Source organism: Delphinapterus leucas, chromosome 15, assembly GCF_059928025.1.
Source record: "Delphinapterus leucas isolate spDelLeu-1000000601 "Yukka" chromosome 15, BTC_Dleu_Yukka2, whole genome shotgun sequence".
In the NCBI taxonomy this organism is placed as follows: domain Eukaryota; kingdom Metazoa; phylum Chordata; class Mammalia; order Artiodactyla; family Monodontidae; genus Delphinapterus; species Delphinapterus leucas.
Genome location: NC_143143.1, coordinates 42,933,782 through 43,077,960, shown reverse-complemented (window position 1 = coordinate 43,077,960; position 144,179 = coordinate 42,933,782). Strand labels below are relative to the sequence as shown.

The window sequence follows — 144,179 nt, the reverse complement described above, 5'->3', positions numbered from 1 at the left end:
TCTTTTGGAAATTATTGAGACTTGCCATTTAGGATTTCTGGTTGGCATTGTTTCATTTTGAAGGTGTGATGAAGTGAAGAATGGCGTCAGGTGACTCTCAGATGCTGGTGGCACCGTCTCCACATTCCTCACGCAGACCTCCCTCCCCCTTCTGGCCCCAGCCTGCTCATGTGTGTGCACACTCACACAGACTCCCACTTGCACATGGATACGCACAGACATGCACACACCACTCACACACACGTGCACACACTCACGTACATGCACTCACACACAGCTCGGTAACACACACTCATACACATAAACACACATACACACTCTAACACACACTCACCCTCAGTCACGACACACATGCTGACCTAACTCCACATGCTCACATTTACTAGGATTGCCAAATACAATACAGATAGGTACAGGGTGGCCAGTTGACACTGAATTTCAGATAAACAATGAATAATTGTTCAGTGTAAGCACGTCCTATGTCGTATTTGCAATAGAGCCATGCCTAGAGCCATGCAGTATTTGGGACAGACTTACACTAAAAAAATATTTGTTGTTCATCAGAAATGCAAATTTAACCAGGTGTCCCACATTTTTATTTGCTAACCCCGGCTGCTCTGACATTCATGCAAACATTCAATCATACACCTGCTCACCCGTGCCCACCTGTGCTCACACTTACTCTCACACACTTACACACACCCTCCCACTCTTTATTCACATCCTACGTTCAGTTTACTTGCTCATTATAATACAAATGGGTACCGGAAACCCTCTGATAAAAGGCAAATTGCATGGCAGTAGCTTAATATATATTTTTTAAATGATTGGTTTAATAAAATTCCCAGTGAATCTCATGCCTCATAGGTGACCATCTCAGTGTTAGAAACTGATGTCACTGTGTGTGGAACCCTAACATCCAGGCTAAGCTCCCAAGGCCGGCGGTGGCAATTCTCACAAAGGAGATGGACTTCAGAGGGCCAGGTTATAGGCCCTCGGCCCCCCGGCAGGTAGTGCTCAGATCTTCGTGTAAACATTGCCCTTTGCACTTCCTAAGTTCTGGGCGTGTTTATTTTACAGAAAGGGGTCTCGGCCCATCTGGGATTTGTTTGGAAGGGATTGCCTCTTTCCTTTCTTTATAAAAATAATCCCATTTCTTTATGTAACTGGGCCAGACGGTCCATGCGGCGGGTGAGCCTCACCTTTTCCTGGGTGTGTTCCTGGAAAGAGTGTGTGGAGCCGGGTGGGTTCACCATCTGTGTGCAACCCCAGCTTGGCCTCCTGTCAAACATGCTCTAGGGTGCTGGTGGCCCCCCTCCTTGGTCCCTGGGCCTCAGGAGTGCCTGGCTGCCCGCTGCGTTTTGATGAGTGAGTGAGTGAACAGGAGAGGACCCCAGCTTCTTTTGACGTGCTTGCAGTTTATAAATCTCTCTATGAGCAGCAGTCATTCCATTCCTCATAACAGGGTCCTCCACATCCAGGACGTTTTAAAATTTGAATTTTTGTCTATAGTTCCGAGAATGAGTTGAGAGAGATTCCACTTGCCCTGCCCCGGCATAAACTCTGCGTGTGTGGAGCAGTGGGGAGCAGGCCACGCCTCTGAAGGACCTCACCCTCAAATGTTTGCACACAATGGCTTGCTTCAACGACTCGCAGGGAATGGAACAAAGCACACAGCAGAGCCGTGAAGCTGGAGGTGGCTCAATGACTCAGGGATGCGACCCGAGGGGAGGTCGCTCTGTGGGGTCGCTGAGTGGGTAAAGCACGGGGCTATGGTTTTTCTATGGGCTTTTTACACTCGCTGTGGTTGGCGCTGCAGGAAAATTCACCGTTTCCTTCCCATCAATCCGGAAAGATTGGAGCTCTGCCGATGCAGCTCACAGCAAAGGCATCGGCAACACACGGGCAACAGCCTGGGGTTTATTTTTCCTCCAGGGATCACCGAGAACTTTCCAAACACTTATTTCATTAGCCCCAGAAGAGCCTGGCCAGATGGGAACTTGCTGAGAGAGGTGGTCCACGTCCCCCACCATGGAAGGCAGAGGCCGCCCAGGTACAAAGGAAAGTGGAGGGGGAGGAGGACCAGCCCCAAACCCCCCGGGACACATGGCCCTGGGTTCCCAGCTTGCCCTCCTCAGGCTTTTAATGCTGAATGTATGGTTTCCTTAAAAAAAAAAAAAAAAAAAAAAAACCCCACACAAACATCTAACAACTTTCTGAAATCCACACCTAAGTATAGATTTCCCTTTTGACCCCCAGGAGGCCTCCTAACACAGGTCTACTTTCTATAGAAAACTCATTGCCATGACGTCATGGACTCTGTTTCTGAGAAGAGGCAATTGTTTTATCTCGGGAGGAAGGATGTTGGGGGCCTTGGAGGACCATTTGGCCTTGTCTTCCATTGGGGATGCTTCCACACATGCACAGGACCACGTCTGTTCCTCTATGGAGAGACTTCAGCTAACTGGAGCCATTAAATCATTTCTGGTTTTATGGAAATAAAAAGAAGGTGGGGAGAGGCCTCCAGGAGGTATCGCCCTCCCCGCCACCCCCAGTGTGTGCTGAGCTTAGCGACTTCCTTCCTGAGAACAGAACATGGAAAGGGAGGGGGTGGCTCTGGAGCGGCTGTTGATGAGGGTCACCGCCGCTGGCCACGTGGACAGTGTGTCCCCCCGATGGGACCTGTTGAGTAGGGCACTCTGTCTCTGCCGCCTTCTTCCCCTGAAACCCAGTGACCCCAGTCTAACTATGAGAAAAATACCAAAGAGATCCAGTCGGACAGACATTCTACACAAGGCCCACCCAGTGTTTTTCAAGGTCATCAAAAACAAGAAAAGTCTGAGATATCATTACAGACCCAAGGAGGCTGGAGAGACAGGATGACTAAATGTAATCTCGTCTCCTGGATGCGATCCTGGAACAGAAAAGGACATTAGGAAAAAGCTAGTGAAAGCCAAATGAAGTGTGAATTTAGTTAACAGTGAGGCACTGATGTCGGTTCCTTAGTTGTGACAAAGTACCCAGTAAAGTAAGATGATGACAACCAGAGAAACGGACAGGAACTTTCTGTATCTTTGCAACTTTTCTATACATCAAAAACTACTCGAAAATAAAAAGTTTATTTAAATACAGATAAGAATAAAAGGGGAGTAGTCTTGACACAGGAGGTACATAAGGTCAGTGCTTGCAGAGTGGTTTTTCTAGAATTTCATATAAAATTAAAATTCTTGAGCTCTTTCCAGGTCATAGTAGATGAGAAGATTTTGAGGGAAGCTGGTAATAAAATGGAGCAATTCCCTAGGACAAAAGCAATAACATTAGGTTGAGAAATACAAACAGATACCTAATCCTGGAAGAATCTGAAGCCCGGCCGCTTGGTAACATGTGTGGATGGTAGCAGCCGAGGGACCAGCCCCAAAGGTCAGGGTGAGCCTCTGGTTAGCGTGGTGGGCTGACCTCAGCCTTTGTCCTTCCTCCCACTTGGAACTACCACAGCGATGGTGAAGAAAGAAAACGAGGTATGATGAACTTATAAGGACAAAGAAAATAAAGAAGGAGGCATGCAAGGAGGCATGCAGGTCCACTTTCCAATCAGCTTTTCAGTTCCTCTCCATTAAATATAAATGGGCCCCAAGGGTCTCCAGATAAGTGAAGTCCTTCCACATGAATGAGAGCCCCAAACAAATAAGCACAGAAACCTACAAATAAGCAAAGGAGAACTAGAGGAAATGGACAATGCAGTGAATGGAATATGCTTTTTAAAGGAACCCAGAGGAAATAATGTAGCAAGTTCAGAAAACATATATATTTCAAGAATCCAGAGGCAAGTCATTCCATTCTCAACACTGTGATGGGGAAAGCCTGATCACGTGAAGGAAGTCTTAGGAATTAAAAATATGATAGCCCAAAATAGTAAAAGGAAGATTAGAAGAATGAAGAATTCTTTCAGAAAGTACAATGAAAAACGAAGACAAAAAACAGGTGAAAAAAGAAACTTAGAAAAGCAATCAAGAAGACACAATGTCTGATTCTTCATAAACTCAGAAATAGTGAAAATAATAAAGGAGATGCATCCATCAAATAAGTGATAGAAGAACAATTCCCCAGCCCGAGGCCATGAGCCTCCAGACTGAAGGTACCCAGTAGATGAAATGCGAAACATACACACCAAGGCACACCTTCCCAAGATTTTAGAGTTTTAGAGACAAGGCAATATTGAGAGAGAGAGACAGAAAGAGAGAGATCCCATTCAAAGGAAATAAAGTCAGAAGACACCACTGGAAGAGTGATAGTACAGCAAAACCTTCCAATTCTGAGGTGCAGCCTAAAATTCTATTACATCCAGAGAAATAATAAAGTATGAGAGAGAATGAAGATATTTCAAAACTGTCAGGACTTTTGCCTGATATTCTAGGAAGATGGAATAGGTGACTTTCTCTATTCCTCTTGCTAAGGACAACTAAAATCCAGGACATTACCTGTTAAGCCAACAAAAGAAGACTCTGGAAGGTGGCGAGAAGAAGGCTCCTTGGAGAGCAACCTCAGGACCCAAGGAAAAACATCGTGGTGAGTTCCAGGGGTTTCTTCTGGCCTCAAATATCCCAGAATTGGAGCTGAAGAAGCCAGCGACCCAGAAATGCCAAAGGCACAGACATGAAAGGCCCTAACAAAACCCTGCTCTTTCCAGCCAGAGGATTAGGAAAGGGGCAACCTGGAAAGACAGAACACTTTTTGTCCGTTGTTCAAGAACCGTGTTCTTGGGCTTCCCTGGTGGCGCAGTGGTTGAGAGTCCGCCTGCCGATGCAGGGGACACGGGTTCGTGCCCCGTCCAGGAAGATCCCACATGCCGCGGAGCGGCTAGGTTCGTGAGCCATGGCTGCTGAGCCTGCGCGTCCGGAGCCTGTGCTCTGCAACGGGAGAGGCCACAACAGTGAGAGGCCTGCGTACTGCAAAAAAAAAAAAAAAAAAAAAAAAGAACTGTGTTCTCCAGGCAAAAACCACAGAAAAGAGTGTGGCCCAACCCTTACTCATGCCAGGCAAGGCCGAGCAGAGCTTAGGACTTCCGTCTGCAGGGAACCCCAGCTCCCACAATAGGTGATGTCAGAGCAGGTGACTGGGGAGCTAAGACTTGCATCCTGCAGGCAGTAAAAGGTCCCCATGCTCATGCTGTCTAGAGAGACCACATAGGGAAACCAGTCTTTTTGTAGATGATTTTCATCAAGTTGAGGAAGTTCTCCTGTATTCCTGAGAGTTCTTATCATGAATGGGTATTGAATTTTGTCAAATTCATTTTCTCCCTCATCAGTTAATATGATCAGGTGGTTTTTCTTCTTTAGTCTGTTAATATGGTTGATTCATTTTCAAATATCAAACCGGCCTTGCATTCTTGGAGAAACACCCATTTGGTCATGGTGTGTAATTATTTTTATACATTTTGCTGAATTCTATTTGCTACATTTTGTTAAGGATCATTGCATCTCTACCTATGAGGGGTATTGGTCTTTAGTTTTTCTCATTTTTTGCCTGGTTTGGTACCAGGGTAATACTATCTTCAAAAAATAAAACTGGTACAGCACCCTTTCCACCATATTCTTTTGGTCAAGTAGTCATAGAGCCTAGATCCCTGGGGAGGTGCCACAGACTCACCCCAATGGGAGGAGTGCAAAGAATTTTGGGGCCACACTTTAAAACCACCATGCCTTCCTAGTAAGGCACTAGGCATCTGAGTTTGAACTCAAAATACATTGTTTCAAAAACAATTTACTGGTAAGATAACACTGTGCTTTCAGCACATCACAGGCTAAATCTCTCTGGGTGGAGGTGGGGAGCCATGCTGCCTTTTGCCTTATCACTTTTGTTTCTGGGGAAATGTGTTTTGAGTTCTTGAAGTAATGCACAAACAAACCTTGGTAATCCTTTCTTTGTTTGTTGTGTTGTGTTTCTTAATTCTGCAATTTATAAAGTCCATGGTGGCAAGTTGTAAAAAGTAACTGGCAGGACCCACTAGAGACTGAAAAGGAGATGGGTAAGGAAATAGCAGCGATCATCGTGCAGGGCACCAAAGTGTCGGACACAGGCTGCCCTAAGCCAGGGGGGAGCTCTGCCTGCTCTGTGTCACTCCTGGACAAGGGATGGCCAGCCAAGGGGGTGCGCCACCTCCCAGGCTCAGGGCCAGTGGCTTGGGGGCAGCATGTGATTTCGTGTGTGCCTTGGCTCTTTACACAGCTTAGGTCCCCAGAAAAGCAGCCCTGGGCTTTCCCACACTCGAGGTGAGGGTTGGAGAACTCTGTGTTCCTGGGCGTGTACAAATTGACTATGTGCCACTCATTTAGAATTGCTAGATTTCAGTTACAGGGTAGTGAAAATAAAGATGTCATTTCTTCCCACCCAGAATCCTGTCCTGAATCTCTCCAGGGACTCCAGGGTGAAGACCTCTGCTTGTAACAGCAGAATTCTTCCCTGGGGAGCACTGCTCTTGGATTTGACAAGTGGGTCTTTGTTTTATGAAGGAGACCCCTGGGGAGCAGTGCTGGTCACCGTGATAAATTGAGATGGTTTTCTTCTTGCCCCAGGAAGCCTGGATTCAAAGGTTTCTGGTGACTTGGGACAGGGGAAGGAGAGGCAAGGGAGACCCTGTGGGAGAAGGATTTGGACGAGGGCCTGGGATTCCCCAGGACCACGGGGTGGGGTAACCACGCCCTGGACAATGGTGTCCGCCCAGGCTAAGCTCTCTCCATCCCACCTGTAGTCTCCTCTCTCCCTACGCTGTGTACAAAGTTCATCATTAGGCATCAAGGAATGACGGGGAGGGGGCTGTGTCAGTGCTTAGGGAAAAGGGGAGCTGGAGAAGCCAGGAGGGGAGAAAAGGAAAGACACCCCCACCCCTTCCCATCACACGTGCTCCATTTCTCCTCAGAGCTCGTGTGGAAGTTCAGAGCATGACACAGAGTTCAGTCATGAGGAGTCTGCAGGCTCCGGTCCTGCTGCCTTTGGGAGCGTTCAGCCTTCGATTCCCGTCGGAGGCTGTGTCTTCACAGCGCCCATCCCTTGGATCTGCCATCCACCCAGGTCCTAGGGGAGGGCTGACACAGTGACCCAAGCTTCCCCCTGACTTCCACCCCACCCCACTCGACCCCACGGCCCCAGCCCCAGGGGACAAGGTCAGTGTCACCTGATGCTCTGACTCCTTCTATGCGTCCCTCCTTGGCATCAGTGTGCCTTGAACAGTCTATACCTGTGGCTTTCCCACCGCCAGCCCTCGGGCTATGGGAGTCCCTTGACCACCCACAGATGTGGGATTCTTTCTCCCCAGAGTGACCCTGACCCTGACTGTGGGTACGGGGCTGTGAAAACTCAGGTTGGACCCTCTGAGGCATCACCCACCCTCCAGGGGCCCCGTGGGATCAGCTGAAGCCCCCAGTTTGGGCCTCGCCTGAACCTCCCGTCGCATGCTTCCTCCACTTTGCGGCCCTAGTCCTGCTCTCTCAGGGGCCCCAGACGGACCCACTTAACAAAGCCACCCTCGTCTTCGGCAGAGTAAGAATTCTTGCTGTATTCCACAGAGCAGAGAATGCCTCTGGAGGAATTTAGATTTTATTTGCCTGTGTCACTCTGGAGCAGAGTTTTTCAGTCTGGATCCCATGGACATTTGAGGCTGGATGATTCTTTGAGGAAGGGGGTGTCCTGTGCCTTACAGGATACTTAGCAGCATCCCTGGCCTCCACACTCTAGATGCCAGTGGCACCCCTCTCCTCCCCCACCCAGCTGTGAAATCCAGAAAAGTCTCCAGACTTTGTCAGGTTTCCCTGTTGAGGGGCAAACCCCCACTATCCTAAAGAATCTAGACCGGACTGGTTTTTGTGGTAGATTTGCCTCATTTTGTTTGTTGCCGTGAGCCAAAGGGGTCCACGAGGAAGAGTTACCCCCCCGGGGCCACCTGCCAGGTGGCCGCCCACCACTCCTGTAGCAACGGGGGGGGGGCAAGGTGGGAGGAGGGGGAGAGGAGATGGGGGCAGCCTCAGCTGCCTGGGGGGGTCAGGCACCTGAAGCCCGGGGCATCTGCAGTTAGAAACTCCTTCGTCTCACTCACCTCTTTGTTGCACAATTTAAATTCTCTTCCAAGGTGGGGAAGAACAACTGGGAATTATTTGAATTCAAAATCAGGAGGCAAACTCTGCAGGCCTGGCTCAAATTCTGGTGAATTTGGGCGAAGAATTACTACGTAGGAATTGATGAAAATGATTGGAATTGATCAGAGGAAGTCTGGGACCTGTTCTCTAAGCCAGCAGTCCCCAACCTTTTTGGCACCAGGGACAGGTTTCGAGGAAGACAGTGTTTCCGGGCCGGGGGTGGGGGGATGGGGGGTGGTTCAGGCAGTAACGCGAGCGCTGGGGAGCCACGGAGAGCAGCAGATGAAGCTTGGCCCGCCGCTCACCTCCTGCTGTGGGCCCGGTTCCTAACGGGCCGCAGCGGGGGTGGGGACCCCTGCTCGCAGCTGTCTCTGGGACTACCTCCATCGTCCTTGGCCTCAGATCACCCAGCAGGCCTGTCTTCACGGCCTCCGTTACTTTCCCCAGCCTTTGCTCAAGACTTCTTAAAGCCTCAACTTGCCACGTACGACTTCCTGGGCTGCTGCCTTAATTAGCTACTCTGTGTGCTTTCCTGATGGGAGAAATAAGAATCCTAGATTACTGTACCATTCAATACAGCAGCCACCGCATCGGACAGTGTCAGTCTGGAAGTTTCCCATGATCACACAAAGCTCTCTTTGACAACCCTGAAAGCCCAGTATTTCAAACACTTTGTCCTCACAGGCTTGGCTAGATTTTTCTGTTTTATTAAGCTGAGTGTTTTCATGCGTCTGTTTTTTTTTTTTTAAACACCTTTATTGGGGTATAATTGCTCTACAATGGTGTGTCAGTTTCTGCTTTATAACAAAGTGAATCAGCCATACATACACATATGTTCCCATATCTCCTCCCTGTTGCGTCTCCCTCCCACCCTCCCTATCCCACCCCTCTAGGTTGTCATAAAGCACTGAGCTGATCTCCCTGTGTGCTATGTGGCTGCTTCCCATTAGCTATCGATTTTACGTTTGGTAGTGTATATATGTCCATGCCACTGTCTCACTTCGCCCCAGCTTAACCTTCCCCTCCCCACGTCCTCAAGGCCATTCTCTACGTCTGCATCTTTATCCCTGTCCTGCCCCTAGGTTCTTCAGAACGTTTTTTTTTTTTTAATTTTTTTTAGATTCCATATATATGTGTTAGAGTACAGTATTTGTTTTTCTCTTTCTCACCTGCTTCACTCTGTAAGACAGACTCTAGGTCCATCCACCTCACTACAAATAACTCAATTTCATTTCTTTTTATGGCTGAGTAATATTCCATTGTGTATATGTGCCACATCTTCTTTATCCATTCATCTGTAGATGGACACTTAGGTTGCTTCCATGTCCTGGCTAATGTAAATAGTGCTGCAGTGAACACTGTGGAACATGACTCTTTGAATTATGGTTTTCTCAGGCTATGTGCCCAGTAGTGGGATTGCTGTGATATATGATACTTCTATTTTTAGATTTTTAAGGAACCTCCGTACTGTTCTCCATAGTGGCTGTATCAATTTACATTCCCACCAACAGTGCAAGAGGGTTCCCTTTTCTCTACACCCTCTCCAGCATTTATCGTTTGTAGATTTTTTGATGATGGCCATTCTGACTGGTGTGAGGTGATACCTCATTGTAGTTTGGATTTGCATTTCTCTAATGAATAGTGATGTGGAGCATCCTTTCATGTGTTTGTTGGCAATCTGTATATATTCTTTGGAGAAATGTCTATTTAGGTCTTCTGCCCATTTTTGGATTGGGTTGTTTGTTTTTCTGTTATTGAGCTGCATGAGCTGCTTGTAAATTTTGGAGATTAATCCTTTGTCAGTTGCTTCATTTGCAAGTATTTTCTCCCATTCTGAGGGTTGTCTTTTGGTCTTGTTTATGGTTTCCTTTCCTGTGCTTTTAAGTTTCATTATGTCCCATTTGTTTTTGTTTTTATTTCCATTTCTCTAGGAGGTGGGTCAAAATGAATCTTGCTGTGATTTATGTCATAGTGTTCCGCCTATGTTTTCCTCTATAGTTTTATAGTGTCTGGCCTTACCTTTAGGTCTTTAATCCATTTTGAGTTTATTTTTGTGTATGGTGTTAGGAAATGTTCTCATTTCATTCTTTTACATTTAGCTGTCCAGTTTTCCCAGCACCACTTATTGAAGAGGCAGTCTTTCCGCCATTGTATATTCTTGCCTCCTTTATCAAAGATAAGGTGACCATATGTGCGTGGGTTTATCTCTGGGCTTTCTATCCTGTTGCCTTGATCTATATTTCTGTTTTTGTGCCAGTACCATACTGTCTTGATTACTGTAGCTTTGTAGTATAGTCTGAAGTCAGGGAGCCTGATTCCTCCAGCTCTGTTTTTCTTTCTCAAGATTGCTTTGGCTATTCGGGGTCTTTTGTGTTTCCATACACATTGTGCAATTTTTTGTTCTAGTTCTGTGAAAAATGCCATTGGTAGTTTGATAGGGACTGCACTGAATCTGTAGATTGCTTTGGGTAGTATAGTCATTTTCACAATGTTGATTCTTCCAATCCAAGAACATGGTATATCTCTCCATCTGTTTGTATCTTTAATTTCTTTCATCAGTGTCTTATAGTTTTCTGCACACAGGTCTTTTGTCTCCTTAGGAAGGTTTATTCCTAGGTATTTTATTCTTTTTGTTGCAATGGTAAGTGGGAGTGTTTCCTTCTCTTTCAGATTTTTCATCATTAGTGTATATGAATGCAAGAGTTTTCTGTGCATTCATTTTGTATCCTGTTACTTTATCAAATTTATTGGTTAGCTGTAATATATTTCTGGTAGCATCTTTAGGATTCTCTATGTATAGTATCATGTCATCTGCAAACAGTGACAGTTTTACTTCTTTTCTGATTTGGATTCCTTTTATTTCTTTTTCTTCTCTGATTTTCTGTGAGTATAATTTCCAAAACTATGTTGAATAATAGTGGTGAGCGTGGGCAACCTTGTCTTTTTCCCGATCTTAGAGGAAATGGTTTCAGTGTTTCACCATTGAGAACGATGTTGGCCGTCGGTTTGTCATATATGGCCTTTATTATGTTGAGATAAGTTCCCTCTATGCCTACTTTCTGGAGAGTTTTTATCATAAATTGGTGTTGAATTTTGTCAAAAGCTTTTTCTGATCTATTGAGATGATTATATGTTTTTTATCCTTCTGTTTGTTAATATGGTGTATCACATTGATTGGTTTGCATATATTGAAGAATCCTTGCATTCCTGGGATAAACCCCACTTGATTATGGTGTATGATCCTTTTAATGTGCTGTTGGATTCTGTTTGCTAGTATTTTGTTGAGGATTTTTGCATCTATGTTCATCAGTGATAATGGCCTGTAGTTTTCTTTCCTTTTGACACCTTTGTCTGGTTTTGGTATCAGGGTGATGGTGGCCTCGTAGAATGAGTTTGGGAGTGTTCCTGCCTCTGCTATATTTTGGAAGAGTTTGAGCAGGATAGGTGTTAGCTCTTCTCTAAATGTTTGATAGAACTTGCCTGTGAAGACATCTGGCCCTGGACTTTTGTTTCTTGGAAGATTTTTAATAACAGTCCCAATTTCGATGCTTGTGGTTGGTCTGTTTATATTTTCTATTTCTTCCTGGTTCAGCCATGGAAGTTTGTGCTTTTCTAAGAATTTGTCCATTTCTTCCAGGTTGTCCATTTTATTTGCATATATTTGCTTGTGGTAGTCTCTCATGATCCTTTGTATTTCTGCAGTGTTAGTTGTTACTTATCCTTTTTCATTTCTAATTCTATTATTTTGAGTCTTCTCCCTTTTTTTCTTGGTGAGTCTGGCTAATGGTTTATCAATTTTGTTTATCTTCTCAAAGAGCCAGCTTTTAGTTTTATTGATCTTTGCTATCGTTTCCTTCATTTCTTTTTCATTTATTTCTGATCTGATCTTTATGATTTCTTTCCTTCCGCTAACTTTGGGGTTTTTTTGTTCTCCTTTCTCTAATTGCTTTAGGTGTAAGGTTAGGTTGTTTATTTGAGATGTTTCTTGCATCTTGAGGTAGGATTGTATTGCTATATACTTTCCTCTTAGAATTGCTTTTGCTGCATCTCATAGGTTTTGCGTTGTCATGTTTTCATTGTCATTTGTTTCTAGGTAGTTTTAATTTCCTCTTTAATTTCTTCAGTGATCTCTTGGTTATTTAGTAGTGTATTATTTAGCCTCCATGCATTTGTATTTTTTTACAGATTTTTTTTCCTGTAATTGATATCTAGTCTCATAGCATTGTGCTTGGAAAAGATACTTGATATGATTTCAAGTTTCTTAAATTTACCAAGGCTTGATTTGTGACCCAAGGTATGATTTATCCTGTAGAATGCTCCATGAGCACTTGACAAGAAAGTGTATTCCATTGTTTTTGGATAGAATGTCCTATAAATATCAATTAAGTCCATCTTGTTAATGTATCATTTAAAGCTTGTGTTTCCTTATTTATTTTCATTTTGGATGATCTGTCCATTGGTGAAAGTGGGGTGTTTATGTCCCCTACTATGACTGTGTTACTGTCAATTTCCACTTTTGTGGCTGTTAGCATTTGCCTTATTTGTTGAGGTGCTCCTATGTTGGGTGCATAAATATTTTCAGTTGTTATATCTTCTTCCTGGATTTATCCCTTGACCATTATGTAGTGTCCTTCTTTGTCTCTTGTAATAGCCTTTATTTTAAAGTCTATTTTGTCTGATATGAGAATTGCTACTCCAGCTTTCTTTTGATTTCCATTTGCATGGAATATCTTTTTCCATCCCCTCACTTTCAGTCCTTATGTGTCCCTAGGTCTGAAGTGGGTGTCTTGTAGACAGAATATATACGGGTCTTGTTTTTGTATCCATTCAGCTAGTCTCTGTCTTTTGATTGGAGCATTTAATCCATTTACATTTAAGGTAGCTATCAATATGTATGTTCCTATTACCATGTTCTTAATTGTTTTGGGTTTATTATTTTAGGCCTTTTCCTTCTCTTGTGTTTCCTGCCTAGAGAAGTTCCTTTAGCGTTTGTTGTTAAGCTGGGTCGGTGGTGCTGAATTCTCTTAACTTTTGCTTGTCTGTAAAGGTTTTAATTTCTCCATCAAATCTGAATGAGATTTTAGCTGAGTAGAGTAATCTTGCTTGTAGGTTTTTCCCTTTCATCAATTTAAATATGTCCTGCCACTCCCTTCTGGCTTGCAGAGTTTCTGCTGAAAGATCAGCTGTTAACCTTAGGGGTATTCTATTGTGTGTTATTTGTTGTTTTTCCTTGCTGATTTTAATAGTTTTTCTTTGTATTTAATTTTTGATAGTTTGATTAATATGTGTCTTGGTGTGTTTCTCCTTGGATTTGTCCTGTATGGGACTCTCTGCGCTTCCTGGACTTGATTGACTATTTCCTTTCCCATGTTAGGGAAGTTTTCAAATATAATCTCTTCAAATTTTCCTCAGTCCCTTTCTTTTTCTCTTCTTCTTCTGGGACCCCTATAATTTGCATGTTGGTGCATTTAGTGTTGTCCCAGAAGTCTCTGAGACTATCTTCAATTCATTTCATTCTTTTTTCTTTATTCTGCTCTGCAATAGTTATTTCCACTATTTTATCTTCCAGGTCACTTATCCTTTCTTCTGCCTCAGTTATTCTGCTATTGATTCCTTCTGGAGAATTTTCAATTTCATTTATTGTGTTGTTCATCATTGTCTGTTTGCTCTTTAGTTCTTCTAGGTCCTTGTGAATCATTTCTTGTATTTTCTCCATTCTATTTCCAAGATTTTGGATCATATTTACTATCATTACTCTGACTTCTTTTTCAGGTAGACTGCCTATTTACTCTTCACTTGTTTGGTCTAGTGGGTTTTTGTCTTGCTCCTTCATCTGCTGTGTATTTCTCTGTGTTCTCATTTTGCTTAACTTACTGTGCTTGGGGTCTCCTTTCCGCAGGCTGCAGGTTCATAGTTCCCATTGTGTTTGGTGTCTGCCCCCAGTGGCTAAGGTTGGTTCAGTGGGTTGTGTAGGCTTCCTGATGGAGGGGACTGGTGCCTGTGTTCTGGTGGATGAGGCTGGATCTTGTCTTTCTGGTGGGCAGGACCACATCCTGTGGTGTGTTTTGGCGTGTCTGTGACCTTATTATGATTTTAGGCAGCCTCTCTGCTAATGGGTGTGGTTGTCTTCCTGTCATGCTAGTTGTTTGTCATAGGGTATCTAGCACTGTAGCTTGCTGGTCATTGAGTGGAGCTGGGTCCCAGTGTTGAGATGGAGATCTTTGAGAGAGCTTTCACCATTTGATATTACATGGAGCCGGGAGGTCTCTGGTGGAGCAATGTCCTGAACTCGGCTTTCCCACCTCAGAGGCACAGGCCTGACACCTGGCCGGAGCACCAAGACTCAGTCAGCCACACAGCTCAGAAGAAAAAGGAGAAAAAAAGAAAGGAAGAAAAAATAAAATAAAATAATTAAATTAAAAAATTATTAAAAATAAAAAATTGAAGAGTATAAAGAAAAAAGAAAGAAAGAAAGAAGAGAGCAACTAAACCAAAAAACAAATCCACTAATGATAACAAGTGCTAAAAACTATGCTAAAAAAAAAAAGAAAGAAAACAAAAAAACGGATAGGCAGGACCCTAGGAAAAATTTTAAAAGCAAAGCTATACGGACAAAGTCACACAATGAAGCATACACATACACACTCACAAAAAGAGAGAAAGGAAAAAAAAATATATATATATATATATATAAAATAAAAGGAAGAGAGCAACCAAATCAATAAACAAATCTACCAATGATAATAAACTCTAAATACTAAGATAAACATAAAACCAGAAACAAATTATTTGCAGAAAGCAAACCCCAAGTCTACATTTGCTCCCAAAGTCCACCGCCTCAATTTTGGGATGATTCGTTGTCTATTCAGGTATTCCACAGATGCAGGTACATCAAGTTGCTTGTGGAGATTTAATCCACTGCTCCTGAGGCTGCTGGGAGAGATTTCCCTTTCGCTTCTTTTTTCACACAGCGCCTGGGGTTCAGCTTTGGATTTGGCCCCGCCTCTGCATGTAGGTTGCCTGAGGGCGTCTGTTCTTCGCTCAGACAGGATGGGGTTAAAGGAGCAGCTGTTTAGGGGGCTCTGGCTCACTCAGGCCGTGGGGAGGGAGGGGTACGGGATGCGGGGTGAGCCTGCAGTGGCAGAGGCCGGCGTGACATTGCAACAGGCTGAGGCGCGCTGTGTGTTCTCCTGGGGAAGTTGTCCCTGGATCATGGGACCTTAGCAGTGGCGGGCTGCACAGGCTCCCGGGAGGGGAGATGTGGAGCGTGACCTTGCACGCAGGCTTCTTGGTGGCTGCAGCAGCAGCCTTAGCATCTAATGCCCATCTCTGGTGTCCGCGCTGAGAGCCACGGCTCACGCCCGTCTTTGGAGCTCGTTTAGGCGGTGCTCTGAATCCCCTCTCCTCGCGCACTACGAAACAATAGTCTCTTGCCTCTTAGGCAGATCCAGACTTTTTCCCAGATGCCCTCCCGGCTAGCTGTGGTGCACTAGCCCCCTTCAGGCTGTGTTCATGCAGCCAACCCCTGTCCTCTCCCTGGGATCTGACCTCTGAAGCCTGAGCCTCAGCTCCTAGCCCACACCCGCCCCAGTGCGTGAGCAGAGAAGCTTCTCAGGCTGGTCAGTGCTGGTCAGCACCGATCTTCTGTACAGGAATCTCTCTGCTTTGCCCTCTGCACCCCTGTTGCTGTGCTCTCCTCCATGGCTCTGAAGCTTCCCCCCACCCACCCCCTATCTCCAGTGAAGGGGCTTCCTAGTGTGGAAACTTTTCTTCCTTCACAGCTCCCTCCCAGAGGTGCAGATCCTGTTCTTATTCTTTTGCCTCTGTTTTTTCTTCTTTCTTTTGCCCTACCCCAGTACATGGGGAGTTTCTTGCCTTTTGGGAAGTCTGAGGTCTTCTGCCAGCGTTCAGTAGGTGTTCTGTAAGAGTTGTTCCACATGTAGATGTATTGCTGATGTATTCATGGGGAGGAAGGTGATCTCCACGCCTTACTCCTCTGCCATCTTCAAGGTCTCCCAGTGTCTGTTCTTTTTAACTCATCTTCCACCCACCCATACGTCATTCAGTATTGGATTATTGTTGAGCTTTTGTCTTTTTCAGCTTTAAGTCCTAATTGCAAAATTTAAGCCACTGAATAGAGCAGAAGGGCAATGGGCTGAACCCACATTGTTTTTCAGCTGAGATGATGCAGCTCTTCCTGTACAAAGAAAGGGGACATAGAGGTGCTGGTTGCACTGGTTCCCCCAGACCTCCATCCCTCACAGATCTCCCCGTGCTCTGTGTGGTCCCACTTGGAGCCCCACCCCCGAGAGACGCTATTCCAAAGCCTTTGTGGGTGTGTGCTCGAGAAATGCTCTGTTAAGCACTGCTACCATTGCTCGGTGCCTTCTTGGTTGCAGAAATTAAACAAAGAATGTTCTGTTTCCCAGGTTCAGGACAGTGCTGACAGGTACATTCAGCACTTGAGTTTCTTATGGGAAAGCAAGTACCCCCAGGATGCCAGACCATCACCCGGATGACACATGCATGCCTCCCCATGCTCTCTGATATGAAAGGGAAATTTAATTATTCTGTTAAAGTAATCACATTAGGCCCAAGTGGAGTCAGCAAACCAAAACTTACCTAAGTTTCTACGCTCGGTTTTCCCAGGAAAGGAAGGCCTGGGTCCATCAGTCAGCACATCCCTGCCTGGCACACATTACCTGAACTGCTCCAAGCCTGCCCTTTGCTCCATAGAAGGAAGGAATACCACTTAACCAATCAGCAAAGGTCCAGGGTAACCTCCTTGTTCTCACTCATCTTGGTCTATAAAAATCTCCCACCTTGTACAACCCTTCGGAGCCCCTTTCTATCTGCTGGATTGGATGCTGCCTGATTCACGAATCACTGAATGAAGCCCTGCTAGATCCATGAATTCTCTGTGGAACGTCTTCTTTTGAGAGCTTAGATCCCAGTCCAAGTCTCTTTTATTCACTGAATGTTAATTTCCTATTCGTGAAGGGCAGTAATAATCCTCACTCACAAGGCAGTTGTGAGAATCCATGAACTAAGGGCGATTGTAGAGTCTTTGGCAGAGTCCAGCTTGAAATCAGTGCTCAGGAGAGAGATTTTCCTCCTTGAATATAAGCTTCCCTCCGGCCCCAGGAGTACAGATGTTTATGCTGTGTGCAGGCGGATTTTCCATGGGATGATTTTTCTTCCCGTCTGGGTTATGAGCCCCTTAAGAAAGGGGTGCACTCCCTGTGACTTGATGGGTTTCGTACACTTAGAACCTTTTGCCTTCAGGCAAATCTTTACCGATAGGCAGATGATAGCCTAATTTCTGGCATCAAATGCGTCTCTATTGAGTAAGAAGGCTGGCGACAGTCTCAGCACCACCGGGAGATGATTTATTTAGCTAATATTTAATTTGCATTGATTGCACAACGTCATGGGATTTATGGGAGGAGAGAGAGGGAGAAAGATAGCTTCATCCTTGTGGGTGGAAAGAAACGTTCTTCCTGAAAAAAGTCATTAATTCTGGTTTCTCAAGAATGAAATGTGATGAGATTTCACAGCATCCTTTTGTGGGATGGAGAACTTGCAGAAGGCCTGGGCCAGCAGTGAGTTTGGATCCTGTTCCTGGACCGTGGTTTGGACGAGTGCTCTCTGTGGGATTTGCAGTGACTGTGCCATGGGTCACCTTGGCTCTGAGTTGCAGTTGATGAAAGGGCTGTTAGAATTACCTTGTGTTTTGTTTATCACATAGAGGAGAGGCGGGATGTTGGATCAGGGGTCAGCATGACTGTGTTCCAACCCAGATCTACCATTTAGATGTCAGACCCTGGCCAGTCATTTCTTCATTCTGGAAGTTGACACCCTAACCCCCTCCATCCCTTTCTCGGAGAAAAATGGGTATGGTAGGTGTGCGGGTTCAACATAAATGTTTACCTGCAGGTTTTCCTTTGGACAAATAACAGAACTTCTTTCCATTTCTATGTACAAAGTGAGAATGGTATTATTTACTCATTCCTAAACACGTTTTTTAAGAATATAAGTAATATTTTTAGGAGAAAAGGAAAGGGAACCAACTTGAGGCCAGTTAGTATGGAGAGGAGTCAGGTTTCTAACCTAGATGTAGCCACCGCTAAAGTCCAATCTCTACAGACAGAAGCACTGACATGGCCATTATCTGTCTTTTGCTGCCTAAATAACTGAGCCTGGAAAATAGACCAAGATCACCGATCACTTAAAAAGAAAGACAATATTTAGTAGGTAGGAGTCCCAAATGATACTGTTCCTGACTTGAAATCCTGTGACATCATGGGAAAATGTAAGATTTGTTCTAGTTCAGAGCTTACTTTTCAAGATTCTGCAGTTGATAACTGTGTAATGCTGCATCTTCTGCAAAAGGATACCCTGTGTGCTTTTTTTGTTTGTTAGTTAATTAAGTCTGGCTAGTCAATACACCTGAGAGAAAGAGGTTCAAGCTGTTCGCATCAAATAAATGTAAACCAAAGCTATAAGGGCTTTCAATGATCTGACTGGTAAAGGTCGCAAAGGTTAGTAAATCTACAGCTGACCTGGGTGAGGGGAAATGTGCACCTCCCATGGGGTTGATGGGAATAAAAATGACTATAACTTCTCTGGGGGCAAAGTGTGAAATGAGATCTTAGCTTCTTCCAAGTTCAGGGACGTCTCCTCAAGAGAATATCAAATGAGTGCAGAGGTGCCTGCAGGGCTGCTCATCTGAGTAGGGAACAACATAAGTGTTGGCCGATTGAGAGACAGGTATTTAAACAAATTGTTTCACAGATAGGTCGTGGGTTACTGTGACACCCACGATGACGGGCACCTGTATTTGGTAATGAGGGAAGATTTTGAGTTGAAAAATCAATGTGAAACAGGGTAAAGGCCACATTTAATACACACCTTTTATGTATGTGGACACATATGGGCACATACACGTGAGTACACCTGGAGTACATCTGGAGAGATATCTGTTCACCAGATTGTATGAGGGTTGTCTCTGGACCATGGGATCTCAAGTGGCTTTCACTTTTCCCCTTCATGAGGTTACTTTTTGATAATTTATATAATCCATGAGAAGGAATTAAGTTTCTTTCACTTAAAAAATATAAATATAGTTGGTATTTTGTAGCATGAAGTTGACTGAAGGACAGTTTTTTCAGAAAGAAAGGTTGTTTCACTGTGTGTATTAATGAGGGTGTGGATTTATCAGACCTTCTCTGAAGAGCTTTGAAAACATGCAGCTGCTGTGGACTGAACGTTTGTGTCTCCCCAAATCCGTATGTCAAAACGCTAATCCTCAGCGTGGTAGTGTTTGGAGGTGAGGCATTTGGGGGGCAGTTAGGTTCCAATAATGCCATGAGGGTGGGAGCCCCATGATGAGATTAGTGCCCTTATAAGAAGAGCAAGAAACCAGAGCTTGCTCCCCCTGTGCTGTGTGAGGACCCAGCAAGAAGGCAGCCTTCTGCAAACCCAAAAGGGAGCCCTCACCAAGAACTCAACCATGTTGTCACCCTCATCTTGAGAAATTGATGCCTGTTGTTTAGGCCACCCAGTCCAGGGTATTTTGTTACAGAAGCTCAAACTGACTACAACAGTGGCCCAGACTTCCTGGCCCTCGCCCGAGCTCCTGGGTGATGGAGTCTGGTCTGGACCAGATGTGGCAGCAAGTCCTGTGCCTTCTTCACCTAGGATCTTGCAGGCACAGCATTTCCTCTTAGCAGGAGGTCAGGGTTCAGAAACATTCTAACAGGAAAGACTTGTACCTTCCTCCAGCCTGGCCCTGACTCACATGCTGCACTCCTCCAGACTCTTCTCATCCTTGCTGAGAAAACCTGAGTAAGAATAAAATAAAATCACTGGGTATCTTGTTCCAGATCAGAATATGTCACCAGGACCCAGCCAGGCTGCACTGCTCCAGTTTTATGACAAAGCTTAAGTGTTTCCTAAACCTAAGCAAAAGTACAAGACACCAGAAACGCTCATTTCATTTTCAAACTCAGTACATTAGAGAAATGCAGGCTGGAATTGGAAAAATGTCTTCTCTGAAAAACCAATTCCTTTAGTCATACATATGCATATGAATGCAGGGCCCTCAAAGAATCTTTCTGGGCTGCTTTTTTAGTATGGTCTAAATGTAAACACACTATTAGATTTCTATCCTCTGCTTAAAACAACAAAAATATCCCTCCCTTCCCGGGGATTCCACGTGGGCATTCCAGCTGAGAGACACACAAACAAGAAGTTGCGACCCGCCTCCTCTCTTTGATTTCATTCAAAAATGAAAACTGAAGAAACACAGTATATGCTGTAAAGGACAAGAGCTCTTCCTTGATGTGCTGTATCTCTTTTTATAAACTTTACATAGAAAATTTTCTTATAAGTCTAGTCTACACCACTGTGCTACACTACATGGATCCTCAAAGAATACTATTGCTGTGGAAACCCTCTCTGGGGCAGAGTTCCTAATTGAGGGAGATCTGTGACCTTGGGTGAAGAGCAAAACCTATGTCTTATTTCACTTTCCTTAGAAGCTTCACAGGTGCTTCCATTATGAATGTAGACAGCAAACCACAGCCGTGTTAGCAAAACCTGTGCTTTCTGTCACCCTAAAAAATCACAGGTATTTTGATATCATATTAAATTTGTCACAGGTATCTGGACTCATCCTTTATACTCATCAATACTTTGAAATCATGGTCAGTATGAGATCCATGGCTAGATCTCTATTTCCCCAGTTTGTTAAAGAAGAACATATTTATCATATAACATATATATGTATATATGGTTTTTTTGATTGGCACATTCACTTATAATCCTGTGTATTCTGCAAACTGGAAAACATCTTTCTGAGATGAGGGCTGATGGCTTACCTACACTGCCAGAAGGTCCTTGTCACAAAGGAGACACAGGGGCCGAGCTGGAGGCCACTGTGGGCTCCTGAATATCACGGGTGCTGGGCAAGTCCCTCCTGAGAGAGACATTCAGTTTATGGAGAGAGATGTGAGTGCAGAGTGGACCTTACTTTGTATCTGCTGCTGAATGACAGGTCCACGTCCAGTGTTCCCCTTAACCTCCCTCCTTCATCAAGTACCCCCAGACTCCAGTTTGCCCAGTTTTCCAAAGGCGAGACAGTGTCTGTCTGACAGGTTTTCATGAAGAGTGGAGTGGTTAAGAGCACCTGATTTGTCCTCAGACAGATGTAGTTTTGAATCTGGACGCTGCCACCTACCAGCTGCAGAGCTGGGGCCAATCAGCCTGTCTGTCGGTGCCCTCATGTCCCTTCTCTAAGGGCAATGCTGGAACCTCTCACGGTGGGAGCAGGAGCGTTTGAAGAAGCAACATGCGTGTAACACTCCTAGCCCAGCATCTGGCGCATGGTGGCAGGTACCAACACACGGTGCACACGTGTGGAGTCCTCGTGTAGGAGGAGCCTCAGGGCTGGGGAGAGCTCGGGTCCACCTGGATAGCTTTTATTCCTGAGGCCACTCTCTGAAGACCACTCATCTCATGAAGCCGTTGTCTTCATCTCCTCTCGACTAATCTCCATCTTCGCCTCTGGTCCCGCTACCCAGTGGGTTAAGTCAAGAGGATCTTTAGGTCTGACGTGTATAGTAGACATCATTTTGGAGTGCTTTTCCAGCCCCCATTCTCTTGTCTCCTACCAGCTATATGGCTATTTCCCTCTGCCAAGCTCAGAATCAATTACTGATCACCTTGGGATTGGGTGGGTTTAGCCAATGATTGGTTTAGGGATGGGTATGTGACCTTGTCTGGACCAGTGAGAGTGATGCCATTACTCTTCTGGAGGTCCTAGAAGAAATATTTTTCCCCCCCGTGTGGATAGGGTGGGGTGAAGAGATTAGGGCTGGGGTAGCTGCAGTCATTTTACTACTATGAGGCAAGAACCTTACTCAAACCATGGAGAACAGAGCCAAGAGACAAAGAAAACCAGTCTCCTGGTGACAAGGTAAGAGCTGCTAGACAAAGCTCCTTCTAGAGCTTTGTACACTGGGCTTCCAGTTAGTGGCATCTAACCATTAGCCAGCCAACTATTCCCTCTGTTGTTCAAGCCACTAATAAAATAATTTATTATAAAATGGGACACGGACACAATGCATAGCTTAATGAGCACTGTAAGGCAAACACGGATGTGATCACCCAGGCCAGGAAATGGGACTTTGCCAGTCACCTCAGAAGCCCGTAGAATCTAATCACACATTCTCTCCCCTAAATGTAACCCCTCTCCCTAGCGTGATAGTAATCATCTCCTGTATTTCTTCGTAGTTTTAAAACAAAATGTCCACCTCTGGATACTATAGTTTATTATCATCCATACTTTTAAATTTGCTTTGTTATTTTAGTCTCTTTTGGTGTGTCAATTGCCCTTCATTCCTTTCTTTTCCTTACAATTGTCATGAAACAAGCAAAGCCTTGCCTTTTGGTCTTCAGCATGCGTTGTGCTGGTGGCACTGTCCTGCACAGCTCAAGCTGCCCCTCGGTCCTGGGTATTTCCTGTGAATTGGACTGAAGTCAGGTTCCGTGCCTCTGGCAGGACTGTAGGTGATGTGGTTATCGCCCATCAGGAGGCCCTGAGGTCTGGTTGTCTCTTTCTGTGATGTTAGTGACCAACTCTGAGAGGCTGGGACAGGGAGTACATCATCTACAGGGAATATGAAAATGATACTATCAGTGACTAAAATCTGTCTGCTCTTGATCATCACTGTGTACAAAAATCCTACACATTGTCAGTGATAGCGCATCCCACTGGGGGGCCCTCTCCGCCAGTGCCCCTGTTGGGAACTCTGGGGTTCCACTATCAGATACCTTGTTGCTTCCTTTTCTGTACCCCGCCCACCATCCCATGCTGATAGCATCCAGGAGTTGTGCCTCTTGACTGTGTGCCTTCATCTGCTTATGTGTGGGGCATAGGGGTCTTCCCTGCCTGTTTTAATGGGGGGATGGGGAGAGATTCAAGGACTATGGCACCACCACTGCTGTTTACCCAGAAACCCCTTTGTTCAAGGCAGTTGAGTTGGTCCCTGATCCCTGGAGCTGAAAGATGCCTAAAGTGAAGTAACAGGGTCCGGTCTGATAACTGCACTCTGCAGATGAGAAATGATGCCAAGGACACGGGGGCTGAACAGGGCCCCACAGGGTGCTCTTCCCCAGCTGGGATGTCTGAATCCTGATTGCTGTTTCTCCTACCACGATCGCTGGAAGTCAGAGGCAATGATCTAGTGAGCTCTGGGGAGGAAGCTGCCCAACCCCCAGGCACAAGCCATGTCTCCAGGCTTAGATAAGCCATCTCTCACCCTTTAAATTTCACAATTTGCTGACATCTTCCTAGAGCTGCTGACACATATTTTTATTGTTTCCATATGGTCTGAAATATGAGTTTTCTCTTGTGTGTGTGCATCTTCTAGAACAATTCCTCTTAATGTGTCAAGTATCAAAAGTTAAAAATGGCCTAGAGGTTGTAGCACAGCTGAGAATCCTGGTTCCCAACAGTTCTACAGTCAAAAGAAGTGGTAAAGAGTTTGATTTAAGCAAAATGAAGGTATGAAACGCATGTTGCCTTTGGGGGTTAAGGAGAACAGGAGCATTCCCTTTTCAGAAGCATTTTCATCCCCGATTCTCCGGTGGAAAACTTTTCACACTGGGTTCCCCAGAACATCGAGAACCCAGCAAGAAGTCAGAGGCTTCCCTGAGTAGAAGAGGAAGGGGATCTGGTACCTGTGGGGTGTCAGGCTGGGGTTAATTTTATATGAAGACAAGGTGAATAGTCCCACTGTTCAAAGACAGAGCAAGGAAAAAAGAACCACTGCCTAACGTAAATGAAAAGATTTATAAATTCTCAGGAAAGCATATATTAAGTAATGGATCTCCCTTTCTGGTTATCTTATTTTAGGGATTTAAATATGTCTTTAATGTAACATCTATTGGCATTTAATCATAAGCAGAAATTGAGAGAATTGAAGAACCCTGGAAATTCCCAACATTTCTGGAAAGTGTTTTTATGAACAAAAGAAGCTTTTATCATTTGAAATAATTTTAGACTTATGGAAAAGTTGCAAGGGTAATATGAGGACTTCCTGTGTATCTTTCACCCAGATTCCCCCAAAGTTCACATTTTCCCACGTTTGCATTATCATTCTATGTATTTTAGTGTTTATTCTGGTCATTTGGGAGTAAGTAAGTAAGTATGTAAGTAAGACATGACATCTAACTCTTTTTATTGTTAGTTACTTCAGAGCATACAAGTACATTCTCTTACTTAACCCAGGACTAGTATTAAAATCAGGAAATTACAGTGGTGTAATATTGTTTCTAATCTAAAGACCTAATTTAGATTTTGTCAGTTGAACCAATAATGTCCTCTATAGCAAAAGGAAAAGAGTGGCTCACAATCTTATCAATGAATTTCAGTGTTTTAAAGTCAGAAGCAGTTCCTCAGTTGTTGTGTTTACTTTTTTCTTTTCCTTTTTGAGTACAGGCCAGGTATCTTGCAGAACACCCTTGAATTTGGGGTTGTCTGACGTTACATTGTGGGCAAGGCTCCACATGGAAGTTGTGTCCTCCAAGGTGCTTCGTTACCGTCCAGGCACACAATGTCCATCTGTCTCACGACTGGTGACGTCAACGCTGATCCCCTGGTGAATATGGCGTCTTCCAGGCTTCCCCTATTTTTGCAATTAATAAATCTCTTATGAGAAGATACCTGAAGACTTTGTAAATATCCTGTCTCTCATCAAGTTTCACCACTGATTTTAGAATCCACTGATGATCCTCCTCTGAATCAGTGACTCCTAGGAAATATTCTGTTTTTTTCCCTATTGGCTCTATTTTCAAAATGTGCATGTAACCCATCCACCCTCACCCTCTTGGTGTTACCAGGTGGTCACATTCACCACCGTGTCCCTTGTGCAAGGCCTTCTGCGGAATCCCCCTGCTTCTACCCCCAGCTCCTCCAGACATCCCACCAGGGGCAAAGTTGTCCTGCTAAAACGGAAGTCAGCTCGCATCACTATCTTGTTCAAACCATCAAGGGGTCACCAGTCTTTACACTGTCAACTCACAGTGACCCCCCTCCTCACGGTGACCTCCCCCTTCTCACGGTGACCCCTCTACGGTGGCTCCCCCCTTCTCACAGTGGCTCTTCCCTCCTCATGGTGCCCCCCCTCCTAAGAGTGGCTCCCCCTTTCTCACAGTGACACCCCTCCCGACGGTGACACCCCCTCTTCACGGTGATCCTCCTTTCCCCATGGTGGCTCCCCCTCCTCCCAGTGCCCCCACCAGGGCTCCCCTCTGTCGTCCGGTGTCTCTCCATGACTTCTGTCTCCTGTTACATCTCTGACATCATCTCTCCTCCTCTGTCCAGCTCACTCTCCACCTTGACCTTCTTGCGGGCCCTTGGCCACGCCAGGCTTGCTCCTCTCTTAGAGTCCCTGTCTTCCCTCTGCCTGGAGCAGTTTTCCATCCTGATATCAAGACCGGCCACCTGGCTTCCTTGGAGACTCCTTCTCCAAGGCCCGCCCCCCACACACTTTTTCCTTTGTATTGTCATCACCTTCTAAGCTACTATAACACTGACTCATTAGGGCTCGTTTTTACTTTCCGCCTTCCCTGCCAGAACGCAGCCCCGTGAGGCAAGACGCTGGTGCCTTTCCTGACCACTGATGGACCACATACATCTAGAACAATGCCTGTCACACAGCAGTTGGTCAAAAATATTTGTGGAATAAATCAAAAAGGGGAAAACATTTGTATTATGAAAATGGTAACATATTCAGGTGTTCTTATAGATCTATTAGGTCTTTATTCTCCCTAAATTATTTCTCAAGTGTCTGCTTTTCTCACTCCACACCCTCTCCTTAGACAACTTCTTCCTCCCTCACATTTTTAAACACAAACTTCAAACTGATGCCTCCTGTATTGGGTCTCTAGTTCAGAACACCCTCTTGGTTACAAACTCCTATGTCCCATGTCTCATGCACATCGCTCTCTGCTCCATGTGACCCTCTGATTCTGCGTGTCTGATCCAAATCTTCATCATCTACTTGTTAAACCCACTCTTCCTCTGAACTTCTCCCCTGGGTGACAGGCACAGACATTCTCTGAAGGCCAAGCACAGACCAGGAAGCCATCTGAATTCTCTTCTCTTCCCATAAGATGCTAGGTCCTTGGGATAATACTCCACACATGCCTGTGCTCCACCATCTCCTCATTGTCCCCTTGCCTCACTTATGGGCCTCAGCATCCCTTATCAGGAACACAGCAAGTCTAGGGTGAGCCTAATCCTAGCAGAAAACAGAGACCACAACCAAAGTGGATAATCTGAAGACATTTTAATAAAGGGAGCATTTGCAGAATTATGGGCAATGGGTAAGAAAGCCACAAGAAATGTGCCCCTAATCTAGAAACAAAGGAAGCTGTCATCACCCCCAGGCCTGAAAGAGGCAAGGGGAGGGGTAGTCAAGGAATCTGGAGACACAGCCAGCATTGAGGGTCTTACTCTTTGTCCAAGGATCCCACCAGGTCGAAGCAAAGCCACAGAGGGGTCCAGAGAACAGAAGCATCCCAATCTCTCTCTCCTCCTGCCCTCTCACCTCCTGGAACGTTTACCATTGTTTGAACCCAGTTGGAGCCAGGGGTCAGAACTGTGATGGTCAGCCTCCCAGGGCACAGAGCAGGGGAGAGGGGTGGCGTGGATGCAGAGGGGGAGGTAGAAGGTACTGGGTGAAATATAATGCCCTTCCTTGTCCACTTCTCCATCCCACCATGTGGCCCCCAGGATGAGAATACATGGTCTTGCCACTGCTTGCCCTTGTAAAGGACGCTTCTCTTCCCAGGATGCCCTTGGCTCTTGGTGCTCCTGGAAAATCCCTACATTTCTGGTCTCAGTTTAGCAGCTGGTCTCTGAAGAAGCTTCCTTGATATCCTTTACTAATTAATCTCATCCTTTACTAATTAATCTCATCCTTTACTAATTAATCTCATCTCTTTGAAGCAGACAATTTACGCCGTTTTATATTTAAAACACATTTGTGGCAGGAGACCCTAACATGCCCCCAATTATCTCCACCTCCTGGTGTTCAGACGCTTTAGGAATCTCCTCCTTTTGAGTCTGGGTGAGACCTGTGACTTGCTTCCAACCAATAAAATGTGACAACAGTGACGGAGGTCCCTTCTGTGAGTAGATCACTCGTAACTGTGGCTCATCTCTTGCTGGCAAACCCTCCTCATTGTCCCTTTGATGAAGCAGCTGCCATGCTGGGGAGACAACACGACAAGGGATGAGGGTGGCCTCCAGCCAACAGCCAACGAGGAGCTGAGGCCCTTGCTCCAGCCCTCCAGGAACAACCCCACAAGACCTTTCCCCAGTTGAGTCTTCAGGTGGAACCCCAGCCCCAGCTGACACCTTGATTGAAGCCTGTGAGAGATCCTGAAGTACAGGACACAGTTAAGCTGTGCCTGGACTTCTGACCCACAAACACTGAAAGATAATAAGCGCGTCTTGCTTTAAGCTTATAAATTTATGGTAATTTGTCCTGTGACAATTGATTATTAATCCAGTTCTTTTTCTGTACTCACAACAGCTGACATTTACTGTGCACTGAGTGGCTGGCATTACGCTAAATTCCTTTAGTCTTCATGTCCCCATAACTTGTGGGTAGTGTTATTACCACATCAGAAATGAGCACAGCTGAAGATTAGGAGCTCCGTAATTGTCTCAGGACAGTCAGTGGGGTCAGAATCAGGGTTTGAGCTGAGACAGTCCGGCTCCAGGGTCCACATTCACGACCATTCCTCTCTGTGACCTTCCTCGGCTGATGCGCCTCCTCTCCTTGCCTTGCTGTTGCCTCCTAAGGTGTGGGATCCTTGGGGACAAGGCTTGTGGGCTTTTATTCCTTATCTACTGTGCCAGGCACAGTATCTGGCCCACTTTAGGTCCTTGATAAATAGTTCCTGAATAGATGTAGTCATGTTCTGTAAAAACATTTTTCTCCATGAGAAGGTACTAAAGGTAGTCAGCTGAGTTCATCTCAAGGACATCTCAAATATACATTATATATATATATATATAAAGCAGTCGGCAGAAAATAAACACTTTTGTTATAGAAGACCCCTCCTCTGGTTGTTGCTGCTTCAGCGTGCTTAGTTTATGCTGGTTACATCATAGAGAATGCTAATATTCTGAGACTTTTATTTTATGTTAACAGCATTTGTATACAGAGCCACACCTTAAAGCCAGGGGAAAATGGACCTTTCTACGTGAATAGTACTCTATTCTCTTGGAAATGCTTTCGGCTTACAGAAAAGGTCACATACTGGAAGATTTAATTGTCAAAATCATGATTTCCTTTTTTCCTAGGCCTTCTCAGAGCATATGTCTGGAGCTTTGCTAAGGAAGGCTGGAATCTTGCTATTTTTTCCCACGAGTAGGAGGAAGTACAGAGGGAGTGTAGCAGGTGTGGTTGGTACCCATGCATGTCCTCCCATCCTCATTCTCCTACATTGTGCAGACCGGATGCTAAGAATGCCAACTGCAGGTACTTGAGAGCCTTGGCCAGTGGGCCACTTCTAGTTGTCTAAGCCTGCTCTCCTCCCATGGAGGGGCCAGAAATGCTGGGGAGTTAGTATCCCTCAGGAGAAGCCCTCAGTTAGTGACTGAGAGAAGTTGGTGGACAAACACCCCACCTTCCTTGTTTCCTGGATAGGACAACTCTGGGATGTGTCCTACCTGCTCTCTCAGATGGCCCTGGGGACTGAGCTCCAGCTGCTCTCTGAAGTGAACTGCTCAATAAGACACCTTTTGTTGACTTCCTCCCCTCCCCTGGTTCAATTTCCTACTCCCCCACTGGTGTTTCCTGGAGTCACCCCTTAACTTCTGGAGGAACCACTTAAAGACAGTGAACAAACAAAACACTCTAGTTAGTGCTACGGCCCCAGTCAGTGTTTTATTAGGCAGAGAGATAAGCAGGTAGAGAGAGGCACACTCCATTCCTAATTCTTATCACAACTGTGTGAGGAGCTGCAGTAGGGAGAGAGCTGTGAAGCATTTACTGAGCAGAAGACAAAGCTAGTCACTCTCAGGCAGTCTGACTAGGATATGCCTGCCTTTTTCTGGGTGAGCTAATAAACTGGATCTCTTACAAAGTCCTGTGTAAGAGTGGAGAGAGAGATAAAACCTCTGAAAGAGCTGTCTTCCAGAAATAAAAATGTAAAGGCTAAAACAGACCCACTGTAACGTTGTAACGCTGAAATAGATTTCTGCTGACATCCTTTGAGATATTACTAAAAGCAACAAGTTTTCTGAGAAACAGAAATCATTGGAAATTTTAAAGTACTCAGGAGTATTGAGAGCACTATGTTTGCTGAAAAGTCTGTCCAGCTCAACAAAAAACTTATTCAAGGTCTGAGAGAAATATCTCCATCAATTATGTATCTGAACCAGACAACTCCTACACACTGGCCTCGATAAAAATAAGTGTTCTTGAGAATCTCGATTATTTTGTTCTTTGGGACGTCAGAATCTTGACTGTTGTAGTGAAGCAGGGTTCCCTCCAGGTTAGAAATCTTTGTGCTGCGATATTTGGAGAGAGTTTCTTCAGCTTAAAATTTTATGTAGGCCTCAAGTATACCTGATAAGAGTAATTGAACAACTTATGAAATGTAGATTTTACATTTTTAAGAAATAATTATCTCAGATTGACATTAGCAGCATAGCAGATCAGAAAGCTCCAAGTCCTTGTAGGTTTGTGACAACTCTCCATTATCAGATGATGGTTATAATTTTTTAGCAATGAAGTATTTTAAAATTAAGTCATGTACATTGTTTTTTAGACATAATACTATTGCACACTTAACAGATTACAGTGTAGTGTAAACAAAACTTTTATATGTACTGGGAAACCCAAAAATTCCTGTGACTCCCTTTATATTGATATTCACTTTATTGCAGTGGTCTGGAATTGAACCTGCAATTTCTCCAAGTCTGCCTAAAGAGAAGTTGAGCAACACCCTAAGTCAATTGAACCTAACAGACATAAAGAACAGTCCCCCCCCCCAACAACATCAAAATACACATTTTCCTCAAGTGCACATGGAACATTCTACAATATAGACCATATCTTAGGCCACAAAACAAGTTTCAATAAACTTAAAAAGACTGAAATCATATACCATATCTTTTCTGATCACAGTAGAATGGACCTAGAAAACAGAAAAATCTACAAATATGTGAAAATTAAACACCACAATCTTAAAAGGCCAAGGGTTCAAAAGGCAATTCACTAGAGAAATTAAAAATATGTTGAGACAAATGCAAATGAAAACACAACATACCAAAACTTAGAGAATACAGTGAAAGCAGTCCTAAGAGGAAATGTTATAACTGCAAGTGCTTACAGTAAAAAAGAAGAAATGTCTCAAATAAACAACCAGACTTTATACCTTAAGAAACTAGAAAAGGAAGAGCAAACCTAAACCCAAAGGTAGCACAAGGAACCCGTAATAACTATTAGAGCAGAGATAAACAAAATAGAGACTGGAAAATCAATTCAGAAAATCAATGAAACCAGGAATTGATTCTCTGAAAATATCAAAAAAGTTGGCAAATCTTTAGCTAGCCTGAGGAAAAAAAAAGAGAAAAGAATCAGAAATGAAAGAGGAGACATTACAACAGATTTTACAGAAACAAAAAGAAGTATAAGAGAACACTGTGAAGAGTAGTCTGCTACAAAATTGGATAACCCAGTTGAAATGGATACATTTCCAGAATCACACACCTTTCACAACTGAGTCAGGATCCAGCTAAAGTCAAGGAAGGGAAAATAATGAAATAGTAAGAAATCAGAGTGAACAGAAAATATAAAAGAAAGCAGAGGTATAAAACCCCCACTGTGGATGGTGGAAATTAACTTGGATGGATTTTAACTCACCCTGTTAAAATATATAGTCCTCAGATTGGATTTAAAGAACTAAATTCTAATGCTTCACTATTTATAAGATAAATGTTTTGCTATTTTTTTTTTTTTTTTTTTTTGCGGTACGCGGGCCTCTCACTGTTGTGGCCTCTCCCGCTGTGGAGCACAGGCCCCCGACGCACAGGCTCAGCGGCCATGGCTCACGGGCCCAGCCGCTCCGCGGCATGTGGGATCCTCCCGGACCGGGGCACGAACCCGCGTCCCCCGCATCGGCAGGCGGACTCTCAACCACTGCGCCACCAGGGAAGCCCTGTTTTGCTATTTATAATAGAAAATAAAATGGTAGTAACAAAAATGACCCATAGATAAACATCCGTTGGGTTCTTACTACATGTCAGGCACTTTCAAACCCTTTAACATATGCTGTATCTCAACAAGGAGACAGAGAGATAGTTAGATAAGTAACTGGCCGGGATGGAGCCAGGGAATCGAATGAGGGGACTTTGGAGGCCACACTCATAAATGCTATACTATTTTTAAAAGAAAGAGATTGGAAATTTAATAAAGAAAATAAAATGATGGAACAAGAATGTACTATACTACAAAAAGAAAACAGCAACATCAATACTGAAACCTCATGAGGCATCACTTAAAGTCAAAGGTAAAATCTACCAAGAAAATGGAATGTTCATGAATGTTTATGTATACGTATGTGCAAGAGTGTCAGTGAACATCTGTGACAATGACTGTTAGAAATATAAGGAGAATCTCATAAAAATACAATCAAGGCACGGTGTTTAACAAACTCCTTTCAGATGGACTCAGGCTGGAATTTTGTTACCTGCTTTCCTGGTCTGAAGGTCATGGGACTTCCCAGTCTCTTGTGAGCCAATTCCTTATACTGTATCATATATAAATCATATTATATCTCCTATTGTTTACTGGAGAATAACCAGAGAAGCAGAATAACAGAGAAACAAAAGCAATAAATAGAAACCAGAAAAACAGAACCTTAACACAAGTGGAAACTAAAATAACACTTCTCCCATAATAATAATTATTATTTTATTATAATTATAATTATAATTATTAATAATTATTTATTAAAATAAATAATAATTATTAATTCAAAAATAGTCCTTAGATCAAATGGGAAAAAAAAACAACTAAAATTATGGACTTTTTAGAAGTCCAGGACAAGGAGGACACTGTATATTGGTCCAAAATTATAGCAGAAGAAAACCCATGGTCATAAATGTTTTAATTAACAAGTAAAAATATTTGGAAATATATTCACTAGAAGTTACTCAAGGATTAAAGAATGTACAGCCAAAGGAAGTTAGAGAAAAGCATTTATAAACACCAAAGTAGTCACTAACAAATTTTAAATCAAACAAAGATGCCCAGATAAGCAATCTATAGAACTGATCAATAAAACCAAGTGTTGCTTCCAGGAAAAGACCAATAAGTAAATCAATCTCATGCACATCTCTTCAAGAAAAGCACAAAGGCCATAACCTGCAATGCTGTGAAAGAGAAAAGAAGTGTTCAGACAGATGTGAAGCTTCTTCTTTAAGAGCATATTCTGCATAAATTTCATCTAAAACATTAAAAAAATATATAGATGCATTTGATGATTTTTCCATAAATTACCGACATTTGCCAAGAAGAGGTGAAACAGTTAGTAGACCAGCCACCATAATAGAAACTAGAAAGTCTGTCAAATCCATCTTTTCAAAAGGCTTCATGCCCTGATGGTTTTATAGAAAAGTTTTACCTAAATTTAAGGCATAGATACTTTTTTAATATAATAAACTGTCTCAGAACAATACATATTAAGAGAATACAAATGAACAGGTAGTGAAACCTGAACAAGCTAATCCAAAAAAAAAAAAAAGAAAGAAGGTAGAAGGCAATTTCACAGATAATAGAAAAGCAAAGATAATAAATCAAATTCTAGTACGTCTAACGCTATAATAAAAGAAAAATACTCCTATCAAATAGCATTTCTTTCAGGAAAGAGAGGGACAGTCAACATTTTTGAATCCATTCCTGTCTCAGAAGCCAGAGAGAAACACCCTCAGCCTGATCATGGATATTGATCAGGGGCCACAGTCATGCCATAATCACCAGCAAAGTTATGAGATGTTCCCAGCACCGCCAGGGCAGAGGCCACGGTCTCCACAAGCCCATACTTGTTCAACGCGGTATGTTTCACTTGAGCTATACGTAGTCTGTATTACAAATATACATAAATACAAGAAACACACCTTTTCAGGAAGTAAATCCGGAGGAAAATGAAATTAGTACTTGTATGTTTTAGAGGTTTGAGCTATTGTTTTGTAAGTAGTAATTTTTAGTTTGTGATTATGTAAGCTTTTCTCTATTACGTTATTAAATTCCACCTCCACCATGGGGTGGCCACCTTAGCACACCTAAACATTCCACCTCACGTGAAGACTCACGGGTGTGGCTAGTTTTGGAGTATCTGTGGGTCTCAGACTAGGAGAGTGTGTTCCCTGTTAATGACTGGAAGACCATTTTTGAACGAACAGAACATTTGAAAGTTTCGTGACTGCAGGGATCACAGCCTCTAGTGCCTCTGATTTCATCAGAGTTTAGACAAAGTAGACGTTTCTTAGTTTATAAGCAGGCACATTCCTTTGTGGTCCAGTTTTCAGCTTGATTTTGATATAAATGTAAAGCAAAACTGTCATCACTTTGGGCCCCTGAGGATTCTTTCTATCCTCTGCTGATACGGTTCTACTTCTCCTGGAGGCTCCTTGACGCTGTCTCCTGAGCTGACATCACTCAGATAGAGGGCAGAGAGCAGGAGGATGGGGTGTGTGTGTGAGACTAGCTGTGTGAGGCACCGGAAGTTTGGGACTGAACAGTAACCGCCGAGGATCAAAGTGTTCTGGGAATTAATTTTACTAAGTAAACAAGGATTCCAGAAACACATCTTGTCCTCAATCCCCTGGTGACTCTCTGTCCTTCCCACAACCATCCTGTACATACAGGCACTCAAAAAATATTTATTGACTAAGTCTTAGAGTATCTGATGGTATTGAATCAATGTGAATTTCTTGGTTTTGATTACTTGCACTATGGTTATGTAAGACTGCTGGCGAGAGGGAAGGCTGGGGAAATTGTTCAGGGACACTCCATACTATTTTTGCATCTTTCCTGTAAATCTAATTTTATTTAAAGCAACAAGTTAAAAAAAAAAAAACTGGATAGAGGAGGTATTATTTAAGTGGATCTTTAAAGAACAGGGTTTTAAACAGAGCAGTGAGGGAAGAAGAGACCGGGAAGAGGAATGAAAGAGCAGGTTTTCAAAAAGGACAGAATAGCTGGCTGCTCAGCTGGGATGGGAGAAAGATCTTTAATGCAAAGTGCCTCTGAGTCCATAAGACTCGTAGGTGAGAGCGAGACCAAAAGTTCCTGAACGGAGCAGCCACACGACTAACAATATCATTCAGAAACAAAAGGATCATGGGGAGCGAGTAGACTGAAGAGGGGCAAAAGTGGACTCAGGAAGACCACGCAGTTGACTGCTCAGGTATTTAGGGGAGAAAAATTAATGTCCCTCACCCAGGATGGTGTTGGAGGCGAGGCAAGTCTGAGAGCCCCTTCTTAAGGGTGTGGTGGATGGGCCCAGGGGCCTTTCTTGACCCAACAATGCCCGTCCTACTCAAGGACAGTGTCTTCTCATTATCGGTGCTTTATTGCTGATAAGAAGGGGAAAGAGTCTTGCCAATGGAAGATGTTGAGTCAGGTGAGGAGTCTAGCGTTCACTTTCCTGTTTTCCCTTCTTGGGTAGACAACCTGGAGCAAGGGGGGAAGTCCTCAGGCCACTGAAAGGGGCCTCTTGACTATTAATTTGCTCCTTGCCAAGCTTTGTATTAGTTAAGCGTGAATGAATCAGATTCATATGGAGATGGTTTCTTTCAGTTTGACATGTGGATTTAATGCGAAATGAACTTTACACAATACGTTTGGGGTTTTGCTTAACTGAACACATTTTGGAAACAGTTGGAAATTAAGGAAGTGCCCTGAGGCTCTTCAGTCCTGTTTGTTTTGCTATCTCAATATTTGGAACATGACCATCTCCTTAAGGTCTAGAGTTTTCCAGACTTCAGGGTGGAATGCAGCATTGCATTCCCAGAGTGCATTGGTGAACTATCCAAACGTCTAGCAAGGGAGGGCTCCTGGAGACCACCCCTGACGGTCTGCTCCCATGGTGCTGAAACCAGGGTCTGGGTCACATTTCTTGGTCTGATACACTCCTCCTGCAGTTGCCTTCCGAGCCACAGGAAAGACAGACAAAGATGAGAGCAAGGCATCTTCAAAACTCTGGAAGTTAAGTTATCAAACCAACACGAAAGTTCAAAGGCACCTTAAAGGCAATGATTTCTAAGCTACAGAATTAGGCAGAACTAGTGAGCCTTGTCTCTGGCCAACGATGCTGCCATTTTTGGAGACTTTCAAAGCTGAGAATCGCACTCAGCTTTGAGCACAGGCCGGTAGGCCATGTGAGGACAGACCAGCCTGTGGGCCTTTGGGGCTGCTAGCCGCTGGCTATTCTCTGATGAAGCCTCCACCTTCCATCCAGACCAAAACGTCAAGAGGAAGGAGCAGTTTCAGCAGAGGGAGGGAGGTGGCCATGGGAGGTGGCTTTGATTGAGACTCGTATAAACTTGACTACTACCTGGGGAAAAAGAAATAATAATAATAAATAAAACACTAACCACTAGAAGTCCTACCCTTCTTTCCTGGGAGAAAGAGACAAATGCAAAGGAAAGAGAGTTAGCGGACAAGAAGGGGGCAGTGAGGACTGTCGTGTGGCTCTTATGTTGGGTCAAGGTGGATGGGGGTTTGAGCCCCTTCTCCATGTGTCCCATGTCCAGGCAGGTGAACTCGCCGACCTCGGATACCCAACCCATAACATGGGGGTCATGGAAGGTGTGCCTCACAGGGTCACACAGCAAAGGAACATGTGTAAAGGGCTTGGCATGTGGCCAAACACAGATTTTTTTTTTTTAAATGGGGGCAGAAATAGCAGCTTTTGAGGAAAATTTTACCACCTCAGAAGCTAAGGAGAGGTAAGAGCAAGATGGACAGACCCATAGAGGATGAGGAATTCTGCCCTGTTCTCCCCCAGGGGTAACAAAATGTGCCTGCATTTTGGAAACAGAGACTTTGGGGGCAAAATTCCCCCTCTGTCCTCATGTGCAGACTTAAGGGAATCATATCCCTTCTCTGAACCCCACTGCTGGCGGCTTTCATGCTGGGGCTGCAGTCAGCTCAAGGCTCTGCTGAGAGTCCCTTGGGCTCTCTGTCAAAGATCTGGGTGCTGGAACCACACGCATAAACCTTGCAGCTTCCTGGAGATTTCTGCTACCAGTTCTTTGTCGAATCAACCTCATCTTCATGATTCCATGCTTTTCAATGGCATCATCTCTTCTCAGATAGTTTTCTCTACTGAATTTCCATCTGAACAGGGCACAAGAGCCCACCCAGACCAAATGAAGCAGAACCACTCGGGTGGGGCCCAGTGATTTGTGTTTGAACAAACTCACCTGGGCTGAGGGTAATTCAGGCTTCAGAACCATGACTCTACCTCCTTAATTAAGTGAGAAATTTTATCCACTTGATCAGTCATGATATCATAAGGATGAGTTGGTCTCATACTACTTCTGGTTTTTGTTGATTTATTTTAGAAGTTTCTAGATTTATGCTTTATGTTGTTTTCCTATGTTATTTACTGCATAAAATACAGTTGCATTATCACTGTAGGTGAGACCATGTATTCATATTTGGTATCCTTTGTGTGTTAGTTTATCATTTTTGCTTTAACTTTATCTTTGTCTGATATTATTGCTGTGACTCCTAGCTTTCTCTTTGTTAACATTTGCTTGGTCACTCTTTGTCTAATCTGATTTCATTAGTTTCTTTTTTATTTACATTTTATTTACATTTATTCTACATTTATTAGTGTCATGTCATCCAAATGTACTAATCAAACATGCCGTTTTATGTTTTACATGTTACTAGCTTTACTTTTGAGATTTTTATTTGTTTTCAATATACTCTTTATTTCCATCATTTGCTCTAAAAATTGCCTTTCCTTTCTTTGCTTTGCTTTCCCCTTTCTTTTCCTTTCTCTCTCTCTTTCTCTTTCTTTCTCTCTTTTCTTTTCTTTTTGATATTTGAGGTATACGTGTGTTTGCCTTCCAGTAATTTGGAGGAATTATAGTACATTTTTAGTTGTCATTATTATTCGTATGTCACACCTATGAATAATAAGTACACTTATGTCTTAATTTAAGAAGTATAGGTAGTATCTATAGACTCCATCTTCCTATTTTTGCCACCTATAATATTGTTTTATTGTGTGTGTGTTTATGTTTGTTTGTATGTGTGTGTGGTTCTTTTTACTATAGCAGTATACTTAAAAACCTTTTTTCTTTTAAATAAGGAATGCTTTATGAATTTGTGTGTCATCCTTGTGCAGGGACCACGCTATTCTCTGTATTGTTCCAGTTTTATTCTATATGCTGCCAAAGCGCACTTACAACTTTGTTAAATTTAGAGAGTGTAAGGAAAGATTCTTTCTTATCTTCTTTGGTGATGCAAGGAGAGCATTCCCTGGTCCACAGCGATGATCAGTCTTCACCTCCCCTAACACTGACGTCTGACTGGCCCCAGCTTGGTCTCGGTTGTGAAGTATCAACACACAGCTTCCCTCCAGAGAGAGAACAACTTGATAAAATGGTAAAATACCTCCATCTGCCAAGTAAATTGCACGTGTTAATCTTATACTTTTTTTTTATCAGCTTAATCTATTCTTTGGCATCCATGGTAAGTAAATGGTTTTTATTGCCATAAGATAAATGGGGGGGGGGAATTAGAGTCTCTTGCATTGAAACTAATGAAGTCCTTAGAGAAACGGGTGATTCATGATTTTGCGCCGACTGAGAAAATGCTATTATGGCCAGACGCATTTCACTGGTTTCGGCTAAGAAATGCCACTGTGCTGTTTTCAAGGTTTATCACAAGGTCCTGGATAGAGAATGTATCTTAAAACAACCCAGCAGTGAATACTTCCTTATATAGTCGTCTAACATTTGTAGACTTTTTTTCCCTCTTAAAAGTTTAAATGTAATTCAGTGTAACTTCTCACAGTCAAAATCACCACTTCCCTCAATTTTCTCATTACTCCATCCCCAGCCCGCAGCTCACAGTTAATTGGTAGAAGTCCCCCCTCTTTTGGCTGCTGTATCCACTTCTCTTGGTCCTCTGTGGCTGAAAATGGAGGCCCCCACTTGGGTGCTTGGAGAGAGCAAGGAGCTGCTACTCCCTAATGGAGGCAGCTAACAAATCAAACCCAAAAGTAACAGGGGAATCTCCGTTCAGCTGGTGCCCTGAGGTTAGGGGCCCTGCTGCTACCACCTTCATAAAGACCCCTGCATCCCTGAATTCCTGAATGGAAAAGAGAGGGAAATATTTGCAAATGAAGCAACTAACAAAAGATTAATCTCCAAAATTTACAAGCAGCACATGCAGCTCAATATTAAAAAAAAAGAACCCAATCCAAAAATGGACAGAAGACCTAAATAGACACTTCTCCAGAGAAGATATACAGATTGCCAACAAACACATGAAAGGATGCTCAACATCACTAATCATTAGAGAAATGCAAATCAAAACTACAATGAGGTATCACCTCACACCGGTCAGAATGGCCATCATCAAAAAATCTACAAACAACAAATGCTGGAGAGGGTGTGGAGAAAAGGGAACCCTCTTGCACTGTCAGTGAGAATGTAAATTGATACAGCCACTATGGAGAACAGTATGGAGATTCCTCAAAAAACTAAAAATAGAACTACCGTATGACCCAGCAATCCCACTACTGGGCATATACCCTGAGAAAACCATAATTCAAAAAGAGTCATGTACCACAGTGTTCATTGCAGCTCTATTTACAATAGCCAGGACATGGAAGCAACCTAAGTGTCCATCTACAGATGAATGGATAAAGAAGATGTGGCACATATATACAATGGATATTACTCAGCCATAAAAGAAACAAAATTGAGTTATTTTAGTGACTTGGATGGACCCAGAGTCTGTCATACAGAGTGAAGTAAGTCAGAAAAGAGAAAACTAAATACCGTATGCTAACACATACATATGGAATCTAAAAAAAAAAAAAAAAAGGTTCGGATGAACCTAGGGGCAGGACAGGAATAAAGATGCAGACGTAGAGAATGGACTTGAGGACATGGGGAGGGGGAAGGGTAAGCTGGGACGAAATGAAAGAGTTGCAGGGACTTATAAATACTACCAAATGTCAAATAGATAGCTAGTGGGAAGCAGTCACAGAGTACAGGGAGATCAGCTCGGTGCTTTGTGACCAACTAGAGGGGTGGGATAGGGAGGGTGGGAGGGAGATGCAAGAGGGAGGGGATATGGAGATGTATGTATGCATATGACTGATTCACTTTGTTATAAAGCAGAAACTAACACACCATTGTAAAGGAATTATACTCCAATAAAGACGTTAAAAAAAGCTTTGCTTCTCTCAGGAGTTCTGGGCTCCATGTCTATGTTGCACCGGTCGTCAAGGCAACAACTTCGGGGAATGCAGGGGCTGCTCTGAGGGTGGGGGAAGCTCTCTCAAGGTGCTGAGATGAAGAGCTGGTGCAGATGGATCTTTACTGACAGATTCCATTTCATTCCAACCTGCCCCAGTTTCTATGAGCAGCCACGCCTCAGACCCCCGGTGTGACCTGGAGGCTGGGCGGCTGGTGGTGGCATGGAGCACCCCCTTAGGAAGAGAAGAGTTGGAGGGCAGTCTTCTTATCTAGGTTCTCTGGCTGTGCCAGTTGGGTGGCCTTGACTATGAGTGGGGCCATTCCAAAAAAGCATCCATAGGGAAAGCTAGAGCTGTGTTAGTAACAACTGATGAAAAAAATCTGCTCTCTCCACTAACTTTTGTAGATTATAGAATATTTACTACCTCTCTTTGAAAGAAATACAGTAAAATGAACTTTTTTGTTCTGTTTCTTCTTACCAGTGGTCAAGGTCTTTATTTTAACAAGCACACCTGAGTGCACGTCCTTCCCCCACCCCTCCTGCAACAGGCGTTGCTGGTGTCTTGCTCGTATCCTCTCAGTACTCATTTCTACACCCAAAGACTCTGCACTTGTTCTGACTGTGGCACATGCTCACTTTGCCTATCTGAGAGGCCAGAAGTGCCGGAGAATCAACACGCCACCTAACAACAGCCTTTACCTATGATGCATGGGTTTTGGTGGATGCCTCAACTTCCTAGGCTCTCAGGTGGACTGGCTCTGAGGCATGTCCTCCAGGGGTTCCAAACGGGATGAAACTCCACTTGCCTTCAGCACTAGCTTACTGATGAAGAATTCTTCATGGGCAACTCACATTTACAAGATATCCCAGCTGGGAAGCGGTGGCTTATCCGAGGCAGAAAGACCTTTCAGGAGGCTAGGAGTAGACATAGGTAGACTTATCAACTCAATCTGAGGAAGAAGTTGGCTGCCACAGATAAATGAGGATGCAATGAATCGACCATGGGTGTAGTGAGTTCTCTGGCTGCAGCAGCATTTAAATAAAGAATGAAAAGTTATGAGGCTGGAGTTTTGAAAAGGGACTCAAACAGCAGCTAGGTAGCTGTAGCTTTAAGAACTTTTCCAAGAGTGAAATTCTCTAGGTAGCGTGCTTGGTGATGCATAAGGTAATCACCAACTCCACCTCTTTGTTTTCTCTGTTCCGTATTTACAAGTGTGAACGATGACCTTGAGTAGATACAGTCATGTCCCTGTGAAGCACTGGGACACACCTAGGGTCAACAGATGTTTCTCTACTCCTCCAAATTCAAACACTTTGGGCTCAGATCACTTGCAAGATTGTCATTAAAGTCTCTGTTTCTCTTTGACGAACGTCGTCTTCACGCCTAGAATATAAACAGGGACCGTGCCATGTCTTCACTGATGTCATTGTCATCACCTTGCACTGTGACTGGCCCATTGCAGGTGTTGGTAGCTGTTTATGGGATGAAGGACAGTGAGCCCTGTGTTTGGCTCTGAGGATACAAAGATGAGCAGGCGACATCCCTTTTTCCTTCAAGAGCTCACATCAACAGATGATTCCTGCACAACATCAAAGAAGGTAGAGAGCAGGGAGGTGGGTACACAAGGGTGAAGGGCATGTCAGGGAAGACTTTCTACTGAAGCTGACGATGGAGATGGCTTAATGTAGTGAGTCTCCATCCTCAGTATGCCTGAGAATCCCCTGGGGATGCTGTGAAAATGCTGATTCTGAGTCAATGGTCTGGAGTAGAGCTTGAGATTCTGTATTTCTAACAAGCTCCCAGGTGACACGACGCATGTGGTCAGCAGACCACTCTTCAAGTAACAAGGTCTTAGAAGGTAATTAGGTTTTCCCCAAACGAGGGGGATTCCAGAAAGAGCAAAGAGCATAGAGACATGGAGATACAGACAAGAAGTGTTAGAAGATTGTTAAACAGTTTGGTAAGGATGGAACTTAAGTTGTATTGAGAAAATAGCAAAAGAGAAAGTATATGAAGAGGACCATGGGCCATAGGTCATAGCTGTGGAATTTCATTGTTAACCTTATTCTTATAGGCAATAGTGAGACACCATATGTTTCTAAGAACAAAGTGGCTTGATTGGCTTGCGATTTAGATGGACCACCAGGTGTCTGTGCAGTGAAGCATGAGTTGGGTGGAAAAACTCAAGATCTTTGAATTATGATCCAATATAGCCATACAAATGAAAGGCAGTGAGGGATTTACCATGGCAAGTGTTGTGGTGATGGAGAAGTAGGGATAGATTCACACAATGTCTGGGAAATAGAATCAACAGTATTGATACAGAATCTGGGAGAAAGTATGGACAGGCTACAGTCAGCCCTCCACACCTTCAGGTTCTACATCTCAGAGTCAACCAGTGGTGGATCAAAAATATTTGAAAAAATTCCAGGGAGTTTCAAAAAGCAAAACTTGAATTCACCACGCACTGGCACTATTTATGTAGCATTACATAGTATTAGGTATTATAAGTAATCTAGAGATGATTTAAAGTATATGGAAGAATATGCATAGGTTGTATGCAAATTCTGTGCTATTTTATGTAAGAGAGGAACATCTGCAGAATTTGGTATCCACAGAAGGTCCTGGACCCCCTCCCCTGTTGACACTGAGGGACGACTGTAGTAAACAAAAATATCATTCAGATTTCTTGCCTGGGAGCTTGAGTGGATGAACTGCAGCATTGACCAAGATACAGAATCCTGGAGAGGAGCAGCGGGCTTGCAGGAAGACAGGGAATTCAGTTATTGATTTTGAGGATCATGAGGAACACCCAGACTTGTGTACCCATGTGCATACACACACACACACACACACACACACACACACACACACACACGTATAAGCATGTTGGCCAAGGGGGCGCCAGATGCTGCCTTAACCAAATGATCAAGGTCGACAGCAATGGTGATGAGTCATGCTGGCATCGTGTACCCGTTAATAGGATGTGATGAGGACCCTACACCTCTGTAATATTCTTCCACAGAACCCATACTCCCAGTCTAACGATGAGCAAAACATTAGAAAACCCAAGTCAAGTTAGAGCCTGTAAAATAACTACCCGATACTACTCAAAATTGTCAAGGTCATAAAAAAACAAGGAAAAATTGAGAAACACTCAGGAGACTAAATCCAATGGGAGATCTTAGCTTGAATCCTGGTGTTTCAAGAGAACATTAGTGGAAAAACTGGTGAACTCACACAAAGAATTTAGTCAATAGTAATATACAAATGTTAATTTCTTAGTTCTGAAAACTGTATGGTGGAAATTTAAGATGTAACTGTTAGGGAAAGCAGGGTGGAGGTATACCAGAAGTCTCTGTACTGTCTTTGCAACTTTTTCTGTAAATCTAAAATTATTCCAAAATTTTAAAATTTGTTAATTACTGTGTGGAATCTCAGAATCAGATAGCTTGTAATGTTTTCCATATTCCTTTGACTCTTAAAGCAATTATTATAGAATCAGCCTAAAATGTAGCTTATTTTTTTTTGAATTGTTATTTACTGTATGTTTCTTAGTGGTTAAGTGATTATTAAAATTTTTATTCCAAAGAATACCGTACACTTTTTTGCACAAATATATACTTAATAATAGAAAAGTTAGAAGAACTTACCAAAACCAGTTAACTGGTTTCATACTGAAATTTGTCTCTTATAACTTCCAAAGATTTCTTATTTAAAATGATGGCCTTTGTTGTTAATAAATGGATAGCACTTTAGTATCTTCCCTCAAAAAAGTGTTTGCAAAACTCTATCATAACACAGATTGCACTGTATTGTAAAATTTTAAATAAATCTCTCTTTCCCCTGCCAGTGAATGAGTTCCTTGAGGACAGGGAGAGATTGTATTCATATTTATCCCCTACCCGGTTCTCAGACTGAGACAATGTTGGGCACCGACAGTAATTTTGAATAAATAAATCCTGCCAAGCATATTATTCTTTATTCGTGCCCTCAAGAGGGCAGTTACTTAGACAATAGAAAGACATATGCATCACGCAGAGCTGAGCTCACCCTAAGGTCAGACAGATAGTGGCTGCAAAATGAATTAAAGACCGTTTTTGGAAATTAACTTTTCAAACCGTGTGCTGTAAAGTCACAATCCAGGTCAGGCAAATGTCAGGAATCAGTGTGACCTTACCAGGAAGTCAGTGGGAGGAGACCTAGAAAAGGGTGAAGGTCAACTAACTCATATTTCTCTGTGACGGGAGCTGTTTTTGCAACTAGTCCCTGCTGACTTAATAAATGGGAAAGAAACTGCCTGACACTGGTCGTTCTGCAGACACATCCCACTTTGGCTCGGCCTTCCTCACCACACCCTGGTATTACCTGCGTGGGTCATGGTGTTTCCATGGTGATTTTAATTAAATTAGTGGTGACCATTGTAACATGTTACCACAGCAATTGTTGGTGGTGCCAATGTTTACAGGAAATGAGCCATTGCGTTTAGCTCTAATAGATTCAAGCAGGAAAGAGAGTAAAACATGTATTTAGGGAATTGTTCTTGGGAGTTTGTGAGACAATGAGGGTTGTTTGGAGCCGTGACAGGAAAGTCAGTGAGAGAATGACAGGTACAAGCATGCTGGTTAGTGAGCCGTGGGCACCTCTGCAGACTTCATCACTCAAGTTAATCGTCCTTCTGGGCAGAAGTCAGAGGTCTAGCATGTGAGGACCAAACTGAAAGAGGACGCAAAGCAGAGGACCACAAAGGTGAGGTCAAGAGGCCAGAAAGACAATGACTATTTTGGTTCTGCCCAGAAGACCTACAGACAGGAGACTCCTTGGGTCCAGGAGGCAACCCCTCCCCTTCAAGCATGGGCCCCTCTCCTCCCTGGTTTCCCCTGATACCCTAGCTCCCCATTCTCAGTCTCTGCAGAGATTTCTCTTCCCCCTCTTCCTTAAGTCACCCGCACTCAGCACAGTGTCTGGCACCAATGACAACTTTGAATAAATAACTACTGCTAAGTGTATTACTCTGTGTTCTTGTACCTTAGACAGGTGTGTCGTCACAGGGTCACTGCTGGGGAAAGATGGGCCAGTTCCCACTGGAGGCTCAGAAACAAGCATGGAGCACCTCTCTGAGCGGAGGGGAGCTGAGGTGCTTTCCGCATCTCCTCGAAGCACTGCTCACTTGTTCCCGGTGCTACCCGCCTGCCCTGCACGCGGGTGTGGCTCCTTCTCACCCAGAGCCGCCCAGGGCAAAGTCGCTGGGGCGCAGGATAGGAAACTGCCCGCACGGGGGCGGGGACGGGGGCACATGAGTGGGTCCACTGCCGCGGTATTAACACCGCATATTCGGGTTGCCTCTTAGCTGTCCACCTCTAGGACTTAGGACAGCCTCCCTTTACAGAAGAAGCGTGCGTAGGGATGCGCGGGGGAGGCCAGTCTGGAAGCAGAACGCAGGGCAGGTCGAAGCAGATGGAGATGATGCTCAGGAGAGAGAATTTTGGTGGAAAATACACCAAAGTGAAAATACCGGGACCAGTGAGGGTCTGAAAGGCAGTGAGAGCAGGAACTGGGGAACTGGATGAGACAGAATTCATAAAAGACACAGTGACAGGATGTGGACGATTGTATTTAGGGGTGGGAAGGTAGGGAAAAGGCAAAGGTGAGTCTCAGATGTTGAGGTTGGATAGATGGACTCATGTGGGCAACAGCAGAGCTTTGTGGTCCCTCTTAATCTGCCTGTGCTCTTGGGTGATCCCAGTGCCTGAGGACCTCTGCGTTCTCATTGTTTTCATGAAGACGTCGGAATGTATTCTATTTAATCTCTGTGCACCCTTACCTTGCCACGATCCTAGGTTTCCAAGAGCGGTTGGAAATTCATTTTACTAACTAGAGTGCTGGACCCTTCTCATTGCAAAACTTGCTCCTGGCGCTGGTTCAGGCCAGCCACTTGGGGCATGGATCCCATCACACACCTGCACTTCCCAATCAGATGGGAAATGTGTCAAAAGCAATTACAACCAATACAAAAATTGCCAAAGCTTGGGAATTATTTCCTTCATTAAAAATAGAGCTAATTTTAGTTATCGTTATAACAACATTACTCTCTGCTATCATGTTGGCAAGTGCCAAGGATAAGTCCTAGGGATGACGTCAGTACTTGACGTCACTTGGATAGAAAGGAGTTGGGCTGTGGTGATGTCCAGCAAAAACAGTCTCCAGGGACAGATGGGAGTACAACTTTCGTGTCTGCCCCCAGCCCCAAAGGCCCTCACCAACAGACGCACAGCTGCAGACGTGGGAGGTTTCTGAAACTCAGACGGGCACTGCCACTCCCCAACCCGAGGCTGAAGCAGTCCAGGAAGCTGTCCTGCCTGGACCCACGATGGGGGTGGGTAGGTGCTGCCCGTCAGCGGCAGAGTTAGATGAGACCCACATGATAGGAAGAGTGCAGCACCCAGGTCTCAACGGACAGTCAAAGAACACATGGCGTGAGCCCAGGACATCCCTGATCTCAGAGTGGTGGGCCTGGCAGCAGGGCCACCTCCTGTTGTTCCAGGGGGTCACAGTGACAGATACTCAGACATGTCACAGAGTCTGCCTGACGGCTCATACCCGGGCCTTGCTAGAATGGGTGGGAAAGGGGGAAATGCCAGAATTTTCTTTCCTGCAGAGGCGCTTCTTGACATGTTCTTGCAGTTTTACCAGGAATAAAATAGTGATTGCAAGCAATTATAGTGCTTCATCCATTCACAACATTTGAGAGATTTTATCCCAAATCTGGGCACGCTCATGGGAGGGTGTCATCCTTGGGATCATAGTTCCTCCTACATGTGTCTCCAGGAAAAGATTAAGACCCACTATGTCCACCATGGTTTTCAAAACTAGGTGGTTTTCTCCATTATAAATGAAGATGGCATTCAGGAATGGAAAGGTACACCTTACTGCTGGGCCAAGAAGTTATATTCTCTGAGAGCAGAGAGAAAAAAGATGCCGCCTCCGTCGACTTCCTTCTTGCATCATCATCTCTCTCCTCCTGAATTTTATCCAGCTCCCAGCCAAAGATTTGTTGCTCTGAAGATATCACCAGCCAGCTGACTAGGCAGACACTGTTGAAGCCCCACCTTTATCTACTAGGCCAATGGTTCTCCAAAACTGGTTTCTGAACCAGAAGCATCAGCATCACCTGAGCTTGTTAGAAGGGCCAACCTTTGACCCCTCCCCAGACCTACTGGATCAGACCCTCTGGGGCAGACGCCCTGCATTCTGTGTGTTGATGCACCTTCCAGATGGTTCCAGGGCCCATGCAGGTACTTGCCTTCCCCTGCACACTCACTGCTTCCTGCTGCAGGCACCTGAGAGCTCGTTCAGGTATGTGCAGACCACAGATGTGCAAAGACCACAGGCCACACATGTGGGTCAGTCCGGAAGTGCTGGGGACCTGGTGTCCTGGGATCAGCTCCCAACCAGCGACAGACAGGACTTGGAGAATAAAAATACGGCTTCTTCAAATGTCAGATGGGCATCTCTGAGTCATGTGTTACCTGGTTTCTCAGAGGTCCTCATCAGGACCGAGCCCCGGTTGCCACAGCTGCACCTGCTTATCTACGCACCTGTGCTGACTCCCTTCCTATATCCTGTCTCACTCCCTGAACCCCATGCTTCCTGGACCACCTCCTAACAGGCCACTTGCTCCTCGTCCTTGTCTCAGGGTGTACTTCTGGGGAAGTCTATTTAAGACTCGTTACTATGGATGAGAAATAATACTGCATTCTAAGTGCTTAGGTGCTATCACACTTCACCCTCACAATGACTCTGGAAGGCAGACTGGACAGGACAGCAGGGTGACATGCCCCAGCCCCAGAGTTCTCAGTGGTGGAGCCCAAATCTCCAGCATCTTGGGCACTGATGGGAAACACCTACAAGACACTTTCACTTTGGAACTTGGGCTGAGGAGACGAAGAGCAGATAGACGAGGGCTCCAATCACGGAATGAGAAATCAGGATGGCCTGACCTAGGAGCCCTCACTGCTTTGGACAGTTCGGGGATCCGGTGGGTCTGATAATAATGTCAGGATCAAAGAAACCACCACTGGCTGTGACAGACACTCGAAGAAATTAGACTTCGGAGGTATGGGTTACTAAAAAGACTCCCTTTGCTCCTAATTCCTTTCTCTTCCCAGAGTAAATGATGACGCTATAATGCTTGTGGCAAATATGCATCAGACCCTTCACTGATAATTATTATGAAAAACTAAAGGGAAAAATGCTGTGACTCTTATAAAGCATAACTAATTAAAGACAACCTATAAATAATGCATAATCTTTCAGCAGACCAAAATTGGAACAATATGTCTATGGTTTTTCAAGGATCTGTCAACTAGAAGCAACTCATCCAGAGCCCAAGTCATTGTTCAAATAACCAAACATTTCTGAAACCTGTTTGCATAATGGTTGTTCTTAATTATGAACCTTTCTTGATCACCAAGGAAGAATCAAATTTTCTTCAGATGAGTTTTTATTATGAAGGATGTTGAATATAGTTTCATTTGCAGTGTGTAATTAATCAGAAAGTCCATTAATTAGAACTCTGTACCCCCCACTATTAACGATGCAAAAAAGGTGAATATTTACAGCTTGTGGAAGGCAAGGAGAAGGAAGTCAATTCCACGATCCTTCCTCGGATTAGAATGTCCTGTCATTCCCATGAAAACCATTGTTAGCTAAACATAAATATTTCCAGTTACAAACAGGCAAGTATTCTTTGATTTTTGCAGTGGTTGTGAAATCAATAATGTTTGTAGCTTATGCTTGTTAAGGGCAAAAAACCCAGCTTGTTAAGGGGAATTTTATTTCCTTTCAATTATCGCAAAGACAAGTGGAAGATGAAGTCAGCCCAACATCAAAAAGATTAGAGAGGAGGATTTTCTGTTGCTTTAATTAAGGTAATTTCAAATTGTCCTGCTAACGTTATGATCTGAGTCTTTGGTACTGACCACCCCTGTTGAAAATTTGAAATTTTGCTTTAGAGTGGAGAAATTCAGCCTTGTATGGACTCTTGGATTTTCTTTTTCCTCACATTTCTTTTAGCTATCTTCTTCAATCTGTATAAGACAATCTATCTTCTTCACTTCTTTATGGGGTAGGGGGCAATCTTTGCAACCCATACATTGTACTAAAAGTCAGGAAGAGAAAAGAAAAATGTCCAAAAAAGGTTTTTACACTTTCCATCCTGGTAAAGAGTTTTACAAATGTCATTTTAAACATTTTTGAATAGGTTAACACAGGGAAGAGAAAATGAATGACCCAGTCCCCAACCTTCAAGGAGTTTGCAGGATTGCTGAGGAGAAAGACATGAACTCCTCCAGCACAAAGAGGTTCGTGAGCAATGAACTTGTGCAGGATGGGATACCGGAGCTCTGAGGAGCAAGCCCCCAAGGCTGGAGAGGATGTTCTAGAAAGCTGCCTCGCAAGGGGGAATCTCTATGCAGCTGGGTCTCAGAGGATGAGTAGGAGGAGACAAGGTACGGGTGTCACCAACGAGGGATCTCCATCTGCCCCACAGCAACATCTCCCATGGCTCAGGCTCTTGTCCAAGGTGACCTTGACACTCATCCTGTCAAGAAGTGGAGCTATATCCCACCCCCTAGCTTTGGGAGGGCCTTGGTGACTACTTTGGCCGTTAAGGTGTGCAGAGGGGATGTGAAGGGACTTTTGAGGCCAGCTCATGAGAGGGAACTCAGCCTCCTTCTTGCTGCTGGAGCCCTGAGGCTGCCATGCTGGAAGGCGCCCCAGTCATCCCGTGTAAAGGGGCCACGTGGAGCAGCCCTGCAACTATGTGAGCAGAGACGGGGGCGGAGATGTCTAGCCAGCCCCCAGCTGCTCCAGTGCCCAGCGTCTCCCAGGTTTTTCCAGCTTCAGTCAGCGACTGACTATGGCCAGTAGAGATCCTGAGCCAGAGCCACCCATAGACACTATGAGAGAATAAAATGATTGCCGCTGTTTTAAGTCACCAAGATTACAGGTGATGAGTCAGCAGCAATCGGACCTAGGTGGGAACCTAAGGAAAGATGTGGGGTTACTGAAGCCACTCCTTCCATCAGTGAGCCCCTGAGACCAGCCCATCCACCTTCGTCGGACAAGTGGTCTGCACCCAACTGAGCTGTCTTGGAAGACATGAACTGGTGGGTGATGGGCTGACTATATATATAAAGCCTGGTGTTGATGCATCTTGACTAATTTTCTAGTAATTTCAACCCTGTTCGAATGTAGAAAGAGATTTGAGCCAAATGCAGTGTAAATCTCTGTATGTCTTGGCAGAAGGACCTAGCATGGGCTTCCACATGTAGGAACCAGAGTGACGGGTGTGGGTCAGGGAGATGCATCAGTGGAGTGATGGGGACAATGCACCTTGGGAAGGATGCTGTGTCAAGTGTTGCACGGGACCTTCCTAGGACAGTTGGAGGTTGTTTCATGTTTAAAGATCAAACCTTCGTCGTGTGTGAGTTTGGCTCCTAACCCACTCTGGAATTTCTGTAAAGATTTTTGCTGCAAAGCATATTTGAAATATCATGCTGATTTTTGTTAAATCAGAAAACAATTCTTGTTAGCTTTTGGAAATTCCTGAAAATATACAAAAGATGAATAATAAACAAAACATTATTAAGAATCCCATGACCCATTGTTACCATTTGGATGCATTTTCTTCTGGCATCCTTCCATGTTTATACATACATTGATACATGTCTATTTAGAGCGATGAATGCTCGCTAAATATTTATAAAGAAAAAAACGCTGCTATAACATCAAACCTAATGCCTGGAATGCAGTGCTTCATGAATGTATAGACACGTAAATATGATTGCTTATCTTTAGTGTAAGTAGTTTCACAAAATGAGTGTCATCCAAGTTGCTTTTTTTTCACTTCACATTATATAGGGAGCGTTTATATGGAATGATTTCATGGAGGCACAGAGAATGGAAACTCAGAGCCTCTCATTTCTGACTTGAGTTCTGATGCAGGTCCCCATCCCCCTTGCTCATTATATGAATCATGGACAGGACGTGTTTCTAACAGGCCCCATCACCCAGGGTGTCCCTGCCAGTTACCTCTGTTGTGTAGGAAATTCCTTGATGCAAGGGTTGTCTCCACGTAACTTCTGGGCCGCTCTCTGTGAGGTCATGAAAAACACAGTGAGACGCAAGAGGAAAGAGTTGGGCTCAGTCCTGTGCTTTAGGTAGGGTGCCAGTCGGCCAGAAGAAACCCGCTCCTTGAATCCTTTGTAGGCAACACCCTCGGCAACATCCCTTTCCTGCTGTTGGAGTGGTGATGAGGGCCAGAGTCAGAGGCTCAGAGGATGGGAGGTCTCTGGACCCGACACCCAGTGATTCCATCTGAGAGATGTTGGAGCCAGTGTGCCTGACCGGCAGCTGTGGCTCACAATGACCTGCCACCACCATGGCTGTTATCCATGTGTTCTGGCCAAGGGACACATGGGGCCAGAACGGAGGTCGTCAGATCTCGTGCACATGCATGTCTCCCAGGCCCCCCATTCCTTCCCATCCGTTTTCAGCAGCAGCACACGCTCTGCTCAATTCATCCAACTCAATTCAAGTGACTCACGGATCACCTGCTTCCACACTGACCTTTATACGTCTTCCTTATTTGCTTGTTTCTCTTATTCTAGGGCAGAATGGAAGATTCCCGAATAACACAGCAGGACAATGGCCGACTTGGGGAGCCCATTCATGGAGAAGTCTGAGCTGAGGGAAAAAGGGTGGGTGGTCCCTTTCCCCTGCTCAGAGGACCGCCCTGCAGGAGAGTGAGGGATGCAGGGATGGCCCCTCCTGGGCTGCAAACCTCTGTGAACTTGTGAGGCAAAGGCAAGAAAAGGGGAAGTCATTTGGAGGATTATTGGTAATGGTGATGTTTATTATTTTTAAAGTATGGTTGATATTTAATTACAAAAAGAAGCTCATTGAACCCCTATCTTAAAGAATGAGGGGGCCAACTTGTCCACCAAATGCCTATCCTGGGGCTGCTCCCAGGATCCAGTACATCCAAACTGAGCTTGTCCAGCCTTTGAGTTGACCTGGTCCATTGTGTCTCTAGGGCTGAAATGGTGCCGACAGAAGAAGACCTGAATCTAAGCATCCTCCTGTACTTGAACCTCACCTTTCCTCAGATGAATCGGATAAGCAAAGGAAACATCCAGCAACTCTTCCTCTCCTGTGACTTTTCATATTCAGCTTCCCTGGAGGAGCCTAGTTTCAGTTACAACAAAAACTAAAAGGTCAAGTCATCATAAGTTACCCACCGGGATATGTTCAGATTAAGGTTTAACTCCAGACTCAAAGGGCCAGGATAATAGAGTGCTATAATGCAGTCATTTCCCATCAAGGGCCATCCAGAAAAACCAAACTGCTTAAGAGAGGGGCTGGCGTCGAGGTTTATAGGATTATAGAAGGTGGAATCTATGTAGACCCCCCACTTGGAGTAGGTTCAGGAAGGAGGGTGTTAAAGGGAGGACCTGCGACGATATGCGGTATGTGTGTAGACCTGGGGGCCGTGGAGACGGGCAGCTCTGCAAGTGGGGTTTCTGCAGACCCCACGAGGCGTCCAGGGCAGCCTCTGTCCCTGGTGGCATCAGGAACACTGCGGCATGTTGACTCCACAGCCAGGTGGGCAACCCGGCCCCGGTGTGCATCCCTAAAGCATTGGTGACCTTGGTTTCATTTTCATGGAACGATAAGTACAATCCTAACATAAATTATCGAACTTGACGCAAATTCAATATTGCCGTGGTGGCTCTGGTTCAAACACTAGCAGAAAAAGCATCTATAAGTCAGACACAATTACATTTTTGATATTTTAAAATACAGCTGGATTGGATTTATCTTCGTGAGGCTTGTTGATTAATTCAAGGGGACAGCATAGGTGACATCGGAGGTCAACAATCTCTCAGGTGTACTGATTCCAGACAATCAGCCACTCACAGGAGCTTCTTACCAGCAGGCTGCCCATGAGGGATGGGGACCTGGTAAGTGTACTACCTGACAGCAGCCAACAGCATCCTCTGAAATAAATTCCTTAATCAAAACTTTCCACCACAGTGAACCAAATGCAATGATTCAAAATAGAGCCTTCTCATATGTGTAATATAAAAAATTAACAAACAAACAAAAACCAAAATAGACGAACCAGTCAAACTGAACAAAAACAAACAGGTGGATGACAGAGAACAGAGTAGTGGTTCCCAGAGGGGAAGGGCGCTGGGAGGGTGAAATGGGTAAAGGGGTCAGCCGTATGGTCATGACAGAAACTACAGTTTGGGTGGCGAGTACAGTATAATGTCCACAGAAGTGGAAATACAATGTGCACATGACACTCCATTGGTTATAAACCAATGTTATCTCAATCAATAAGTCAATAAATCAATACAATTTTTTAAAATTTAGAGGCTTCCTTACCCTCAAATGTAATTGTAGATATTAGAATCCAGGAACCTGCCTCTTTGGAACAGCCTGGCGTTCAGTGGCATCGTTCCTTTTACCCTTATACCCACCTAAGAATCTAGGCCTACATTTAGGAGATGCATGTCTTAGACTGAGTCCCCCCCAGAAGCAGAGCCTGAGACAAGGAGGTGGGTGGGTGCATGTGGTTTATTTGGGGGAGGGGATCACAGGAAGAAGGGCAGGCAGCCTCATGAAGAGTCACGCTGTGGACACCTGGTTCTGTCCCATGAAGGAAGAAGGTATAGGATGTGGGTGGTTCCACTCAGAGGCTGGGAGGCTGGGTGTTCACCCATCCGTTCCTACCTCGTGGCCTGGGGCTGCCTCCTTGCCATCTGCCTCAGGTTATCTGCATCCATCTGGTGCAGGATTTTCTTAAGTGGAACAAAATCGGGGAGGATACAAATGGCTTCTGTGATTCTTCTGCCTCTGTTTCCACAACTGTATCGTAACACCTGGACTGTGGGGCTGCTTTGGGGCAGCACTAATGCTCTTAGTGTTTCAAGATGCCCTTTTCCCAAAAGCTTCCTCCGTGGTGGGAAGGACAGAAGATAAAATCCAAGGCCGATTCGAAGCTTGTAACAATTTCCCTGCAGCAGAAAAAGTAACTTCAAGCCAAAAAGGTGGCATCCAGTCGGGATGAGAGCTGTGTTCTTAAAGCCTGAAATTGAGAGATGCTCGGGGAATGGGAGCATCACCAGCTGCTCTGCAGCTGCTGGGGTGGCAGCAGGTTATTCGAGCAGGAAGGGAATCTCTCTTGCTCAGGCGGTGCTGACAGCGGGGGAGCGGGAGGCAGCTGCACCTTTAGGGAGACACGTTGACAGAATAAGAAGCAACTCACATAAACAAGGACCATAGAAACAGAAAACTTTTTTCTCAGAAAATATTCATGGGCGGGGGAATTCCCCGGTGGTCCAGTGGTTAAGGCTCCACGCTTCCATTACAGGGGGCATGGGTTCGATCCCTGGTCGGGCAACTAAGATCTCGTATGCCTCAAGGCCAAAAGAAAAATAATAATAATACGTAAAATCAAAAAAAAAGGAGAAATATTCATGGGCATTAAGAAAAATTCATTTATGGAAGGGCTGTCATGTACAGATGGGTGTTGATGGGCTCTGAGCGGCGTCAGAAGGTAAAATGGGGACAAACTGGTCACAAGCGGGAGGGCAAGTGTGGATTTAGTGTCAAAGGGCATGCTGACCCTCGGGCCTGCCTGACAAGGAATGAACGGTTCCTGGAGTTTCTGAAACACCCTGCTGCAAACGAGGGTAGAAGCTTTAAAGATGGGCGCTCAGAAAAGTCCATTGTTTGCCATGTTTTTGGTTCTTGTAGTTTTGTTTTGAGGAGGAAGGTGGGGAAGCCAGTGACAGTCTCTGGAGATTGAAACCGCAGTTTCCTCGAGGTCCGTCCCCTCTACTCAGCACTAAGGTTGCACACTGATCATCAGGATTTCGGAGAAGTGCGTCGCTGCTCTGTCACGTGGTCCAGCATGAGCGTGGGAGACCCCGACATGCGATGACTGTCTCTCGGATGCTTCGCAGAACCGGGATGGACCGTTGCTACTTCGAGCCCCGGGATCTCCATCCTAACTCTCCATGTGGCAATCTTTGTAAAGTACTGTCGCCTCTCTCCCCTCCTGGTCCCAAGGAGCTCTGGCACGGGGCCCTGCACGGAAGCAACTGGGAGATCATGTCGTAGTTTCTTGTCTGGCAAAGTGACAGATGGTAACCCCGCCAGTTCTCTTCCCACAGCCTTGGGATCCAACCGCCCTCCCTGGGAGTCATGCCGGGTGACCCTGCAAGTGAGGCTCAGAGCCCGGGGGACACACGCCGGGGCAGGTGAGTTTACATAAACAATGGTGGTCAGCACCTCGGATTTCACAGGCTCAGGCCAAATGATGTTTTATTTCTCAGGGAGACGGGGGCTGAGGACAGGGTAAAAATTAAAGGGAAACCAAAGCTCCACGGTGTTGGGCTGTGGGGATGATCTGGCGTGTTCTAAGGGCTGGAGATGGGAGCAGAATGTTTTAGGCCTCCCCTGGGAGGGTCTGCTTTGTGAGAGACTCAAAGATGAGAGGAAACATAAAAGAAAAGAAAACGGGCCTGCTGAAGCACAGATGGGGGAGCAAGGCAACCAGAGATGCGGCAGCAGAAGGGGGGCAGCCGGGCCTCCAAGGGCCCCAATCACCCTTCAGGGGTCAAGGCAGCGTGGACACAGACATGGAGATGCGGGACATTCTCGCATGCTCAGGCTTAAAGAGTTCGTCCCCCATTCCTTGGCCCCGAATGAGAATTTTAACTGAAGAGTCAAGGATTTTTTTGTGTGTTTTTCCTTTCCAAAGTGAGTGATTTACATCTGCCTCTGCAGGCTCTCTCTGTGCGTGCATGTGTGTGCATGTGTGTGTGTGTTGAGGGTAGGCTGGGACTGGAGAGACCCTTGGCATAGAAATAAACAAACTGGGGAGTCAGGAGAGAGCTCAGCAATGTCAGCCCATCACGTCTTTTTATCCCTGGTTAATCTTTTTGTCTCCACGGAAGAAAGTCTCTGTGCAACCACTAAGAGCCTCTATGTGAGGATGAGAGGCCTCATCACCCCCGCACCCCGATTCTCCTGAGGACTATTGGAGACAGAGAAGCAGCCCATGGGTGATCACCATCCTCCAACTTCCGGGCCAGGCAGGCAGGCTGCTCCCCTCCTCGCAGGGTCTGGGGGTACCCCGGAGCTCACGGAGGTGCCCCTGCAGAGGCGACAGCCCTGGAGGAATTGAAGGCTCACTCCACTGTCCTGTCTGCCGAGGGAAGGGTCCCCAGTCTTCCGAGCAGGGAGCCTTTCAGAGAAAATTCCCCGGTGATGGGTCTGCATGGGTGTGAGAGGGAACCTGGCTTTCTGGATCCTAGTCAGGTGCCCAGAGTTCTGCACGCTCCACAGGTGACCTGACAAGAGTCACCTGTCCTCTGAGCCCAGGTGGAGTGGGCTTGGAGACAATAGGTGACGTCAACCATCAGCACAAGAATTCACCGGGGCTTCAACAGTCAAGTTCCAGTGAGAGTAAGTCTGGGGGGAAGAGGGTCGCTGAGCCCTGCTTGGAGCCGGTTTCCACTGCAAGGGGAAGACAGCTCTCACCGGGGCTGGGACGCTCTGCATCCCACAGTGACAAGCCTGGACTGGATCTTTGTAAATGAGCTTTTAAACTGTGGAATGTCTGATGCATACAACTACAATATGTACATACGTGTTGTAAAGCATAAAGGGCTTCCCTGGTGGCGCAGTGGTTGGGAGTCCGCCTGCCGATGCAGGGGACGCGGGTTCGTGCCCTGGTCCGGGAGGATCCCGCGTGCCGCGGAGCGGCTGGGCTCGTGAGCCATGGCCGCTGGGCCTGCGCGTCCGGAGCCTGTGCTCCGCGACGGGAGAGGCCACAACAGTGAGAGGCCCGCGTACCGCGAAAAAAAAACAATAATAAATAAATAAATAATAAAATAAAATAAAAACCACGTGCCCACCACCCAGTTTAAGAAACACATCATTCGCCTGCAGGTGCTTCCCCTGGACCCGGTGCCCCACCTCCGCCCACCAAGGGAACCGCTGCCCTGAGCTCAGCTCTTCCTTCTCCTGGGGACGGACATGCAGGTTGTCTCCAGAGTTTTGCTGTCAGAGGCATGCTGGGAACATTCTTGAACACATGTCCTGGGGCACGTGGACAAGAATTTCACCAGCGTAGGTGACCAAGGCTTGACTTTACCAGGTAATGCCAAGCCGCCATAATTTCTACTCTAACAGCTATTTACAACGATTCCCTGCTGCTCCACAGCCCTGCCAGACATTGGGTGTGATCAAGTATCTTAACTGCGCCAACAAGCATGAATGCAATAAAATGCATTCTTGTATTTCTCTGCTAACTAGTGAGGCTGAGCTGTTCTTAATGTTTCTTGGCCATTTGCGTTTCCTCATCTGTGAAATGCCAATCTGTGTCTTTGCCATTTTCCCCTTGGGGCTCTTTTCTCATTTTAGTATTGATCTGAGTCTCTCTCTCCCCTCTCCCCTCTCTCCCCTAATTCATTGCTGTCTGTGTGGCACTTTCCCCATGTTCTCTATGAGGTCTTTGGACGAAGAGAAGCTCTCGGTTTAAGAAGCTGGATGCTTCATTATTACCCCTGTGGTTTGTGTTTTTGACTTTTGTTGAGGGAATTCTTCCTGGCTCTGATGTTCCAAGTATCTGCTCTTATATGAACTTCTAAAAGTGTGACATTTTGCTCTTATGGTTAAGTCTTTATCCCACTGAGGTGCTGACATGAGGCAGTGTATGTACTGTTCTCCACGTGGATATTCAACTGTGCCTGACTGTCTATTGACTGTACAGGTGGGTCTGCATCTTGGATCTCCATTCTGCCCCACTGGGTGATGTCTCTCTCTCTCTGCTGAAACCTCACTCTAATGACCATGGCTTTATAATACCTCGGTGTCTGGAAAGGTGACTCTCCCCACTTTATTCTCCGTCTTCAAGGAGAGATCCTCACACTTGCAGCTGCTAAAACAGAAGGTCTAAGATTCCTGAGAAGAATAAGCTTGCCAAATAGCTGATGGTGTTGACACTTGTTCATCTCTTGGAACTCCTGATCTCATTTCATTTCTGGCATCAGCGTATTTCCCTACTTACTTTCTTGCAAGAGCTACCTTTCATATCAAAGTGTGTTTTAAAATATTTTCCCAGCAGTCTCGCACATTTTATTGAGGACGGTTTTAGTCTACCATTAGCAGAGGCCTCAATTGATTCTGAAGTCCCCACGACCTGCAGATAACGGATGTCTTGGGAGAAAATTCCTCTGGGAGCAACACAACGGACTCATCTACTGGGCCTGGGGACAGATGGTACCATACGTGGGTAATGAGTTCTGGCCGACTCTAATGGTGCAGTGAATGTTAAGTGCTTGGAGATAATCCTGGAGATTTCAGCCAAGAACCCCTGGCATTTCTTTTTCATCACCTCCCCCAACTCAGGGGCAGCCCAAGCTTGGGGGAAGGTAGAGGCTCTCCCAGTACAAAGCGAGAGTCTCTTGCAGCACAGACTTAGGGAGAGGAAGGGGCTGGGGTCCCCATTGTGCTTGGTCGTACCTTCCTCAGAAGCACATCCACTGGAGTCCCGAATTGCCTAGACCCCGTCTTGGGATGTACTCTCAGCAACCTGCTTATGGATCTGTCCAAAGGCAGGGTGACCCACATTGTTCTTGTTGAGACTTGACCTCCAATGACTGAATGCAGATCAGCCAGCACGACCGCCACCAGGGACCCACTGCAGCGCACTTAGCACCAGGATTGCGGTCGGTCTGTAACTCAAGAGGCCCCTCAGACCCATGCTTTTTAGGACTGGTCAGCGATGCCCAGAACGTCTAGGGTTTGGCTATGACACCAAGCCTCATGTTCAGGTGAGTCCTGGCTGATACTTGCTTTGACTTCATTATTTCCTTCTTGCCCCGTGGAGCTGGTTTCCACAGAGGTAACGATGGCCTTGGCAGGGCAACCACGTGCCCAGACAGGCCTACCCTGGACAATCTGCCAAGGCCCCAAACATGTGCTCACAGGCCTTGCCCCAGACTACCTGAGGCCCTGGGAACCTGCCGTCTGTGGGCTTTCTCCACCTTGTTGGAAACTTTTGTAAGAAAATCTGCTTTAAATAATGTGTGATTTACCAACCTATAAATATTGCTCTGAAAAACTCCTATAAAATTCCCTAAGACATGTTAAAATTCCTGATTAATGGATTGAAGCTAGTGGATGGCAATAGGTGTCGCTGGTCCTGTGGTCTTTCTCTCCTTTATTGTATGTTCTCAGCTCCCAAATGAAACCCCACCGTAAGGGGTTGTGAGGTTGGTAACCTAAGAATACTCTTCTGAAAATCAGTAGAAAACCCTAAGGCATTTTGAATTTCCTGCAATTGGTGGCCTGAGGCCATTGTTGTTAGTGGATATAATTTCAGGGACAGTTCTCTCTGGGCTGGGACCCTGCGTGTCCACTATTATTAACAGGGGTTCAGGAGAACTGACACATGTCCAAGGACAACTTTAAACTATTCTCCCTGGGGAACCAGACATCCAAAGGACTTTGCTTCTATTCTTTGGGTGCGACTGAAGAATAATTATCTTATCTAAATAAACAAATGCTGCTATATATTTCACATCCTCATTAACCTTTTCCTTTGCCTCAAGGCCTCTTTGAAACTTGCTGAAACCCAACAGGGAAATGAAGGCAATTTGTGCTTTGTTCCCATCTGCCAAGGGCACCCTTCAAGAGCTCTGCTTCCTGAGTCCTTAGCAACCAGTCCAAGCTAGTGGTTCCTTAGCAACAGTCCAAGGTCTCCTGAATTCAAGCTGAACTCCACGTATCTACTTTAGACCATTCAGTGGGTTTACTCGGGGTAGGAAGTCTGTCCTGGTCAGATTCCTTCTGGACCACACAAATGGAGGGTGGGATATTATTAAGTGCTGTAGGATTCAGGTATTATGCTTGATTTCAGACGATGAGCTCCTCTTAGACTTTTCTATGAAGGTCAGTGTCATTTTCGTCTGCCCTGCATTGCCCAGTCTGCAGGCAACTTACATCCCAACCCTGGAATGTCCTTTTCCCTTTCTCCTTCCACCATTCATTAATGAGGAGTCATCAAAATAAAAACTCTCCAACTCTGTTTGTGGGGGAAGGCTCCGTACATACTATCCCAGGACAGAAATGACAGTGTGCCTTTGTTCAGTTTCTATCGTTATATAGCACCTGTACATGGAACGCAAATAGAGAGTATCTAGGTATTCATGTCTGTATCCTGCTCACCATACTGGGCTAGCTCTTTAAAAAGGTCCTTAGAGACAAGCCCATGCCTTCCAAAGGTACCATTCCAGCTCCCCACTTTTCATTTCAGGGTTTTGGGGAGGCAAAATTTTACCACTATCCCCTTTGAGATTTTTGGCCAGGCCTGAGAATTAAACTGACTTAAGGCAGAGTAATTGGGGAAAAACACACAAATTTATATTTTTTACATTACACAGGAATCTTCATAAAGAATAAAGACCCAAAGAAATGGCAAACCCTGCATGCTGAGCAAAGAGAAGCGACTGTAAAAGTAAATAAACTCTGTGTGGACGCCAAAGGAAGATAAGAATTATTTTAACAAGGTCTGTTTTATATAATTCTCTCAGTCTCAACTTCTCATTCTTGATGATAAAAATGTTAGTTTCCTTCTGGTACAGGGAGGACATCTTTCACTTTAAGGGGAGGTTTAATCTCGTGTTTCCAAGAAGAAAAGGGAAGATTAGAACGGGTCTGCTTGCATCTGCTACTTTTAAAGTACCTTTAGCTCAAAGTAACTCATGCCGAAGGGGCATAATTGGGGTGGCGTGTTCTGTCACCCTTCAAGGGCCTCACTTTGGGGTCAACACCTGAGTTTACTTCGTATAAAATTCCATCCAGCTCCAAATTAAACATGAGTCCAAGGTTTTACTCTGGTCTTGGTGAAGTCTTCCATTGTTTCTGAGTCCCAACCACAGCTGGTGGATTCCCCTACCCATGTGGGATGTCCCCTCTGTGTCCCCACGCACCACTCTCTTGCAGTCCTGGCAAGGTGACCAATTTCAAGCAGCTTCAGTCGAGACACCCTTTGGGGATGATTTTGTTTCATGAAAATTCTTGGATTGAATAATAAAAAATGAAAAGAGAAACAAAGTCACTCTCCTTCAAGGGTACGTACATATATGAGGACATTCATTAAACATATTAGCATGTACCCCTATTGAGGAGGAGGAATAACAGTGGCAATAGGGATAAAGTGCAGAACAATGACTGAATTAATCAATCTAGCAATCAGTGAATGCAGGACACGGGCACTGCATGGCCCATGATGTCACGGGAGCCACTGCGTTGAACTGAGCCCTCCGACCAACCCAGGAGTGGGGATTGTGAGGGGGAAAGGACTCTTAGAGACCTTCACACTGCCCCTCCTCATTTCAGTGGGAACCATTCCTTCCTTTGTACCGTTTTGAACTTGGAGACGTTAAGTAACAACATCGACGTTGGCCCTGAGTCCTCTGGCTGTGTGCATGGTAACCCTGTGATCACCAAGTTCTGTGCCTATTATTAGACACCCCGTTGGTCCCCCTGCTGATAGCCACAGACACAGGGTGGGCATAGGAGTGGGTGGAGTAATGGGGAGAAGAGAGGAGTGTTGATTCCAGAAAGGCCTCCACCAAAGAAAGTGTCCCCGTTGAACCCAGTGTAAAGCAGTGAGAAGTAGGTCAGCATTTAAAATTCAGCAAGCAGACTTAGAAGGGCATGTCAGCTCATATACAATAAGTAACATCTTCTGTGGGCTCAGACCTATAAAGCAGAGAGGTCTTTGCATAAATGATGTTCATTTATTTTCTGTTACATTTATTCGATGGGAATTGACCTGAAAAATGAGAGTTGGTTTCTTTTTTTTTCTCTACTCTACTTCAATTCGACCCTGAATTGAAGGGTGTTTTGTGGTTGTTTTGTTATTACAGTGTATAAAACAAGAAGTGATTATAACAAAGAAAGGATTGCATAATAATTGGGTCCTATTTCAAATTTCAGAAAATAAATGGTTAATAGGCTAAAACCCTATTCTCAAATAAAGCTAATGGAAAGGATTGGGTGATTAAAAAGAGACATTAAAGATATACTTTATCTTTTAAAATAGTTTTAGTTTTGGTATTTAGTTTGCTGTTGGGAAAGTTGGACAGCTACATGCAAAAGAATCAAACTGGACTACTTTCTTACATTGTATACAAAAATAAACTCAAAACGGGTTAAAGGTTTGAATGTAAGATCTGAAACCATAAAACTCCTAGAAGAAAATAGGCAGTATGCTCTTTGACAACAGTCTTAAAAATATATATCTTTTGATATGTCTTCTCAGGCAATGGAAACAAAACCAAAAATATACAAATGGGACTATATCAAACTAAAAAGCTTTTGCACAGCAAAGGAAACTATCAACAAAAGGAAAAGGCCACCTACTGAATGGGAGAAGATATTTGCAAATGATACATCTGATAATGGGTTAATATCCAAAATATACAAAGAACTCATACAACTCAATATCAAAAAAAAAAAAAAAAACCCAGTGGAAAAATGGGCAGAGCATCTGAAGAGACATTTTTTCAAAGAAGACATACTGTTGGCCGACAGGCACATGAAAAGATGCTCAACATCACTAATTATCAGGGAAAAGCAAATCAAAATCATGAGATACCACCTCACACCTGTCAGAATGGCCATCATCAAAAAGACAACAAAGAACAAGTGTTGATGAGGCTGTAGAGAAAAGGGAACCCTCGTGTACTGTTGGTGGGAATATAAACTGGTACAGCCACTATGGAAAGCAGTATGGAGGTTCTTCAGAAAATTACATATAGAACTCTCATACGATCCAGCGATTCCACGTATGAGTATTTTTCCAAAGAAAATGAAATGCCAATTCTAAAAGATATATGCACCCTCATATTTATTGCAGCATTATTCACAATAGCCAAGATATGGAAATCTAAGTGCCCAACCAGAGGGTTGTTTGTATTTTTGATATTGAGTTGATAAGTTCTTTGGGGAGTCAGTTCTATTTTTAAAAATTATGTTTTATCTTCATTTAATTTGTTTTAAGCACCAGAGCCAACATGGACACACAGTTTTCTGGTACAGGGTTTGTATTATTTTGACATCAGCCATCATACCTTGAAATGTAAAACTTCAGGCCAGAGAAGCTGGATGCAACCCAGCCTGGCCCGGGGAAGCAAGTCAGCTCAGGCCCTGCGCTATAGGACTCTTTTCCTTTCTGCTCGGGCTTCCAGCGCTGCCTGACACCTGCCTCACACCTGCCTCACAGCCTCTTGGGTCACTGGAGTGTGGCTGTCATCTGCTTCCACACCTCAAACCTCTTATGCCTTGGGGGTGATTTTGGGCCTCTGTGGCTGCCCCATTCACTCCCCCCATGGTCAGTCTCTGTGTCCATTTCTGAGTTCAAATTCATCCCTGTCATGACCAAGTGCAGGAATGGGTCTTCCTCTCTTGCTGTCTTTTGACTTGGATTTGTGGAGTCGTCTCACATATGCATTTCCCTGGCAGAACCCTGAGGCTCTCATCCACTTCAGAGACACTGGATCCTGAAGGCCCTTCCTCTCTGCTTGAGCCCCTTGGATGCTATTCTCCCATTCAGGCTGCTATAGTCCATAGGGGCTGCTATAACAAAATACCACTGCCTGCGGGGCTTAGAACAGAGGTTTATCTCTTACAGTTCTGGAGGCTGGAAGTCCAAGATCAAGGTTCCAGTATGGGCGTGTCCTGGTGATTCATAAACAGCCATCTTCTTACTGTGTCCTCACATGGCGGAAGGGGCGAGGGAGCTTTGTGGAGTCTCTTACAAGAGCCCTGATTCCACTCATGATGGCTCCACCCTCATGACCTCAGCATCTCCCAAAAGCCCCACCTCTTAACACCATCACGTCTGGCATTAGGATTTCTACGTGTGAGCTTTGGGGGGTACACAAGCCTTCAGACTGCCGACAGAGCACCAGTTAGTGTTGGGACAGCCATGTATTTTCCTTTGTTTTTCTAATAAATGACCATGAGATCAGAGCCTTTATACCTGAAAAAAAAAAACAAAAAAAAACCACCTTTCTATGTCACGGGTTATCCTGCTTATCCCTGGGATGCCCTACCCAGTGGTTGGCACAAGACAGTCGCTTTAAAAACAGATATTATTGAGTGACTATTCCTTTTGGAGGGAAAAGTTTCAGGAACAATATTTCAAGAGGAGCTAGACAGCTGGGATCCAAGGGGTGGGGTGGGAGGGGCAGTGGGCAGGCAATGAGGAGAGAGTGGATGGTGTGGCACAGGGCACAGCTGGACACCCACAGTCCTGCCCACGGTGGTCCAGCCAGCTTGTGCCTCTTCCCTTCAGAAGACATCAGAACACTCCATCCACGGCAAATATTGTAGCAAAAGTTGAAGGGCCCCCAGGTTTGAGAACTGGCTTCCGGCCTAAGCAAGCTGTCTAAAAGAGCCAATTCTAGAAATATCCGAGGGTGGCTGGCATTTTTAAGGGCGTTAGGCAGGAGCAAACCATGGGAGGGGTTAATTGAAAAAAAAGTGTATTTTCTTACAGTGAATTTTGAGCACAGTTATAGTCAAGGAAAAAGGACTTTTTTGTGCAAATAATATAGCAAGGACCTTAAAACAGCAATGGGACAGCCCAGAGGAGGTCAGGTTGGGCCAAGAAATACAGGCAAGTAGAGGAGAACCGAAAAGTAGGGAGAGACCATCTGATGGGGACAGGAAGCATTCCCGGCCAAGGCAGAGCTGCATGCTGGTGACAGAACCCATCAGAGGCCCCTTTCATGGTTCTTGAATGTATTTATGCTTTAATTCATAGTATAGTGAAAAGCACACGCCACATTCCCTTAATTCAGACGCTCAGATGGAAGATAAAGAATCAATTTAACAGCAGGGTTTTTTTTTGCTTTCTGTTTTCTGTTTTCAAGAGAAAGGAGCATGACATGAAATGTAAACTTTGCAAACTTTTCAGGAACATAAAGCATATGAGGGGAAAGGGTATGCGTTGGAATCAGAGAAAACACAATAGTTTTTTTTTGCATAGTTCAGGCTCAAGTATGCTCTATTAAAAGTTTTATGATTTCAAAATATTCCAAGTTAAAAAATACGTGACTTGTTTTTCCCTTTCCTGAGCATTATAACAAGGACTCTCATGTCCAGACTGGACAAAAACAGGTAAGCTGAAGCCCTTGCAGAATCTCATTTTTTCAAGGCCTAGTCATGTCCGGGATTTTGTCTAATTAGAAGGGACAATAGTGATTTTCGTGTTGGGACTCTTCATGCAGGCGCCAGGAAGCTGAGTTGTGGAAGGAGCTTGAGGCCGTGGAGCCTGATTCCCGCCTGGTGTGTGTGTCTCCCGGTCTTGGATTTCCAGGAAAAAGCATAATGGGCCCTGGGTGTCTGCACCTCCAGCAAGAACCCTTATTATCACAGTGTTTGAAGGCTTAGCACAGATTCAGGACCTTCAGCACTGAACGTGTTTCCAGGTATTTGAATACTAACAGCCATAGACGGGGTGTTTCCACATAGGAGGTTATGCGTTCCTATAACAGAGTTGAAAACCAAAGTATAATTGGCTGAAAGAAGTGGACGAAGTCAACCTGAGTTGCTGCCTTAGGTGCAGGACACTGCGTAGTGTTCTGTGCCCTGGTGATGGTCTCCGAGCATCAGCGGCTTGGCTGGGGCTCCACAGCTGCCCACGACTACAGATGTAACTGATGGGCTTAGCCCTCGTGAAGGAAGAGGGATGGCATCAGAGAGCTTGGCGTTGTGGGAAAATGGTGTCCAGGTCTTTGTGAAGAAAACTGTTGTACCCAGAGATAATCCCTGCTTTTGAAGTAGCTTTAAATACAGAGGCTATCCTCAGAGATGACAGGAAGGACGAATGGTTTGACAAATTCCATTGTTAATATGCTGCTTGTTGATGATCACAGGCTATTGGTGAACAAATGAGCGAAAAATCAGAGCCCTTTTAATTCTTATCTGTGAATCCACGTTCCTTCAACTGAGCACTTAACTGCTCATCGAGACCCGTCCGAAGATGTTCTCTGACCATGTTTCTGCTGAGATCTTTCTATGGTAAGTTAGCCTCAGGTGTGAGGGAAAATTGAGGAAATTTTCTGAAATCTACCCATTAAGAGCATCAGAACAACCAGAGTGTAGCTGTCTTAAAATATAATTTTTATACCTATTTTGTAAGTCCTGGAATTCTCCTTGCAGGTAGAAGGTAGCCCAGCCGATGCCCACCTTCATGGACCCAGAGAGGGAGGACCCCCTCTCTTCCTTGCTTTGTAGGAAAAGGTGTGTGAGCGCAGGGAGTGGGGCCAGTTTCCCTCCTCTTCAAAGAGGATATTGATCACATCCTCTTCCTTTGGGTCATAATGGGGACGGGCTGTTTCAGGAAACGCGACTCCTCCTTGCAGGAGCTCAGGACACAATTCCACGGCCAGGCACACACGCTGTGGCCCCTTCCGGTGGATCTTGCCAGAAGCCCTCTTGTCCTGCGAATGAGCAGACCTTGCCTGGCCTTTTGTTTGTTGAAAGGGTTAAGTCAGAATTGAGGTTTTTTGGTCCGAAGAAGATAAACATTCTGCCCCCAGTGTGTATGTAGTGAAATCCACTCCCCACACCACTGCAAGAGAAGTTGTCCCAAGCACCTGTTGGCCGTCTGTGTGTCTTTTTTGGAGAAATGCCTATTTATTTCTTCTGCCTAGTTTTTAATGGAATTGTTTGTTTGCTATAGAATTGTATGAGTTCTTTATATGTTTTGGGTATTCACCCCTTACTGGATATTTGATGTGCAAATATCATCTCACATTCCATAAGTTGTCTTTTCATTTTGTTGATTGTTTCTTTTGCTGTGCAGAAGCTTTTTAGTTTAAGTTAGTCCCACTTATTTTAGCTTTTGTTGCTTGTGCTTTAGGTGTCATATCCAAAAAAACTGTTGTTTCCCAACACCATATATTGAGAAGACTAATAAAATAGATGCAGAGACCAATGGAAAAGAGTTGAAAGAGCAGAAATAAACCCTTGCATATATGGCCAATTAATATTTGACAGGGGAGCCAAGAAGACTCATTAGGGAAAATATAGTGTTTTCAAGAAATAGTGTTGGGAAAACGGAATAACCACAGGCAGAGGAATAAAACTGGACTCCTATTCTTAGGCCACTCACAAAAATTAACCCACAATAGATTAAAGACTTAAGCATAAATGAAACTGTAAAACTCCTGGAAGAAAACATAAGGGAAAACTCTTTGACATTGATCTTGGCAACAGGTTTTTGGGTATGACATCAATTTATAGGCAAATAAAACAGAAAAACAGATGGAGACGCTCGGTTGTTCTCTACTTGTAAAAGCCCTTGCTTAAGGATTCTCATTCTGTCCCACTTCTCCACATTACAGCACTCTCCAGCAGAGAAACACATGGGTTTTCCAACTAACTGTACCTTGTTTCGATTACTTTGGAATTACTTAAGACATGATGAATAGCTTCCATGCTAGGGTAGGTAATGAAAAAGCCATGGTGGTGATGTCACCGTTACTTATTTTGAGGCCTCAGTAGAATATTTAGCATTTGTCAGAAAACCAGACGACGCAGTTTCTTACCACAGGGACTTCCGGGCTTGTACTGTGGAAAATGCACCCATGATGCAGGGTGAAACAAACCAGATACATAGCAGAAAGGCAGCATTCCTCACTTTGGGTTTCCCACTCCTCTGAATCCTATTAGTGGTTCAATACAGACCCTTCATTCCAAATCCATGGGTAATCCTATAGATGTCCCTCAGGGTATTCGCCCAGCTTGTCACTGGTGCATTTATCTCCCACTGACATCCAGGAGAGGGTCTCCTCAGCCTTGCATTTTATTCATGATAACCTCTCACTCCAGTCACGGGTCACTGCATTCCACGTGGGCCCTCCCTCAGCTCCACCAACCAGGTGTCCCACTCAATCCGGGTGATCGTGCATGGAGGAATGGGGGTCACAGCCTCATACCCACCAAGGTCTCTAAGATCACAGAGAATGAGTGAGATGCCCAGAGGGAAGTGGTCCTGCCAGCCCTGCCTCTGGTTTGGATCCTTTATTAGACGTGGCCTTGGGCTGTGAGACGCACATTTGGAGCAGCTGCTCCTTGAAAACCAGAAGTCCTAACTCGGTCATTCCTAATAGGATGCTGTGATACAGAAAGACATTATATTTTGTTTTTTCTCCAGTTCCTGGCACAAGGGCTTTAAAAACTCTCAGAATTTTCTAAATGATGGGGGTGTCAGGGGTGTCTTCTGTTCTTCATAATAAGCCCTTTTCAACCCTACTGGGTTATGCTAACAAGGTGACTCCTGGTGGGTCCCTAGAGCGCTTCAGGGTGGGGACTGGTTGTCAGAAGAACCGGCCAGTGATTAGAGGACTGGAACTTTCAGCCCCATCCCCGACCTTCTGGGAGGAGAGGTAGGCAGGGGATTGAGTCAGTCGCCAGTGGCCGGTGATTTTATCAATTATGCCTCTGTAATGAGCCTCGAGGGGGCTCAGAGAGCTTCTGGGTTGGTGAAAGCACCAATGTGCCGGGAGGGTGGTGCGCCCCAAACTCCTCAGCTCCTGTGCTTGGGACCCTTCTGAACCTCACTTGATGTACCTCTTCACCTGGATGTTTATTTGTATGGTTTACAATATTCTTTATAGTAAACCGGTAACAGTAAGTAGAGTGCTTCCCTGGGTTCTCTAAGCTGTTCTAACAAATGATCAAAACTGAAGAGGGGGTTGTGGGAACCCCTGATCTGTAGCCAGTTGGACAGAAGTGTTGGTAAGCTGGGCACCCACTACTTGTAATTGGCACCTGGACTCGGGGAGCAGTCCTATGGGGCTGAGTCCTTAACCTGTGGGGTCTGTGCTAACTCCAGGTTGTTAGTGTCAGAATTGAGTTAAATTGTAGGACACCCAGTTGGTATCTGCAGAGAACTGGGAAATGGATATGGAAAACCCAACGACTGGGTGTCAGAAGTGTTCTGAGTAGAGAGGTGGTTTTCCTTTACCCATCGACTCCAAAACTGTACTTTCTATGGGAGAATGAGAGTTTGCTGGCTCTGGTCCCATGACCCAGCAGTACCTCCAGGTGGGCCTCAGCCATAGCACTGCCCACCATAAAGCCCTCAGAACAGCTGCCCAGTCGCCACCCACCAGTCCTATCCTCCTGCTAACAAATGCCAAGAGCAGGCCAGGGAGGAAGTAATCTATCTACATAGCCCAGTAGTTTGGTCAGGTTGCCATGGGCTGACAAGAACCTGAACCCTCAGGGCCACGTATGGTTTGGCTTCTGCAGTGTTCAGAGAAGACCAGGAGCTGCAGCCCTACTGGCAGGTAGCCCTGCGCCCACTGGGGATTTGCAGGTCCTCTGTTCCATGACTTATAGCTCATGGTCCACACAGGGTGACCTTCATCCCTTCCAGTCCTTAGCCAGCTTGGTTAGCATATTGGTTATGGAGGTTGACAGTGACAGACAGAGAGAGAGACAGAGACAGCGACAGAAAATGGGCAGGACCTAGGACTCCACACTCCTCAATTCCTTCTTTACTTATTCATTCAGCACATATTTTACCATGTTCCCACTCTGAGCTTGGTAACTTCCTGGGCCCTGGGGACGTAGCAGAGAGCAGGACAGGACAGGCTCTTGTTTCCACGGAGCTTTCCCTGCAGTGGAGGCAAATATGAATGCAGCTGCTACTTACATGTGATGGGAAGGAAACCGCTCTAAACTAGAGTGGAGGGTGTGCTTGGAGGAGTGGAAGGAGTCAGTGAAGCTTAGGACAGAGCCCCTAAGACGTGCAGGATTAAGCTGGGTCAAGGTGCTTGTATAGGGTTTGTATAGGGTGGGCGAGGGGTGAGCATCCCAGGTAGAGGCACCCGTGTCGGAGGGTGGCACCGACACATTCAGTCTCCTACCCAGGGCCACCAAGAGCGGGTTTGGGAACTTAGGAACCAGCTTCAACATGACCCTCCACTTTTCAACCCTGAACTAAGCCAAAGAGAGCCACATGCTTTGGGAAGGTCCAGAGTAGAACCCATACTCTCAGCAGGTTGGATTCTGAATCTTAAAATGTTCTTTCATTTTTCTCAAAACCCAGGATGTGGTTCTGAAAGTGAACGGGTGGGTATCATACGAGAACCAGCACAGCAGGGCCTCCATGATGCCCACCACTGAGCCAGCTTCTAGGTCCTGAAGGTGCGATCCTGGGTCACCACGTTCTTCCCATGATGTGCCCTGGACACTGCTCTCGTGTGCGCTGGCCCTGGCTCACTGCCTTGACAGACTCAGCCGTTTCCAACCCCAGGGCCTTTGCACATATCCCTCCCCTGCCTGGAATGTGGCTTCTCCTCGCTGCCTTGCTGACCCCTCCCATCGCCTGGCCTCAGCCTCCTCGGGCCTTGCAGGATAGGTCTTCTCTGACCGTCTGATTGAAAGTAGCCTTCACACCACCTCACCCCACCCAACCCCCCGCCCTGCTCCACCCTATCATGTACCTTCCTCTCTGTCCTCTGCTTTTATTTTCAGTGTGCTAATCACGATTTCCAATGATCTTCCTCACTGGTTTGTTTTTGTTGTATTTTTAATTTATTTTTTTTTAGCTCCTGCACATGGATGCCAGCTCCAAAGGGTGTGAATCTCATCTGCCTTATTCCTCTGTACACTCAGCGCCCAGCATGCAGCACCTAGTACGGGTGACAGGGCATCGTGCTTGTTGAACGAGTGAGTAAACCCACTCACTCGCTCACATCCATCAATGAATCCATCATTGATGGATGATGGTGAGAGAGGAAGCCAGGCAATGAACAGGAAGGGAGGAGCAAAGCTGGTTCTGCCCACGTCTGTGTTGTGATTCTGACCTCAAGGAGCTTAGCAGCTAGTGGATGGAGATGCTGACAAACAGCATGTTTTTCTGTGTTGATAGGATTGGGCCAGAGGGGCTGTGGGCACCAAGGAGGAGCCTGAAATGTTTGTGTCCAGATCTGAGGCGATGCCAAATGTCAGGTGACCTCATCTTCCTCATGGAAAGATATTTTAAAAGGACATTTTACAACTACTTAATTTTTGTGGATGTGGATAAACTAGTCAAAATGTACACTGATAGATTATATTCCTTAATGGCATTACAGATACATGTTTAAAGCAATATATTATTTAAAACATTAATGTCTACTGTTCATGAAATCATTTTTAAAAACTTTTATTTTGGGCACAGCTTCAAATGGCGGAGGAGTAAGACATGGAGATCACCTTCCTCCCCACAAATACATCAAAAATTCATCTACACGTGGAACAACTCCTACTGAACGCTGGCAGAAGACCTCAGACTTCCCAAAAGGCAGGAGACTCCCCCACGTACCTGGGTAAGGCAAGAGAAAAAAGAAAAAACAGAGACAAAAGAATAAGGACGGGACCTGCACCAGTGGGAGGGAGCCGTGAAGGAGGAAAGGTTTCCACACACTAGGAAGCCCCTTCACTGGCAGAGACGGCGGGTGGGAGTGGGGGAAGCTTTGGAGCCATGGAGAAGAGTGCAGCAATAGGGGTGCAGAGGGCAAAGCGGAGAGATTCCCGCACAGAGGATCGGTGCCAACCAGCACTCACCAGCCTGAGAGGCTTGTCTGCTCACCCGCTGGAGCAGGTGGGGGCTGGGAGCTGAGGCTTGGGCTTCGGAGCTCAGACCCCAGGGAGAGGACTGGGGTTGGCTGTGTGAACACAGCCTGAAGGGGGCTAGTGCGCCACGGCTAGCTGGGAGGGAGTCCGGGAAAAGTCTGGACCTGCCTAAGAGGCAAGAGACCATTGTTTCAGGGTGCACGAAGAGAGGGGATTCAGGACACCGCCTAAACAAGCTCCAGAGACAGGTGCGAGCCACGGACCCCAGAGACGGGCATGAGACGCTAAAGCTGTGCTGCAGCCACCAAGAAGCCTGTGTGCAAGCACAGGTCACTATCCACACCCCCCTTCCGGGAGCCTGTGCAGCTCCCGAGATCCAGGGTCCCGAGATCCAGGGACAACTTCCCCAGGAGAACACACGTCGTGCCTTGGGCTGTTGCAACGTCACACTGGCCTCTACCATTGCAGGCTCACCCTGCATTCCGTACCCCTCCCTCCGCCCAGCCTGAGTGAGCCAGAGCCCTCTAATCAGCGGCTCCTTTAGCCCCGTCCTGTCTGGGCGGGGAGCAGACGCCCTCAGGTGACCTACACGCAGAGGCGGGGCCAAATCCAAAGCTGAACCCCAGGAGCTGCGCGAACAAAGAAGAGAAAGGGAAATCTCTCCCAGCAGCCTCAGGAGCAGTGGATTAAATCTTCACAATCAACTCGATGTACCTGCATCTGTGGAATACCTGAACAGGCAACGAATCATCCCAAAATTGAGGTGGTGGACGTTGGGAGCCACTGTAGACTTGGGGTTTGCTTTCTGCATCTAATTTGTTTCTGGTTTTATGTTTATCTAAGTTTCGTATTTAGAACTTATTATCATTGGTAGATTTGTTTATTGATTTGCTTGCTCTCTTCCTTTTTTTATGTATATATATATATTTTTTCCTTTTTCTCCTTTTGTGAGTGTGTATGTGTATGCTTCTTTGTGTGATTTTGTCTGTATAGCTTTGCTTTTACCATTTGTCCTAGAGTTCTGTCTGTCCATTTTTTTTTTTTTTTAGTATAGTTTTTAGCGCTTGTTATCATTGGTGGATTTGTTTTTTGGTTTGGTTTCTCTCTCTTTCTTTCTTTTTTTTATTACTTTTTTTAAATAATATTTAAAAAATTTTTTAATTTAATAACTTTATGTTATATTTAATTTTTTTCTTTCTTTCTTTTTCTCCCTTTTCTTCTGAGTCGTGTGGCTGACAGAGTCTTAGTGTTCCAGCCAGGTGTCAGGCTTGAGTCTCTGTGGTAGGAGAGCCGAGTTCAGGACATTGGTCCACCAGAGGCCTCCCAGCCCCGTGTAATATCAAATGGTGAAAGTCTCTCAGAGATCTCCATCTCAATGCTAAGGCACAGCTCCACTCAACAACCAGCAAGCTACAGTGCTGGACACCCTATGCCAAACAACTAGCAAGACAGGAACACAACCCTACCCATTAGCAGAGAGGCTGCCTAAAATCATAATAAGGTCACAGACACCCCAAAACACACCACCAGATGTGTTCCTGCCCACCAGAAAGACAAGATCCAGCCTCATCCACCAGAACACAGGCACCAGTCCCCTCCACCAGGAAGCCTACACAACCCACTGAACCAACCTTAGCCACGGGAGACAGACACCAAAAACAACGGGAACTACGAACCTGCAGCTTGTGGAAAGGAGACCCCAAACACAGTAAGTTAAGCAAAATGAGAAGACAGAAAAATATACAGCAGATGAAGGAGCAAGGTAAAAACCCAGCAGACCAAACAAATGAAGAGGAAATAGGCAGTCTACCTGAAAAAGAATTCAGAGTAATGATAGTAAAGTTGATCCAAAATCTTGGAAGTAGAATGGAGAAAATACAAGAAATGATTCACAAGGACCTAGAAGAACTAAAGAGCAAACAGACAATGATGAACAACACAATAAATGAAATTGAAAATTCTCTAGAAGGAATCAATAGCAGAATAACTGAGGCAGAAGAATGGATAAGTGACCTGGAAGATAAAATAGTGGAAATAACTACTGCAGAGCAGAATAAAGAAAAAAGAATGAAAAGAATTGAGGACAGTCTCAGAGACCTCTGGAACAACATTAAACTCACCAACATTTGAGTTATAGGGGTCCCAGAAGAAGAAGAGAAAAGGAAAGGGACTGAGAAAATATTTGAAGAGATTATAGTTGAAAACTTCCCTAATATGGGAAAGGAAATAATCAAGTCCAAGAAGCACAGAGGGTCCCATACAGGATAAACCCAAGGAAAAACACACCAAGACACATATTAATCAAACTATCAAAACTTCAATACAAAGAAAAAATATTAAAAGCAGCAAGGGAAAAGCAACAAATAACATACAAGGGAATCCCATAAGGTTAACAGCTGATCTTTCAGCAGAAACTCTGAAAGACAGAAGGGAGTGGCAGGACATATTTAAAGTGATGAAAGAGAAAAACCTACAATAAAGATTACTCTACCAAGATTGGTTCAAGATGGCAGAGTAGAAGGATGTGTGCTCACTCCCTCTTACAAGAGCACCAGAATCACAAATAACTGCTGAACAATCATTGACAGGAAGACACTGGAACTGAGCAAAAATTATACCCCACATCCAATGACAAAGGAGGAGCCATAATGAGACGGTAGGAGGGGTGCAATTTCAATAAAATCAATTCCCATAACTGCTGGGTGAATGACTCACAAACTGGAAAACATTTATACCACAGAAGTCCACCCACTGGAGTGAAGGTTCTGAGCACCACGTCAGGCTCCCCAACCTGGAGGTCCGGCGACCGGAGGAGGTATTCCTGCAGAATCAGACTTTGAAGGCTAGCTGGATTTGATTGCAGGGCTTCGACAGGACTGGGGGAAACAGAGACTCCACTCTTAGAGTGCACACACAAAGTAGTGTTGCATTGGGACCCAAGGGAAGGAGCAGTGACCCCATAGGAGAATGAACCAGACCTACCTGGTACTGTTGGAGGGTCTCCTGCAGAGGCAGGGGGTGTTCTGTGCCAGGACACTGGCAGCAGAAGTTTTGGGAAGTACTCCTTGGCATGAGCCCTCCCAGAGTCCACCATTAACCCCACCAAAGACTGGGTAGGCTCCAGTGTTGGGTCGCCTCAGGCCAAACAATGAACAGGGAGGGAACCAAGCCTCACCCATCAGCAGACAAGCGGATTAAAGTTTTACTGAGCTCTACCCACCAGAGCAACAGCCAGCTCTACCCACCACCAGTCCCTCCCATCAGAAAACATGCACAAGCCTCTTAGATAGCCTCATCCACCAGAGGGCAGACAGCAGAAGCAAGAAGAACTACAATCCTGCAGCCTGTGGAACGAAACCCACATTCACAGAAAGATAAACAAGATGAAAAGGCAGAGGGCTATGTACCAGATGAAGGAACAAGATAAAACTACAGGAAAACAACTAAATAAAGTGGAGATAGGCAACCTTCCAGAAAAAGAATTCAGAATAATGGTAGTGAAGATGATCCAGGACCTTGGGAAAAGAATGGAGGCAAAGATCGAGAAGAGCAAGAAATGTTTAACAAAGACCTAGAAGAATTAAAGAACAAACAAACATAGATGAACAAGACAATAACTGAAATGAAAAATAGACTAGAAGGAATCAATAGCAGAATAACTGAGACAGAAGAACGGAAAAGTGACCTGAAAGACAGAATGGTGGAATTCACTACTGCAGAGCAGAATAAAGAAAAAAGAATGAAAAGAAATGAAGACAGCCTAAGGGACCACTGGGACAACACTAAATGCAACAGCATTCGCATTATAGGGGTCCCAGAAGGAGAAGAGAGAGGAAGAGGATCCAAGAAAATGTTTGAAGAGATTATAGTTGAAAACTTCCCTAACATGGGAAAGGAAACAGCCACCCATGTCCAGGAAGCACAGAGAGCCCCATGCAGGGTAAACCAAGAGAGAAACACGCCGAGACACAGAGTAATCAAAACTGACAAAAATTAAAGACAAAGAAAAATTATTGAAAGCAACAAGGGAAAAACAACAAATAACATACAAGGGAACTCCCATAATGTTAACAGCTGATTTCTCAGCAGACACTCTACAAGCCAGAAGGCAGTGGCATGATATATTGAAAGTGATAAAATGGAAGAACAGAATACAAATTGCAAAAGTAGAAGTAAAACTGTCACTTTTTGCAGATGACATGATACTTTACAGAGAGAATCCTAAAGATGCCACCAGAAAACTACTAGATCTAATCACTGAATTTGGTAAAGTTGCAGGATACAAAATTAATGCACAGAAATCTCTTGCATTCCTATACACTAATGAAGAAAAATCTGAAATAGAAATTAAGGAAACACTCCCATTTACCATTGCAACAAAAAGAATAAAATACCTAGGAATAAATCTACCTAGGGAGACAAAAGACCTAAGTGCAGAAAACTATAAGACATTGATGAAAGAAATTAAAGGTGATACAAACAGATGGAGAGATATACCATGTTCTTAGATTGGAAGAATCAACATTGTGAAAATGAATATACTAACCAAAGCAATCAACAGATTTAATGCAATCCCTATCAAATTACCAATGGCATTTGTTACAAAACTAGAACAAAAAAAATCTTAAAATTTGTGTGGAAACACGAAAGACCCCAAATAGCTAAAGCAGTCTTGAGGGAAAAAAATGGAGCTGGAGGAATCAGACTCCCTGACTTCAGACTATACTACAAAGCTACAGTAATCAAGACAATACGCTACTGGCACAAAAACAGAAATATAGATCAATGGAACAGGATAGAAAGCCCAGAGATAAACAAACGCTCCTATGGTCAACTAATCTATGACAAAGGAGGCAAGGAGGTACAATGCAGAAAAGACAGTCTCTTGAATAAGTGGTGCTGGGAAAACTGGACAGCTACATGTAATGAATGAAATTAGAACACTACCTAACACCATACACAATAATAAACTAAAAATGGAGTAAAGACCTAAATGTAAGGCCAGACACTATAAAACTCTTAGAGGAAATCATAGGAAGAACACTCTGACATAAATTACAGCAAAGATCTTTTTTGATCCACCTCCGAGAGTAATGGAAATAAAAACAAAAATAAGCAAATGGGACCTAATGAAACTTAAAAGCTTTTGCAAAGCAAAGGAAACTATAAACAAGGCAAAAAGACAACCCTCAGAATGGGAGAAAATATTTGCCAACGAATCAACGGACAAAGGATTAATCTCCAAAATATATAAACAGCTCATGCAGCTCAATATTAAAAAAACAAACAACACAAAGAAAATTGGGCAGAAGACCTAAATAGACATTTCTCCACAGAAGAGATACAGATGGCCAAGAAGCACATGAAAAGCTGCTCAACATCACTAATTATAAGAGAAATGCAAATCAAAACTAAAATGAGGTATCACCTCACACCAGTTAGAATGGGCATCATCAGAAATTCTACAAACAACAAATGCTGGAGAGGGTGTGGAGAAAAGGGAACACTCTTGCACTGTTGATGGGAATGTAAATTGATACAACCACTATGGAGAGCAGTATGGAAGTTCCTTTAAAAACTAACAATAGAAATACCATATGACACAACGATCCCACTACTGGGCACATACCCAGAGAAAACCATAATTCAAAAAGACACATGCACCTCAATGCTCATTGCAGCACTATTTACAATAGCCAGGTCATGGAAGCAACCTAAATGCCCATCAACAGATGAATGGATAAAGACGATGTTGTACATATGTGGAATATTACTCAGCTATAAAAAGGAACAAAATTGGGTCATTTGTAGAGATGTGGATGGATCTAGTCACTGTCATATTGAGTGAAATAAGTCAGAAAGAGAAAAACAAATATCGTATATAATTTTTTCCTGAAATTCAGATGATTCTTTTTTTTTTTTTTGCGGTACGTGGGCCTCTCACTGTTGTGGCCTCTCTCATTGTGTAGCACAGGCTCTGGACGCGCAGGTTCAGTGGCCTTGGCTCACGGGCCCAGCCGCTCCGAGACATGTGGGATCTTCCTGGACCAGGGCACGAACCCATGTCCCCTGCATTGGCAGGCAGACTCTCAACCACTGTGCCACCAGGGAAGCCCCTCAGATGATTTTTATTAATATATATTTTTTTAAGTTAAGTCCTGTTTTAGGTGCTGCACAAGGCTTGTGTTTGGGCTCTTCTCTCTCTTCTGTTTGTTGGTAACCATCTCTGACCAGGTTCAGGGTACTCAGGTGCATGGGTAGAGCTTTTCCCCGGTGCTTACTAGTCAAGTGAGAAAACATTAGAGAAAGGAAAACAAGTGTGGACATGTAGAAGTTAATCGATTAAGTACCGACTAAGTGCCTCCTTTTTGCTCACTGTGTAAAATCCTGGGGGTTTTGTGGAAGCTTTAAGGCATGTCTTCATTCCATTAACATTTATTAAGTACATGCTATGTTCTTGAGACTGTGGAAGCTGCTGGATTAATAAATGAGTAAAGTGAAGTTCCTCCTTTTGAAGCTTTAACAGCATAGTTCCAGAACCTTCTCTGAGTCATTCACTTATGACTTTTTTTTTTAACATCTTTATTGGAGTATAATTGCTTTACAATGGTGTGTTAGTGTCTGCTTTATAACAAAGTGAATCAGTTATACATATACATATGTCCCCATAACTCTTCCCTCATGCATCTCCCTCCCTCCTACCCTCCCTATCCTGCCCCTCTAGGTGGTCACAAATCACCGAGCGGATCTCCCTGTGCTATGTGGCTGCTCTCCACTAGCTATCTATTTTACGTTTGGTAGTGTATGTATGTCCATGCCATTCTCTCACTTTGTCCCAGCTTACCCTTCCTCCTCCCCGTATCCTCAAGTCCATTCTCTAGTAGATCTGAATCTATATTACCGTCTTGCCCCTAGGTTCTTCTGACCATTATTTTTTTTCTTTTTTTTTTATTTTTTAGATTCCATATATATGGGTCAGCATACAGTATTTGTTTTTTTCTTTCTGACTTACTTCACTCTGTATGACAGACTCTAGGCCCATCCACCTCACTACAAGTAACTCAATTTCATTTCTTATGGCTGAGTAATATTGCATTGTATATATGTGCCACATCTTCTTTATCCATTCATCTGTTGATAGACACTTAGGTTGCTTCCATATCCTGGCTATTGTAAACAGTGCTGCAATGAACATTTTGGTACATGACTTTTTGAATTATGGTTTTCTCAGGGTATATGCCCAGTAGTGGGATTGTTGGGTCCTATGGTAGCTCTATTTTTAGTGTTTTAAGGAACCTCCATAATGTTCTCCACAGCGGCTATATCAATTTACATTCCCACCAACAATGCAAGAGGGTTCCCTTTTCTCCATACCCTCTCCAGCATTTATTGTTTGTAGATTTTTTGATGATGGCCATTCTGACCCATGTGAGATGATATCTCCTTGTAGTTTTGATTTGCATTTCTCTAATGATTAATGATGTTGAACATGCTTTCATGTGTTTGTTGGCAATCTGTATCTCTTCAATGGAGAAATGTCTATTTAGGTCTTTTACCCATTTTTGGATTGGGTTGTTTGTTTATTTGATATTGAGTTTCATGAGCTGCTTCTAAATCTTGGAGATTAATCCTTTGTTAGTTGCTTCTTTTGCAAATATTTTCTCCCATTCTGAGAATTCTTTTTTCGTCTTGTTTATGATTTCCTTTGCAGTGCAAAGGCGTTTAAGTTTCATTAGGTCCCATTTGTTTATTTTTGTTTTTAGTTCCATTTCTCTAGGAGGTGGGTCAAAGAGGATCTTGCTGCAATTTATGTCATAGAGCGTTCTGCCTATGTTTTCCTCTAAGAGTTTGATAGTGTCTGGCCTTACATTTAGGTTTTCAATCTATTTTGAGTTTATTTTTGTGTATGGTGTTAGGGAGTGTTCTAATTTCATTCTTTTACATGTAGCTGTCCAGTTTTCCCAGCACCATTTATTGAAGAGGCTGTCTTTTCTGCATTGTATATTCTTGCCTCCATTATGAAAGATAAGGCGACCATATGTGAGTTTGTTTATCTCTGGGCTTTCTATCCTGTTCTATTGATGTATATTTCTGTTTTTGTGCCAGTCCCATACTGTCTTGATTACTGTAGCTTTGTAGTATAGTCTGAAGTCAGGGAGTCTGATACCTCCAGCTCCGTTTTCCTTTCTCAAGATTGCTTTGGCTATTCGGGGTCTTTTGTGTTTCCATACAAATTGTGAAATTTCTTTTTCCAGTTCTGTGAAAAATGTCAGTGGTAGTTTGATAGGGATTGCATTGAATCTGTAGATTGCTTTGGTTAGTATAGTTATTTTCACAATGTTGATTCTTCCAATCCAAGAACATGGTATATCTCTCCATCTATTTGTATCATCTTTAATTTCTTTCATCAGTGTTATAATTTTCTGCATACAAGTCTTTTGTCTCCTTAAGTAGGTTTATTCCTAGATATTTTATTCTTTTTGTTGCAATGGTAAATGGGAGTATTTTCTTAATTTCACTTTCAGACAATTCATCATTAGTGTATAGGAATGCAAGAGATTTATGTGCATTAATTTTGCATCCTGCTACTTTACCAAATTCCAAATATCATATATTAACACATATATGTGGAACCTAGAAAAATGGTACAGATGAACTGGTTTGCAGGGCAGAAATAGAGACACAGATATAGAGAACATACATATAGACACCAAAGTGGGAAAGTGGCAGGGGGGATGGTGGTGTGATGAATTGTGAGATTGGGATTGACATATATACACTAATACGTATAAAAAAGATCACTAATAAGAATCTGCTGTATAAAAAAAAACCATGAAATTTGAAAATTCAAAAAAAAATTACCCAGCAAGGATCTCATTCAGATTCGACAGAGTAATTAAAACCTTTAAAGACAAGCAAAAGCTAAGAGAATTCAAAACCACCAAACCAACTTTACAACAAATGCTAAAGGAACTTCTCTAGGCAGGAAATGCAAGACAAGGAAAAGACCTACAATAACAATCCCAAAACAATTAGGAAAATGGTAATAGGAACACACATATTGATAACTACATTAAATGTAAATGGATTAAATGCTCCAACCAAAAGACAGATACTGGCTGAATAGATACAAAAACAAGACCCGTATATATGCTGTCTGCAAGAAACCCACTTCAGACCTAGGTACACATACAGACTGAAAGTGAGGGGATGGAAAAAGATATTCCACGCAAAAGGAAATCAAAAGAAAGCTGGAGTAGCAATTCTCATATCAGACAAAATAGAGTTTAAAATAAAGTCTATTACAAGAGACAAAGAGGGACACTACCTAATGATCAAGGGGTCAATCCAAGAAGAAGTTATAACAATTGTAAATATTTATGCACCCAACATAGGAGCACCTCAATACATAAGGCAAATGCTAACAGCCATAAAAGGGGAAATCAACAGTAACACAATCATAGTAGGGGACTTTCACACCCTACTTTCACCAATGGACAGTTCATCCAAAATGAAAGTAAATAAGGAAACACAAGATTTAAATGATACATTAAACAAGATGGACTTAATTGATATTTATAGGACATTCCATCCAAAAACAACAGAATACACTTACTTCTCAAGTGCTCATGGAGCATTCTACAGGATAAATCATATGTAGGGTCACAAATCAAGCCTTGGTAAATTTAAGAAAATTGAAATCATATCAAGTGTTTTTTCTGACCACAGCACTATGAGACTAGATATCAATTACAGGATAAAAATCTGTAAAAAATACAAACACATGGAGGCTAAAATATACACTACTAAATAACCAAGAGATCACTGAAGAAATCAAAGAGGAAATCAAAAACTACTTAGAAACAAATGGCAATGAAAACATGACAACACAAAACCTATGGGATGCAGCAAAAGCAGTTCTAAGAGGGAAGTGTATAACAATACAATCCTACCTCAAGAAAATAGAAACATCTCAAAAAAACAACCTAACCTTACACCTAGAGCAATTAGAGAAAGAAGAAGAACAACAACAAAAAAACCCCAAACTTAGCAGAAGGAAAGACATCATAAAGATCAGATCAGCAATAAATGAAAAAGAAATGAAGGAAACAATAGCTAAGATCAATCAAACTAAAAGCTGGCTTTTTGAGAAGATAAAATATTGATAAACAATTAGCCAGGCTCATCAAGAAAAAATGGGAGAAGACTCAAATCAATAGAAGTAGAAATGAAAAAGGAGAAGTAACAACTGACAGTGCAGAAATACAAAGGATCATGAGAGATTACTACAAGCAACTATATGCCAATAAAATGGACAACCTGGAAGAAATGGACAAATTCTTAGAAAAGCACAACCTTCCGAGATTGAACCAGGAAGAAATAGAAAATATTAACAGACCAATCACAAGCACTGAAATTGAAACTATGGTTAAAAATCTTCCAACAAACAAAAATCCAGGACCAGATGGATTCATAGTTGAATTCTAAGAAACATTTAGAGAAGAGCTAACACCTATCCTTCTCAAACACTTCGAAAACATAGCAGAGGGAGGAACACTCCCAAACTCATTCTATGAGGCCACCATCACCCTGATACCAGAACCAGACGTCACAAAAAAATAAAACTACAGGCCAATATCACCGATGAACATAGATGCAAAAATCCTCAACAAAATACTAGCAAACAGAATCCAAGAGCACATTAAAAGGATCATACACCATGATCAAGTGGAGTTTATCCCAGGAATGCAAGGATTCTTCAATATATGAAAATCAAACAATGTGAAAAACCATATTAACAAACTGAAGTAGAAAAGCCATATGATCATCTCAATAGGTGCAGAAAAAGCTTTCAACAAAATTCAACACAGATTTATGATAAAAACCCTCCAGAAAGTAGGCATAGAGGGAATTTGCCTCAACATAATAAAGGCCATATATGACAAACCCACAGCCAACATCGTTCTCAATGGTGAAAAACTGAAACCATTTCCATTAAGATCAGGAACAAAACAAGGTTGCCCACTCTCACCACTATTATTAAACATACTTTTGGAAGTTTTAGCCACAGCAATCAGAGAAGAAAAAGAAATAAAAGGAATCCAAATCGGAAGAGAAGAAGTAAAAGTGTCACTGTTTGCAGATGACATGATACTATATTTAGAGAATCCCACAGATGCTACCAGAAAACTACTAGAGTTAATCAATGAATTTGGTAAAGTAGCAGGATATAAAAGTAATGCACAGAAATCTCTTGCATTCCTATACACTTACAATGAAATATCAGAAAGAGAAATTAAGGAAACAATTTCATTCATCACTGCAACAAAAAGAATAAAATACCTAGGATTAAACATACCTAAGGAGGTAAAAGACCTGTACTCAGAAAACTGTAAGACACTGATGAAAGAAATGAAAGATGACACAAACAGATGGAGAGATATACCATGTTCCTAGATTAGAAGAATCAACATTGTGAAAATGACTATACTGCCCAAAGCAACCTACAGATTCAATGCAATCCCTATCAAACTACCACTGGCATTTTTCACAGAACTAGAACAAAATATTTCACAATTTGTATGGAAACACAAAAGACCCTGAATAGCCAAAGCAATCTTGTGAAAGAAAAACAGAGCTGGAGAAATCAGGCAAAGTACAAAGCTTCAGACTATAGAACAAAGCTACAGTAATCAAGACAGTATGGTACTGGCACAAAAACAGAAATACAGATCAGTGGAACAGGATACAAAGCCCAGAGATATACCCATGCACATACGGTCACCTTATTTTTGATAAAGGAGGCAAGAATATACAATGGAGAAAAGACAGCCTCTTCAATAAATGGTGCTGGGAAAACTGGACAGCTGCATGTAAAAGAATGAAATTAGAACACTCCCTAACACCATATAGAAAAATAAACTGAAAATGGATTAAAGACCTAAATGTGAGGCCAGACACTATAAAACTCTTTGAGGGAAACATAGGTAGAACACTCTAGGACATAAATCACAGTGAGATCCTTTTTGACACACCTCCTAGAGAAATGGAAATAAAAACAAAATAAATAAATGGGACTTAATGAAACTTAAAAGCTTTTGCACAGCAAAGGAAACCATAAAGAAGACGAAAAGACAACCCTAAGAATGGGAGAAAATATTTGCAAACGAAGCAACTGACAAAGGATTAATCTCCAAAATATACAAGCAGCTCATGCAGCTCAGTATCAAATAAACAAACAACCCAATCCAAAAATGGGCAGAAGACCTAAATAGACATTTCTCCAAAGAAGATATAGAGATTGCCAACAAACACATGAAAGGATGCTCCACATCACTAATCATTAGAGAAAAGCAAATCAAAACTACAGTGAGGTATCACCTCACACCATCAGAATGGCCATCATCAAAAAATCTACAAACAGTAAATGCTGGAGAGGGTGTGGACAAAAGGGAACCATCTTGCACTGTTGGTGGGAATGTAAACTGATACAGCCACTATGGAGAACAGTATGGAGGTTCCTTAAAAATCTAAAACTAGAAGTACCATATATCACAGCAATCCCACTACTGGGCACATACCCTGAGAAAACCATAATTCAAAGAGTCATGTTCCACAGTGTTCATTGCAGCACTATTTACAATAACCAGGACATGGAAGCAACCTAAGTGTCCATCGACAGATGAATGGATAAAGAAGATGTGGCACATATATACAATGGAATATTACTCAGCCATAAGAAAAAACTAAATTGAGTTATTTGTAGTGAGGTGGATGGACATAGAGACTGTCATACAGAGTGAAGTAAGTCAGAAAGGGAAAAGCAAATATCGTATGCTAACACATTTATGGAATCTAAAAAAAAAGAAAAAAAAAAGGTTCTGAAGACGCTAGTGGCAGGACAGGAATAAAGATGCAGACCTAGAGAATGGACTTGAGGACATGGGGAGGCGGGAAGGGTAAGCTGGCACAAAGTGAAAGAGTGGCATGGACATATATACACTACCAAATGTAAAATAGATAGCTTGGTGGAAGCAGCCACATAACACAGGGAGATCAGCTAGGTGCTTTGTTACCACCATAGGGGTAGGATAGGGAGGGTGAGAGGGAGATGCAAGAGGGAGGAGATATCGGGATATATGTTTATGTACAGCTGATTCACTTTGTTATACAGCAGCAAGTAACACATCATTGCAAAGCAATTATACTTCAATAAAGATGTTTTAAAAATGTGATATTAGAAAAATAAAAAACCTTTTATTTTGAAACAAATATAGATGCACAGGAAGGTGCAAAGACGTGCAGACTTCCATCCTCTCCCAATACTGACACTTAAGCAGCTGCAGAGCAGAGCCACCCCAGGAAACTGACGTTGATACAGTCCATAGATCTATTCAGGTTTTACCAGTTTTACTTCCACTCCTGTGTGTGTGTGTGTTCACGCGTGTGCGCGCGCACATGCGCACCGTGCACGTGTATTTAGCTCTATGCAAATTTATCACGTGTAGTCTCGTGGGACCAACAGCACATAAGACACTTACTTCCGCTACCAGCATCAGGCTCTCTGGCCACACCCTTTATAACCATACCTCTATCCATAACCCCTCGCAACCAAGAGTCTGCTGTCCATCTCTAAACTCTGTCCTTTCACGAGTGTCACACAGGTGAGCTCCCGCGATCCGTAAGCTTTGAGATTGGCTCCTTTTACTGCACACGATTTCCTTGCAATCCATCAGGCTGTGGGTGCATCCCTGGTTTGTTTCTTTATTGCTGAGTTGTTCTGTATGGCGTGTCTCACAGTCTGTTTAACTGTCCTCCTGTCGAAGGACACTTGGGTAACTTTCAGTTTGGAGCTATTATTATTTGTGTACAAGTTTCTCTGTGAATAGATTTTCATTTCTCTGAAAGACATGTCCAAGAGTGAAATTTCTGGGTCTTGTGTAATTCCACTTGTAGTTTCAAAATGAATATGAATTGATCCTTCCAACTCTTCATAAACATCTCTGACCTTATCGTCGTCACCTTCTCCACCATGTTACCACTTATTGTGGTGTTTTTGTAAAGCAACCTCCAAAGCACCTGACGCTAACAGTCCCACACTCACAATTTTGATATCATTGCTCACGGTGTTCTTTTCTTCCTTTTTGAAAATTTTCTCTACTTATCCCAGAGAGCCTTGATGGAGTCACTTCAGGTCAATGTGCTTTAACCAAAGAGTACTTTGTTTTTTTTAAAATAGAGTAATTGAGAGTTTGTTGTATTAAGGACTTGATCCTTGCTTAAACATAGGGTACCTCTCTGCTTTCTGGGGGATAATTCAGACACATGGAATAATTCCAGGAAGGCATACAGAAGGCAGTGAGCCCTGAATTCACAGTACAAATAGAAAAAACGTTGCCTACTCCCTCAGGGGTGAGGACGCAGGACAGGTGAGCACTCATGTCAGGAAAGGGTGGATGGGGAACCATCCTACAAAAGGGGAAAGTCCTTCAACATTCAGCAACGCCATTTGCTGCAGTTCCCGGGCTCTCTTTGTGTGCTATGACCGTCTGAGGCCAAGTACAATTTCAATTATATCATTTTCCAAATGCTGCCGGTATCTTCTTTGTTGCCTGCACATATTCCAAGCCTTTGTCTAACTTTAATTTAGTTGAACCTTTTGGTCCGTTAGACAGTGGCATTCACTCTCAGGTAATGAGGTATAATGCAATGAGTTTTGGATAGTATTTACTGCTTAGTGAGGTAATTCTGTTTAATGAGTATTTAAGAGTGGAGGAAATGGGTTCCTCGTTCAGAATTATAAGCAATTATTCCCCCTGGATGCACCCATTATGGTGAACACTGGGGATAGTGATGAGTGCTTTGAAAGTCCACATGCTATTTAGCCTTGTTAGGATTATCGAACAAACTCTGAAGCCGTCATCCCCGCAAAGTCTATGGGCCACAAAGCTCTGGTCCAGCGACGGGCTGATCTTCACCCTCAGAGTGGTATCCTGTCCGTCACTAATTTCAGAAAATTCTCAACCATGAGTAAGTCAAATATTTCTTCCAGTCTGTTCTCTCTTTTTTCTTCTGGTATTCCAATGACACATGTTACAGCTCAGTGTGGGAGTTTCTAGTGACATATCTTCAAGTTCACTGATTCTATCCTCAGTCACGTTTAGTCTACAAAGGAGCCCATCAAAAGCGGTCTTCATTCTGTTACAACGTTTGTGATTTCCAGCATTTTCATTGGATTCTTTGAGTTTTCACCTCTCTGTTTACTTCACCCATCTGTCCTTGTAAGTTGTTCAGTCTTCCCATTAGAACCCTTGACATATTAATCATGGTTATTTTAAATTCCCTGGTTTGATAATTTTAAATTCTATGCCGTATCTGAGTTTGGTTCTGATGCTTGCTTTGTCTCTTCAGACTGTGTTTTTTCTTGCCTTTTAACATGCCTTGTAATTTTCTATTGAATGACAGACGTAATGTATTGGGTAGTAAAAACTGAGTTAAAATAGGCCTTTAGTGTGAGATTTTATGTACATTTAGCTAGGAGTTGGGCTGTGTTTAATGTCTGATGTAGCTGTGGGTGTCTTTGGCCTCAAATTATTCTAATGTCCCTGTTTTTGTCTCCCTGTTGTCTTTGGGTTTCTCTAAGAACCCCTTCTTAAATAGAGTCTGCATCACGCAGCTTTTCAGGTCGTCCTGCTGGGGAGGTGTAAAGTCTGGGGGAGGGCTTTAGATCTCCACATTTTAGTGGGTCTGTGCCCCTAAGCTGTGATTTCATAAGAGTTTCTTAACATTTTTTTTTCTGCCTTAAGTGAGACAAGAAGGCTAGCAGGGGCTGGAGGTGGGTGATTTCCCTTCCCCCAGGTTAGAGAACATGTTAAAGCATTTTCCTGTTGAGTTGGCCTTTTTTATGGAGAAGGCTCTGGTCTATTTTAGGTTGGTCACCTTTTCCTGCTCCTTGCCAGGAACAAGAGGGTTTTTTTTTCCCTTGGCTCTTCTCTTTGAGAATCTGGTGGGGTTCTTGGAGGTATAAACCACAAAACTATGGGGTCCTCACTAAGAGTGAGGTCCACAGAGGTTTCCCACTCTCACACTGGTCCACACTCAGCCTTCAGCAGTTCACCAAAATTACCATTTAAATGTTCTTACTGGTTTACAGCTCCAGCAGCTTCTGCTCTAGGTGAGCAGACCCCTCTGTGACCCTCCAGGTGAGACACCACTTTGCATGTGCCTGTCTCTCCTGATTTGAGGTGGTGGGCTTTCCCTGTGACCTTGGTTCTCCGATGGGCCCAAGAAACATCAATGCTTTTCCGTTAGCTCAGGGTTTTTTCTTGTTGTAAGGATTGGAGTCACAACTCCCAAGCTCTACATGGTGGAGCTGAAACCACAAGTCTTTCACCTGTGTTTTGCTTGGAAGGAATTATCTCACTCCCGTGGTCACTGCACCTAAGGCCTGGTCTCTTCATGAGACTGGGTTTCTATATTTATGAAACTAGTTGAATTATTAAGAGCACCGCTTGAAGTGACCTGATCACCCAGGCTCCTGACATCTTCTTAGGGCCCCTCTGGCATCTGGTTCTGTTTGGTCTCTAGGTCTCAGCTCGGAGTCACCAAAGAACCCACCTGAAGCTCCTGGGGGTGGTCCTGGGGCTGACCTCATCTCCCCGACCTGCGTGTATGTGCCAGGAGAGGAGGTCCCTGGTCCCTACACGTCCTCTGTGCCCTCCTAGGAGTTAGGCTGGTGTTTCTCCTTCTTCTAGATACTGGTGAAGGGGTGAGAAAAGGAGGAGAGGGGTGGTGAAAGGGGCAGGAGTAAATGCTGGGGAAAGGAAGCATCTTCTGACTGCCTGTGTGTCTCTGACAACAGGTGATGCTGTTGTCAGCGGGCTCCTCAGGGAGTTATGTTTCTAATGCAAGAGTGTGGTTATTTAAGAGCTACTGCAAATAAACTGGCAGGTGCAGTGTCCTTAGCTCCACCAAGAACCATCTGAAGTGGACATTCCCCTCCACTTCATGTGCGAACACCCAAGTGGACTGGAAAGAATTTCAGTGGAAGGTGGTATCATAAAACAGACCACATCTCGTATTAAAAAGGCAGTGTTTTCCATTTCTGTGTAATCATATCAAGAAATGGCTCTTTGTCCGAAATCCCTTCTGTGGGTCCACTGGTGATTTAGTAAATAGAGAACGCGCTGGGGTTTACTTTAGAAAAGCCACTTTCCTTCATTTCATGAAGGTCTGGAAAAGTGAATGATCATGTTGCCATGAAAATAAGACATATTATCCTTCTGGGTAATGGGCCATTTTGAAGGCTCCGGGCATTCTTCATTAAAAAGAGAGCACTGGCCCTTCTGGGCGTGGCTTCTGACATTTCTAAATTGCTTATTTGATGTTTAAAGTTTATTTCTATCAGGAGACTTGGTACTTTAGTTGAGCATTCTCAAAGAGACGAATCTCCCCGTTTACAGTGTGCTCCCTGCTCGTCGGTTAGCATGTGTGTGGCTTCTTGAAGGCAAGTCCTGCAGAGACCCAGAGAGGAACTCCCAGTTGCTGGACAAGGAGGAAAGGAAAAGCATCCCCCAGTTTGCATTCTGAGAGGGGGTACCATGCTGAGTTTAAGCAAAATACTGCTGCTTCTCAGAGCGCAGCCCCCAGGGCAGGGTCAAGTCAAAATAAACGCCAGTTTTATCAACACCAGGAACATCTGCATGGGACCTTAAGCATCCCACCCATAAAGACACAAATCACTCAGTCAAGTAAAAATTTGAGCAGCTTCCATCTTGATCTTTGTATCATAAAAGAATGGTTATTATTTGCCCGTGCCTTAAACTCTATAGGGTCTGCAGTGATGGAGAAATACATTTCTATTTTTTAGGGAAGCCAAGTTACAGGTCCATCTTTGTTTATTTCTTTCCAAACTGAAAATATCTTTTTGGAATTTAGTGCTGAAGAATAAAGTCCTAGGTGTATGTGCTTTACAGCTAGGAACAGCGGGCTGACGATGAGGTGACAGGGCAGGTCGGAAAGATAGTTGAGCTCTTCTATGAAGCTGAACCATGACTGCTGTGGGCATTTTTACCACCAAACCCAGCTCTACGCTGCCGTCAGCCCGAGAAGCGTTGCTGGTTTCGCTGTGTGAATAAATACTGGCAAACCATGGACCCAAGGCTACTATAAACATAATTTGCAAAGTATTAATTGGCGTTTTTGCCTTTTGCTTTCAAGTAGATGGCATAATGACACTGGCCTATCTGTGTTGATTCGACGAGATACATATTTCCAAAACCTGAGGCTTGGAAAAGACAGATGGTAGCTCAGAGGTGTGATCCTCAGCTTTCTTTCCACCGTGGGATTGTTTCAAAATTCGCGTAGCTGGTAAGAGAACATAGCACAGCTAATCCTTCGAAGATATACACTTGCAGTCATAGAATTGCGAGAAAATGTCTTTGTCAGAGTTTCCTTTGTCATAGGTTTCAGGAGAAACTTTTTTAAGGTCAAGTCATAGGTTTTCTTTGAATTCTTGGATACAGGCAAAAAAAAGAAAAAAGAAAATGTACTTACCGGAAGGAAAAGTGGCACTAAACTCAACAAGCAAGACACTGAGTGATCAAAGGGAGCACGTGGTTTTAAGATATGAACTGTAACGTTACATTTTGATCCTTTAAAATTGTGGGCTTTACGTCTTTACAGCAAGCCTGATGCACTTATCCTGCCTTCTGCTAACCCTGTCTCCCTCTGTCCTTTTTATTTTTTTTTAAGCTTCCTAATACTCTGTAAAACTTCCTTCTTGTTTTCTGTCTCTTTTCTTCTAACACTAATTCATACTTTTGTCTTTAAGTAGGAAAAAGCAATCATTTTCTTCAGCTTTTCTTTATCTTCTTTCTATTTTGTTGAACGCTGACATGACAGTGTCTTCAACAGCTGTTGAAAACCTGTAAAACAAAATGAAACATAAGCAGGTCCGTTCACAGCCAAGCCCAGCTGGGACTCCAGCAGACACTGATCTAAACGTGCCTGTCCCTCTGAGACAAGCTTGACTTTATGAAGGTCATGACCCATTTTAACTTCTTTTATTAGGGTAACATGAAGAAGGAGTCTACTGGATACTAGACAGAGGGTGTCAAGTTCATTATCTCATTTCTCACAATGCGATGACAGGCATTAGTTCCCGGTTTTATATTATTTAGTGATTGAGCTCAGAGATCACAGCCCAGAGTGGCCATTATTTGTTCTGTAGCATTAAATTTAAAAATGGATACAATTCATATGTTGTTAATGTGTTTCTGTTACATTGTGGTGCACTTTCTCCCCAGAGGCTATTGTAAAATGGAATTCCTTAATAAGGATCTAGCAGCTGTGAGCACTTATCTCACACGTGGGAGACAGGGATCCCCACAGGCAAGGCTGGGCTTTGGTTGTTTTTAAAAGTCATAAGGAGAAAAGAGGGACTCTTTAAGATATTAACACATGCAGGGGTCATCAGTGTGAAGGGGTCACTCAGGCTAGAAATGAGATGTGATTCCGGGAAAGAGAAGAGGAAAAAGTGCCGGATTTTTCACTTATCTAGTCATGCACCGTCACAATCGTGCAAGTTTCCTAATTTAACACACACCTGTATTCCCTGAAATCCTCTTTCTAATAAATATTTCCCAAGATACTGGCAGCAAGCATCCATAAAATGCTAGAGTCCACCTCCAAAATTAGTCTATTAACAAAGGCTAAAAGATAGAGAAGGAAGAGTCTTAGTTACCAGCTCACATCTCTAGGAGAGGAGATCACAGGTCCCTCGGGTCCTCTTCCAATGCCAGCACAGCCCACCATCCAAATAGCCTGTGTCTAAACCTAATTCCCATGTCTCTCCTGCCTCCGTGAAAGGAGTAGCTGGTCAGCATCTGTCCAATAAGACCTTCCTGTTGGAAGATGTTGTTCATTTCTCAAGGCTAAATCACCCTGGTGCCTTTGACCTCCTGCCTAGGTCTAACTTTAAACCATCTAAGGATCTACAATCAACTTGCAGAGCAAGAAGGTCCTGATGTCACAGCAAATGGGAGCCAGGAGCTGACCCTCGACCCTCATTCTGCCTGCGTGGACCGGGCTGGCAGCATGACCAACAAAAATGGTTAAAACTGTGAGACCCCGTCCTTCCCATCCATCCCAGGCAGAGCCATCATTCGGGCAGCCACCAGCATTTATGGAGGGCTCTGGGAGTCAACAAAGCACCAGATTTCCCATCAGTACTTTCTGAACACTTTCCCCTGTGAAGCCCCCGAGTGTGAGCGGCTTACGTAGGTACTTTTGCAAAAAAAAAAAAAAAACCCAGTTCTTCAAAGTCTGTCCCTTATTCTTTTTTATTTAGGCACATTATAAACGTTTTGAACCATGACATTCAGGAAGTAATTCAGCTGTGTCTTGGTGATAGAGTAGCATATCTTACTTCATTTTATTATGCATTAGAAAGTGGTCACTTGTGCTCAGCAGACCGCAGGGGCATTTTGTAAAGAGCTGAGGTAGAAAGAATGCCCACCTGCCTTCCATACTTTACACCTTAGGAAATAATGTGCTACAAACAGGTGTCAAGGTGAAGGGTGCTTTGGGAATGGTAGTTTTGAGCCACTGAGCAACAGTTCACAAATGGACGGAAGCGGGTGGGATGGGGTGGAGCCCCCCTGGCTTTCTGCACAGGCCGAGTCTGGTGACCATTTCTGGGCCAGGCAAAGGGACTAGAGGTGCTGGGCAGCCTGTGTCTTGGGCAGCCCCTAGAGGCAGGTCCTGGTTTATTTGGGAGTTGATCCAGGAAGCGCCAGTGGGGGAGTGAGAGGTGAGGCAGGGGATACAGTAGAGGGTTTGGGTCCAGCGAGTTTCTGCTGTGGGCGACAGGAGCTTAATCCCACTGGGGGTCTGGGGGCGGTTTCAAAACATGCCACAGGGTTGTCCTACTCCTGGGTATTTAGCCATTATTCCCACCCAGAATTGATTGAGGACTGTCCCCACGGTCATTAACTCCTGGCCCTCTGGCCTGCCTCTCACACAGGGGGCTCGACCCCCTGCAGCCAGAGGATAGAGTCAGGCAGATAGAGTCACGTTTCTGCCGTCGGGAGCTGTCCATGTGTGCAGAAACAATGTCGGCCATGGGCACATGGGCAGAAACCAGCTTCCTCTGCTGGAAGCAGTCAGCACCTGCCGTTGCCCGCTAAACCCCAGCCCACGTGGGTGGACACAGCCCTGCCAGAACCTCACTGGACCTTGCTGTGTTGAGGACTAGTTTGCTGGTCCCCGAGCAGGTCCAGGGAAAGGAAAGCTCTCAGCACGAGAGACAAAAGTCAGCGACTCTAGTACGACAGTATGGAAATGTGCTATTGATAAGGGGTGTACAAAGAACCATCAATCCCCAGTGGGTGAACATTGAAGCAAATGTGGGAGGGAGAGGTGGTCTGTGTAAGCTTCTTAAAGGGAGGTGTTTCCTGGAAGTGTTATCCTAGATCACGTGGCTGGCAGAAGGATGCTCTGGGCACTTGGGTCCTGTTAGAGCTTTGTGTCTGCTGACTGTAGGCGGTCATCCTGTTTTCTATTTTCCTGGCATTGCATCTGTGGCTCTCCAGGATGCGCAGCACGACACCATGGATGGAGAAGGGTTGGGGCAGAGGGGCCTGGGGCAGGGGGCTGGGGGAGCACAGGGGAGAGACCTGCTAGCTCAGCCCAGGATCCTCCAACAGCTTATGGGGAGAGCACACTGTAAAAAACTGTCACTTATTAGAAAATTGCCGGCAAGTTTGTTGCTCATCCATTGTTCAGCAAGTAACTTCCACAGGCTGTGGCTCTGTGTCACCCCAGATTTGCAAACTGTCATCTGGATCCTTCCTTCAGAACTGTCATGCATCAACTGCTAAGCGGTTACAGAGGGTACAGGGTACGGATTCCACCATGCAGCTGAAGAGATGGCCCAAACTCTTAAGGAGAAATAAGTTTAAATGACAGGGAGTGAAAGAAGGCCAAGCAATAATTAAATGTTGCAGGAGAATTCAGGGACCACAGACAAAGCAACAGTCAGAAGGGAGACAAGGATGGAAGATTTACAACGTCAGTGTCTGCGGCGGGTCCTGGGATGCACCGTCAGATTCTCCTGATACCGTTGCTTCTAGAAGTGCCATCACAGCCATCCGTGGCCGTCAGCACCCACCCCCCCGCCCCACGCTCAGGGTCCCGCCTCCCATTGCCTCTGGCACTGACCATTGGACATATGGATGGACATGTGAAAGTCCAGTCCCTCATCCCAACTGGGGACAATTCTGAAGGACCATCCCAGGTCGAGAGCACCCTGGAGACGACCCCACAGCCCAGCTGCTCTGCCCACGTCCTCCGTCTTCCCCTGCTTTCCTTTCACAGGCACTGAACCCAGGATCCTGACCCAAGACCAAGTTCCTAGTCAACTTCCTGTGCACGTTCCCCACCTCAGAGTCTGCTGTTCCTGGAACTCAACCCATGGCAGCGTTGCTTCAGAACACAAACCTCGTCTTTAGAAGTCCCTGCTTAGATCCCTGGAATGTCTTCACATCAAGATCTCACCCCTCAGCTTGGCTTGTGAGGCCCAGTTAGATCTGACTCCTGCTCGAAGCTCACCCTGTGCTGGTCGGCAGGTAGCTGTCCACGCTCATCCTGCCAGCCTGGTGGCCACCCTCCAGGACTCCTGGCATCGATGTGAGATGAAGTGAATGAGTGCTTGAATGACTGCATGGAGGAGATGGGCTAGGGTGGTCCTTCCACGAGGCTGTCCCCTCCCCATTGAGTAGCGGATGGAAGAAAGCATTCTGCACGAGTTCCATGGTGCTGTGTGTCCCCTGCCAGCTGTGCCGCTCTGGGTGCCTGGGAGACCAAGGTAAGTGGGAGATGGGGCGGCCAGAGAGCAACTCACGCAGGGCCCAGCTGCTGCAGCTTCTCCTTGGAGCCAGGGCGAGTGCCTGGAGGAGGTGCCTGGGAGGAAGCGGCCTCAGGCATTAGTTTCCAAGATAAAGCCCAGAGGGTGTCCTATGTGCAGCCGGGCAGGGGGAGTGGACTCTGAGTTCTTCCGGCTTCCTTGGCAGCAGGCTGAGGTCACCTGCTTGGTCCAGGTTTTCAGGGATGACATGCGGTCCCTGCCCTTTCATTCTTTTGGGAATCCACACGCAGCTCCCCCTGAACCAGCCCACACAGCTGTCTCCTGCAGGCAAGGGGCGGGCCGGCTGTGTGCTCTCACCTATGGGCAGGGCTAGTGCCAGGGCACAGCTGCCCCAGGTCAGGCCCCGCTCCAGGATCCTTGTGTGAATTAAGGCATCTCATCCCCACCAGCCGCACCAGGTCAACAATATCATTATAACCATTTCACAGAGAAGGAGACTGAGGCAGGCTCTCAAGGCACTCTCCCGTGATAAGCAGTCCCTCTGGCTGGGTTGCAGGGGGTTGGGTGGGGACCCATGGCATGTCCACTGCCACCCACAGAGCCATCCTCAACGAGGCCCCCACGACTCTGGGCAATGACCACTTCCTCTTCCCACAGTGTGCCTCCCAGCACCTGGGAGAACTAAGCTTCTCCCATCTCACTAAAAGGATTACTTCCAGCCTATGCTAAATGAGAAGTCACGTGCCATAGAACGTTTAGGACAATTCCATTAGTCACAAGGTATAATTTATACCAACCCAAGTGTTATGCTTGGGAGACAAACCGGTTCCTTAGAAGGGGTCACGGGCAAAGCATCACCTGCCTTCCAATAGGGCTGGTCGCTGAATTTAGAGATACGGGTCCCACATGGTGACACACCCCTTGACTTGGCCTGAGCAAGCTATGGTCTGACTCACATGATGCTCTGTAAGACATGTGGCCTTGCGCACCGAGCCAAGCACAACGGGCCCTGGGCCCCCATGTCCTGGGTACTGTCCCTACCCCAGTGTGGAGTGGATGGTAACCCAGGCACCTCTGTGGGTCTGTGCCCACACCTGCTGGGGTTCACGTGGGCAGCGTGGACCAAAGGATGGCTCTGCAGCCAGGTTTGCACGTGGTCCTCTTTTGAGCCCTCCACCGCAGTGGAGACGAAAGGGGTCCTCAGCCCCAGGCCTTGCGTGCCTTGGCCCCCACCTTGCATCCAGGAAGGAAATGAGCAAAACCCCCAGGTCTAAGTCGGGAGTGAGTCAGAGGCCCTGCCCAGCACGTGTGGTTCCAGGGAGTCCATCACGGGGGCCGTGGAGTTGTGGTCAAGGTCAATTAGGCAGAAAATGAAATGGAGCATTTCTGCCCAGCTGTGCTCACTGTGCCTCCCTGTCTAAGACGGTGGAACCGTACCATGACTCTGCCCCGTCTTAGAACCTCACTTGGGGTTGGAGGGCCTTTCTTCCCCATGGCTCAGGACGACTTTTAGACCGCTCATAAGGAATCATAAAAACTCAAATCCAGCCCCAACTGCTCCACTGCTGCCTGACGCTCTGGCTGTTTAATGCCTGCCAGCGGTAGACTTGCTGAGGTTTCCTACATCCCCCCAGGGCGGCCAGAGTGCCTTCCTCTCTCTCTCCCCCCCGCCCATATACTTCACGATGTGTCCCCTAAACACAAGAACATTCTCTCACGTCAGAAATTATCAAAATTAGTAAATTAAGACCTATACGAACCTACTATCTAATCTACAGACCTTTCTTCAGATGTCACCAATTGTCCCAGTAATGTCCCTGTGGTAAAGGGAGCTCTGGGGTCTGCAGCCCCTTGAGCGCAGACAGCTCCCCACCTTCCTCTACACCCCATGACCTGGGCATTTCAGCCGACTGTGGTCAGTTTGCCTTGATTGCTGCAGAAGCCTTATTTATTTATTTTTTTGCGGTACGCGGGCCTCTCACTGCTGCGGCCTCTCCCGCTGCGGAGCACAGGCCCCAGATGCGCAGGCCCAGCGGCCACGGCCCATGGGCCCAGGCGCTCCGCGAGAAGACTTATTTTTAATGGATGGCCCTGAGAGGTTTGAGGACCCTCCTAGCTGCCCTGGGGGCTGGGGTCCTGACGCATACACGTCACTTCCAGACCTGGGGTCCCCTGGGGGTTGTCGGTGCCTTAGTGCTGGAGGCCTGATAGTTTCCATGTGGAAAAATACATCCTTAATGGTCACTCAGAAGGCTCCTTGTTGCAGGGCCAACTGCTGGGCTCTGGGATTGCTCTTGCTGGTGACTCAAGCAGCCTCATCGAGGGGCAGAGGAGAGAAAAAGAAAACAGTTGGCTGGGAAGGGCGGGGGTGGGTAGGAGGCTGCTCTGTTTTCACGAAGATGAATTAGCAGAGCCCTGGACCTGCCAAGGGTACGGTCCTATTCCTCTATCAAAACAGAACCAGCACCTGGAGATTTAGATAAGACGCCTGCCAAATAGGGCAGCACTGTGGGTGTACGAGAGCCAGGATTTGCCTATATGCAAGTTTAAAAAGAGCCTGCCCGGACTCAGAGCCTTGCTGTAAAACTGAGAGCCGTCATATGAAATGTCCAGGCCGTGGGGTACAGAGGGAAGTGGAGAGCTGTCTGCGTCCAAAGGGCTGCACACCCCAGAGCTCCGTTCGCCCTGGGGCGTTACCGGGACAATGGGTGAAATCTGGAAAAGGACTGTAGATTAGAAAATAGGTTTCTGCAGTCGCCTCCCCCCACCCTTATCAGAGGGTGGTACATTCCAAGAACCCCAGTGGATGCCTGAAACCTAGGATAATATCGAACCCTTCATATACTATGTTTTTCCTATCCATACAACCCTATGATAAAGTTTAACTTATAAATTAGGCATGGTAAGAGATCAACAAGCATAACTAATAAAATAAAACAATTACAGCAACATATTGTAATAAAAGTTATTGAATGTGGTGTCTGTCTCTCAAAATATCTTATTGTACAAATTTAATGCCTTTTTCACCTTAGCTAAGCACTTATCAGGCACCGTGGCCATAACTTTTGCAGTTGGAGGTGTGACAGGCAAACTAGCATGAATTTCTTTTTCCTTCTTCACAATTTCAGACAGAAGATTTGTTCTTACCGTAGATCTTAGCAACCTTGGCATATGACTGTTTTTACCCTTTTCTTACTAAGTCAAGAACTTTCACCATTTCAGGAAGCACTTGACGGCTTCTCTTTGGCCTATTCGAGTTGCCAGCATCACTATTTCTGTACTTTGGGACCATTATTAAGTAAAACAAGGTGACTTGGACATAAGCACTGTGACACCTTGATCTGATCGCTAAGTGGCTACGAAGTGACCAACAGGCAGGATGCAAGGGACAAAGGGGTGATTCATGTCCCAGGCAGAACGGAGCCCACAGCACAAGATTTCATCACATTACTCAGACTGATGCAATTTAAAACTCATGAATTGTTCACTCCTGGAAGTTTTCATTTAATATTTTTGGACCGTGGTTGACCTTAGGTAACTGCAACCAAAAAAAGTGGAATCGCAGATAAGGGGGACGACCGCATAGGTCTTAATTTGTTGATTTTGATAATTTTTGAAGTTCTGCGACAGAACATTCTTGGTTTCAGGGGACACACAGACAAGTAGTTAGGGGTAAAGGGGATGAAGGAGAGAGAGTAGCCATCTCACCATGTTCAAACCTGGGTCTCTGGGTAAAAGGTATTGGGAATTCTCTGTATTCTTACTGTAACTTTTCTGCAAGCCTAAAACAGCGTCAAACTTTTAAACAACAAATTTTTTTTTTTAAAGTTTGTGTCTAGACCGTCAATTTTTATCCAATTTCCACTTTTAGTTCCATATTTATGCCTTTCTGAAAGGATTTGAACACGCACGCGATTGATGTGTACAGAGCCGTTCACATGGCGGAGCCTCCTGTCTGAGCCGCGGGCTGGTCCCCAAGTCCTGCATCCTTCCTGCCACCTCCACGCTGGTCCTCCTACCCTCTCTCGCTGGCATCTTGCTGCCCCTGCCATGGGAGCCTCCTGTCCAGGTGGCCTGTCCTCAGTGTGTGGTCCATGGGAGGGTGAGGTCCAACAGCCTGCCTGCTGGGTGGTGTGGGAGGGAGGGCCTGGGTGGCTGTAGCTGTGAGGTGGCTGCAGGCAGGAGGAGAAGGAAAGGCTTGTAGGGCATCTGGTGGCCCTGCCCTGGTCACGGTCTTGGGGACCAGCCCTGCAGGCCGGGGCACACTTCTTTGGTCACTGTGAATTTTATTTTCTCATTTGTGTTTCCACCATCCCTCCACCCCTTTGTCACACCCCCCTCCCACCCCAGTGAGCGGCTGGGCCTGGGCCTGTCAATCAGTGGCTCACAGACCACCTGGCAGGCCTCCCGGCCCCAGACTTGCAGGAACGTCCTTTTAGAACACATTCCAACATGCGCCCTCCCACAGCCTGACGGCCCTGCCTTCCGCTGCCCCACAGTCGGCGTGGCCCACGGCTCTACTGAGCTCATCCCCTGGGGAGACTTCTGAGCTGCTGTGTGAACTGGACGTGGTAGGGTGGCCACCAGGTGACATGGCAAGGCTGAGCCACAGAGCATTAGAACCCCCACAGTGACCTGTGACTCCGACAGGCTAATGGGGTCTCCTGCTTGGGGATCCGGGAAGCATCTCCCAAGCTCCAGGGCACCTGCATCCCCAGGCTGCCGGCTCGGAACTGGGGATGAACCCACACTGGAGGGGAACATTCCAGCCTTGAGGGATCGTCTGAGATCAAGCCCACATCGTCCAGATCACTCCATCTCGATGCTCCTTTTCCTCCAACCAGACTAGGGTTGGTCCAGGAAATACCCGTGAACAAGCCAGGCCTCAGCACGTCTGCCGATCTCCCATCCCCCTCCTGCTCGCTGGAGGCTCAAGCGGGCGCCTGGCCTCCCCCGGGTGGGGACGGCTCAGGAGAGGCTCTGCAGGCTCAGGGACTGTTTGGCCCAGCAGGCCTCGCATTTTTCCATGACCTCCCCATTAGGTGATTCAGGGTCACCATGAAAAACTCATGTGTGTTCAGAGTGCTGTTCAAAGTAAACATTTAAAATATGCCACATGCTTTATAGCCTTCCTTGGGCTTTTGTTCATTTTTAAATGCACTTGGAGCTTGTGGAATGGGAGTAGCCAAAACCTGAACATCCTCTGCACTGCTCTGAGATGTCCACGTGTGTGTGTGTGTGTGTGTGTAGGTGTGTATGTGTGGGAGCACAGGCACCCCGCCCCGCCCCCGCAAACACACGGGCCTCCTTGCTTCACTGCAGGGCCTTCTTATTCTTCCTGCTATTCCCAACCTGACACACAACCAAAGTCCAAGGCATTATTTTTTAGAGCGGGAACGTCGAAACGGCCTTCAGACAAATGCTTGCCTCTCAGCAACGCAAGGGACACCATTAGAGCATCAGACATGGGCCCGCTGTCACCCCGAGAGCAGTTTCTTTGCCTTGCGAGGCACGTGCCTGGGCAAGGGGTGGAGACTCTCACAAGAATGGCCAGTGAGCAACTTCTGGGCTCATGGCCTGCCTGTAGCCCGGGGAGGGGGCAGGAGACGGCCGGGGAGCCCCCCAGGGCGTGGAGGGCTGGCGACGGGGGCTGCAGGTCTCAGCTCAGACCCTGGGACTGACGCAGGATCTCCCTCCAGGAGAGAGAGGGGGAACGTGGTCAGCGGGGCCTTCAGGATGTTAGCAGAACCACCGCCTGCAGGAGACTGAAGAGGGTGAGAGCCAGGCAGGGGATGCAGGCATCCCCAGGGTCCCCGGGCCATTGGTTTTGAGGCGAGACTTGAGTGTGACTGTGACCTTGCTGGTCAGCGTGAAAGAGCAGAACAGTGATGATAATGAAAGTCACTCATAACCCTGCTCCCATGATAACAATTATTAGCATATAGTGTGTTTCCTTCCTGTTTACTCCTGTCTATAGATACACAAATGCTGTGATTTGTTGTTTTTTTTTTTTTACAGGCTTGAAATAACATGCACCATCCCCAGATTCTAATCTTGCTTTTCCCCTTAACATTCTAATGAGCATTTTCCCATGACAAGATGAACTTTTCTCATCAGAGCTGAATTCTGATCCAGTAGCAATGGAGAAAATGTCTGGCGTTTGCAAACTGTGTAGGAAGTTTGGGTGTGAAGGGAAGAGCCGGCCGGGTGTGTGTGGGGGAGGTCTGGAGCCCCACCCTTTACTGCACTTTCTAGCTTAATGACCAAGTCAGCTGGTTTTGCTGACCTCAGCAGCTTCCTCTGTAGTGGGGCCGGTGGGGGGGGGGGGCTGGTAATCAGACGTCCCCGCCAGTGGCTGTGTCACCTGCTCTCAGAATCCTCTGTACTCACCCACTCACCCAGAGCACATCCGTAAAGACAGTCCCGGGGAGGAGGCTGGGTTGGCGTGGAGGACAGATTTAGTCCTTGCTTCCAGGACACTATTTTTATGAAAAGCATGATCCTTCAGGTTCCCTCAGTACACAGGGATAGGGAAAGAGGAGACATGATCTCTAATCCCTAGTGTTAGACGTGATCTGGCCAAATTCCCTCTTATCACAGTGAAAGCTCAGACCCTGGGAGTTTGTGACGTGCTCGGGGTCTCTCTGGAGACGGCCTGCTCTTGTTCCCAGTGACAGGCAGTAGTTTGTGGCAATTGTTCCTGTGTCTATTGCTGACTTTTTTTTTTTTTTTACCCTATTGCTTATTTCTTATTCTTGCTTATTTCTGCCATGCTAAAAAGTGTTTCTCAAAATGTGTTCCATGAAGTGCGGCCGCATGGAAGGGTGAAAGGTCATGGTAAGAAGGGGCTCAGGGACCGAGTGAGTCGGGCCCGCGCTGGGTTAGAAAACGGAGTGATTCTCTCCTGCAGACCTCGGATAACTAACGGGCAGCACATTCCATGGGACCGTCAGGGGGGAAGGGGAGTTCGTGCATCTGTTTTCCAAAATCATTTCGCAGGACATACGCGAAGCACAGTTTGGGAAAGTGTTCTGGGATTGCACTGCCCTTTTACAGTTAAGCTTCTCTAATTCAAACAAAATTGCTGAAAATACCATTTGAATGACAAATTGTTTCTAAAGGAAATGATTATTATTTTTAAAGAACACACAAAGCATTTTCAAGTTGGAAAGCCAGATGGGCTCATCCAATTAATAAAGATCCTTCCTAATTATAAACGCCTTTGGTCTATTAGGACCTAAGAGTAATTTGCTAGTGTCTTAAGAAGACCGAACGCGCTCTCAGCAGCTACATCTTATGCCGTTTTGTGTTTGAGAAGCAACTCATCACCCGATATTTCTTCTTTCATTCTTCCTATTATTCATAGAATCCCCGAACCCCAGACATTCCCCAGCCTCTCTTGCTGACAGATGTGGCCATGAGACTGTGTCCTGGCAAGTGGAATCGACCAGAAATAACACATGCAATGCCCGCATCGCATCCTTCAAAGGAAGATGCTGCCTTGTGTGTTCTCCTTCCCTCCCCACTGGCTGGAACGCAAATGAGGCAGGAGTTGCTGGGCAGCTTTTGTGGTCAGTGGAGGCACCACTCAAGGGCTAGGCAAACGAGGCATTGGAAGGAGCCTGGGTGCCCAGACTGCTACCTGTCTTCTATCACTTACATCTCCATCCCAGTCTTAGCACATGGTTTCCCAGCTCAAGCTTGCATTCTGGATGCTGGTGGCTGCATGTGGCCATGGGACTAACTTGTGTCCCATGAGTGCAAGCGATAAACGCAACTTACAGGGTGTGTGTAAAAGGGAGCTGTACGCCTCCGCCTTCTCCTTCCCAGCCAGGAAGTCAGATGTCGGGGGTGGGGGCATCTCCAGCCAGGCCACACCCTGCTTAGTGCCTGGACCATTGGGGGACCAAAGTCATGCTACTCCACTGGGCCACCTACCCATGTGGACTTATATGTGAAAGAGAATCAAACTTCCATTTTATTCAAGCTGCTCTTATCTGCTCTCTTTTAAAGCAACTAGGCCTGTATCTTAACTAATATAGCTTCCATTATCCTCCATACATTTTAAGATGATTTTTTGGCTGTTCTCTCTGTATGCTTTGAGTCCGGCTTATGGATATCAATACAGTTACTTGAAGCCATGAAAAAAAATCACCTACTGTCTCTGGCATCTTGACAGTGGTGCTGTCTTTTTGCACTTGAATTCAAAGCATGTATCAAATATACTTTAAAAATCTTACCCAGGCCTCCTTTGCATGGAGTGTGCGTTTCAACCACCATAAATTGTCTTTGTAAGCACGACCTCAATTAGATCATGTACTTCCCCTTCCTATTTGTTTTTTAATTTTTTTTTCTAGGTCTCGAAAGAGCTTTAAAGGCTACAAACTTGAGCCAAGAACTAATGAGGGTCCATTTAAATGTTTCTTCCTCTGTTTTCCAGCCAACTTTTCATTCTTGCTAACTAAAGCTGATGCAGTGTTTTCCTCTAATAACTGGTTCATATTCCTTGGGTTCTTTTCTTGGCTCGTGAAAGTGGGCTGCAGCTGTTAGCTCATAAATTGCCTTGCTTTTCGAGTTTATTCTTCCTTTATGTACATAATTTACCCAAAGCCAGTTTTCATCCTAATTGCTCCCCTTGCTTTCTGTGTCTCTCAAATTAGAGGCATTTCTAGTCCCCTTCTTTCAAGAGTACACATTGCAAGGCATGATGTAGATGGAAGTCTTTTGAGGTCAGGACTGTTTTGACTATTCTTGGCAGGACTCAGCAGTGCCCGGAGACAATGGCGAGGTCCCCAACCCAGTGGAGACCTTGTTTACCAGTAGAGAACCAAGAAGTCTAATTTCAGCCACAAAGCTGTTCCCTCCCTCCTTCTATTTAGCGATGCAGGCAAGAGCCCTCACTTGGGATACCTGCTCAAACTCGCCCATTTTGCCCCTTGAGCTCCTCAGCCACAGACACCGGTTGGGTTTCTCCTTAAGCCCTGACCTGCGCTCAGGTGGTCTGGCTAAGCTTTTTGGTTGCTTTGTGTGTAGAACATATTGTTTGGAGCATCAGTGTTCCCCTTCCAATAAATCTATAGGCCCTTTCTCCACGTACAAAAGTAACAGCCTTAGTTTCACTTTTTTTGCTGTTGTCACATTGTCCAGCATGATGGACGTGGAGTTATGCCTCCAGTGCCCTCCTTCGGGACTGAGACCTTGCGTCCCCGGCTGCCAGCCATGCTGCTACCTGGCAACCCCCAGCCATTCGTGCAAAGGAAAGAAACTCAATCTTAACCTCTGTTGTGAACACACTCCTTTGCCATCTTTATTCTGGGCAGGCAAAGGTTTCCGGGTTCATTCTGAAGCCCCAAAGTCATGACATTCTGTGTGTGGTGGTTTCTCCTTCTCTCCCTTTTGGCTGACCGGCGTCAGCAGCGCTATGGGTCCCCCGCCACCACCCCAACTGCAGCCTCTCCTCCCTACTCCCTGCAAAGATGGGCAACTGCAAGTTCCCTCCCTCTGCCCCACTGTCCTGCCTCCTTTGACTCCCAGCATTTTCTGCAGCCAGACTAACAGCCTGGGGCTTTTTTTCAAGCAAAGCACTGTCTCGAGGTTTGCCTTGAGGGTGTGCACCTCTCAGGAGGACTTGTCTCTGAGAAGGGACTCTTCGTCTGCCCTGTTTTCACGTCCACGTTCATATAAAGGTGTGTTCGATGTTACTGCAGAACAGGTAAGTGTTCAGCGCGTGCATCGCCATGTCCTTGCTTCCTTGGAGTTTAGGATGACGTCCCACTGGGTCACTGGCAGGCACACCTGAGTTTGCTTTCCTCCTCTGCCCCACTTTGCAGCATCGCTGGCCCGTCTCTAGGATGGGGGATGAAACCTTCCCCGTGCACTGGCGAGGTCCACCCCACCGGACACCTAGTGCTTCTTATTCACCGGACCTGTATTTTTGTTGAAATCTAAATCCAGAGTTCAGACTCTTAACCACGAGCCACCCTCTCCAGGAACCACTCTCTCTGGGCCTCTCAGAGCACAGACTCCCGTTACAAGTAACTGAAAGCAAAAGCAAGCAGAATATAGTCCATTTCTCTTTGCTCTTTGGCTCTCTCCCAGCTCTGTTCCCATTAGTGCCCTCCCGGTTCATTTGGAGCCTTGAGAAGGCTTCTGCCTCACCCGTCACGTTCAGCTCAAGACTGTAGCCCCAGAGCCACAGAGAGGATCCAGGATCGAAGGTCGTGCTCGGGACCTGCTCCCCAGGAGAAACGCAGAGAGACTTCGTGGTAAGCATGCAAGCCCGGGAGGGGGACGCCTGCCGACCGTCCTTCTGCATCTGCATCTGTGTCCTCACCTGTGAAGGGAGAGGTTTGAAAACCGTGATTGGCAGGTCTGGTACCTCTGTGTATCACCACATGGCTGATGCTGCCTTTTCCTTCCAAAGACTGGCCCTGCGATGGATAGAAATCACTGGGCTATTTAGGGGGGACATTTCGGCACTGATTGGTAGCAAAAAATGAAGGATATAAAAGATAATATTCATCCTGGGCCGCTGCTCAAGGAACATTTATAACCTGAAGCACACGCTTCGTTTGTAGTCACGGGTGGTGCTGGGGATGCAGTGCTGTCATGCTGGTAGCGTGGTCTGAGAAGGCCTCAAAACAACCTTAAGTATCCAGAGAAGTTGCAAGTACAAAATTAAGACTTTTTATTCCTGAGCCTTTTGAGAATAAGTTTCGGACGTGATGCCCGAACCTCCTCCACCAGCCTCGAAACCGTACACAAACATCGAAACCAGGAAATGTGCGTGGACACATTACACCCACTTGTCTTCGGAGCCCGATTGAGTGTCTCCAGTTGTCCCAGGAATGTGCTCTTCAGCAAAAGCGTTCAGGTAAGTATCGGGGGCTGCATTTGGCTGCCAGGTACAGTCAGCCGTCTTGTCTGAGACATCTCCTGGGGCTTCCCTGGCTTGCCCGACCTTGACACTTCTGAGGAGGACAGGCTAGTTATATTGTAGGTTGTGCCCCAGTTTGGGTTTGTTTGATGTTTCCTTGGGATTAGATTCAGACTATGCATCGTTGGGCAGGAATATCTCAGATATTGTGGTTCTTATCTGGTTCTTATCTCGGCCTATCAGGGGGTGGGCAATTTTGACTCACTCCTTTGCTGATGGTAGAACATTGTGAGGGCTTGGTGCTCAACCCCCAGGCCTTCCACCCAACCATCCATCCATCTATCCCACGCTCAGAATAGAGACTTGTGTTGCTGTCTGTCACATGCGTGGCAGGACTGTGTGCTTCCTCATTGGGACATGAGGGAGGGGACAGTGGGAGAAGGTTATATGGCACTTGGACACATTCTCTACTTAATGATCTAGTCCAGAGGCAGTAGACTTTCAAATGACAGAACAGATGCTGTCCACAATTTACATGCTCAGAAATAAGAGGCTTGCCCACTTCACGTTCTGTGAGGGCTAAATGGCTTTGACAGGGACAGAATAACTTTAACACAAAATACACTGTCAGATTGTCAATATCGGGTTCATTCCTATTGATTCTCATTTGTAGCAAAAATGTAGATAGCCGTTGGGTTTTTTCTTTAAGAAAAAGAGAACGTGCCTTGGTTTTAAAATTTAGAGTGTTCTTCCCAAGAGTGGAAAAGCTGAATCCAACATGAGTCCTGGACTCTGACATGGAGGGAAACCAGCAGGAGCCCAAACCATGAATTAACTTTCAAAGGAAAACATTTCCAACAGAGCCAATGAAATATTCATTTATTGTCAAATGATAGTCCCACAGAAAATCTGCCATCTAGTCTCCTGAAATAAGATTTCTAGGTCTCCTCAGTTTCTGGCACTCAGTGATCAAACCAGCAATTTTTCTGAGTATTTGGCTAGACTCCTGGAAAGTTATACAAGTGTACAATTTGAAATGAAACAATATGATTGATGTAAAGTCCAGAGTAAAACACAGGGAATGAATTGTCTTTTAAGGGCTGGACCAAAGCAAGTTCTTCTGTTACTGGTATTATACTGAAGCAAGAAATACTTAAGTTACTGGGCAAAAGAGAAATAAAAGTTGCATTCAGCCACCATGTCAAATGAGTTGGAAGTGGGTCTGTCTCGTAAATATGATCCTTTTGAGTCTCCACCTTGGGCAGTGGATCAAGGAAGCAGGATTCTGGCCCAGCATTGTGTCTGGGGCATAATAAGCATGAAACACACCCCTTGATCAATGAATGCATTGATCACCTTCAGTGATGAGGGCAGTGAATCACCAAGGAGTAGAGTTACTTTTTGTACATCGTGGAGCACTTAGTCTCCCGTTCCTGTCTGCAAACAGCTAATTAAGTCCACAGCTGTGATGCTTGTAAGGTGCTGGTCCTTTGCTTGCTGTAGAGATGTGAGGGGATAATCAGACAAGTCCCCTGCATTTGAGGGATACAGTATCTGGACGTGTACAACAGATACGTACAGGATACCAAATTACAAGTGACAGTGTAAGCGCCCAAAGTAAAGGATAAAGTCGTGCTGGGGAGGGAACTAATATCAACAGCTGTAGATTCAGGGACCCACCTCGTGGAGGAAGCAACATGGAAGAGTGTCATCGAAACTTTGGGGTCATCCGTCCATGTCCTGACCCAGTTTCTTGACCATGACCATCTCCTCCCCTGGGAGGTGGGCTCTTGGCCTCCATGTTCAGTTTTTGAGACCCGACTCCCTGGCCACGAGGGTCCAGGCAGGGGCTGAAAACAATGTTCCAGTGACACCTGGGAGACCTCCTGCTCGGACCCCAGAGCTGCCCTCCTGAGCATGGCTTTCCAGTGGCTCCCGGCCTCCACGAGACACCCCAGCGTCCTGCTTGTAAATCTCCCCTGCTGTTGAAGCTTGCTTCAAGTTGAATTTTGTTTCCTGCTGGCAAGAATCGAAGGTTGATTAAGTCCAAGGGGAGGAGAGAACCAGCTAGCATTTATTTATCTCCACCTGTGTGACAAGCACTGCACTTTTCACCCATTAGTTTGTTTACTGCTCCATGAAGTTGCTGTTATTACTCCTACTTTTATTATTATTATTGTTTTTTGCGGTACGTGGACCTCTCACTGTTGTGGCCTCTCCCGTTGCGGAGCACAGGCTCCGGATGCGCAGGCTCAGCGGCCATGGCTCACGGGCCCAGCCGCTCCGCGGCATGTGGGATCTTCCCGGACCGGGGCACGAACCCACGTCCCCTGCATCGGCGGGCGGACTCTCAACCACTGCGCCACCAGGGAAGCCCACTCCTACTTTTAAAATGCGAAAACGAAGCTTGCTGGATTAGAACAATTAAAGTGCTTCCAGGGAGAGGTAACGGAGGAACGCAGACCCAGGCTCTGAACATGGTGTGTCATCCATCTCTGCGTCTTCTGGGTAGCAGTGGGGAAGGGCACGAGAAAGTTGTTTACCAAACGCCACCAACTTAAGAAACACAGATGTGATCTGATTTTTTGTAGATTTGCCTTGATTTTTTTTCTTTTTCATTCATTCTTTTTTCACCGTACCAATATTTTCCAAGAGTTCCTCCCCAGTCAGGCCGTGTGTCGGGTTCTGGGGCTGCAACAGTGACCAAAATAGTGACCTTCCAGACCTTAGTGCCAGGGTGAGACGATGTGTCAGTGTAGGGTTACCAAGTGCTGCCAATGCTATGGAGAAGGCTCCAGGGGCGCAGAAGGAGATGAAGTGGGAAGCGGGGAGGGACCCGGGCGGGATGGAATGGCCGGCATAGGCAGGACCCTGTTGTCCGAGCTCCGGAGACACGGGACCCCCAGGTGGCGTGGCTGGGACGGGCTCCCTCCCCCGGGCCTGACTGGCCCAGCCCTGCCGCTCCGATGCGCTGTCCTGGGCTCTCAGGGGTAAGTGCGGTTGCGGAAGGGCCACAGCCGGCCATGGTCCACGCCATTCCAGGCCCTGCGGTGTCCCCTGAGCCCTGTCCTCCTCTCAGCGCCCCCGGGCTGTACCCAGACCACCTTCTGGGCTTCTACAGGCAGCTCGTTTCCTGGTGGGCTTCCAGCCTTTAAGCTTGGAATTTGCCTGCTCTGTCATTCCTCATAAGCTCTGGAATTCCAATTCCCAAAGAGTGGAACTAGGTCTCGTCTTTCTTCATCCGGCCCTGTCCAGAGCATGTCCAGGTCCTGCTCCAGCGTAGACAGCCTCAGCCCACCCAGCTGCTCCTTCCTGAGCCACGTGACTCGACGCTGGGGGCCCTCTGACGCCCGTGCCCACCGTGATGATCACCCCAGCTCCACCCGGTTTGGAATGATCCCCGGACAGCCAGTCCATTCTCTCTGCTCTGGTGTGGCTCCTGGCCTGGGCCCGCTCCCTGCAGCTTGCGTGAATCCCGGGACACCTCACAGCTACGGCAACTGGATTACAACCCCCCTTTGAGCCCACGTCACAGACAGAGCTGGGGAAGGAAAGGTTTGGAGTCAGACGGGGTTTCTGAGCCTGTGTGGCCGGATCAGCATGAGGTCACATAAGGAGCTATGTCTGATCCCACGCCATCACCAATGCAGTTCCAGCTCTCGTTTGACCAGCCCTACTGGGGCCACTGGTCACAGGCACATGGTACTTGTTAAAGTATTCTGAATCCGAATAAAAGCCATTCCTACAGGCTGCGTGTAATAACCATGTCACTGTCCACTCTGGCCCCGGCAGCTGGTGGCCAGATGCCTTGCGTCTCCTCAAGGCAATGGCAGGCTAGTGGGGGAAAGGTCTGTGTTAGTCCCGTTCTGCTGTGTCACCGAGAACCTCAGAGCCTCCGCCCGTGACTAGAAGGCCGCACGCTTCCTTCTCTGACTCACAGACCAGAGGGCTGGCTGGGGTTCAGCTCTGCTTGGCTGGCCTGCAGGCTGCACCCAGGGCTGGAATCAGCGCCACTGGCTGAGCCCAGCCTCCAGAGGACGGGAAAGGTATCCCACCCGCTCTGGTGGGACTGCTGTGCGACCCCAGGGGAGAGGGCCCGGGATGGCCTTCCCATCCACCACAGACACAGACGCATGTGGGGCGTAAAGATGCCATGAGGACATGAAGCCCTAAGACCACACTCGGGGAGGGTCAGTGGCTAACCCTTATGGTCACTGTGGTGCTTTTGCAAGCGAGGCCTGATGGAGCCCAAGGCAGAAGCCCTGGGCAGGATGCATGGGAGACCTTCTCGCCAGCTTGCGTCACAACATCAGCAGGAATTGCATCAGCAGGAATCCTGACATGCGTGGAGAGAGGAAAGCACCGACTGCAGCTAAGGAAGAGCTTGAAATGTCAACACTGATGGCTTTCATCACCTTTTATTTATTTAGTTTTAACTAAGTCTGATCTGCCAGATCCTCTTTTCTATCAAAGAAAAGAATTCCAGCTTTGGTCTAGAGGAGAAACAGCTCGTGTTGCACAGCTCAAAAGAGAAGAAATGAGCTTTTCTGGCCACTTTTCTCAAGGCGCCAACGGTCGGTATTTCACTCAAGGTCACTTAGAAGTACTGAAAGCAGATGTCCTTCCCCTGTTTGCCACCTACTTGGCCTCCGGTGATGAAGAAAACATCTCGCGTGGTCAAGTGGTTTGTCAGAGTAAATCCAAAGTTACCGAAGGACAGATGTGACCACAAAAGGAAGTTTCACAAACTTTCATTTCCGTTCACTCCTGGGCCATCAACCTGTCAGGGATAGTGCTGAATAGTTAGGAATGAATCAGGAGATCTTTGAAAAGGATGGGCTTCCCCCATAGAGCTCAGAGCTCCCTGGAGACAGCCAACAATAAGACCAGTTACAGCAGCTAACATTCTAAGATGTATGAGTGCGTCCCGGGCACATGGTCCCTGTCACATAGCCCTCAGGACAAAGCTCCGTGGTAGGTGCTTTTATTGTTCCCATTTTATAGATGAGGCAACTGAGGCCCAGGAGAGCTGAGATCATGGTCACACATCATCCTGCAGGGAAGTGAAGAGACTCTGAATAGAGCTTTTCCTCATGGAGGCAGGAATGCCTTCCTCCTGAAGGCCAGGGCAGCATATCTATCCCTCTGAAAGGGGCGAGACCCTCAGCCCTTGTGAGCACCTACGTCATCAGCAACATGAAGCGGGCTGGACCAGCTCTGCCAGCCTCAAACCAGGGCTTCTGAAGACAGGGGCTGCGTGTATGGCAGGCTCAGTAAGGACCCGCCAAGATGTCTATGTCCTAAACCCGTGGATATTACCTTACATGGCAAAGTCTCTGCAGGTGTAATTAAGGATCTTGACGTGGGGACATGTTCCTGGAGTATGTAGATCGGCTCACAACGCAATCACAAGCATCTCTATGAGAGGGAAGCAGAGGCAGGCCATGTGACCACGGAGGCAGAGATTGGAGTGATGCGGCCCTGAGCCAAGGGATGCCACCAGCCCCCAGAAACTGGAAGAAGCAAGGAATGGATTCTCCCAAAGCCTTGGGGGGTGGGGGTATGGTCCTGCCAACCCTTGATTTTGACCTAGTGAAACTGATTTTGAATTTCTGGCCTCCAGAACTGTGAGAGAATGAATCTATGTTGTCTTAAGCCACAGGATTTGTGGCAGTCTTTACAGTGGCCACAGGAAACTAATACATGTGTATGAAATAGATTCTAATACCCTTTTATTCAGCAAACATCCACCAAGGGCCCGGTGTGTTCCAGGAATCAGGGATCAGAAATGAGTGAAACTTAACTCCTGTGTCTCTCCTCTGGGGCGGGGCAGAGATCTGGGGAGGGAGAGAGAGCCCAGGGGTTGGGGGTGGGGGGTGCGGACTTGTGTAGAAGGGGCTCCACTTGAATTTCCACTGATAACCCTGCAGAGAGAAGAGCCCACCACTGATATTTGCATCAGAAACCTGAGTCTGAGGCCTGATTCTGTCACCCAGAAGCTGTGTGACTTGGGAAAAGTCACCTGGTCCCACCAAGTGCACTTATTGAACCTGTAAGATGCGGATAGTAACATCTACCTCACAGGGCTTAGGACTACTGAACAAAAGAACGAGCCCAGAAGGGAACCTGACTCAGGGCAGGTGCTCGGCAAACGTTCGGGCTTGAATGGCTACACCCACATGGTGTGACCCAGGCGGCCACACATGGGATGGAGGTGGAGCCAGTGCCGCTGAACTCGGAAACTCAGCATTAGTAGTTTACTTCTTCAAGTTCCTGTTTGGAATCAAAGTCCTGGGAGATGTTACACCTTCTGTCATTAACACCTAAGGGTGGGAACCCAGCACCTGCTCTCTCAGCCACCAGCACAGGAGATGAACCAGGCAGTTAAAGATGAAGACAAGATAGAAGGGCAGGGCTGGACACACTGCCCAGGGCAATGTCACAGTGGCTGGTGAAGGCCATGCAGTGTTAGGTTATCTGGAGTTAGGGTCTCTGGAGGGGTGTTGAAGGACCGACTCCTTAAGAAGAAATTCAGTTTTCCTATCCCTTTGGTTGCCTGGGGTGACCAAGAAAGTTGTCCATGTTTGCATGCCGTGGGCTAAGAGTCAATTTGATAGCAGGGAAGGAAAGTGAGGGCCCTGGCCTAGGTTGGACGGCTCCCCATCTGGATGGACAGAAGCAACCAGCAGGGGAAGGAGAGCGACAGCCCCATGTTCTGCTGTAAATGCTTTTAGAACTGAGAGACCATGGGTGTCTCCGAGCCAAGGAGATCAAATTCCCCAGCAACAGACCACTCTGAGTGTACTTGTGTCACATTTCAGCCTCACAGAAGACTCCATGCGATGTGTGCCAGAGTCAGAAACACCATGGTTGTGGTTCAGCAAAATGCTTTCACAGGAAATACACATCTCCAGCCTGTGTGTCCACAGGTGGTGGCACCCAGCAGGGTCCTGGGGGGTCATTGAAAGCCTTACGCAGAGAAAGGAAATCATTCAAGTGGACGTTTCTACAGGATGATCCATGGGCTAACTATGATCTCTCGCCCTGGATGGATAGAAGGCAGAGTTTTCCAGAATCATAGTCCAATATCTAGAGTTGAGCTCTGGTTAGATTGGGTGTCATGGTACTCAGATCCAGGCAGTAGTATCTGACGGTCATTCACTAGGAAAAGGAGGGTCAAGGCTCCAGCTGAAAGTCCAGCTCTCAGGAACTTCTCCCCCCGCACCCAGGGAAACATGATGGGAGAGCAGGTCTTGGAAGGAGGAGGCCAATGGAAATAATCGCAAGTAACCAGGAGGTTGCCCCTGTCGAGCTCAGAGACCCAAATCCCCCACGTGCAAGCTGGCTGAGATGCAGAAGGCCTTCTGGCGGATCAAGACCAGATCTACACTAGGAAATGCAAGCGTGCTGCAAACGTTCCATCACACCCTTTGCACGTCCATGGGAGGCATCATCACTTAATCATAGCAACCTTTCCAGCTTGGTCCCGTCACAGCCTCAGAATCCTTCTTAACACATTGCCTCCAACCCTGTGCCCAGGGGAGCTATCCATGGTGCTGCCGCAGCCCCTGCCCTCAGGTTCTGCCTATTCTGCTGTTTTGCTGACTGGAGTTGGCTCCCAGCTGTTCTTGCAGCTGGGACCTGCCTTGACCTGTCCCTTCTGTGTGGTTTTAGCAGGACCTGTCCTGACACCACCTGGTTCTGAGCCTTTCACCTGAGCCCTGCATTCACATCTCAGCCTGTCCATCAGGCCTCTCATGAAAATTCTGCCCCTGTTCTTTTGGGCTGCCTGACACATGTTACCCCTCACCCACAAAAGACAAGTTTCCTCATTCACAAAACTCCAGTGGGAATGGGGGCCCACAGCTCCATCTGGACAGCTGCCACTCAAGTCAGAGTTCCAGCTGCCTGGCCCATTGACTAGCCCCAATCACACAGAACACCGGCCCTGCTCTATGTCATGTATCCCCTGCCCCATTCTAAACAGGACCTGGTGAGGCTGCATGTAGATGTCATCCCAGCATGGAGCTCAGCTGCCAGCTCTGGGGAAATGTTCTTCTTTTTCTCCCTCTGCTCTGTAGCTTCTACAGACGGGCCTGAACCTCTCTCTTTGCCGCTGGGTCTCTTCTTGGGTCACACTGGCCTCCAAGTTCCTCATGGGCAGGAAGGAAATTGTCCAGAGTCTTTTTAGCTTAAAAAGAATTCAACCAGCCCTTAATCTGTTCCTACTGGGGCTGATGCAGCTCTGTGTAGCTTTACGTTTTTTTCCTCTTTCAGAAACTCCCCCCCACCCCACTCATGTTTCCAAGAAACATTTACATTCTAAGGAAACTGGATGTTTTGAAAGGATTCTGGACTCAGACACTTGAGCCTAAAGTGATTTCTAGGGCCCCCATGAAATCAAGCTAACACAGAATCAAAACACACAAAACAGGGAAAGAAAACAAACATATTCTAAGAAATAAGCTTAACAGTAAACGTGTTCTAAGTAGCCCCCGACTTCACATTCCACTGTACAAGCTCTGCACTGATGCTCCGAAGTGATTACACGGCAACACAAATCAAGGCCACGACCGACACTGTTCTGAAAGGTTACAGGTCCACGTCCCGGGGCTAGTGCCGCCGGCTTGCCCATCTGCGGGAGAAGAGCGCAGGCACAGGGCCCCCCAGACCACCACACGACACTCAACAGAAACACTGGGAAGTTCAGAATCAAGCAGATTTGCCAACCTGGCCAAGAGGACCAAACGTAATGACTTCTGTCCGAGGGAGGGAGAGTGAGTCTCCCTGACTTTGCTGAGATCGCAGGCAGAGGCGAGAGTGACCCTTCCAGATAAAATCCCTCCCGCACATCAAATCGGACCACGGGGCACAGTGCTCCCACCTGGGGGGGCCTCTGCCTTCGCTCAGGGACTGCTGGCCCCCCCTTGAACCTTCCTTCCTGACAGACTTCGACACCTGCACAAATACCGCTTCTCAGAGGCCAGTTTCCTGCCCCACAAGGGGGAGGCTTGCAGGACATCACCCTGATCCCACAAGCGAGGTCAAGTCCCTTGTCATCCCAAGAGTGCCGTGGTTTTATCCAGTTTGTATTAAAGTCTCACTGGGAGGTTGCTCAGTGATACAGGAGGATTCAAAACGCAGTGGCTTTGCAACTCACAGGCCATTCCAACTTGTTCACGATTGCCTCTCAAATGGTCCCCACGTGCCAGCAGTAAAGAGAGCAAGGCCACTGCCCAGGTGAGACATCCTCCAGCAGTGAGCTGCCTCTCCTGGTGCTGCGCCCGGTTTCCTCGGCTCTGGCATCAAGACCCGCCTCTCGCTGCCCCCCACCCCGCCCCACACCTTTCCTCTTAAAGACTTGGGTTCAAATTTGCTCACTAGCCATGTCATTCACACACATTAATTCCTTCTGCCCATTTCTCAGGTTAGAAAAGTGAGGTCCTGTGACTAGCAAGGACGGTTTGTGGAAGGTAGGCCCTCCACTAACATGGGTTCCTTTTCCTTGTAAGTTGAGGACAGTGAGAAAGCGGCTCTTTATTTCTGCCTTGGGTTTTTTCTTGGCGTTGTTCCAAACCAGGATTCCACGTGGAGCATCTCAACCAGATCTGCTTTCACCTCCAGCCCTTTCCCTGCCATCCAACACCGTCGTTAGCTCATGGAAGTTCCGGGGAAACACAAATGATACTTGTATTGGGACAAAGTAAGCCATTGGGAACGTGGATTGTTGGGCTGTAGTGAAATTCAAATCAGACCAAATACTGAATTGTGAGCAACGGGTGAGCTTGAGCAAAGCTCGGAATCCTCAGCCTCCAGTGAGAGTGTGGACCGCCTGCTGGGTCCCCAGAGGCCGGGACTCTGCAGGGTCACGCCCCGACCCACCCTCCTCTCCCTCTGCTCTGCTGTCTCCACCCTCTCCCTCTCTCTCTCTCCTTCTCTCCCCGTTCTCTCCCTCTTTGCACCTTCCCTCTCCTGCCCCCTTACTGTGCCTGGTGCTATGAGATGAGATCAGACTGCCCAGGGAGTCTGGACATTCTGTGACGTCTGGGGCTAGCCTCACCTGAATGCGTCTCTCCTCTCATGGCTGCTCCCCCCAGCCACTACCCTTCCTCCTACGCAGACCCTGCAGCTGGTCTCCTAGCTCCTGCCCCTTCTGCACCCCGTATTTCATTTACACACAGGAGACGGCTTGACTTATTGAGGTGCAGAGTGGACCCCTTCCTTGAACTTGCCGACGCTGAGAACCCACCATCTCCTAGAGGATAAGCTCAAACTCCCTCCTCTGTGTGCAAGCTGACTTCTGCCAACTTCCAACTTCACCACTGAAGAAACTCAGGCCCAATGAAGCAGTCTTTCTTCCGATTTTAACTTATCAATATGAAAACCAATAAACCCTGGGCCACACCGATAAGTCACACCAGACTTTTAAAAAATAATGATGAATGTTAAGGAATATTCAAAACCTGCTGAAATGTCAGAACTCTCGGAAAGGGGGCTATAATCATTGGGAACCAGCAGGACAGGAAAAAGAAGTTGAGAACATGCTCACTAAATGACAGAGGTGGAATTGTCATAAAGTTGGCTTTGAGGGAGTAGAACTGAAAGGTCTGGGAGGAGAACTTGTCCTGATGAGCCAGAGGACTGTTTTTGATGCTGTTGCTGGTTTTTAGTCCCCAGTTATGAGTTACAGGCCACAGTCATTGTTTGGAGTACCTTAGCGCCTCTCTCCATTTGCTAGGGCAGTTAATTTGAGCATCCCTCTTTTGGAAATCTGGCACTAAATGCTGCAGAGCTTGAAGCCCAGGTTCCATCCATCTGTGGTTTCCCAGATGCTGGGCATCCAGCGACCACAGCTGGAAATCATTAGGCTCTCAACAGAGCGCTGACCGTGAAATTGCAGGCCACCCCGATTGTTCTAATGCTGACTTTGTCGGTTGCATGAGAAAGAATATTATTCTCTGTATGTCTTCTCAGGCTCAAATCCCTGTTCCGCTGAGACTGAATACCCAAGTAGGCAGAAGGTGGACCCTTGGATATGGCAGAAGCCAGTCCTGTGATGCAGGACAGTGACCCAGACCTGAGCTCCAGCGCTGCCACTCATCAACTCTGGAACCTGACACTCCCGCTTCTCTGGGGACTGAGCGTCCACATCAACAGGCAGGACCTCTTACCTCACTGGATACAGGAGAAAAGTAAATAAGAAAATGGATGAGATTGAAAGGATGGGGCTAGGGAAGAGGCAGCAGCTGGAAATGAAGTTGATGTAGAAAAACTCATGGGGTACAGTCAACACTTTGTTAGGAATGAGCCAAAATTTGGATTTGAGTCTCCAGCAGCTCGTGCAAAAACAGAAACAGTATAAGGTGACCAGCACCCCGAAAGCACTCCTGTGGTCTCTTAACAGCTCTGCTCTGGGACCTCCCTTCCTGGGGCCATTTGCACACTGTCCACTGGAGTTGCAGCTTAGGTGTAGATGGATCATGACCCGGAAACAGTCCTCCACCAGGCCCTCCGCAGTCTTCTCCGTCTGGGGTCATCTGCCCTGTAGATCAGATGTTTTAACCCAAAGTGCCAGGAGAAAAGTAATCTGTTAGTGCCATAGAGCTTGTGGGTCTGCTGTCTGGGCCTCCAGGCTAAGGACAGATGGTACACACCTATGAAATCTGGGCTCTGCCCTCAGGAGCTTGAAGGTCTGTGCATGGAGTCAGGACAAGGTGGACTGGCTTTAGCAGTGTTAACGTGATGGCTTAGGTTGGGTTCTAGGAGCCGTGTAAGCGCTTTGTTTGGGTGACCCCAGGAAGCACAAGAAGTGTGACGGGAGTGAGTCAGGGAAGGAGGCCAATGAATCCTGCATTCCCAGATGCAAAGGACAGTCATTGCAAAATGTTGTAGACAGGAATGAAGGAAGGAGGGTTAAACAAGAAAGGATTATCCCCAGATACTCTTACACAATCAGCCCTCCCGTCCTGTTTTTAACCACAACGTCCATGGCGGAGAGAGAGGAGAAAAACCTGGTGACATGGGACAATTGAACAGGAAACGGGAAGATGAGTGAGGTGCATGGGTGTTGGTTATGGTAAGAAGGTCAAAGGGAGTGCCTTCTGTGAGCGTCCACTGGCCGGGAGACTCAGCCAGCTGCAGCGCACCTGGTCAGTGCCAGCGCCCTACTCCTCAGACCCAACTATTGCAGGCCCTAGACAAACCAATATTTAAATAAAGTATCTGTGACTCTGTGAGCTAAAGACAATCTTTGTTTTAATGGGTCCTCATGCGGGCTAATTCTTTTTTCATCATATTATCGGGGAAGAAAATAGATTTTTCTTTGTAAACATTTGGTGAGCATCTTGACAGATTTCGTGTAAGTCGCTTTCACACACATGATGTCTCTAAGCACACTGTACCTTTGGTCTGGTTCTCTGCCCGCCAACATCCTTTTTACCTATTAGTTTGGTCCCAGATGCTCCGATTTTGAGACAGAGTTGCCCACTGGGGAAGGAACACTGCTAGTGGGGAATGTAGAACAAGCTTGGGGACTGGAGTTGAGAGCTTGGGTGCAGCAGCATGGCTTTGGCCATGTCTGCCGATTCCAGACCTGGGCAATTACCTAACCTTCCAAAGCCTTATTTTCTCCAACTGTAAAGTAGGATAAACATCCCTAGCTTCAGCCTAGGGTTACTTTGACAAGTTAGCCAAGGACGCGCTTGATTTGGTATCTGCTTCCTAACAAGGGCTCAGTGAATTAGAGTGGCATTCTCATGCATACAAGAGGATTTTATAAATGTGATTATTACCTTTGACTATGATTAACCTTTGATCTAATAACAGAACCACAAAGAATCAATCAACCATTATAGTAGAGAAAGGAAAACAAACACGAGAAACCCCAAACGTGCAAGAACAAAACAAGAATGCTTCAGATGGACTTTTCATGTACAAGGAAAGATAACTTTGATCACAACCGTGCCTGCGAAGTTATCACCGTCTTGGCACCTGCTGTCTCCCTACAGCCCAGCCCTGCGGCGTCTTAGTGCAAGCTTCTTTGACTGTCTCCCTGATGGCCTTTTCTGGTCCCCAAAGCATGCTCAGCTTGTGTGCTGGGCAGGAGGAAAGTTCGGTGGAGTTACTGCTCTAGGAGCAGACTTCAGCCCATGGAGTCTGCAGGTAAATGTCGCTGCTCCTTCTCCCCCAGGTGGGGTGACTCCAAGACATGGTCTACACCCTCTCTGACGGGTCTCCCTCAAGACTGAGCCCCACGTTCCCAGCACAGTCCCCTGATCATTAGCACACCCGGGACTGGCACCCTTCTCTGCCCTGCCCTGCATGCCCACACCCCCATCAGAGTGGGAGCCATGGGACCACCTCCCACATTCAGAACTTGCACCCAAATCCTTGACTGAGGGTCTGCTTTGGGTGGGGGGAGACCCAAACTAAGGCAGATAATTTGTTCACTGAAAATATTCAGGTGACCACTATACAACTGGATTAATACCAAGAAATCTTTCTTTTCCACTCAAATAGAAGAAAAAAAAAACTTCTTGGGTTGTTTTTGTTTTGGGTTGTTTTTGTTTTGGGTTGTTTTTGTTTTGGGTTGTTTTTGTTTTGGGTTGCTTTGTATAGTGTTAAGATCATGTGTTGTCCATGGCAGAGCAACTCTGCTCAAATCCATGCTCTATAACGTACTAGCTCCACGATGTTAGGATAATCACCATAAGGTAGTGAGCAGAGTGCTTGTCATAGAATAATTCTTATGGATTTTTAAAATCACCTCTATGAAGGTATAATTTGCATACAATAAATGCATACATGCTAGTTATACAGTTTGATGAGTTTTGACAAACACACTCGCCTATGTAAATACCACCTCGATAAAGCTAACATGTCCATAACCTCAAAGTCCTTATGTCAGCCTTCACCCCATCCCTGCCCCAGGAGACTCCTGATCTGCTTTCTATCTCTATAGGTCGATGGACTTTGATTTGAAGACGCAATTCATGGTTGACTTCAGTAAAATAGGTAATAACAGTGTTTGCGGGAAAAATCGCTTATTAGGATCTATGATTTTGCATCAAGATTATCTGCATTCATCACTTCTGTGAATGATGAAGAGGAAAAGAAAGCCAGTTTCAGAACTGAAGGGTGTTCTCCTGACTCTCAAATCCAACGAGGTGAAAAGCAAGAAGGAAGGGCAAATAAAAGGTGGAATCAATTTGAAATTTGGAATGACTTCTGCTGTGAAAGTTCCAGAAAAACAAATCTGAAACTCATTCATTAAATTAAAGAAAACACCTTCAATTGTAACTTGAACTTCGTTCCACTTGTTGGAACTTTCACAGTCACGTTGAATCAAGGCCAAATCTTCAACATCTTATCCAAGTGAAGCCCCAGGAAGTGGGGTCCAGGAGGGATGCTGGTCTCTGAGTCACCAATTGCTCAACAAACATTTACAGGGTTTCCCCTTTGCACTAGAGGCCATCCTACACCCTGAACAGACAGACACTCACTTTTTGTGTGGAAGAGAGCACATCCTCATGTAGACAGAAAAGCAAATTAATGCATAACCGAACACAGAGGGAAATCAGTGCTGGACAGAGATGGAAACAGAGGGCCAAGGTGGAGGCACCACTTTAGAAGGTGCCTCTGGGAAGGTCATCTTTAAGCTGATTCTGAATGACATAGAATGAGCCAGAACAGCACAGTTTATGGGAAGCATGACAAGTAGAGGGAACCGTCACACAAAGACCTTGAGGCTGAAACAAGCACGGCACCTTCCAAAACTCAGTGTTGCCAGAGCTTAGAACTGGTGGTGGGAGGGTGGCATGAGATGAGGTGAGAGGGCAGAGCAGGACCAATCCTGGGGGGAGGGGCTAGGGTTTATTTTATATTCTTTGGGAAGCCGTTAGTGGATTTTAAGCTGATTTCTATTTTCTGAGGGCTACAGGGGAGATTAGATTTCAGAGGGGCAAGAGTTAGAAGTTGGAATCTGCTTAGTCACCCAAGTGAGACATGAAGATGCCTGTTGGATCAATGGCACTGAGAGAATGGGCAGCTTCACAGCTATTTGGACACAAAGTAAACAGAATCTTTTGATATCAAGGATAGCATCCACACCTTAGAATAAAGAGTATATGATGTGTAGGAAGAGGTGATATGAGGGATATAGGTTGGGGATTCATCAACATTTACATGCATTTAAATCAATGGACCAGATGAGGTCAGTCAGGAAGAGTGTTTGGAAGGACAAGGGGAGGGGACATTCTGCATTTACAAGACAAGGAGAGACGGCGGACAGCAAAGGAGAGCAAAGGAGTCGCCAGTGGGGTTGACGCAACATGAGGAGCTCATGAACCTTGGAAACCAAAAAGTAAAGTATTCCAAAAAATATATATTTGGAAAAGAAAAGTCCAGGAAGAATGTCTGTGTTTAATAGTGACCACTATCAACTTGATGAGAGGGTTTGAACCAGGTTGGTGTAGCATCAAGCAGCCTCAACAGAATTGACTTTAATGACTCTCCATGGCGCCATCTGGTTCAACCTCCCAGATCCTGTGATTCTGCACCCACCCTGAACTTTCCTGGTTTTCTGCTTGGCACCACAGAACTTCAACATTTGCTTATTTTCCTCCTTTTATTCTGCCCTTGTGTCTCTGGAGAAAAGAGGAGATTTGACATAGTTACCATACAGCCAGTGCTTGATTGGCTACATGAGCTCAAGCGGCCGTGCTGGGTTTAGTTAGGAGTCCCAGAGCGTGCGCTTATTGGGAGAAAATTTCCTGGGTCGGCCAATAGTCATTCCTGTTTCTTTTTACATATTTGCTCTCAAGAAAATATTCTCTTATACAGCTCAGAAACAAAGAAACATAGGAAGTCACAGAAGAATATTTTTTTAAAATAATTCTTGTTCAGACATGTAGTATCGTTCCAAAACCCTGGCATCGTTTTCCTCCGACATTTGTGTTTCGCTTGTCTAGAGTGAAACCTCTCAGCATTTTCTCAGAATCCACTTAGCCTAAAAGATAAATGCCAAGGACGAACAGAGTTTTTCCCTACCCTTTTTTGTTTCTAAGACATGTCCTAGGCAGCCACTAACGAGATCGTCAAATTCGCCGGTCTCCAGGTTAGAACCGGTTTTATTTCCCCATCCTTTATTATCTTTTGAGGGGAAGTCTATTTTTTCAACATCCAGAGTTGAACGTTTGCTTTATTGATGATCCTTTAACCAGTGACACAAGCCACGTGATGTCATCCCAGAAGAATGCGAACCTCCCGGCAAAACACTGAGCTTCTCCATCTATATTTGTGCAACTTGGAAACAATTTTGCCAGTATGATTCAGCTACAAAAAATTAACAACATAACATTCCCGGCGGTGGCCTTTGCCCTTGTGCTTGACTTTGCCTTGGTTCAGGGACGTGGGAGCTGCTGGGCTCCTCTGGGGAGCCCGAGACCATCGCATCACCTTGAGCCAGAGGAAGAGGTTCTAGAGATGGACCATCCTCCCTACGTGCTCCCTCTTCCTCTCCCCCTGCAGGTGGCTGCCAAAGGCTGAGTTTGGCTACTCTTCACTCTGTTTCTATAACAGAGTGCTACTTGCTGTCGGAGGTCATGGATGAAAGGGCAGATTGAAGGACAAGGCTTCTTTGCCCCACCTTGACTGCTTCGCAAAGATCATCACAGCCTCATGACACCCAGTGGCCCTTCTCAGTTTTCACCCTCACGGTTCCCTGAGGCACTGGACGTTCTCCCCCAATGCCTCTGGCCACTCTCCCACTCATCCCAGGACCCCTCCACTGCCGGCCTTTCCTAGGTCTGTCCCTGAGATTGTGCCCAGGAGGCCCTCTCTTCTCACACACAAACCCTCGAGGGGATGTCCACCCCTGCGGCTCCCCCAGCTGGCCTGCTGGCCTCGGTCTCTCTCCACATCCAAGTTGTATACAAATGTCAGCTGACCATCTTTCCCTGAACCCACCCACTCATTTAGTCCTTCACTTGCTCATGTGTTTAATTAACATGAGCCAATGTCTGCTGGCTGGGGCAGCAGGGACACCGTGGGGAAAAGGGCAGGCAATCCCTTAGCTCTTAAAATATACCTGCTGGTAGAAATGCTCAGCTTTTCTGGGAATTTGGTGTCAGAGTAGATTGAACTGAAATTGGCTGCCCTTGAACTGGAAAAATACCTGGAACAATCTTCATTTACAATAATGAGAATTTGGGAAGAATTAATGTATTATAAATACATATTTTGTAAAGTAATTATAAAATGCCTTTAAAATATGTGCAACTATTTTTTTTCCTTTGGCTTATTATTTTTTAAATTTATTTATTTTTATTTATTTATTCTTTTTGGTTGCGTGGGGTCTTCATTCCTGCACGCGGGCTTTCTCTAGTTGCCGCGAGCAGGGGCTACTTTTCGTTGCAGTACGTGGCCTTCTCTTTGCAGTCCGTGGTCTTCTCATTGTGGTGGCTTCTCTTGTTGTGAAGCACGGGCTCTAGGGTGCACAGGCTTCCATAGTTGTGGCACACGGGCTCAGTAGTTGTGGCTCGTGGGCTCTAGAGTGCAGGCTCAGTAGTTGTGGTGCACAGGCCTAGTTGCTCCGTGGCATGTGGGATCTTCCTGGACCAGGGATCGAACCCGTGTCCCCGGCATTGGCAGGCGGATTCTCAACCACTGCGCCACCAGGGAAGCCCTGTGGCTTATATTTAAATCTTGAACTTTTGTGCTGTAAGTTTTGCACCAAACCAGTTTCCTGGGATAAAGAAATATCAGTTACACCATCAGAAAAGCTGCTCATTTTTCCTACGTGATCCATCAGCCAGGGCAAAAGTACCAAGGAGCTGGGCTGAAAAGCAGGACTAAGGGAATCCTCTCAGGAAATGTGTCTCCTCCTCAAATGGTAACTGTGGGGAGGGTGACCTGGGATCCTCCAGGTCCTCCAGGAAGTAAGTCTGCCTAACGGTCGTCCAGCCGGGAGGGGAGGTCTTCTCTGGGTAATTCTGAGCCTGATGCCAGCGGCGATGCATGGCTCGCCCCAAACCTGGAAGATGAGGTCCCGGGCAGAGCTGTCACAGGTAGGCATGTTCTTCTGATGGACTCACCACCTGTGACCAAGATGGCTTTCTAGATTCAGCCTGCACATAGCACTTCCATTTGGTGACTTTTGTCCCCGATTCTAAGCCATACTTGTGGTTAGACTACTTCCCAAAGTTCCCAGTTTACATGAATAAATACAGCATCTAGAAAATCAATATTCGTTGAGACAGGGCATCCACTGTTCTATGGCCCTTACACTTCACAAAGTGCTTTTTCTACAAATCATCAAATGTTAGTCTTCTCTCAATCCTGCGAAGACTTCATATTGTGCCCATTTTAGAGATGAGAGGCGTGGGTCTCAAAGAAGTTTCTTGAGTTGGTCAAGATCATGCAGCAGTAAGTAAAGCAGTGAAACAAAAGGTTCATTAGCTGGATAAACAGCAAGGTCCTACTATATAGCACAGGGAACTATATTCAGTATCTTATAGTAAACTCTAATGGAAAATAATCTGAAAAAGAATATATATATATATATATATATGTATAACTGAATCACTTTGCTGTACAGCAGAAATTAACACAACATTGTAAATCAACTATACTTCAATAAAAAACAAATAAAAATTAACATTTAAAAAGTTCATTAGCAGCAAATGGCACACAAAGTAACAAAACAAAAGATGTAATCAGAGTGATGGCTTGTCAAGGAGCTCCAGTCAACACCAGAGACAGTGAGCCTCTGAGCCCCCAGCTGCCCCCTCTGCTCCATCTTTCCTACTCATGTTGGAACCCACTCAAGCGTAGGCCTCCTGGGAAGAGTCCCGACATCTCCAGGACAAGAGCCCTTTAAACCCTCTCCTTCGTTCTGCCGTCAAAAGTTCACTTGACCTCACCCCATTCTGCGTTCTCTTTGGAGTTAAAAAGTTGATGTTTGCCTGTGATAGGACGTTGATCCCAGGTCTTTGTGAAAACTTTCCCAGGATGTTGCATAAGTCTTGGCTGCTTCCAAGGATCTGTCTCCCAGCTGAGCACAGAAGGCCTGGAATGCTCTCCCTGTGCAGACGTGCTCTTCAAGCACAGCTATGGGATGAATACTTGGGTTCTGGTTGCAGGGACGGCGAGAAGCTGACAGCCCATCGGGGGGGCCCTTCAGTGGTTATAATGGGGGGTGCGAGCTGGGAAGGTCTGATCTCAGCCCTTCATTGTGTCATTAGAGAAACGGGGACTCAGGGAGGCTGAATGACTGTCCAGGGTCCACAGTGAGTTGGGGCAGAGCCAGAGGCAGAGCTCAGGAGACCGCGCTGACCACTCAGGGCTCACACTTCCATGACTTGATCTGCTGAGCTTGCCTTTTGTTTCTGTTCTGATCAAGATAAGTTTGCCGTGACAATTTGTCAGATTAGCACCTCTTATGGTTACTGGTGGCACATTTTTAACCTTTCCTCTCTGCCTGATCACTTGCCATCCTGTAAACATCTTGTCATTTCTCCCAACTGAGAAACCCCTGTCCTAGCCCATCTTCCCCTCCAGGTGTTACCTGATTTCCTTGGTTTCCTCATTTCCTCCTCTCATTTTCTCCTGAGCAAGCTCAAAGCAGGAATGTGAGTCAGGCTCAGACGTGCCTGCCACTCAATCACTCGGTACCTCTAGACTCTGCGCACTGTTAGGTACAAGAGACAATGCCTCATCTATGTCTCTGAATCCTGGCCAGGGCCATCCTCCCCTCCTGACCCATCAGCGTCCCCTGGTGCGGTTGGTCATACGACGCCTTAAACATTCCCCACCCTTGGGCACTGGCATCTGGGTTCCCCTTTTCAGTTTGGTTTGCTGGTTTTCCCTTTTCTGTGTATAACCAGCTTCTCTTTTCTCACCACGCTCACTTTCCAAGTGATCTCATCCAGCCTCGTGACTTTGGAAACTACCTGCACCCTAGTAACGCCCTCGGTTACGATTCCAGCCTGCGTGTCTCCCTTGAGCTCCAGACTCGTGTGTCTAACTAACTATCCAGATGCCCCAGCTGGATATTACTGGGCATCTGAACTTAACTTCTCCAAAACGGAACTGCTTGCCTCCCCGCCCCCTCTATCTTCTCTTCCTTTGTGGTCCCCATCTCCTTAGTGCAGTGGCTGACTTTGAAGTCCCAGAGGCATCCTCGGCTCTTCTTTCCTCACAACCACAGCCAATCCAGCAGCAAAAGCTGTTGGCTTAGTCTTCAAAATATACCAGAATCAGATCCCAGCATCGACTGGTCGACTGGCCCGGCCCCCATCACATCCTGCCTGGTCCCCCTTCACTGCGCACCTTGTCCATCCTCCACACAGTAGCTAGAGGGACCTCAGAGGGCACCTGTGCTCTGATTCCTCTGAGGCATCTGTCTCACTCAGGACTGATGCCAAAGTGCCGTGAGACCAGGGTCCCATCCTTGGAGCTCACCTCCTCCTCCTGTCCTCTGCATCCCAGTCACTGTGCTCCAAGCTCACCAGCCATTCTCCCCTCCAAGGGCCAGCGCACTGCTGCCCCTGGGTCGAGGACACTCTTCCCCTGATGCTGCTGCAGGTCACATCCTGCCCTCTCAGGTCCTGGTGGAAACCTCACCTTCTTAATGAGGCTTTTCCCAACAGCTTTACTTAAAACAATGGCTTCCACCTCCACCCCCATCAGCCCTCCAAATCACTCTGCTTTGCTTAATTTTTCTGCCTGGCACTTGTCCCCAGCTAATCACACGATGTATATTACTTATTAAATGACACATTGGCTGGGCCCCCAACCCCCCAACTGGAACGTGAGCTCCACAGAGTCAAATCTTGCGTTAGCGGCTACTACGTTCCCAGCCCCTTGTGGGATGCCTGCCCCAGGGTGGGTGTGCAGTGAACACGCATTAGAGGATTAAGAAGCATAGAAAAGTGAGAAAGAGGATGTAAAGGCCACCGTCAGGGCTACTGTCATGAGCTCCTTTTCTTGTTATTCTTATTTCGCTGATTCCCTTTCAGATGGTTCCTAAGCATACTGTAGATAAAAGTATTGTTATACAATTTTACCATGCTTTAAAGTATAACTTTTTGGGGCTTCCCTGGTGGCGCAGTGGTTGAGAGTCCGCCTGCCGATGCAGGGGACACGGGTTCGTGCCCCGGTCCGGGAAGATCCCACATGCCGCGGAGCGGCTGGGCCCGTGAGCCATGGCCGCTGCGCCTGCGCGTCCGGAGCCTGTGCTCCGCAACGGGAGAGGCCACAACAGTGAGAGGCCCGCGTATTGCAAAAAAAATTATGTATATATATATATATATATACATATAATTTTTTGATAATATATTTGTAACTGCATAATAATTCACCCTATGGATTCACAATGATTGAATTTGATATTTCTTTTGCCATTTTATACATCTTTCTACATAAATCTCCTACACTTTTGTATCTATGTCCTTAGGCGAAGTTTCTAGAAGTAGAATTACTATTACTAGGTCAAAAGTTCTCAACATTTATTTTTTCAGCCAGAGGGTAGAGCCCAATCAATATTATGTGTTTGGGGGAAGTTTAATTCCAGGACATGTCCTCCAGGCAGTATGGATTCGCTGGATCTCCATCACTGTCTATAGCTACATGATACAGTGAGAATCCACATATAATACAACCCTGCATGAATTCAATAAAGTCATTACAGATTCATGTTTCTTCACCGTGGATCAAGGTAAGGAAATGAACTCATCCACTTAGATATAATTCCTACATCTACGTGAGAACAAATAGAATTTCCTGATATTCCTCAATAAGGAAGCACAAAATCAGAGAGTGGCCCTAGTCCTTCTAGTCCTTGCTTGCTTTGCTATTTATTGGACCTACAGCCATGTGGTCGGGGATGGGTGTGTGTGTGGGGCGGGGGATGGGGGTGCGTGTCATGTGATCCCTCTGTGTCGCAGCTGCCTTTGTCTTAAATGATGAGGTCGGGCTAAATGACCAAGCAATCCCTTTCACCTCTGAGAGGCCATGAGTCTACCAGAAATTTCCATTTTCAAAATCACTCCATTCTGTTTCTCATAAAGTTATGCATGCATCAACCCAGCAATTCCACTGTTAGGCATTTACCCAAGAAAAATGAAAGCATATATCCACGAGAAGTTTTGAACAGGAATGTTAATAGCAGCCTTATTCATAATAGCCCCAAAGCACAAGCCACTCAAATGTCCATCAGCAGCATGTATGCATGGACTTTTGCAGTGGAAAGAAATAAATTCCTGACGCACGCAATGCTCTAGGTTAAAGCGTCCTAACACGCATTGTGTGTTTCCACTTATGCGAAGCTCTAGGACCGGCAAAGTTGATCCACTGAAGTCAGACTGTGGGCCTTGGGCTGCGGTAGGGGGTGCTCAACCGGGAAGGAACACAGGCCTCTGTCTGGGCTGTGAGGGTCCTATACCCTGTACTCAGTCCTGAGCACACACAAGTGTATACGACTGGCAAAACTCATGGAACCAAAGAACCATGTGTCAGTGTATGTCAATGATATCCCCCCCCGAAATGTGTTGTTAAAACCTCATCCCATTTCTAAGCAATGAGCCTAAATTCAGGAATGAAGAGTGTGTTGGATATTTGGGGGCAAGCTGCCTTCCCCTGGAAGCACGTATACATGGGGTCGTGGGTGCGCCAGGCACAGGAGCAGAGATGTGTGGCCTTAGAGCCTTGGGCCAGGTTCTGCATCCGGGCCCAGGACCAGGCCTTCCCGTGTACTTGGGGCAATAAGCCTGCTTTCAGCGACAGAACCGTCTCGGACCACTGTGAATGTGCGGGTGAGAAATAACCCTAAATGCAGGGCTGCAAAACAGACTGGCTGTCTGAGGTGCTTTAGAAACCCAAGGTGAGCGCTGTGAAGTCTTTTCAGAGAAAACACCAAATGCATTTCCGGAATGGATGAAGCTGCTTGGTCGTCCCAAAGTCCAGTCTCAGCTATTGGCTCGCGGAAGTCCCAAAGCTGCCAGTGTGCTTTATCTCAGTTTTTACAAGTGCTAAGTACTAGAATTTAAAGCCAAGAACAATCCTTTCCGAGGACGAGAAACACATGTTTCCCAACGTAGGGACCAAAGCTTATGACCTTTGGGGAGAAGTCTGCACAGATGCATGACTATCTGGGTAATTCACTGCTGGGAAGGAGATGTGGAGACCGAAGGTATAAATCCTAAACAAATAAATACCAATCCGGGTAATTCAAGTAGCACTGAAAAATCCATGGTTTGTCTGAATTCTTCTTCCTGGGAAGCAAGCAGTCTACCTGGAAACAGGAGACTGTGTTTCTGCTGGCTCTCGGTCAATGAAAATGAGCAGGACACCAGCTCCAGCACCTATAGACGGAGGAGGTCCCCTAATCACTGGGCAACATATAAAAGCATGGGGGAGGCTTCAGAGCATGAGCTGGATCTCCCACAGGGGCCATCAGACCACAAGCTGTTCCCAGACTCTTATCAATACATCAGCAGAGGCCATTAGTGTGGAGTTTTGAAACTCACCTCTCCAGCTTTGTTATATGGCTTGTGTTTGTTCTACAATTTTTTTCTAATATTAAGACTGATTCATACTCAGTACATTAATGTTGAAAAATAGAATCGCTCAAATTAAAAAGAAAATCCCTCGAAATCTCATCGTTTAGAGATGGCTTGGGTTAACATATCGATGTATGCCTTTGATATACATGTAAATGTGAAACATTACAAAAATGTCACCACATTATTCTACTATTTTGTAGCTTACTTTTTCTCTGTAAATATATCATGAGCATTTTCCCATGCCAATAAATGTTCTCCTATAAATAATTTTTCTATTGGTAACACAGTATTCCTTAATAATGAATCACAACTTACCTAATTAATCACCTACTATTAAACCATAGCCCCAGGATGAATTAATACAAAACATGAGATTTGCTATTTTGAAATAAAGAGTTTTTTTTAAAAGAATCACTGACTTAAAATCAGATTAAAGTGGTAATTCTAACATTTTACCGATTAAAATCAGGAACCTCTGAGTAAAGATGGAGGTTAAGACCAGATTTCAAAATCTTTCTTTCTCTAAAACATAACGTTACCATCATAATCAATGTGTGAACACCATCACTGAGCACCCCTCACCCCTTCCACCATGTAAGGACACAGTGGAAAGCTGGTCTTCTCTGAACTAGGAAGCTGGCTCTCACTAGATACCAAATCTACCAGTATCTTGATCTTGGATTTCCCAGCCCCCAGAACTGTGAAGAAGAAATTTCTATTGTTTTTAAGACCCACCCCAGTCTATGGTCTTTTTGTTACAATGGCCCAAATGACTGACAACCTGGGAACAGCTAGTGTACAAAGTTAACACCCCGATTTACAGAAATTGAAAGTACAGGCAATGCTGCCTCCTCTACGATGGACTCTCCAGCCACTCTTGTCCTCAGTAACCATTCCTCATTCTCAACTTGAAGACTTCTGATTCCATCAATTCTGCCTCCAGCAAGTGGCGTAAGTGCTCTGAGCTTCATTGCTTTGTTTCTGAACCTGGAGTGAAATCACAGCTACAGTGAAAGGCTGTGAAAGTACCTGATATATACGTGATAGGTATTGTTTTGGCTCTTGGTGCTCATATTGTTGGACTGTATTTTAACTTTCTGTATGCGAATGGCTTGTTTCCCCTGGAGATTGTGAGCTACTTAAAGCCTGGAAAGAGTATATAATCCTTCTTTGTATCCTACACAGTGTTTTTGGTAGCTTCTCAATAAACACTTAACTGCAGGTTTAATGAACAAGATACTCTGATCGTCCCTGTATTCCCAGGTAGAGAGATTTCCCTACACTATGGGATGAGAGCATTCTCTGGTGTCTGGAGGTCTTCATTCATCAAGGGTCTCTCAAGTGACAGGGACACAAATCAAAGACCCCCCAGAGCCACGGACTCTGATGCCCCCAGGAGCATCTGAACACTGGCATGGTAGATTGCTCCAGTGAAGGTCCCCCATGCAGCACAGCTCCTGCTGTCCACCTCTGCTCTGACTCTGCACTTGGCTGTGTGTCTTGCTTCAGCCAACGGTACATCAGCAAACATGATGCAAGCAGCTCATTAAGCTCTGGGCTTGAGCTCTTGGAAGGCAGCCACCATGAGCTGGTCCCACACAACTCCCAGCTGAATGTAGCATTGTAGGGGAGCCAAAGGAAGACCAGAAGGAGATCACCCAGTCACCAGAGGGCTGAAGAAAAAAAAGGGTGTGGGCGTTTCCAAGCCAGTAAACCCCGGGCTGACCTGTTACACAGCAGATGTAAACTAAGTACCTGGCTTTGTTTCTCACAGGGGGGCTATGAGCCTGGACCCAAGGTGGTTGGTGGGCGGATTGTCATCTTGTGGCTCCAGGGATTAGCTGGTCTTTCTTCGCAACCTCCTAGTAGAAAAGTCCTGGGGGAGGCCTGGAGTCCCTCCGGCTCAGGCCTCCAGCCCATCATGGTCTGTTCTCTAGGGGCCAGGGCTACAGGATTCTGTGTTTGACGTTTGAGATACCTGGTAACATTTCTACCCCATGAGGTCAGACGGTGAAGCATTTCAGAGAAAGATGAAAAGGTGGGTTGAGAGGCTCTTGACAGAAAAAGCAAACACCCACCCGCAGGGTGCTCGTGCCCCTGACTCACCAGTGAACTGCTTCGTTGGAATTCATGAGTCGCCCTTCTGCCGTGCAGCAGGATGGTACTGTTTGCACTCTGTTTTATCAGCTACTCGGGAATGAGCCATTCCTCTTGGAAAAGCTCACGGCACTGCTTGCGCTTCGGGACTTCTAACCATTTATCATTTCCTTTTCCTCCCATAGTCTTCATGGCCAGTGTTTCTTGGACATCCACAAGGAAAGCCTCCCTCTGGAATATTGCCTTTCACTTGGTCTTATACACTCACCTGCTGACTCAGATCTGAGGGCACAGAAGGTTAAACACACTCCTTGCCCACCAGAACCTGGGATCACGTCCTCAGCTTTCTTTGTAGAAACTTCCATCCACTCCTTTCTCACTCCCCCATCACGCTGTGTTGAACTGAACATACACACAGGCAAAAGCACAGGCACACAACCATGCACACACGTGCACACTCACGGTAACACACCCACACACCAGCCCACATGCAGAATGCACGTGCACTGGGCTTCCCTGGTGGCGCAGTGGTTTAGAGTCTGCCTGCCGATGCAGGGGACACGGGCTCGTGCCCCGGTCCAGGAAGATCCCACATACTGCGGAGCGGCTGGGCCCATGAGCCATGGCCACTGAGCCTGCGCGTCCAGAGCCTGTGCTCCGCAACGGGAGAGGCCACAGCAGTGAGAGGCCCGCGTATCGCAAAAAAAAAAAAAAAAAAGGATGTGCGTCTCTGTGGATTTGGGGGCCCAGGGGTTCTTGGAACCAATATCCCAGGTATACAAAGGACCAACGGTACTTCCATTTATGTGTGAAGAATGCCAGTTTCAAGACAGCAAAGTCAAGCATCAGAAGGTGGCCAACTGCCCTGCTTGTCTTCTGGGCTCTTCCAAGTCAACATGGCAATCCCCAGGGACCCACCTTCAGCACAGGCCCCACACTCTTCTTCATCCTGTCCCTCCACCCCGGGGCAGCCCAAGGTCACTCTTGCTGCTGAAGTGGCTTCTTAAATGGCCTCCCCACGAGCTCGCCCTCTGCCATCATTCTACACACAGCGACCAAAATCATCTCTCAGATGAAGCAGAGATGATCTACCTTCTGAGATGCCGCCTACAGGACAATAGCACAGTGTTTCCCCCCTCCCGAGAGGGTTCAAGTTTCCTTATTTCCTCCAAGAGCCTTGGCTGCTGCTGTGGGAGCATCCTATATTCTATCATTTTCCCCCTTCACTCTTCTCCGTCACATTCCTCCTTTTTCAGTACATTACCGGAACAGTTGCCAGGCAATCCTGCTTTGAGTGCGGCAGCCTCCTGGCCTCAGAGAAATGGGGTCAAGTTCATTCTTCACCTTCCCAAGTCTTCCTGCAACCTCCCTTTGGGAAAGGGGATCAAACCGTTTCCTCTGCACCTGCCTTGGCTTGTTCCAGTCCTCATAAGAAAACGGAGGTTGGAACAATTCTGCAAATATTTATCAAACGCTGACTTTGTCCCCTCTTGGAGAAGAGATCCCACCTTTCTCACGGCACACATTCACACCTCTCTCTGAGGAAGATTCTAGCCTCAAGAGGGGGTATAAGGAAAGAAAACCCTCCCCCATGTTAATTGTGTAAGCTTATCTCAAGTTGAATAATATTAAAGTGGAATTTAATTTTTATGATAGAAAATCTAATGTAATCGTGATACCTTGCAGCTTTCCTTCGGGTCTGCCATCGGACGCGGCACCCCTAGTTTCTGGAAGGATGCATGGAATGACCATGAAAGAAAGAGACTGGGAATCACAAGCGTGAGCCTTATTTGAGCTTGTGACCTAGTAATTCTGTGACCTTAAGCATAACACTGTCAAAGTGGTTAAACAAGGAGGCCATTGGACATGGCCGGCTGCAATGCCTTGGCAGCTCACATCATCAACCAAAATCTAAGCCAGAGACAATGCACGTGAATGTGAAAAGCGAAAATCAAGAACGACCAGTTGCAAACATGCCACTAGGCTTTCCCTAATAAGCAACTGCTTAAGCCGGAGGGAGTCGAATAACTCCCTTGCTTGGCTCCCTCAGCTTCTCCCTGAAAACCTCTCCCCTGGCTCCTGTCGGAGGAGCACTCCTGATCACTTCTGGTTTGATTCAAATTGACATTTGCTCAAATAAACTCTTAAAAATGTGTATGTGCCTCAGTGTATCTTTTAACAATTCATAACCAACAAGGACCTACTGTAGAGAACAGGGAACTCTGCTCAATGTTATGTAACAGCTTAAATGGGAAAAGAATTTGAAGAAGAATAGATACATGTGTATGTATAACTGAATCACTTTGCTGTACACCTGAAACTAACACAGCATTGGTAATCAACTATATGCCAATATATTGGCTTGGCCCAAAAGTTCATTCGGGTTCTCCTTAAGCTGTTAAAGAAAACCCAAACGAACTTTTTGGCCAACCCCTAAACTAAAAAGTTAAAAAAAAAATTCATATGCTCTCTAAGCCTGTTTTCTGATCAGTAGAATGTGGCCTAATCACCCTATGATAAGGGTTTATGAGCAGATTCAACAGTACATGGGAAAGCACAGGCTGGACAACCAGTCATGTGTGTAGTTACCGAACTACCCAGGTAACTCCCTTCCGCCAATGAAGAAACGCTTTCCGTACTGTTCATGTAAGTGTTTAGTAAATATCAGTGAATTGCACATTTTTTCTGATAATGGCAAAAATATATATTCTTTGTCTCCATTGATGGTCTGAAAGGAGTAGCATTCTGGAACTCTTTAGGGGCAATTCCAACAACAAAAAAAGGAGACTTCTCAGGGCTGTCAGCTCTTTTCAGCTTCCCTTTGTTGCTGGGTGTTCCACTAACTCTTGTTGAATGTAATCTTCTTACTCCCTGGCATCCCCAAGACAGTGGCTATGGAAGATGTAAGTATTTTTTCAAAAACACTTCCATTTCCCCATCCTTAAGACATTCCTTTGGAATGACCAGGAGTCATCGGCTCTTCCCAGGTGTTTTTTCATTTGATTTTGTTTGATTTCTCTCACCTCCAATTTGGTGTTTGTTGTTTTTCTTGCTCTTTCCTCTGATTCAAGATGAGGATCTCCTAATATCTGCTGAGAGGGAAGCCTTCTCATACCCCCAGGCTATAGTCTGAAGACTTCTCTGCCTTTTAGGGATGGAGGAAGTGGGGCATTGGATCAAACTCCGCGCATTCAGGTTTTCTCCTTGGACTTGTTTCCTGGGAGGAAATGTCAATGTTTGAAATCCTTTCCTTTGGTCGCTGTTCATCTTGTCCTTCTCTACTCCAGCCACACCAAATCACACCTGCCCACACTGTCACAGCCTGCAAGGTGCTAACTTATTGTAGAGCAGATAGAGTCTGGACACCGGAGAGTGGACTGGCCAGATGCCCACATGGATAACCAGCATGGTGGCGTCTTCTAACCACAACCTCCAGGGGGAGGGTGACACCATGATTGTTTGCTCTGCTGGGGCCAGCTGCTTCCTCTCCAATCTTCCCAAGTGGAGATTGTGCCTCACTACTCCCACTCCAAACCCCAGTTGGCTACTAAGTGTTCTTCTGGTCCTATAATTAGTCCCTGCAGGCTTCTACTCGCAGGGTGGTCCTTGTGTGGGATTTATGTTAGGCCACTTTAGATGGTCCTTCTTGGTTTATGAACAAGACACCTACTAGGACTGGGATGTCTGTTTCTGAATCTACCCCTTTCAGTCCACACACCCCTAGAGCAGTCAAATCCATAGGGACAGAAAGCAGAAGGATGGTTACCGGAGGCTGGGGTGGGGATGGAGAGTTGCTGTTTAATGGGTATAAGTTTCAATTTTTCAAGATGAAAATTGTCCTGGAGCTTGGTTGCACAAGAAAGTGAATGTACTTAACACAGAGGGAGACTGAGGCGCCTGGGTGTTAATGCTCCAAACCCGTCACTCAGCCAACAGTGGGTGGATGTTGTGGGAAACTCCCCAGGTTCTGACCGCTCAGGAAGGGACACTCTCCACCACCTCCCAGAATTCCCCAGCAGGAATGAGCCCCAGCTGCCCAGGGCAGTAACCAACTCAATGATACTCCCTTTACTGGTTTGTTTACCTTTCCCAACCGATTTCCTCCCTCCTCTCCTGGTGCTCCCTGGGACCCCCTCCCAATGAACCACTTGCACTCAGGTCCTTCTCATCTCAGCATCTTGCTTCCAAGGGAACCCAACCAAATGACTCCTGTGGAGCACTCATCTCCAGCATAGGGCGTGGGATGATACCCAGACTGGCATCTGGGAACCACTGGTGCGGTGGGTGGAACCTGGTGCGGGATCTGGATGTATCAAGGTTCAAACTCCAGGGGTGGCCTGTGCTCATGGCTTGGTCTTAAGAAAATTGCATAATTTCTTAGAGGCACAGTAAAATGGGGACAATGAACCACTCTCAAAGGTTGTAGTGTGCACTTGAGAAGACATGCAGAGGGTCCTGGTGCAGAGCGCGCGTTCCACGAATGCCAGGCATGGTTTCCAAGAGCCCCCAGCACACTATACAGTACTCTTCAGTGAAATGTGGGACTTACAGGTGACCTTGGAGCTTGCCAGCCGTTCTAAGACTACAACGAGGAGAGGATAGCCAGCTTTGCACATTAGACTCAATTGTCTATAAAGACGAATCTTATTACAAATATGCAAGTTGGCGTTTTAAGCCAGATAACCCGTCCATTCAAGCCAGATAACCAGTCCATTCAACTCCAGAAGGGAGTTGGGAAATGACCACGAAAGAAGCTTCTTACCAGCTCTTTGAGACACCTTCCTTTCGGCCACACACCACCATCCTTCCTCTTGTGGGACAATACTGCCCCCATCTCATGGAGAAGGGAGGCAACTCTGTTCTTTAATTCTTCCCCTCCTCTATCCAGAACAGCTGCTTCCCCAGGAGCAGTGCCCAAGCCCTTCTCTTCTGAAGGTTGCTCTCACTTTTATTCACCCAGCTCCCCTTTCTTCTTGGTAGCCTGGGGTCCGTGAGGAAATGGCTGTTTATCAGTGTCTGCAATGACCTCCTGCCTTCGAGCCTCTCACGTACCCTCTTAGTCTCCTAGACAATGTGTTTCCAAGCTCTGTGTCCAGATCTGGGCACACCCCTTCAAAACAAAACCAAACCAAACAAAGGATGCTTGTAAAGGCACCTGTAATTTTTGCAACTGGTAGAACAAGCAACCACCCAACTGTAGGACATTCACCAGTGACTCCCGGTTGAAAAAACACAAACACAGAGGCTCCTTATCTTCCTTTGCTTGGCTGTATAAACAGCCTCTGGTACCCAGAGAACACTTACCTTGACGTAAAACTTTCCTGTATAGCAGAGCTTAACCTCTGTCCGCCTTCTTGTTTGTTTGCTTTTGGCATGTATTCCTTGGTTTTTGATAACAAGTAAGCAAATAAGATATGATCATCAACTCTTTATTAAATTGGTCTTGTTATCAACCTTATATTTAAAAATACAGGATCAAGCAGAGGAAAACAGGGAGCAAAGGATCTTAGTGTTGTGGCCAGCGAAGTGTGCCAGGACTGTCCCGTGTAGGGTCCCCCAGAAGCAGACCCCGAAACAAGGATGCAGTGAAGGCAGCTTACTTGGAGGTGGTCCCAGGGAGCGCTGGTGCGGAAGCAAGACGGGAAGGGAAGACAGGCAATAAACAGCTCATTAATGGACAGGTTACAACCGTGGGCAACAGTACCCCTCGCTCTGGGGACTTCTGGGTGACAGGGCAGTACTCACACAACCTCAGAGTCATGTCACGCATGGGACAAGGAAGCTGGGCTATGGACCCACTAAATCCCATTTGTCCTAGATTAAGGGCAGATTGTGGGGTGTCTTTAATGGCCCCGCACAAGGACCAAGCACGCTCCTGTATCCAGAGGAAACCTTCAAGCAGGGCGTTTCACTTATGTGCAGTAGAGACGCCTACAGTGTGTGCAGGGTCGGTAAGCACCGGAGGGCCGTGGAAGGGAGAATGCTGACAGCCCGGGTTATACCCTGACCCACTCCGGCCCTCTGTATTGCCAGGATATGGTCTTTCTCTTTCCTTTCCTTTTTCTTTACCTCACTTGCTCTGTGAATGTATGTTTGCATGAATGCATGTATGTGTGCATGCATGTGTGTCTATATGTAGGTAGTATGTGTCTATACGTATGTATATATGTATTCACATTTTCCACCATACGAGCAACCATGCAGAACCCAACCTAACACAATTTTTGGACGATGCCAGGGTAAGTGGTACTTAGGTGAGTGTCTGTGACCATTTACACCAAGGGTTGACAAACGTTTTCTGTAAAAGGCCAGAGAGTATTTTTAGGTTTCACGGGCTTTAGGGTCCCTGTTGTAACCTCTTGCCTCTGGCTGTGTAACAGGAAAGCAGCCACGTTCACACACCAGTGGCGCATGGCCTTATTTGGCCCGTGGATTTGCTCACCTCGGTCTAGATCATAAGGCACACATTCAGTCTGCTCTTAATTCTCAACAGCGCCCCCCAACACAGCCCCCCTCCACCAGAGTTTTCCCCTGAATGAAACTGTCTTTGGGATTTGAACACCCAACTTCCAGTTTCCGAAGAGGAAGCTGCACCCGGGTCCCACCTGCCTCCTAAGATGGTCAAAGTTCCGGCCAAATACAAGCTCATGCTTATATTTTTGTGTGTGCTTCTTTATATACAGAAGGATTTTATAACCTTAATATTATTTCAAATGTAATCAATTTCTGGCTTTCCCTCAACATGCAGAACCATCATTTTCCTCCTTTCCTTTATTCAGTTGTTTATCTTCAAAGGTCACAATTCTTTATCTTTGATCTTGTCAAGCCGTCCTCTTTTCTAGACAAACCAAACCAAACAAACACATATTCAACTGGCTAAAAAGGCAGGGACCAAGTCCAGCTGTTGACCCAGCGATAAGCTCAGCCCCAAGCTGGGGAGCTGGCCTGGTGGAATCTAGGAGCCTAAAAGCAGAAGCCCACCTCTCCAATTCCTTCCTCCTCTGCCTTCCCGGTGCTTCCTGTAGGACAAGGGAAGGTGCTCCTGGCCGCCTGCGAGGGGGTGTCCCATGCACACGTGTACCGGCCAGGCTTTCTTTCTCCCCTGGCCAAGCCCTGCTGGCCTGACTTGATTTTCAAAATTTGGATTCTTACAAAGCTTGGAGCCAAAGGACAAAATTCTACCAAGGTTGCACCTTCCCAGGAGCCCACCACCAAGTGTCTTAGCAGCTGGAGGACAGGCAAGTTGTATTTCAAGACATTGAGATGAAGTTTGTGGAATTCGAGGTTTGTGGAATTCACATGTGATTTTCAGAACACAAGCTGTGCTGAACTTTAAATCAGATTGATGCTAAACCGTGCTTGGGGACCAGTCATGGCATATTGGAACGCGTTCCCCTGATCTACGGACGTGCACGGTGGCTGAACGGAAACTCCAGTTTTCCAGAAGCTCAGTAATTTGTGAGATTATTTTCAGAAGAAAGAGACCCCTTTCTTCACCTCCGGGACGATGAGTAACACGAATGCTGTCCCCCCCAGGGAGCTCCAATCCTGGAACAAGCCAGCAGCCAAATGAGAAACAGCACCGACAATAACAGCGAAATGTCACCCTGCCATTCACGCGGGGATGCACACTATTTGCTTTTCTGTCCTCTATTTTCTCCTCCTGCATCCTCGGGGCTTTGTCTGTTTCCGAAATCTGTCTGGACAGCTTCTGAGCTCATCTCTGCTCCCGGATCCTGCCACCCTTCTTTGTTCTCGCCGAGATAAGCTTCCACTCACCAATTATAAGGCTGCTTCCGACTCTCTCCTTGGAAGTTTACTGGTATGAGGGTGAGTTTGCAAGTGGGGCTACGTTGCCAGGAGATATCCTTGGTCTTTCTGAGCTGAGCAGGCACGTCTGGCCCCCTCTGCTTCTCCCTCACCACGTGACACCCACACACCAGCACGCGGCTTACCTGGACCCAGGTGTTCACGCAGGCACCCTTGTGGTTGTTTCTACAACTACACAATCAATTACCCACAAACTCAGCCACGTGCTCACAGTCTGCAGGCCGGGGGTTCAGGACGGGCTCAGGTGGGAAGTCCCCACTTGGAATCCCTCAAGTGGTTTCTATCAGACACCTTCCAGAGCTTCTGTCTTCACCCAGACTCCATGTTCCAAGGTGACTGGCTTGGCAGGCAGGCAATGCTCACTGTTGGCCAGGAGCTCAGCTGAGGCTGCCGACCAGAGCCCACGCGTGCCTGTCCACGCGGCCAGCTTGTTACGTGGCGACATCCCCAGAGGAATGTCCAAACAGCAAGTGTTCCATGAGACCAAAGCCAAGCTGCAAGATGTCTTCTTGTCTGTCCTTGGAGGCCACACAGCATCATCTACTGCACAAGTGATTCGCTAAGCGGAGGGGACCCGGACCCACCTCTCGTTGGAGGTGCGTCTAAGAATTTGCACCATCGTCAACCCACCACAGGGCCTGAGCCTTACTCCAACCTGCTAGGACAGCAAAAGCCAATCTGAGTTGACCGGGAGGGGTCCCTGTCATCGGGGGAGGAAGTGGCTTGAGACCAAGTCTTCCACTAACAGACTGTGTGACCCAGAACAGTTATTTAACCTCTCTGACCCCCAGTTTCCTCACCTGTAAAAATGGGGATAATGCCCTTCCTGTAGCCTGTTTTGGGGACTGACTGGGATTAGGTGAGGAAATGTCTGCAAAAGAGATTCCTGCACCCCGGGCCCTACATCCACAAATGTACTGACACGTCAGGGAGCTGCCACAGAGCAAGGCCATGGGGACGACCACAGCCCTGCCGCATCTGATCTCCTCTCCTTACGGGCTCTGGAGCTGTGGCCTCGTGACAAGGGTGTTAGAAGGAGAACATCCCTCTTCTGCTCTCCCCCCTCATGACTTTCTCTCTCTCCCCATTCTCTTTTATTCTTTCCTTCTCTTGATTGTGCCCATTCCTCCAATTTTAGGATGGCAGCTCAGAAATCCATCAATCAACCTGGGATGCTCCAAGTCACCCCTCCCTTGGGCTTTTCTTGTGGCTTCTAAACCAGGTCCCCACTTCAGCTGGTCCAAAGGGGAATAAGCCCTGACCAGGCACTCCCTGGCTTCCTCCCCTTCCTGCTGCAGCCTGTCCCTGGCACATGGGCAACGTGGGGCTGCGGAGGGAGTTGTGAGCACTGGATCCCAGTCATGGCACATGGTGGGAGGGTGATGGCACATTGGCCACCTGACCTCATTTTGCAGTGGGGAAAAGAGTCGTCAGGAGCGATGAGTGATACAGAGTGACAGCAGAGGAGGGCCCAGGCTCACACCATCCAGGTCCGCAAACAGGTAGGGTGACCGTGACCCTGAGACTAGAGCAGTCACCCTGGATGTGGCAGGAAGGTGAGCCCTCATTTGGGAACTTCTGCTCTACGGAGCCCAGGCATAGAGGTGAGAGACGGGCCACCACCAACCAGCTAGGGGGGACCGGGGTCTTCAACCACTCCGAGGAGATAGACCCTTCCCTTTGCTGAGTTGTTACTCAGGGAACCGAAGCCTCAGCTCAGGCTCTGGGGGACCGTGAGCCCTTGGACAGTTATCAAGAAGGCATCATGGTCACAGCCCCACCCTGCACTCTGGCCACATCCCAGAGGGCGCAGAGGGGCTGCCCCAGCTACTCCAACCTCCCACCTCTGAACAATTGTCTTGCTTTTATTGAGCTGTTTCCCCTCAACACAGCCCTTAAAATAGCAGCATGGCTGCTCTGAAAGGCACTTTGGTTGGCTGGCCTGGAATTTCCTGGAGCCGCCCAGCGTGGGCACTCAGCCCGCAGCCCCCTCCGGCCACCCAGCCAAGCGAGCACTGCCCGGCCCTGGCCCTTCCTGCTTCCCGCCAACCCCACCCTCTGCACCGGGCAGAGGGTTTGGTGCTGAGTATACCCAGGAGTGTCAGCACACTCCCTGCCCTGACCCCGGGGTGGGACAGAATGGGAAGGTCCTTTGGGTGTCCCCTCGCAGACTGACGGGAGCACATAGGCGGGGGCCACAGCTGAGCCTGGGCATCTGAGGTCACAGGGTCAGCAACACTCTTTCCATTTGTGGAATTTCTTTTTCTTACATTGCACTTTCTTACTTGTAGGATACGATTCAGAAATTGTCTCAAAGTACTTCTTTTCCAGGGGAATTGCCGGCATTGGACTAAAAGCATGGCGAATGCTCCAGGCGTTTCCGGTGCCCCACCTGGTCAGGCTAGGAAGCTCATTCTTTCAAGGCTTCATCTTGTCCATGCCTGGGGAAACCATCTCAGCTGAAGCAAAACAACCAGCCCAAGAGAAATCAGAGGGACAGACAGGCAGATGCAGAGTAGACAGAGGGACCAGACTGTGTCCCAAGGAGTCTTTAACCTACGATAAGAAATGTGGTACTCAAAGGGCCTGGCAGAAGCATCTGTCCATTTCCTGCCTTGAGCGAGTGCAGAGAAAGTCCAGGAATAACCAGAGGTCCCGTGGGCCTAACGTGCGTTGACATTAGACTCCAGTTAGGTTAGTCTGGGCCAACTTAGAGACATTCCTGCTCCCTGCCCCAAGGGGTGGAAACATTGCCCCACAGTCCTCTCTGCTCAAGGGCATGTCCCACAGCAAATCTGACCTCAGTCTTCTGGAAAGTTCTTGAGCTCCATTCTTTTTCTTCCTCTCCTGTGAAGCTGTGAAGCAGCAAAGGGGCCCAGGCTGACCTCCATCAGGGGGTTGTCACGGTGGTCATTGCCAATGGCTCCGGCCTGCACCAGACTCCCCCCGAGCTGGTCGGTCCCCAAAAGGCCTGGGAGCTCAGCACGGCCCGTTTAGACCGTGGGGCGGTTATCATCTCAGGTGTCTTGACTCTCCCTCTTCCCAGGTGGGAAAGGACACCTTGATGGGGGGGAGGGCAGTGTGGCTGGCGAGGCCTGAAGGATGAGATCTCCCACGCACTCGGCTCCTCTTCCAGCACGCCTTTCCCTCTAGGGTCCCGTTCCCGTGACAAAGGGCCACAGACAAGACTCTGGGCCCTGAGGAAGGGGCTGCCCAAGAGAGGAACCCATTGGGGACCTCATTCTGGCAGTAGGAGGTGGCTGCAGGGTGAGCAGGGCCTGGGGTACAGGGTGAGCAGGGCCTGGGGTACACGGAGTCATGGGTAGGAAACTGAGCGGGGTGGTGAAGGCAGAAGCCATCCTGTGAATGAAGCCACTGGTCCTGATGGTTGCCTGGTGTCCATGCCCCAGCCTTGATCCCAGGAGATATGTGGAGGAACCAATAAGCATTGGGTTTTACAAATTACCATCCCCTGTCACCCTTACATCAGAACTCTGTGGTGTAGCTGAATTGTGAGGGCTGCATCCTCTTGTCCCATCCCCCATTTTTTTCATACACATCCGATGAAGGTGGCTTTCATTGCAGAAACAGTTTGGGGTCCCTGTAACTAGTCCTGCATGGATGGTTGACCCCCCATCTCCTCACAGTGGGGGGGATGCTGGTCAGCTGTTCCCACCTTTGGGCTCTCATGAGTGTTCCTCAGGGCCCTGCCTCTGGAGGAAAGGATGTGGGGGGAGCCAGATCCCTAACAGGATGAGAGGATGCTCAGCGCTCTGGACCCCAGCCTGCAGATTGGTCCTTATAGCTGTGTGACCTTGGGAAAGTCACTTACCCTCGATAAACATGACTTGCCTCACATGCAGAACAGTCATTAGGAACCACAAACCTACAGCCCTTCGGAAACTCAAGCATGCTAGGGAAGCGTCAGCCGTCGTTCTGCCTGGTCAAGTTTTTATGAGCTGCTAAAGGGAGCTTTGGCTGAAACCCCACTCCTCAGCCAACTCAAGGAGCCAGCTCAAGTCTCTGCTCTAGAAGGAACCACCCTCCTCTGTCAACTGGGTTGAATTTTTCAGACACTTCAGGCTCGTTTAGTTGAGTGCTTAACTCAGCGGGTCAAATTGAGCCTGGAAAATGAGACATTCCTGCCCACCCTCTGACGTCACGTGTTGCAGCCACAAAGGGAGCGGGGGTGTGAGGCTGATTTCCAAGACTGTCCACAGCAACGATTCTGTCCACATTCACGGGATCGGAGGATGTTAAAGGAATCTTTGTTTTTCCCCCGTGGATCATAGCCCAGTCTCGTGGGCCCATCCAAACCCTGAATCTGGTTACGTCAGTCAAAGCTGCCAGCAGCACAAACCCAACCCCGAGACCGTTCCACTCGGGGGGCTTTGGAGGAGCAGGGTGGTTGGGTCCTTCAGCAGAGTCGAGGAGAGAAGGTTGGAAAGCAACCTCAGAATGTCACAGGTGCTCGCTGGAGGTGGACGCAGGTTGATGTGTGCGCCGTGAGCCAGCTCCACGGGACCACGAGGGGTACGGCGTGGCCACCTCTGTCCATCCTGACCCAGGAGCAGAGGGGTGGGGACGAAGGACGCAGGAGCCGCCAGCCTCTGCCGCTGGAGCTCAGCTCACGGCCTGCACCCTCTGGCTCTGGTGCCTGGGCTGGTCCAGCTCCCAGGCTCAGCCACCGAGAGTTTCTCCTGAGATTTACGGGAGGCTGGGGTGTCTCTCTCTCCCAGGGCACCCTGTCTCCCTGTGCAGCTAGGACTGAGGCAGGTTTTGTTTTATGTTGTTTTGTTTTTCATGGCTTTAAGAAGACTTGGAAACTTTCTCTGCAGAATTTTTCAAACTGGGAATAGGAATGCGATTTCTTTTTTTTCTTTTTTTTAAAAAAATTTATTTATTCATTTATTTAAGTTTTGGCTGCATTGGGCCTTTGCTTGCACGCGGATTTTCTCTAGTTGCTGAGAGCAGGAGCTACTTTTTGTTGCGGTGCGTGGACTTCTCATTGCGGTGGACTCTCTTGTTGCAGAGCACGGGCTCTAGGCGCGCGGGCTTCAGCAGTTGTGGCGCACAGGCTTCAGTAGTTGTGGCTCATGGGCTCACTAGTTGCGGTGCATGGGCTTAGCTGCTCCGCAGCATGTGGGATCTTCCTGGAGCAGGACTCGAGCCCGTGTCCCCTGCACTGACAGGCAGATTCTTAACCACTGAGCCACCAGGAAAGCCCGATTTCTATTGTTTCTTAGAGAATTTTCTGGAGCCCAAGGCCTATGCTGAGGCCCGCATCCCAAGTGAGTGAGTTGTCGTAGCTGCAGCCTCTGGGTCCTCCTCTGGTTGCAGATGGTCCTTGAGAACAAGGCTTATCCCCAGGTGCCACATCAAGGTAAAAACCAGGGCACAGAGCAGACCTCAGGGCATTGCTCCCCTCTGCAACCCCCAGTTGTTCAGTGCCAGCTTCATTATATCTGTGGAATTTCTAAGTTGTTCTTTCCTCTCTGTGTTGGGAGAAAAATGTAGGAAGAAATGAGGATAAGCTAGCTATT

General features: G+C 46.2%; 1 non-coding gene across 1 annotated transcript; it reads right to left on the bottom strand.

Annotated features, from left to right (window-relative positions):
- Positions 1-37,538: 37,538 nt before the first annotated feature.
- LOC115803795 (U6 spliceosomal RNA) lies at positions 37,539-37,640 on the bottom strand. The gene has a single exon (XR_004024589.1). It is a non-coding gene; the product is annotated as a U6 spliceosomal RNA (small nuclear RNA).
- Positions 37,641-144,179: the final 106,539 nt, after the last annotated feature.